This window comes from Gobius niger (genome assembly GCF_951799975.1).
Source record: "Gobius niger genome assembly, chromosome: 4".
Taxonomy (NCBI): domain Eukaryota; kingdom Metazoa; phylum Chordata; class Actinopteri; order Gobiiformes; family Gobiidae; genus Gobius; species Gobius niger.
In genome coordinates this window covers 17,923,254-18,066,653 of record NC_136855.1, presented here as the reverse complement: position 1 = coordinate 18,066,653, position 143,400 = coordinate 17,923,254, and the positions used below count along the sequence as shown (strand labels likewise).

The following is a 143,400-nucleotide window of genomic DNA, read 5'->3' as shown; positions in this document are numbered from 1 at the left end:
GGTTACCTTTGGAATGAATGTAAATGGGATCTTTAAACATCACAATCCAAATAATTATGCTGTTTGTTCAGCACCATGCACATTCAACCATGAACACATCAAAACAAGAAGGATGCCGTTCTGATCAAGTCCATTATATCTTTACATTTATATTCTGTATCTTGCATAAAAGATGCATTTTCCTTAGTCCAATAGTCGATGTGAAAGCAGTTTGGCTTTCTCACTGTCCAGTTCAGTGAAATAATACGTTTTGCTGAAAGAAAACCGAGATTAACCAGATATTGCAGCTTATTTGATTTCACTTCTTCTACTTTTTTCCCGAGCAGACATATCAAACGTGATAAATGAAACTTCACACCAAATAATTTACAAATAAATTCCTCAACAAAGCTAACCTTGGGGCAAAACCACAACAGATGTATTAGGGTGCCAGAGTCCCTACATCCGTGCCAACACAGGTCTGAAAACTTAAAAAAAAAAAAAGTTTATATGGAGTGAAATAAAATCTATGTACAATTTTAAAACTGTATCATTTTATATCATCATTTGAAACATAATTAGATTTTTTGAGAATGCCCATATTAAATTAAAAAAAATGAAATGATTCAGCCCATTACTTTGGCAGGAAGCTTGCAGGGAAGAAAAAAAAAGAGAAAGAAATATAAGCAATACAAAGAGGTGCCAAACATGATCAAAGATTAAAGAAGAATTAAAAAAATCGCTTCCATCCTTTCACGTCCAGACACTTCTGCTGATTTCTAATTCTTACTTTTATTGTTACGAAGGGGTTAAGTCCATTTTCATTGTGTTGTCTGCTCTGCATCGATGTACATTATGTACTCCTAATTTGCATACTGCAGTGCGAGCTCAATTAAAATGAACTTTTAATTTCTTACAAGTAAATTAGTTTTGCATGCGATGCGTGCAAATGCGGGGATAATGGGTGTTTTTTAATGAGCTCACAAGCTGAGTGCACCCGATCAACTCCTGGGTCTGAGGAGACTGACGCAAGGGACTCTGCACCCAGCCTCACCTTGTTTCCTGCAGCCAGCAACAAAATATTTCTCATTTTTTAGCACAGATGAACACTAGCCCTGGTCAACCCCATAGTTTACTTTTTCTTTCTTTAAAATGAGACCTGGACATTGAGGTGTTCCTGGGGGCTGGGTATTTAAAGTTGTAAAATCAAAGTCCTTGCAAGTTGACTTTGGTTCCCTTGGCTTTAATGCCAATTCTACAACATGTATAGCTCATTGAATCACAATTGCGTGACTTTCTATCCCATGGTGCATAATTTTTTTTAAGTAAATAATTTCTGTTGAGTAAAGCTTGACCCACATGTGCATTCTTTTACTCAAAGAAAGCATTTGTCTAATTTTCTATGTGTTGACTTTTCATTTCAAAACACACTAAACTTTAAAAAATGTGTCATTTATTTCAGGCAGTTGCACACCAATGAGGCAAAGCAATTACACAGTTCATGTCATATTGTTGCAACAACTTCTTTACATTGTTACAACTGACTCTAAGTTGCAACAACATGCGAGGACAAAAATAAAGTACCAATTCTTTAATACTTATTTAATCCCATCTCCATTTCTCATCAGTACAAGCACAATGAGGTTCAATGTTACTTCCTCCAAACTCCTAAAGCAAACTATATGGACTCAAAACTCATTCAGCACATTTCTTATAACTATTATCAATCAGAAGCTGAATGAATAAAGCACAAAACTTTGTAGAGTAACTCTGAAGAGCAGCCACACAAACGCGGTGCAGTCGTGACTTCCCCTTTCAGTGCTCTCTCATTCTCCATGTCTCCTCTCACCTTCACCTCTCCTGGAGCAGAGGTGGTCTTTGTGCTGTGAGTGCTGCTGATGTCAGGGCTGCCGAACAGGTGCGCCGACAGAAAGAACCCCGTTGTTGTGGCACAGCGGCTGGGTAAACAAACTCACCAGAGGTCCCTGCCATATTGTCACACATACACAAACAGACCACAGTATTTCACTATTTAGATCCAGCAAACACGTGTCAGTTCAAAAGAGTGGGGTTACAGATGGACTTAAGGCACACAGGGCCACTTGTTCACAGGTGTAACTTTTCAGGTGCTGACCAAGAGAAAGGAAGTGCTTCTATGTAATAGTTTCAAGTCGGTTATAACAGCAAAACCAAAATCCAACAGCATATTCTGTTGTTAAGTGAGTGATTGTGGTGGTCAAAGGAGCTCAACATAGCACTTTAAAATGCCTATTGAACTTTTATTCAAATTATTTTAGAACAAAATGCAATGCTTTGTGATACCAAACACCCTACAGTAATACTGTGTATTATTCTGTTGCTTTATACAGTACTGCAATATTCCGTCTGAAATATGAGCATTACACGCCTGTCAGTACCACATTTGCCCTAATGCAGATGCTCTCCATAAACTGCAACAAAAGAAGAACCTTCTGCATTTCAATAACCCAACTTCTAACTTCAAAACAACATTTAATTTATTTTTGTTTAGCAGTAGTTTCTGTATGCCATCACTTTCCTTGTGCCCGCAGCCCAACTCATCTTTCTATCCAGCCCTTGCTCTCTCTGCTCCTCACTTCTCCTCCTCCGCCAGCCGCACAGCTGTGCAGGGCAGATTAGTGTGTTAGTACCTGTGAGGCACAGGCACGGCAGCGGCATGCTAAAACCCAATCAGCTAATGTTGATAAAGGAGGCGGGGTGCGGACATCTGTTCACACAAAACACCAAACTCATTTGAATCACAAGATGAAATGACTCACATCTGCTGAATTGGAAAATATCTTTTTGCCCTCCTTGTTTTAATTTGGGTGGAGGTGGAACACTCCAGATGCCAGGGCGAGGTGCTGAGTGACAGGCCTGAGGGGAGACGCTTTTTTGAGTTTTCATTTGCAGATATAAGGAGTCGTTAGATCCACACAGGTACATGACCAGTTGGCTAAGAGGACCACATATATGTATGTGTCAGTGTGTGGACATAGAACTGTAGATGTATGTAAACAGAGCAATAAAAGTGTTGTTTTTTTTCTTTCTTTTTTTTTTAAAGTGCCAAACACAGCATGAGAAGAAGAAACACGGTTGAGGCTCATGGTTCTGCTGCTGTGGTGGCATGTACTGCAGGATAATGGAGGGAAAGAGAGCATTAACTGGCACAGCAGGGGGATACCTGATTCTAAACTCTTTATGCAGGATTTAACACGTCAGCTTCATAATTTGACATGCAGAACACTTTTGCCTGTATATGTTTCAGCATGAGGCTAATCTTAAATGACAAAAAGCCGGTGAGTGTTGTGTCTCCATTTACAGCTGCCTGTAATGTTTGTCAGTGCTTATTGTTGAGCGAATTCCTCACACAAAAACAATCAACAGTTGTCATAACAGTTGTGAGAAAGGCTTTAATATTCTCATCTCGACTGGATGGCTTTGTTTGATGTGTGCAATGAGTCGAACCTGCTCAAGACGCTCGGAGTCGGTGGGTGTTTTAGTGCGGCTGCAGCAGATGTTGACTTGCAATAGCTCTGCAGATGTGCGCCATATATTTAAAATACATTAGTCGAGCCACTGATGTATAGAACAGTAGCATTTCAAAATGATTGTTCAGTTCAAATATCATTTATCATTGACAACTTATCTAACGTTGATAGATTGAAGATGTGAGTGGTGTGATCTGTAAACAATAATGAATGTAAAGTAAATGAAAAACGAAAGTAAATAAAATTAGAGCAAAACACTATAAAACTGAAGCTGTAAGTGGACATACGCATAAACGTGGCTTAAAACCTGCTTTTGAACATCTCTGCATCCACATTTAATTTTGGTGTATAGCAAGGATACTTTATCACCAAGTACTATATTGTTTTGCTATATTGTCGTTGGCATCATGACCTCACATGCACATGGAAAAGTCATGTTCACAATGACACTTCTGCCTCTTGTGGTGGAAGCTGTCAGTCAAAAGCTTAGTACGGCCTTTCAACCTTCATCCACATTTCCAATACTTATTATCAATACTTATCTAAATAAATAATTTGATGAAACACTAATACCTAATTACTTTTCTATAATGAACCTGACTAAAACAAGACTGAATTTTGACTAAAACCTTATTGTGTGTTTGTCTGACTAAAACTTAAAGCATTTTCGTTCAAAAGACTAAGAGGGCTGTTTGCCTTATCATAGATGCTCAAAGTTGTTTCATCTTTTATAATATAGCACGATGATGACCCAGTGACTTGCTTTCAAACAATTTGTTGAGGCTGATAGTAAATGTAATGGAGTCTGTTTATGGCATAATTTGCCTTTACTTTCAAACTCCTAATTTGGATTAATATGCCAATCATTATTTTAGGTTACAGCACAACCAGAACTCATTGAAAGTGTACTTACACAGAAGCAAAGCAAATGAATGTTTTAGTTTAGTATTTGTTTGTCCACTTTACATCCTTCCTGCATCGTCTCTGTGTCTGTCCATGTTGCGATGGTCTATTTATCAGAGCGCTCCCCATGCACTCACACAAGCTCCAGGCATGCATATTTTCTTTTTACATGAATGGCGATTAGCACAGCTCTGCCAATCACTATAATTTACATTAAATTTGGAATTAATTTCACACTTTTTTCCCTCACTGTAATTATGTCAACAGCTGCTGTGAAACCAAGCTGCACACATGAATTTTAATAGCGGTTTCTTTCAAATCCCTCTGAACTTTGGAGAGAAAAACACAACATTATGGCAATATTTCAGTAATAAGCAAGGATTTAGTGTGGGGATGGTGAGGGAAAGAGAAATAGATCATTAAGAATTCTGTGCTTAAGTCTTTACCAAACCAAACTGTCCTTCCATCCATCTGCTGCTCCATCTGCCTGTCCAAATTTAACTCAAACTTAGAGTTATCTTCTTAGAGGCACCCAATAATAACTTACAGTTGTATTTCTAAGCCAGTGATCACAATACAATTTTTACTGTCTTTGCTCTTGTCTCTGTGCAAGTCTAATTAGTATAACTAAGTGCAAGTAAAGTGACCCATAGCGACACTTTCTGTATTAAGCATTTGTAAATTATTTGAAACATATACTTTAGGAATCATTTATAAATGGGCGCACGTGATTGTGTTTTGATAAACATTTGTGTGGCGTGGGGTTTGACCCGCGCACTTTTTGATACTGGCACTAGAGCGGGACCGTCGATATCCAGTGGGTGTTAGGGTCCAAGCTGTGAGACAATGAGACAAAGGCTTTAAATCTCCAAAAAAGGCGCTTTATTGGCCACAAACAAACATGGGCCCAACTTAATGCAACTTTACAAAAAATAGAATGTGCAAAGGAAACTAACTAACACAAACAAACTGACCTCCTCAAATGAAACATAAGGCAACTTATATACATACCAAAACATAAATAAGCATAAACCCAGGGGAGAAACAAACAAAACTAAGGGACAGACCAAACCCCCTTAACCCCAGTCCCCCTCTGCAATGGTCAGGTCCACATAAGGCCGCCTCCAGCTCTCTCCAGGCCCGCCCCTCGCCACCGCTCAGCTCTTCAAGGGACAGAGAATAGCATCAGTTCCAGTCTCGTTTAGATGAACTTAAAAGTTGTTACCTCTGTGTGGCTGGGCCATCACAGTGGGATGAATAGTTTGTAGTTTGTCCTGCGAGTGCTTAAAGCAGAACTAAGTAACTCATGCCCCTAGAGGCCATAAGCACCACTGTAGGTGTCGTAGCATGTTGCTTTTTTTTCTCATTAATTGTCCTTGAGAGTAAATACGCTGACAGAAAAGACAAAGGGAGAAAGGGATATTGTACATCCCATTACACAATGGAGATTTTTTTTTTCACTCAAACTTAGCTGTAAATACTGTTTAAGACACGCTAGCCCACAGTTAGCTTCTTCTTCTTGATTCCATCAGTGTGTATTTGTGGCGCCGACCCGGTGCAGGGAAAGTTGCATTTGTGGTTTTCTGGCCAGAGACACAATCATCCCATTAACACTTGTTTTACCCCTAGAGGGACTGCGAAAAGGATTTATTAAGGTAAACAAGTTACTTAGTATTACTATAGTATTACTATAGTATTACTTATAGTATGCATGAAGCTGCGCACGATGTTGATGTAAAGAGAGCAAAGAGGAAACAGCAATCGCTCGTTTTAATCAGTGTTGTTTGTAGAACATCCCGCCTCTGCCGACCCCTTTTTCTCTCAGCGACGCCCTCAGTCTACCGGCGAAAGCACTGTTGCACTGTTGTTTGTACGCAAGATACCAACTTCGTCTTGAGCAACGCTGTTGTTGCGCCAGGTGAAAGCTAAGGCCCAGATAGTTTTGTCAATTTTGGAATGAGCTTGTCTATACAACAGGTACATTTAAAAAAAAGCTATGTAAAAACTGGTAAGTTCAGAAATCAGTTAAGAAATCAATAGCATCCAGCTTATCCACTGCTGGGTTGCAGAGGCAGCAAGGCCAGGCCGCCATGCGCTGCCAATCCTAGGGACGTAACTATCCATGTTGGTCTCTTATTATAAGGGGCTTCTGAAACGCTCTTCATCTTCCAGGGCCATGAATCCCCAGACAGCACAGCTCCTAGGATCATTCGGGTGCTCAAACCTCTTCACAAAGTTAAGGTGGCGGTTCAAGAAGGGTGAATTATTGGAGTGAGTTATTATTGAGGGGGCCCTGTGAGATCTTGGGCTCAATAAGAGGGCACGATAGCTCTGGACTTTTGGTATGGCTGGTTCAGGTCCTTCTCCGAATGCTTTTACTTGATCCGCAATGTGCCGATAATAAGTGCAAATTGTTACCACGACTGCTGATTTGCACCCCAAAAATGATTTTCCTCTTACCCTTTAACAGTTTACATTCTTTGTTATCAACTTCCTTATCCCCACGTCTGTGCCTTAAACGATGTCACCTGCAAGGTCGAATAGCTCATGGCAAATGGCTCTGCACGATTTTAACCACAAACCAGGCTGTGGATGAAAGGACGCAAACGGTGAGACCATACAAGAGAAAAAGGGGGAAAGGGAGCGAGCATAGAGGCAGAATTAGAGGTGGGATCAAGAGGTCGGGACGACGGCTGTAAAGCTCTCATCTCCTCACAGCGGGGGCCCACAGCCAGCAGCTCAGCAATTACACAGCCGTTTAAGAAAGGCATAAAAGGGGGAAACAGACCAGGACCTCAGCTGTACAGACCCCCCCACCAAAAAAAAACCACACACCAGGACTAGTTAAGAACAGAGAGGGTCAAGTTTTACCCACTCACCTGAAAAAAGGATCATTGCGTGTACATGCATTTAATCAAAGACTGATGGGATGGATATTCCATGACAACTAGTCTTGTTGAGTTACCACAAAATCCAAAAGAGGATTATCAAAGTCTGATATTTGACATATTTTAAATATTTCATTCACATTTAATTAAAAATGCACCAAGCCTTAATACTCAGAGGCACACTGCTTCTTTCATCAGCTTTTCTCTTAAAAGCTTTTGCCTGTGTCTGTCTGTTGGCTGACAGACTAAACTAAATAAATACATGTTTGAAATATTGTACTCTGTGTGTAGCGTTGAAGGATTTCACTTCTTGATTTAAAAATATCCACTAAACTCAATTTGAAAATGTCATTGCCCAAATTGATCAGATGTTTCACATGCTACTATGGAGGACTTAAACTGCCAAATCAATAAATCTATATTGGCAAATGAATATCAAAATATCACTGAAACTTCTGAAATAATAGGTTATCTGTGGCTAACATGAATACATAAAGTCCCATCATTATTATTTTTTTCTGCCTAAATGCTGAAAATAAATAAACCTCTCTCATTATTTTCTGTCTGCATTTATTTATTTAAGCATTTATTTATTGATTTATGTTTTTCATCAATATATTCATGAGTAAATATGTATTATCAAATTTACTGTATATGGGTTTCAAACACACGTATCATAATGCTATAATGCAGATGTGGAAGGAGCTGCACTAGGTCTTGCTGCATGTATAGTTCACAAACGTATCAGCAGACCGTACATGAGTCAGGAACTTCTGGAGCCAGTCTCCATTTCCTTACAGTTGCAGGAAGAAAGAACATTCTTTATTTTACAGACTATGTGTTCAAAGCAAAACTAAAGAATAAAGAGCTCAGTTAGCTACAGTTATATCCTAATATATCATTAATGTCTCCAGTAGGTTAAATATACTGTATCTATGTATTTATCTGTAGTTGTTGTTGTTGTTCACATTCCCCTTGTGATAAACAGAAGAGATCTATACTGAGGCATTTTCCATGATGCCTCCAACTCAAAATGGATGCTTAAGGAGACAGCTTTTTGTTACAGACAATTAAACCCTGAGTCCCCTTCGTCGACTGTCAGATAAATGCAATCTCCCTCAGCAGCATCTATTGCCCCACCCACCACTCACATTCAGACTGACAGAGAAAAGTCTTTGTAACCACAGAAGTGAGGTTCAAATACCACTCCTGCTCACAAGGGACACTGATGACCTTTCTACAGTATCTCTGTTCTTCTTTCCTCCATTACTCCTTATAGCTTTACATTTGGGCTTGTGCTATCGCTTCAGAACGTCCTGCACCATCGGTCCAGGGCCCTTCACATCAACTCTTTATACCTTGAACCCCTCTGACAGCCAGGGCAGGCTTTCCTTCAGCCATCAGTCATCTGTCACAAGTGCTTCACACCCACCTTCATTGTGTTGACAAAAGAGAAAAGGCTTTTATAATGTGTTTATTCTAAACGTCAGGTGCCTTTAGCACGAGACAGCAAGGAAGGAAGGAGACAAATAAAGATTAAGGATATGCCCTAATCCACATGAAGCTAAACATGCACGTACACCAGAATGCTAGCATTGTATTGTTCAATATCAAAGCTTGAAGAATTTGGATAGTTCTTGTACCACCCTTGATAGCCTGAACCTCCAATGCCAAATAATGAAAATACTGTTTTTAAACAGTAGGTCAGCACTTCATGGTGATCATTATCAGTCAGAAGATATATCTTGTGAAGCGGAACACACTGTTGAAATATGACGAATAGCATATATGTTTAAGTGAAGAATAATTTCAGTCCTTTAGAGACACGTAGTGTTATATTCCTGTGAAACAACATAAAGCACCTACAGGCCTACGCCGTTTTCATCACATCTAAGTGCATCAGTGAGTCTGAGCTTCAGACCCAAGCTTCCATGTTCAGCTTCCTTGGAGCTGCTGAGGCCGTGTAGAGCGCACAGGTATTCCCCATGTGCATTCTTTCTCTGCCTCTTGGAGACGTGTCAACCCGCCCCCCTTCCCTGCTCTTCACTGTGTATAGCTCTGTAAAGCACCTATCATGATGAGCCAAGGAGCGGGAAAGCCATGCAGTGCTATGGAGAAAGTGAAAAACACATTGAGTAGATGACAGGCAGCAGGATGGAGCAGGGCTGAGCAGGGACGGGTGCACGGAGGTGGAAGTAGGAGGGAGGAAGGAGGAGGAGTTGATAGTTTGAGGGGTCGAGCACCACCTGGTATGCCTTTACAACCAGGAAAATGCCTGGAGAAATGATAATAAAATAGAGAGAAGTGGTGGAGCCTTCTGTTGCTGACAGGAGCTGTGTGTGCGTCCTGCGAGAGGCGCGTGGCGGTGTGATGAATAATTCATGGCGTTCATTAAGGACAGAAAGTGTGACTGACTGATTGTGTGTATGGGTGTGTGTTGCTCTGCGCCACGTCGCCTGCCTTGTGGCTGCCATCTGGCTTCACGCCATCAGAGTGCCACCCTCCAAAGCCCTCGCTTCTGCAAACATGGCAGCAGAGGGGCTGCTGGTGGGTAGGGGGTACGGGGGAGTGACTGGGTGCTGGGGTGGGGAGGAGGGTATGTCAGTGTGCGTACGGGGGCAGCGTCACACAGTGAGGACAGAGCCTCCAGGAGAAGTTCTCTGTTTCACTGATATCACATGACGTCCACAGTCTGGTGCGAGAGACGTGCAGCTGGACAGAGACAGTGTGACAGGCGTCTCGTCTGATGCAAAGTGATCCTCTGTCAGGACAGTTATGTTAGCCTCTCTATTCTCCTCCTCTGCCTTTAACATGCACTTGACTGCTTCATGAGCTCTAATCTCCTTAAAACAATGGCCTCACAAACAGTCCCCAATATTCCCAAGGAGGGAGTTTGGAGGCGGCCAGCGTTTTCATAACTGATTACTGAGGCCGTTGGCTGAGCAAGTTAGCAACTTTGCACGGCTGCAATGGCAAGAAACTGTATCACTTTCTTTTATGTGATTATAATCAATCAATCAAAGCACAAACATCACTTATTAATTTAAAAAAATTGGGAGGCTGGAGTGCTACTTGGATGTATAAAAGTTGTATAAGTTTAGTCTCTTGGGTGCTCTTCAGTGCAGGGATCCGTTTCAGCAAAAAATCAAACAAACCGAGGCACTCCAAAAGTAGAAATATTATAGTAGTATAGTATAAAGGCTTTTTAATATTTCTACTTTTGGAGTGCCTCAGTTTGTTTGAGTATTTACAGTATGTCAAGTTACCTGAATAATGACTTAGTTGCTGGATCGTACTCTGAACGTGGGTTGCCAGGTGTTGGTGTGTGTTTCCAGCATGCAGATGTGTGTGGATGTGGTGGTGTCCATCTGGAAGGGTCCTGGAGGTCGCAGTAATCTGGCGCAGCAATCTCACACTGTAATCATGTCAAGGCCCAGCAGGTGGTCCAGCAGACGGCAGGGAGACAAGTTTCTGCGCTCTTTAGTCAGACCACAACGGCCATGCCACAACTGTACAAGACGGAAACAGTTCACAAACTTTGGTGACTAATACCTGGAGTTACAGTGTTGTGTTCTGCATGATGCCTGTGTTGATATATTTAACACACTCGTACACCATGCTGTACCTTTGGTTGGAATGATCAGCGGGTTTTGCTTCTTTTTTCCGTAATTTCTTCTTGTGTAATGGTTAAGAAAAGCCTTAAGAAAAACATCATTGGATTCTCCAGCATTTAGCCACATGTTTGTTTTTACATACACTTTAGTCTATCAGGACTGTGAGCTTAGCGCAAAGAGAAAGCCCACAGTTCAATTGTCTGCCAAGTTAAATCATCACAAAAATGTATAGTAAAATATTAAAACTAAAACAGAATTCAGAATTGTTTATTAGACGTCGTGTGAGGGTTTGATGACAAAGCTTGTGCACAAAAGGAGAAGCAGTTCATTCGGATCACTCGAACCGGGTGCAGCTGCGTTGACAGCTTTGGTGCACTTGACACATTCTCATGGTCTGCATGTGGAAAGAGCCAAGTGTGGCACCAGGCCAGCTTTCTCACAGATTACACAATACTGAATGTGTGGTAAGTAAACACAGGGAAACAGCAACACAGCCATACAGAGATGATACTGCAGTCTCCAACTGTTTAACAGCGCAGCGTTTGTGACACGACATAAGGTGGGAGGCCAACAAAAATGAGACTGAGGAGGAGTTTGTCATAATGACTGTGTGTTTGTATTTTCCTAAAGTAAAGTAAAGTAAAGTAAAGTAAAGTAAAGTAAGTTCAAGTAAAAGGCACTTTAATGTAGCAAATAATCTTTATCTATTTCCGCATCGTCCAGCACCCATGCAGACAAATGAAAGTTTTCTATACAGAATAAGTTGTTGTATTAAAAAAAAGTTCAAGAGCAGCTAGCTGTTGTAAGAATGGGCAGAGCGTGGCGCTGTAAGCCAGGCCCGCTGGCCAGTTTCCAGGGGGATAGTGGGTGTCCCTGTGCCAGCTGGCAGCCTGTCTGTCCCATCTGTGGAGCCTAGGAGAGTGTGCAGTAATCTCCTGGAGACAGCGGCTCAGCTCAGGCCAGATTTAAAGGGATATGGCCAGCTGGCCAGGCACGGACAGGTCTGTGAGAGGGGAGAGAAGGGCAGGAGAAGGCCACGGCAGAGGAGGGAGGAGCAGGTCAGGTGTAATGTTCAGGATGATGGACGGCTGAGCAGCAGTGTCCAGGAGCACAGAGAATGATTACAGTCTGCTGCGTCCCTGAATAGAACCAGCCGAGCGCCGTGTTTCTAAGTGAGACCTACCTCTGGACCACTGGTTCACTTAAGGTCATGTCCACCACGAGGAGACAAAATGTAGCCGGTATAACAAAATGTAGCCATATGCGACTTCTGGGATATGTAGGAGGAAAATCCTGACAAGTCACCATTCAAAAAGTACTTCATCAATACTGAAGTAAATGAAGCAATATATTTTGAGCTTCTCAATGTCCTCAAAGCATACATTAGGGGACAAAAAGTCATCTATCGCAAACTGTGTTCTTATGTCTAAAGAAGCAGAGTCGTTTGTGATGAGATGTTTGTTTTCATAAATGTGAAGGAGTCTTTGGTTTGGGCACAGTCACTCAGCAGCCCTGGTTTACTCCTCTGTGTGATCGTTGCAGATGGTAATCAGAGCCCAGCTGGCACCTCACTGCAGCTAAAGGCCCACATTTCAAAATAATATCAATCTTAGCAAGCCATTTAATCCACTAATCTTAAATTTGTGTGCACCTATCCAATTCAATGATAAAAAGAGCACTGTAATCTTCAAGGTTTTAAAATATTATTGATCATATTCATAAAAATGTGTTTCATTCATCTTCTGCTATTGTACAGAGTATGATTGTGGGCCACTGGAGCCTACATCAGAAATGACTACGTGCCTGAAGAGATATAGTTGTAGTGCAGGCCTGATACAAATGCATTGCAGTCAGGACTCAGTCTTTTGAGGAATAGTCACCAATTCACAGTTCAAAACATACATTTGAATTTGAATTGTGTCAGGACGCTGCTGATAATTTGTAATTATTTGGCACAAGGACTGAATCCACAACCTCCTTGCTAAGATGCCCAATGCCCATGTATGGCAATTTTATGTGTTTGAAAAGATGCTGATCTGATTACCCAGGCAACGGGTAGCACTCGTACTTCACAGCTCAAAGGTCTTGGGTTCGAGCCCCAGGCCTTGCATGTTCTCCCTGTGTCTGCGTAGGTTTCCTTCAGGTACTCCATGAACCCTACCATTAAAAACATGTACATGGATGAGTGAGAGTGCGTTTGTGAGTGCAAGTGGGGGACAATGAATGACAGTTAGCCCCTGGCTACAATCCGGTGGGGCCTGTTTACATGCATGTGTCCTCGTGTATTCACAGTCAACCTAACCAGTGCCAGTGTGAAAACGACCGGACATGCACTGCCCTAAACAAATAAATAAGCAAAACAAAATTATTATTTCATTATTTCATTATTTAATTACAGTGGATCTCAACCTCCTGTGGCATGATGGTGCAACGGTTAGTGCTCGTGCTTGATAGTAGAGTAGTAGAGTCCCGGGTACAATCCCTTTCTGTTGCCTTTACCACAAAAAACATGTACCATATACGGTTGTACCGGGTGCCAGGATACACCGGCTGCTTACTCCTCAATTTGTTGTGTTTGAAATAGAGAATTTCTAATTCAAAAATAATATTCAATTAGAACCCAGTACCCCTTGCCAAGCGCTCAAGTACCCCCAATTGTTGGAACTGAAAAAAAAAGGTCCCAGCATATGCAAAGCAGCCTAACCCCCATGCTATTGTGCAGCACACTTTTTTTTTACCCTATCAAAACTACAGGTTAATCAAGTTAAGAAGGAAGCAATGGAGACTTGGAATACACCTTGTTTGTTTTATTTCACTTCCTGGTTTCTTTGACTAATTGTACCCCTGTTGGGTAGTTGTGCCTCCCATATGTTGCAACTACAATTTAATCTCTCTTTTTTTTTTTTTTTTTTTTACAAAAACACAGACAACAGATACACACCACAGTTTGCACCTGAAGCATATCTGCGCACCATATCATGTACATATGCATACACAGGTGCGCTCCTCTCATCTCTCTCACACAACGACCCATCCACAAAATGCAGCAAGACACAAAGAGGCGCACACCCCTGAGGCTAAAGCTGGAGAATACGAGAAGCCATGCAAATCCCCAGATGTGCAGGAAGAAGAGGAAAGAAAAAAGAGGGGGGAGAGCGGAGGAGAGGATACCGCGGAGAAGTGATGGAGGCTGAGGCGAGGAGGGGCCGCGGTGGCTGTGGCTTGGGTGTTTACGACTGTTTAAAAGCCAGTGGGTGCTGTGCAGATTATTAAACAGGAGCTAATAGCAGAAGGACTCTATATTTATTTTTTATCTTAAATGTTGCTTGTTTGTCGGGCTGGATGAATATTGACTGTGAAATTGGGATCAGGGGCGACACATGCCAGTGCTTGGCCTTATCTCGTGGATGCAGGCAGGCCCGCGGCTCTTATCGCCGTGCCACAGTGGCGTGCCGGCACTCCAGCGCTCTCAAAGCCGCCACATTCCCTTTGTATCTGCCTGGAGAAGCCTGTTTACCTTTCACTGGCTTGATATTCCTATTAGAGCCGCTGACTATTTACTCAGTGCCACTGCCGCCTCCTCTGCCTCCAATGGGCAATAGGCTGTCTCTCATCTCCGCCTTGCTATTTGGTAAAAGCCTTTCTGGAAGGTTTTGACTCTTTGGCTTTTCATACTGTATTTTAGTGCTGACCTTCACTGTGACATAAAGTTCCAGACGAAGCATTGTAGAGTGACTGTACACCAATGAATAGCTGAACTGCCTTTTTCTCTCCATGACTTCTATTTGACGTACCATATATATCTGCGACCCCATCAACAATTTCCCCGTCAAATTATTGGACTTTAATGATTAAAGGGATATTTCAGGATTTTTTAAAATAGGGCCTCATTTCATAGTTGTTTATTTCTGTAGTTTTTTAATTTATTTTTTATTTCATGCAGTCCTTTTATTTGAAGAGTTTAATGGTGCTAGGCTAGTGCTAGGCTAGTGCATGTCTATGGTAACAGTAGCCTGTATTAAAAACCTCTTCAAAATCATGGGGTCGTCCTCCAAACGTTGCATCTGATTTGTAGAAAGCTCCTTTGTGAATTCTATGTGCAGTAATGCCGGCCGCAGGTAAACAAACTACTGTAGATCCGGTAACCGAGCAGATCACTCCACCGCTGCGTAGCTTACAACCAGGAAGCTGATGCTGCTCAGATAAAAGTTATTTTAAATGCAAAATTGTTGCATTAAAAACATTATTCAGTCAACACAAACATTTATATCGGTAGTCTGGTGTTATAAGTGATTTGCCTCATGTGCTTGGGTCAGACTGTTTTTAATGCAGGCTACTAGTTACCATAGACATGCGCTAGCCTAGCACTAGCCTAGCACCACTAAACTCTTCAAATATAAGGACTGCATGAATAAAAAAATTAAAAAAATCTCTAGAAATCAACAACAGGAGAGGAGGCCCTATGTCAAAAATCCCGAAATATCCCTTTAATACATATGGAAATATTAAAATGCTATTCAATCATCTAGTCCTAATCTAGTTATGGCTGTATTTTCCTGAAAGCCCTGGGAATCCATTTTCAGTTAGTGTCCGACAGTCATCCAAACCTAAACCATATTCTCCTAAGTAATCTCAAAACTGATTCACACACACACATCGGTACAGCAACAGCCAGAAAGGACTAAAATGTCATAACACAATACATTTGATATTCTTTGCATAAAATATAGTGTTACATCAACAGATATGTAAAATCTGTTGAAATATCCAGAGCACATTTGATTTTAGACTCTAGAGAGACCAACCTAAATAGAATTTCTGCACAAGATACAATATGTTACCAGCCCCAAGCCAACAGATGTGATGCAAAACCCTAAAGGATTTCTTTGTTACCGTAACCAGGTGTGTACCAGTTTAACTCTACCTCATCTTGCAGCAAGAACAACTAAAACAGAAAGCAACTAGTTTTAGCAGCAGATCAGTCATTTTGACCTAGCACACAATTAACCTTGAGACACCTGCACCAGACTCAACCTCCCTCCTCTGCTCCCTGGCTTCCTCCCCTTCTCTCCTAGGGGAAGGTTACACAGATTCCTTCTGTGATGACGGCTGCCTCTCCTGAGAGTACAATCTTCATGGCAGTTTTTTTTGTTTTATCTTTTGGCTGCATGCAGACTTCGCTGAGGGGCTTGGGGCGCACTGTGCCACATGGTGAACCATGAGGTGATGAGGATAAGAGCAGACAAACATACAGCCAGCGCTTAGCAACCTGGATGAGAGTGTCTGTCCCGGCCCTGATAAGACCAAAGGCAGGAGAGGACAGCAAGAGGTGCAAAGTCCTGTGATGGAGGTGCAGAGGGCAGAGACAACGAATCACACTTTTTCTGGAAATTTAACCGATGATGAAGTCGACTCTTTTCATTTGCCCGTTATTTTTTAAATTACTGTGGGTATAAGGTGGAGTGTACAGTACATTGAGGAAACAGTTAACAGTGGGAAACACAGTTCATGCAAACAAATCATTGTGACTCTGTGAAGTAAAGAAGCACATAATGTACTGTGACCAGTTGTTTTTTTTCCTCTTAACAGCCACTTGACTATTTATCAGCAAATAAGTTTTTTTTTTTTTTTTTCTAAAAGTGAAGCTGTGACTTTCACCCTGCATATTTTCCATCTGCTTCTTCAGAAAATAAACAAAGTATTTGCAAATACAATGTGACCCAGGTCTGTTTACAGATCAGTGCTTTCTAATTGGCGCTGTCAGCCCATGCTCACTTTCAGCCTATCCATTTCAATACTGAGACAATAACAACATTATGGAGTTCAATAGCTCATATTCCTATGTGGCAATAATATCTCGATTCCTCCTCCTCTCGCTGCAAATCAATGGAGTGAGATGGCCTTTAGCTTCATTTTTCATTTTTAATATTGATTGCTGTTCTAGTTTGGAGTGCACTGTCAGTCCAATTACAGAGAATTTAATTGATTTTTTTCTCACAGGCTGGGCAGCATTGGATTGGTTTATGCAAAGCAGATCAAACAGAAGTACTCCCTGGACTCCCCTCTATGTGTAAAATACAGCTCTAATGAGCAGGAGGACACTGACAGTTTCTTTGGCCTTTGCCGCCCTCCACACTTTCCCTCAACTCAGCACAAAGCCGAGCGTCAGCCTAAACATTTACATACTGTTATATACATGCTGAACTATCCAAAACTTACTTCCGCATAACTCGTAAAGTATTCAGTAACAAAGGAAGTAGCTGAATGGTGCAGTGGTCAGTGCTCATGTTTCAGAGCTTAAAAGTCCCGGGTTCGATCCCCGGGTCAAACAGTGTCTTTCTCTGTAGATTCCCTCCAGGCACTCCGATTTCCCCTGCAACTAAAAACATGTACAATAGGCCAGGTTGAGTGAGAGTTTGTTTTAGAGGGACGAATGGGGGATAACACATGGAGATAGCCCGCTTCACAAGAGCACCGCAGAGAGAACAATAGTGGTTCAAGTCAGGAGCACATAACTTTAAATTGACTGACTTTGATGATAGTACGGTCAACAGTTTAATTGAGGAATCAAGATGATTTGAATGGAGTGAAGAGGGGGGATATGTTGGATTAAGGCATAATCTGCCTCTCTTACATTGACAGATCACAGAAACAGCGGAGGAATCGAAAAGTAATGGAACTGCAAGTGACCCAACGCCCTTCAGTGTCACTCTAGATCAGAAGAACGATTAGGTTAATGAGTGAAATTAACGTACGGTAAACAGAAACACATTGGTTCTATAGCAGATCTAAGCCTCCCCATAGGAGGACAGTTTAAAACCACTTTACGGTCCATGATTGAGCAGATGAGCGTGAATAAGCCTGTGAGAAGAGATGTGAACAACCCAATCCATTGATGACTCTGAAAACCACTCCTTTTGCTTCATTTTATAACATACTTTATTCAACAAATTCTGCTTATAGTCAGCTGTGTATTTTATCTCAACTGCGTTGAAACTTTGTGAAAAGAGCTGCTAATCCCTACTATTGTAACTGATGAATAAAGGAGGTGTCTCTTCATTTAAAAATTCCACAATGACCTTTACAGGAAGCTTCCACTCATGAAATATACATGACCCCGAGCACAATATGTCAGACAGCCAGACAAGACTAATTAGCCGCAGGTAAATTCAGTCCACACACACTCGCACACCTACACACTTGTGTACAAAGTGCTGGGCCCCTCTGCTCCTGCGAGTGACTGGGATTATTGACTTATGCACAAATTACTGCACTTGCAGATATAGGATACGTCCGTATTCATACGCTCTCTAAAGAAGGCTGTTCTTTAGAGAGAGTCATGTTTAGGTGATGAGACAGAAACGCCAAGAGAGCAGAGTATATCATTAGAGAGGCAACTGTCAGAATTAGTAAAAAGTCAATGGAATTTGAATTTGCTCATTATTGGCCTTATGAGAGTTTTTTCTCTTTGCTTTGTGTCAAGCCTTTGGTCAATGTGCATGATAAACCCCATCCATAAGGCCTAAAGATACTCATGTTTGGGCCATACTGGCTTTGCTGCATGGCCCAATCCTGTCAGATACCGGACGCTAAGCAGGTAGGGCCTGGTGGGTACGTGGATGGGAGACTGCGAGGGAACACCAGGAAGCCTGGGTGAATGTAATGTGAGACTGAGTGGTTGGACGGGCTGATGGCGCAGATTGGCAGCATTTGCATTGCACTTTACAAGTTTCTCAAAGCTCTACACTTTAGTCATTATCATTCACCCCAATACTCAGTGGTGGTAAGCTACTATTGTAGCCACAGCTGCCCTTGGGTAGACTGATGTAAGTGAGGCTGCCAATCTGCGCCAGCACTCACTCACTCACTCACTCACTCACTCACTCACTCACTCACTCACTACTCACTCACTCACTCACTACTCACTCACTCACTCACTCACTCACTCACTCACTCACTACTCACTCACTCACTCACTACTCACTCACTCACTCACTCACTCACTCACTCACTCACTACTCACTCACTCACTCACTCACTCACTCACTACTCACTCACTCACTCACTCACTCACTCACTACTCACTCACTCACTCACTCACATTACATTCATTCATTTTTAGCGGCATGGAGACACCAGAGTACACAGAGGAAATCTACGAATGGGGAGAACATGCAAACTCCACACAGAAAGGCCCCGTCCAGTTGGGAATGGCTCCTGGGAGCTTCAAGCTGTGAAGCACGAGTGCTAACCAATTCTACAACTTTGTTGCAGTGCAGGCTCAGGTCATTTGGAGTTTTGATTTTCTACTTTTCTAACAAAAGCTTAAAAAAAACACACCACATGATTTTTTCAGTCTCAAAAGATTCTGTGACTCTACGACTCAATTTAGTGCGAGTACAGAATGGCAGGGGGTTCACACATAAATGACTGAGTGTCATGAGAGCGACAATACTACACAAACTGATGTATTATAATACAGTGGTGCGTCTCTGTCCTCTTAACTTCTTAGAAAACATAGTGCTCTAAAGTTAAAAGGAAAAAAAGCAGTGCAGTGTGGACCATGTGCTCGTTAAATGATAAGTTTCAGTTTCGCTTTCCATAGGGAGTTAAAACACCAGCTCATTTGATCTGTGACTTGTGTTTGGGCTGTTCCTAGATGACATTCTGCTTGTACTTTTTTGGAAACAAAGTTTTGAGGTGGATTATGACCAAGATTGGATCTAACACATTTGTCTGCGTCACTATTGCGAAGTGCACTGGATGTATACTTTACCGCAGTCGGGCCATCATCATCAGGAGAAATCTTTGCAAAGGCATGCAGATTTCATGTGTTTTTGGAGAATGTCACTTTGCCTGCAGCCTTCAATTTAGCGGTACATGATGATGACACACATGCACTGTGTTTAAGTGGACACAAGCATGTCTGACATGCACCACAGGGCTTAAATATTAACAACTTTGGACTCAAGCTTGCACCGTCACTTTAGTACGGTTCATATCGTCAGATTTCTGCACCGCGGTGCACCGTGGCACGGTGAAAGAGACACCATTATTTGCAAGCAAGAAAACACGTGTCATGATTGGTCAACAATGTCATGTGATCACTGTTTGCACAACACAGTGCAATGGTGTAGGTACAAGTCGTCCTGAACATGTTTACTGTTCTCTCAAACGGAAATTTAACACAAAGAACGGGACGTATTTCCAGTGGATCTAATAAGAAAAGGAGATGAACAGACATCAGTCCCATGACAGTGGAGAGAAGCAGCTGCACACAGTAAGACAGTAAGTGCCACTAAACTGTGGTTGAAATGTAGATGTTGGGTTGCTTGGCGTGGTCTGTGTGGGGTTGTGGACATTATTTAGTTGTTTGCGCTGCTGTTATGATAGAGAAATTCAAAAAACAGAAAATAATAATAATAATAATAATAATAGCGTCTTATATAGCGCTTTTCCAGACGCTCAAAGTCGCTTTACAATTTGGTGCACTATTCATTCACTCCATACTCAGTGATCATAAGCGAGGCAACCAGTCTGTGCACATCAGCCACTACCACCAACCACTCACACACTCACACACTCACTACACTCGCTAGGCTTCCTGGTGTTCCCAAACGGTCTCCCATCCAAGTCCTAACCAGGCCCTTCCCTGCTTAGCTTCCGAGGTCTGACGGGATCGGGCCTAGCAAAGGCGGCATGGCCAGAAAACCAACTGTTTGCATTTGAACTTTAACATCTGCCTCTCTAAGTGACTTGCATTTAAACTTGAAATGTACTTCAGATTCCACTCCTGATGCTGCACTCTTTGTGAGTACATGTTTGGAACCACTATAGTTTATTATGACATGTCCACGTCATGATGCCAACACTTTTATAGGCTGTTTGTACAGTATTGACACAAGTTGCATTTTGACTGTGAAAGTGCACTATTAGAAAGTTGGACAGCAGAAAGTGTGTGTGATTTGTGTATTGGTTGCCATAGAGATGGAGAGGTGTTGTGTTGTAGCAGTCTGTCGCTTGTCTCTTCACCTAAATCTCCACTTTCACATTCCCAGAGGCTGCTGTTGTAGCGAACACCCCTCCTCTTGGCACCTTTGCACTTCTTGTAAGCCTCTATATGTGTGCATATGTGTCTGCTGGTGCCCCTCGCTGAGCTGTCATCACGCCCTGGCACCGGGTACACTGCACAGCTGCGGGGGGAGCACTCTGCAGGGATCCTTCGTTTCCATCTGTCTCCAATTCACAGTGGCACCTATTTAGAGCAGCTCTGTGCCTGTGCATGCCACGAGCCACAAGAGAGGGGAGTAGCAGGGTTTAAGGGGGTCAGAAGATAGGGAGAACATGTGTGCACCAGGGGCACATTCTGACAAAGGCATAATAAACTCACTATGTTTGGCTTCATTATCATGTTATCACTTCATCGCCAGCCGCAGATCCTCTTTCACTTTCCATTTATTTTAAGATGTTATCAGACTGTCATCAACTGTCAAATTACATTAGGCAAAAACGTTAATAAAGTCGGAAAGGGATACTGTACTGATTAAATATGATCTCAAATTAATTCCACCCAACACAGGCAGATGCTGAAATTATTACTTCGCATAAGGCCAGGGCCACACATCTCACATGCGTCCCGGCGCTTAATGCACGCCTCAAAAATAGGATTGATTCTGTTCGGTGTGCTGCACCTGCAGGAGTCACATGCAGTCAGTGTGTCCACCTCCAGTCACTTTGTTGGAAGTTAAGATGCATCAAAAACACAAGGTCAAAACGCATATATGCATGTGCGAGGTGTGTGAGTCATAGTATTTAAAATGTTTATGAACAGGGAGAAGGGTAGACCTGATTTTTCTCATTATGGAATGAAATTTGTTTTGTCTTCCTTAAGTATATTGTAAACTCAGACATTTGTGGGGAAAACACTGAAGATCTAATTATAAAGCATTTGAATCAATTTCATGAACTTGCAGGCTAGTTTTCTAGCATTCTTGTGAAAGTGACCCTGCACGTTGTGAAATGTGCCTATAAACATTCCTCTGTGAAGAATTAGGATGCTACAAATATGTTAGGAAGATTAGGTATGAGTTTGTACCCCCACCAACATTTCAATTTCATGGCTTCCTCTTTCATTGTTTGAAATGAAAAAATCAGGTATAGGGGCTTTAATTAAAGTACATATTATAATGTTTTAATCATTTGATGGAGTTATATCAGTCGTAAGTAGTAATAATATATTTGACACCAATGACTAGGCAATTTTATGAAGAAAAGTTAAAAGTGAAAATGTTAAATATGTGTATTCTACATAAGTAACGTAGAAAAAAAGAATTCCATATTGGTGCAGTATTGTTGCTCCATGACAATATAGAACGTTTGCTTCCTCTTTGTTGTTTGCTTCAAAAAGGAAAAAAAAGAGCAAACAAAAACCTAAAATTGTCCAAGCAGGAAAAGCCTTTTTTTGTTGTTTTTTGACTGTTTTATGGTGGAATTAATAATTTGTGTCATTTAAAAAAATATATATATTATACAAGAATGCAATAAGAGGTCCTCCAAATCCGAGGCCATGGTTCTCTACTGGAAAGAGGTGGCTTGCCCTCTCCAGGTCAGTGGAGAGTCCTTGATTCTAGTGGAGGAGTTCAAGTATCTCGGGGGTCTTGTTCACGAGTGAGGGATGGATGGAGCATGAGATGGACAAACGGATCGGTGCAGCGATGGCAGTGATGTGGTTGCTGTATTGTACTGTTGTGGTGAAGAGGGAGATGAGTCTGGGGGAGGAGTTCGGAAGGAGCTCGCAGTAGGGCCGCTGCTCTTTCAGGTTGAGAGGAGCCAGCTGAGGTTCCTCGTGCATCTGTTTCAGATGCCTCCTATTGCCTCCTGGGAACGAAACGCTGGAGGGACTATGTCGCTCACAAAATATCTGCATGTGATACACTGATGTTCAGGAACATTTATGTTATTTTAAAATGTTCAAACATTTGCTCTGTATTTTTTATTGTGTCACAAACAAATATTGTCACTACGTATATGTTTGAACAATAGCATCTGTGCCCTCAATCCGGTCAGTTTAATGTGAGCATAAAGACGATGTTCACAGTATGTTAAGTGTGTTTACTGTACTATGTACTTAATACTGTCTGTGTGCCCCTGTGAGAAGAAGCTTCATTCAGGCAGGTGCGCTTTGGCAGTACTTGAATGTGTGCCAAGTGTGCTGCTGTACATGGATAAGAAAGGCGTGTGTACGGAGTTGGACTGTGACAGATGGGGACGGTTTAACTTATAGAGTTTTGTTAAGATCTGGAGGTTTTTGGATACTGACAGTGCCAAACAGGTGTGGACTTTAAAGACACCACAGAGGGAGAAGGTGAAAATGCCTCTGCTGGGTTATTCATCTGCCGTTCAGCGATCAAAGACAACTACCATTAAAGTAGGATCATATGGGATTTTGATTGTCAGTGTATCAATGTAAAAAAAATAAAAAAATAAAATAAAATAAGCCACCTGCATCCTCCAAAAAAGTGTTCCTAAAGTAAATAGTTTAATACTATGGTTCTCAGTTATTCACACTTAATACATTCTGATAAAACATTTGACCTTCCAGTTCCACCAATGTCTAGTTAAGTGCATTCTGATCGGTGAAAACCCTGTTTACAGTATTATTGCCATGGGTATAATCTTGATATAATTTACTGATAAAGGCAGGCCTTCAAACTTTTCACAGAGAAATAAAATGAGTGGGTTGTAATTTCCACATTTCTGAGGACTTCAGAGAAACCATCTTTTGGGGAACTTGAAACATACTTTATTTGTCAGCGCCCAAACAATGCCATATTGTTAGACTTCTGTAGGAGCAGATGTCCTTGCCTTATCCTTCACAGTGACTCATGTTGGTAATATAACTCCAAATGAGACAACTGAGACACCAGACAAACATTTTACAAAGTGGTTTTACGATATTACTGAGTCCCTTCTTAAAATACAATCACTTATATATAACCCAAGTATACTCACTGTATTTGACTCAATTTGCTCAGTATTCACTATCGGGTTGAAAAGTTCACCTTGTTAGAGGTGTCCAGGTGTCTCTCAAAGCAGACAAGAATGAACCATATGGCCAGCCCTCACCAGACGCCAACTGTCCCTATCACTGACTCTCACAGCCCTGACTCTAATGGTAAAAGCTACCACTGGGTCTGACCTATAAGCAATGTAGTATTTCCACATATAACAGTATCAATCTTCCAACTTCTGGGATGTTCTATAGTTAAAATGCACCTATAGCCCAGACTCAGGACAATATTCAAAGAGTGAGTGCGACTACTAGTCCTTGTAACTTATCAACTCAATAAACAAGCAGGTAAGAGGTCAGCGATGCAATGGCTTGATACGGTATGTGTTTGGATGACTATTTGGAAACTAGAGATTGTATGGGTCGCAGCAAACAATTTATAGCATTTTCTGATTCTCATATGCCATTGCATATGCTGTCATATTTGTAAAGGAACTACTCAAAACAAGATGACAATTCTGAGTTTAAGTAATGTTAACCTTGCCCAGTGTTCATCTGTGGTTATGGAGATGGAAAATCTGAGTGACTGATTATTTTGCTGCTGCGGTGGATTGTCGCATCTAAAATCATGAATGAGGGAAGAAAGTTAATGGATTTGTTTAACATGTGATGTGCGTAACATGCAAAAGTGACAGTGGCTACATTCACATTTTTATTTATTTATTGTGTTGCATCTTTTTGGTTGGTAAAGTACATCCTAACAGGTTATATAAATAGTTAAATCAGATCAGATAGATCAATACTTGAACTGAGCAAAAGGTTTGTGTTTATGGAAAAGTTGTGTGCGCTCTCTGCTGCATGCTGATTGCAGTTTTAAGAGGTAATGAAGTCCTGATGTGTCCTCCTGCGGGCTGTATTTGGTGCGGGGTGCCTGTGTGTCGCTGATAGAGGGATCTCTCTGACATGGATGCTCTGGCTCGACGCATCTGGAGCCAGAGCCTGCAGCCGCTGGGGGGAGATAAGGGAGGGCTCGCCGCTCGCCTGTAACGTCCCCACTGGCTCGCACTGCCCCTCTCTGTCCCACTCTCCTCCTCTCCACCCATCCCATGGCCCTGACCTTATCTCAGGGGAAAAGGCACCAGTGGGTCGCCTCTCTGATAGCACCTGCCACAACCAGAGCTGGCCCCTGGTGATTATGGAGGAATCATTATCTTCCTCGTTCCCCAAAACTCATTTTATACCTGCCAACATTCAAGGGAGGGGCAGAGCCAGGCTGAAGGTAACATGCAAAGGTATGCATTATGTCCTAGATCTGTGTGATTGAGGCATAGTTAAATATCAACTATTAGCGCACTCATTGGCACTACCCTTGCAATAACTATGCAGCTCTAAGGTATGAAAGACTTCTGAAACATCTTATACTGACGAGTGCTTTTTTAGTGTATTTTTTTCTTGCACTATAACTTGCATCAAGTCTGCAACTCCACTGCTACTAACTCAGGCTACAACTTATGCATTCTGAACATATTGCAAAATACAAAATGTATTGGTGCCCTGGCCAGAGGCAGAAAAAATGACTCACAGAAATCATTCACCTTGGCAAATTCGGGAAGATATTAGACAAAACTTTACAAACTTTTGGGTCAATATCATTTGCGTCCAAAGGGCACATCTAGTCACCCCGATCTCCATCATACGCTTCCCTCTCCTGGGCATCACCATCACCCAGAACCTCAAATGGGAACAAACCATCAGTTCCCTCATCAATAAAGCCCAGCTGAACATGTGCTTTTGTTTTGGTTATGTCAACACAATTAATGCCCAGCAAGTGCCTACCCGCGGGCTGCGCCACAGCAGGACCAGCTTTAGGCTACATCTCTTTCTCTCCGGACACAAACATTGTTTAGCTCACAATGGGGTTAATAAAGTTTTTAGTTTGACTTGTGAGAGCCTATAATGCTTAAGAAAGAACCCAAGGCAGTGCGATGTAAATGAGGAAATGAATGTGAAGCTGCCATCAGAGCACCGCTCTCAGTGCTGCTTGTAATAAGCCACGCCTCAGTCCTCACTCTTTTAATGAGCAATGCCCCCTTTCAAGTCTTTTGTTTCCTGTTGCACGTTTGCACTGAAGAATATTCTTAGTTTGTGAACCTGTTCACTGACAATGGCAAAAAGATCTATTCTGATTCTGACTCTGATGAAAGCATAACATGGAACGATGAGGGCTATCCTTTTGTTTAACCTTCAGTATAACAGGGCGAGTGATAAATATAATGTAATCAAATGTTGCAGGGTGGGGGAAACACTTTCCTTTCAGAAAAAAGCACCTAAAGTTAAAGTTGTGTGGTGCTGACTTGAGTTCAGTAATCACTTCTCTGTCCGCCTCCACACAGTGAGTTTAGAAAAGCTAACAGAAGTTTGTCTCACTTCCTCTGCGCCCAGGACCATCTGTGAGGTGGTTTGAGCCAGGCCCTTGCACATCTGTGTGCTCACATCCCCTCTCACTTCTGCCTCTCTGTTTCTGTGCATGTGTGTATGACTGTGAGTGTAGTTCCTACTGCTCCTATAGTGCACTGGAGCAGTCCATTAAGGTTAGGGGTTAACGAGTGCTCAGGGGTCGGAGGTCAAGGAGGTGGTAGCAACAGTGTTGGTAGAGTTTCTCATGAGAGCACTTTCAGCTGTTGAGGCTCTGTGAAGGTTGTTTTTGCATCTTTGATGTCACTTATGTGTATGGGCCAGAGTGAATGATCAACTTCTAAAGATACCAACTGTTAGCACTATTTTTACATTTAAAATACATTCAAAATTATTGTTGTCATCAATTTCAGATGCTGACATATTTCCTGTGTCATTTAACAGTTTGTGGTGTTATACAGACTGATTACTTTTAAAGTATAAGATCACGTCTACCTGACCAAGTGATGTATTTGGGCTAATAAAAACTTTTACAATGGGCATGTGCAAGGTACACAGAGCGAATGACCCAGGGTGCAGTGAGCTTAAATAGAGCATGCAGAGGGCCGGCTGTGGGCCACAGACACAGCTGGTTCCTGGCAGAGGAAACCCAGATGGAGGACCAGGTCCTGCTGCTGTCTGCAGATATGACTGCTGCCGGCCTCCCAGGGGACACACACTGAAGATACAGACACACTTCTCTGTGTGAGTGAGCGGTGCACAGAGCAGTAGGAGGGTTCAGATTAGAGCACGGCCCCTCCGCCAGAGCACGAGACATGCTGACCCGCCATTAGCTTGCACCATACCAACACCACACACTGTAGGAGAGGACACACTCTGCATCCAGGAAGAGAGGGAAACACAGGTGCTTTTTACATATGTGACTATCAGTAAATCCATCCAGTGTTTGTGTGAATGTAGGTAAAGAGGAACTACATTTCAGAAGTGAAGTGAGTGGATAAAGTAAAGAGGGTATATGCACTTTGGAGCAATACCTGATGCAACGTGGCTTTCTTAAGGACGCAAATACAGGAGGTTTCATCATCTTCCTTTAGTTTTTCCACATGAATTAACAACTTAGAGGAGGGTTAAACATGTCATCTGAGGTGCACCTGCAGTACCTGAAGAAGGCTCCTCTCTCCACTGCTCCGTTTGCCCCACGAGTGCCCACAGTGATGCTCATCAGCCACAAACCGCCCCAGGACAGAGCCAGCGCACACAGGCAGCAGGACCTGTCTCAGAGCCCCGCAGGCTACTACAGATGCAGAGAAGGTAGGAGTGGGCTTTCCTGAAGGCATGTCTTCTGAAGTCTTTTAGCAGCAGTGTTTGCAGCAGTGGTGAGTGATGGAGGCTCCCGCAGCTGTCAGCTCTGCTCATTAAGTCTGAGTGATTGACAGATAATCAGTTTGTGTTGACTTAGCACCAGCAGCATGTTATAAGGGCAATTTAAGACTCCTTTGTCGAGCGGCTGCACCAACTGTCTTGTTACAGTAAAGACAACTTTGGCAAGGTTAGATATGGTATGACCAAGTACTGCTGTTTAAATGTTTGGTGAATATAACATCATTAAAACTACACTGAGTGGCATTCATAAGCATTCAACTCAAACTGTTTTACCAAAATGCACATAATTGATTATTAATATATTAAACAGGAACATTATAACTGGTATCACAAGCAGATCATTTTATTCTAACTGTGTGACTGTGGGTAGCACTAATAATAGTGAGCATTTTTGAAAAGACACTGTATGAGATCCTTCCAGGACTTCTAGGAAAGAAGCCAACTCAGAAAAATGTAATTGATTCTTAAAGCACTGAAAGTAGGGCCTCTAGGTAAAATCTACCACTTAAATCAGTGAAGGGTTGACAGGAGGAGAGGGAGATGCATTAAGGAGCAAACATTAAAGGCCTAATTTTATAGACTCTAAATATGTAGAAAGTGTATAAGCCAGAGAGGGGACTAATACCCGACGTAGTGAATTACCTGCAGCGCTTGCCGTCTCTTGGCGGTAATGAGCTTTGTGAACGTTGCAGTGATAAGGCCTCTATAATTAGGCTTAGTCATAAGCATCCCCTCTGTAATTCTGTGATAAAAACCCAGTCAAAGTCCACTGTTGAAGGTATTCATACAAATGCATAGAGAGGGGAATCAGAGTGTGTTGGAGGCAATTGTCAACACGACTCTTTGTCTCAAGTAGTTTACCTGATGTAGCTGTGTGTGTTGGGCTGGTGTGCAGCTCTATGGAGCTGTTGTGGACGTGTGTGTCTTTGGGAGCACGAGGCGTTTCAGCAGAGGCTTCCTGTGAGGGAGCAGATGTCGCAGAGCTCAGGCACAGCTGCGACGGCCGATAACCGCAGTGGCAAGAATATGTCGGCACGCTGGCTCTTCTGCCTGGCTCTTATCAGCCCCACGCAGCATCCACACACACACTATAGACACTTCACAATAAGCAACTGCCACCCAGCGCTCACACAGCCGCACAGAGAGCCCAGATAGTGGCACCAAGGCAATAAGAGAGAGGCACGAGCAAGGACTAAATCAAGAGACTTTGAGGGAAAAGGTGCAGAGAATCCCTAACAAAGGCCTGGCTCATGTCTGCTGTATCATAGACTTCATAATTTGGCCCCAATCCTAATCCCTCATTGAAAAGGCTATTCTTTACAGCTCTCTATACAAGTTATTGTAACTTGAATCAAATATACCTGCTTTACTTCCAGGCTCACTTTGTGGTAAGTTTACAGTAAGTAAGAAAGTAAGTGAGTTTTATTTATATAGAGCTTTTCACATGTAAAATCCCAACCTATTTTACTGACACAATATGTAAATTCAACATGGTTATCCAGTCAATGAAAAGCTTTACTAAATAGTTGTGTCATGACTCCATGGAGCTAGCCAAACGGGGGACGGGGAATAGTCGGAGTCATTGGGACCTTCAGATGGGTGTGCCCATGAACAGGGTACAACAATATACTGGGCTGGGGTGCTTGACCTTGACACCTTTGAAAAGGAAGGACTACAATATTAAACTCAATGCAAAATATGAATAGGAGCCAATGAAGAGTAAAAAGGGAGATGTGGACAGTTCTAGGTGTACTCTACGTGTCTGTTGAGAGTGGTCTTAACAAAATGAGTAACATCAACATTCTCCTTACTTTAAAGATATTTCTCACATGATATATATATATATATATATATATATATATATATATATATATATATATATATATATATATATATATATATAAAAACTCTTCCTCACCCTCCGCGGGCGGTCTCTCTTTATCCTCCTGCTCGGGTCCTCTACCAGAGGCCTGGGAGCTTGAGGGTTCTGCGCAGTATCTTTGCTGTTCCTAGAACTGCACTTTTCTGGACCGAGATGTCTGATGTATTTCCTGGGATCTGCTGGAGCCACTCCTCCAGTTTGGGGGTCACTGCCCCGAGTGCCCCAACGACCACGGGCACCACTGATGCCTTCACCCTCCAGGTTTTCTCCAGCTCTTCTCTGAGCCCCTGATATTTCTCTAGTTTCTCATGTTCCTTTTTCCTGATGTTGAAGTCGCTTGGTATTGCTATGTCGATCACAACGGCTTTCCTCTGCTCTTTGTCCACCACCACAATGTCCGGTTGGTTCGCCATTACCATTTATATATATATATATATATATATATATATATATATATATATATATATATATATATATATATATATATATATTATATATCATATATTTGTTGGATGGATTTTCATTTCTTTTCTTTTTTGGGTCAAGCCGTGTAGCACAGATAATGTGAGCATAGAACAAAATTTTATGAGGTTGCAAACTTAAAAAAAGAAAAAAAAGAAAAATATGGAGGGACTGATGTGGTGTAGCCACAGATTTTGAGAGTGGAAGAGAGACATGAACTAAATATGCTGGATAAACAGCACACCTATGTTTGTAATAAGGAGTGACATTTAATTAATATTATTAATTAAAGTCACTTAAGGTTTGCCACAAACATGACGTCACTGTAGAAATGCAATCCAAATAACTTACACTTGCCAGGGTAAAAGCTTCATCTATTGGGAAAGATGGGGTGGATGCTGTATTTGGTTACTCTCCATAACCATAACCTCTTCTTCCAGGTGAAGAGGCTAACTGTGTAAAAATGATATTCATATTTTTTTGTCAAAAAGATCTGAATATCTTTGTAAATGCTCTAACTCACTTATTTCTATCTTCGATCAGATCTAATCAGATTGCCTTCATACTTTCCCTTTTGAAGCACGTTCTAATTCAATTATAATGAATGGAATAAATTAGACTGATGTATAGCAGAAAAGATGCCAGAGGTCAGCAGAGCTACAGGAAGCAGCAACTAATGAAGCTCATGCTAAATATGGAAAAGCAATGGTACACATGTAGGAGGGCTGGAAATAAGGTGTGTGTTAGTCAGAGAGAGCGCAGTGGGCAGAGAGAGAGCAGTTCTCTGTTTCCTCAGCAGCAGCCCTGTGGTTTCTATGAGGAACAGATGTTCACTCCTTGATACAGTGGCTCATCCCCCTGTGCGCCCTATCTCCAGCACCAGCACACCAACTGTCTGCTCTCACACTTATATTGTCTTTGGGGAAATGCAAGCCCTGACACGTGATGTTAGGCTGTTTTCACCTGACTTTTACTGTCCGTTTCCCTGGCTCGTATCCTGCTCTTGAGTCAACACTTGATTTAATCAGGTGCTACTTCCTCCTTTGTCAGTTTGTTGGTCAGTGTTCACCCTGTGAGCTGTGTGTGCACTAGTGTTGGCAAAGTCTTGCTCATAAAAGACCTGCTTTATGTTCTCCCAGGTGTGAGAAGGACACGGACAAAAATGATATCCAAAAATGGTTTCAGTGGCAATCATTTTGATATATACAATAACCAGACATTGTATGGTGGAATGGCACCCAAAATAATACTAACTCCTGAACTTTTGAGCTATCTTGTTTTCCTCTACAGTTTTTGTTTTGGATTCTAAACATTTTGTCATATAAATACTTGAATCTTTGTGAATTGTGAAACTGGATAAATTCTGCACTTTGTTTTCTCATGAATTAAACAATTTAGAAGAGCTAGTTGAACTTATTTTGAAAATTGGAGTGGAGAGTTCTTTGCTCACATTTTTACAAGATTAACGAACGACTAAACGCATTGCCCAAGGTTACTGTCCCATTCGTTTTACTTCACACGATGAAGTGATGTCATGCTTCTGTGTAAAAGCTCTAGTAAAGTAGAACAGTAATTTTACAGACTGCCATGGCCGCAGTAAACCGTTATTATAGTGCACTTGTTGGAGTTGTCATGTGGCACAAAAACAGCCATGAAAGTCAAGGACATTTCTGTGGCTTAAATTCAGAAATCCCATAATGTCTGAGTGACTCCAACAAGCGACACTTTGCAGCTAAATTGCAAACAAAATGTCAGGGGTCTAGGGGTGCAATTTGTAAAAGCAGCATTTGAGAATGCGTGCTTGAGTGAGCGGGTCAATGATCCGTTACACTGTGCCATATTCTCGTGCATTCATTTTTTTTTTTCCCGTAGCAATGTGGAGTGGCTTGACGGCAGAGCATTCAAAGATATTAACATACTCTAGGTAGGAAAACATCTGCTAGAGACCACAATTGCACATGACCATACATTAAACTTCAACACCATTTCATTTAATTTGCTGTGTTGCATTGTTTATTATATCCTGCATTAGAATATAGAATTCACAATGGAATAAAAAGCTACATTTTAATTGTCCCAGTGCTGCAAGAAAAAACACACTATTGAATAGAAATCACAATGTTGGTAGTCGCCATCACAAAGACATATTTTGGTCAGTGGTTCTCAAACCTTTCACACCAAATACTACCAACCCTAGACAAAGCTTAGCTCTCTTTACCATCAGGCCTTTTTTTTTAAAGGTCAAAACTTGCAGCAGCCAGCTATACAAACTTCTCCAGGGAGTTAATTAAAGCAGCACGTAGTAACTTGTTTATCTTAAAGGGGGGGTATCATGCAAAATCGACTTTTTCAAGCTTTAACTCATGTTATTATGTCATTCCCTCATTAAAAACATGCCTGAAGTGTTGCCTTGGCACATTCACGTATTTTTGTGTAATCTGTAAAAACTCTGATGGCAGCCATTTTAGGGATAGGTTTGCCTGAGTCCTCCTAGGAACGCCCCCACCTCCTGGAGACGCCTCCGAGCTTTCGTCACCAGCCAAGTAACCAACCACTGCTCCTCAGCAGAACCCCCTCCCCACTGATGCCACAGACAGCGTGTGGAGGGGGCGTGTCTGAAAGGCTCAGAGGTTCTTAAAGAGACAGAGGCCTATTTCAAGACATTCGCTACAGCCATTTTGAGAGAGCAATTTTATACAAGGCAGTTATTCTAATTTACTGCATTTACAGACCAACAGAAGGTTTCGTCATCATTGTAGTGTGCTATAGACTGGTGCTATGTGATTGAAAAAAGCATAATACCCCCTCTTTAATAAATCATTTCCGTAGTCCCTCTGGGGGTAATGCAAGAGTTAATGGGACGATTGGGGGGTCTTTCATCTCCGCTTAGTGTCTCTGGCCATAAAAACCATAATTGCAACTTCACTATCTCCGGGTCGGAATCACCAATACACACTAATGGAACCACGAAGAAGAAGCTAACAGGCTAACCGGCAAAGCTAACTGTGGGCTAGTGCCAGTTAAACAGTATTTACAGCCAGGTTTGAGAGAACAAAAAAAAATATTTTCATCGTGTAATTGGATGTACAATATCCCTCTCTCCCTTTGTCTTTTCTGTCAGGACAATTAATGAGTAAAAAAACACAACATGCTACGACACCTGCAGTGGCGCTTATGGCCTCTAGGGGCATGAGTTACTTAGTACTGCTTAAACCCAAATTTGACTTGTTTTGACAGGTAAAGTCGTGGCGCAGCTGGTAGAGCGTCTCATGATCGGAAGGTCGGAGGTTCGAATCCCACCTCCTGAAAGTGCACACTGTCATTGTGCCCTTGGGCAAGACACTTCACCCACATTGCCCCCAGTGTCTGTGTACTGAGAGTATGAATGGGTGAGTGGATCCTTGCTGTTAAAGCGCTTTGAGTGCCTAATTCCGCTATATAAGTTGAGACCATTTACCATTTAAAGTTGATCGTTTTACTTTTACCCCGGGATGTTTGTGACTTTCAATACATTTCAATACATTTATTCTTATTTCAAGTTCAACTTCTTTGCCAATGGAGTAAGACATTTACATTTGTCTATTGCATAGTTTTTGTAGTGTACAGTTCAGTGTCCTGCCTCTGGTCCAAAAAAACCCGAACAGAAACATTGTATGGAGATGAATCATATAATTTAATAAGATCAGACCTGCACAGTTCTCTGAAATGCTGCTCCTGGCTAGCTCTACACAATGATTGCTAACAGCAACATTTGTCCTGCGTCTTCCTCAATCAAGTCAGTTTCCTTTTTCACAGAGCTGTGGCCAACATTAATGTCTTTAATGGCAGCCCATACAAGCCTTGCCGTTGTATAAGAGTGCAGAGGATAGCAGTGCAGAGAAGAGCTTGGTAATACAATGGTTTTCTTTTCAGTCAGCTCAGGGCCTTATCTCCTCTCAACACACCAGCCTGTGACTACAACTATAGGAAAGGATTTACAATGTGTGTGGAAATGCTGCAAAGTTCTCGTTTTTTTTTTTTTTTCCTACCTCTTTAACCCTACTGACACACAGTGAAATTTCCATACAGACACAATGGCCAGACCTGGGCCTTGTAACTTGCACGCGCATTCAGGAGATAGTGGCGACATAATGGAGCTCAGAATAAGGCGTGCGAGTGCGTGTGGGCTGACAACATTAGGGACAAAGCTGTTTTCGTCATTAATGGCATCAAAGGGGCTTCAAATTGGCGTATTATAGTGCGAAGAGTTCATCCCACCTCGCGCCTTTCATTGTGAAGTTTATCAAACCGGCCACATGGAGTGTTGCGGCTAACCCAGTGACCGCTCAACAAAAGGCCAAATTAAGAGGACTGAGACGGGGGACTACAGAGGGGGCTGACAGGTTGACTGACGCTGTTCCTGAGGAGAATAGCATCCTGTCAATCTCCGGGCTGTCACCTTGACGCGCATCCTTTTCTGCACACGCAACTACCCCCCCCCCCCCCCCCCCCCCCCCCCGCACCATCGCCAACCTCTGTCAGTCAAGGCCACACAAACACATACCTTATTTATTTTTCTTTTCAATATTTTTGCATTGTGCGGCAAGAATAAGAAAGTAATCAACAAGCAGGAAAAAGTAGTATTATGGCGGGGGGAAGATGCACTCCAAAAGTTGGTGTGATGGTAAACAACAACAACAAGCTATGCTGAGTTTGAAATGGTTTACTTACAGTTTATTTTATTTTATTTGAGCAATTCATTTTGTCTTTCAAAATTCATGTACAATTGTGGAAAAGGCAACATTTTCAGTGACATCTAAAAGACAGACATTTTTCAGTTTAGTTTGCATCTGTCATATTGTACATATCGGAGGTTTCTAAATGCAGCACTTGTGCCATGTTCAGGTGATCCAGGGTCATCCACAAATGTGTGGTGCATTTCAGGTCTTTCTTTTGTTTGTTAGTTTAATAAGTAAGTTTTTAAACCATGTTAGACCTGGTTTTGATCTTGAACCAAGCCTGTATTTTTATGAGGTGGTGTGTTGACCTGTATTTGCCATAGTATGACAGCAGTACATCATTTAAGCATCTCTTGCATCTCTAGAGAAAGTGGACTGTGAGCGTGCTCTAACAAATTATGAAACATGTAAATATGTACAAGTTCACACCCGTTTGGTCTCAGGGACTTCGACTGGACTCTGCTTGTGTGTTTGTGTGAGAGAGAGCGGTGTGCTGAGGGCAGATGAGAAGAGTGCTGTGTGAACAGGTGGACCATTCTCACCTGACTTCTCTGAAATACTTCAATCTCTCCTCTGTAACACATGGTGGTGATGCATAACAGATTGCTCAAAAATACTAGACCCAGCCAGCACAAAACAACTTGGTTTGACTCATTGTATTCTTTACAGAGACAGTCCATCTGGTTCTGCTTTGAGTGAATGTAGTTTTAAAGTGGGACTAGTGGGACGCAGAGTTGATTATCTGCACTTTTTTTTTTAAACGACATAACATAAATCTCAATGCACTATCCTCCTTTTTGAAAAAAAAAAATAAGACTGAAAATGCGTCAGAGGTTTGTACCTCACACTCTCACACTCTGGGCCTGAGCCACATGCAAGAAGGTTTTGTAATAGATCTACTGCTCCATTACACAACAAGAACAACATTTTGGCAAGCCACACTGATGTAAATCTTATATATGAAAATCAATGCTTTGAACCTCTCCATATTTTCATCCAGTATCTACTACTTAAATAAAATCATATCACAGGCTTTAATTAACTAATTACTTCAGTGCATCAAAAAAAACATTAAATTCATAAAGCCAGGCAACAATACAATGACACAATACACCCACATTCATCATCTTTTTAAAAATAATTAATGATTCATGAAGTGTCCCAGAGGACTGAGGCTATCTGTTTTGAAGTCAGCATTATATGTATAAATACATTAATCAAGGATATGTGTTTTTTTTAACATTCATAATAAAATAATGGTAAATCGTCTTAAAATAAAATAAAATATATATAAATATATTACCTTGAATGAGCAAAATGTTTAGAGTTTAAAATGTGCACATTTTAAATTGTGCTGTAATGTAAGGATGACCCTTCCATATAGTGTCTGTCTGAACTACTGTATTTCCCAATAGCCTGAAACGGGCTTCTCGTCATTGCCTTAACAATGTTGGTGTAGGAAACAGCGCCGCCCACTGGTACTATCTGATATTGTCCTGTAATGCACTCAATTCACCTATTGCCTCACAGACCTCGCACATATTCAGTTCAAATGTAATGCTGCTTTTATTATTCTATTGTATTATGATAATTTGATTAAGCTGATAACATTTCAGATTTAACCCTTAAAGGCTAAACTTGTATAACTTTTATCCATGACATCATTTTATTATTCCAACCTGGTTAGCTTATAGCCCTTTCAAAATTACAACAGGAATCGTTTTTGTTGTTATTAATAAAGGCATATCAATATGAAAATATGGCAACTGTTGGTGTAATACATTTCTGTTTTAATGTCTGCAGCTGGCATTCTGGAAGTGGTACCTAAAGAGAGAGAGAGAGAGGGGAGAGAGAGGGGAGAGAGAGAGAGGGGAGAGAGAGAGAGGGGAGAGAGAGAGAGAGTGGGGAGAGAGAGAGAGAGAGTGGGGAGAGAGAGAGAGAGGGGAGAGAGAGAGAGAGAGAGAGAGAGAGAGAGAGAGAGAGAGAGAGAAGGAGGGAGATGTAGAGCTAGAGAGAAGCAGGGAGGGGGAGAGAGAGTCTCCAGATGGTGTTTAAACGTAGACAGAAGGCTACAGCGAGGACAGAGAGCGAGGAGGAGGAGGAGAGAGCCGCGGTTAGTGCGCGCAGTGAGCCCGCCAGCTCCGCTCATCACTCAAGACTAAACAACTGTACCGAAAAGCTAAAAATACATCAGCTGATCGGACGGTTCGACTTGTTTGCGTCCGCCTGGTTTAGTCCGGGAGAAGTGAACTCATCTGCAGTCTACAGCGATCTGCGGAGGGTTGCGCGTTCGCGCACCGAAGAAGCGTGAGGTCTGGAAGACGCAAAACAACAGCAGAAGACACTTTGGATGTTTAAAGACCACTTTCTGACACGTGGGACTGTGGCGAGACTGTGAAAAAGCTTCTCGCGATTTGTAAAGTTGCAGAAGGATTAACAGACGCACCCTTCACCCAGGTGGAGCCACTTTGTTACAAGACTCGGACACGCGGATTTGTTGTCTTTTTTTTTAACAAAGACAAACAGACAATTGAGGGAGAAAGACAGTCATATTTTTTTTCCCCCGCATATGGTTAAAAGACAGTGGACTTTAAATTTGCGGAGCAAGTTGTGACTTTTAGCAGCAACAAAGAAAGAAGACAGATTGCAAAACCAAAGACACCAGTAAAGGATACAGAAGCTGTGGCTTTAAATGCAGCCCATTCTTCCTTCCTTTTTGTCAAACCAAGAAGAGAAATACCTCATAATTTATTAAACCTGGAAACACATTTAAACTCCCAAAGGAACATTTTCAAACTGTGGCTTCAACCTCTGTCTTCTCTCTGAATAAGTAGATCTGTAATCTATGAGCACTATATAAAAGGCTTTATCTATCCAAAAAATGCGCCTCGCCACGGTTTGAGTAACCGTTTTACAAACTCTCCGGTGTGGATTATCACCGCTACTATTACCTCAGCCTGACCTCGACCTTCACCAAGTGAGTACAAAGTCTGCTTGAGAAATGGTCTTAAATTAGCCTATTTGAATGACGAAACGCACTTACTAGTCCATTCACATTTAGTTCTTCAATGCAATATTGTTTTACGCATGAAAAAAAAATCTCCAAATATGACAAAGCAACACAATATGTCAATTTAAGGTACATATTTGGCTTTGTACTGCATCTTGCATAACGCCTCAACAAACTTTCACTTCAAGATATAGGCTATATTAAAACTCACCTTACACACGTTAAACTAACTAAACATGCAATCATAAACTGCCCAGGGAATAAGTATAGACATTTTTATACAAAATGTGGGTTCTCCTAAGTCATGTTTATGACACAAGAGAAATACTGTACTTAAATGAGTTGCAAAGTGCTGAACTCTTTTGATGGTACTGCTTAACATCAAAAGAGTTTATCAATGTTTGTCATTCGTCTTGAAATATGGTGTAGCCTACATTCAAGACCATGTGTGGCACTGACAGTAATCTGCGCTCAACCACACTATATCAACAATGCCCCTTAGCCAACATGATACATATACAGGGTGCTTTCTAGGTGAAATGTGGGAAATTGTGTGCACTCCAAAACATTATTGTATTTGACTCTGTTGTTGACATTGTGTGAATGTGTGTGAGAGAGAGCGTGCACAGGTGAGGTGATGATCAAAGTGGTGTTTAGACAAAGCGACGATGACACTAAATCTTGACTAAGTGTGAACTGGAGCTCCACCTGAGCTGAGCAGAGGAGATGGATGTGTGCGAGCATAAACATAGCATTTAGCAGAAAGTAAATTGCTGGCATTAAAGCTGCCCAAAAGTGTGAGGAAAAAAAGCAATATTTGGAAAATTGTCTTTTATATTGCAATAACAATGTTTGGATTTAGATCAAATTGTTATTGTCATTATTTTCTGCCAAATGTGTCAAAACAAGACAAGGGCTGGGTACCGTTACATTTTTTTCGATACTGATGCCTGAACGATACTTTTTTCAATGTCAACTTTATTTATATAGCATTTGCCCATAGTGCTGTAAGACAAACATAATAAAGTGCAATTTATGAGTAAAAACAGTTACAAGATATACAACATGAAACAAAAATATGAAAGACTATTGTTAAAAAAACAACCCAGTGACTTCCGTTATTGCTGTCCCTGGACCCAACAGGCATCAAAACTTGGTCTCTGAAGATGTAATATTATTTTCGGTACCTGTTATCAATACTTTTATTTTTTTTATACCATGCAGTATCCCTCGATACCATACTGGTATCGTTTCACGGTACCAAACCCTAAACAAGACTGACATTTAACAAAATTAACTAAATCATGACAAAGCTCACACATGTTATTGAGATACAATACATTATTACGTTTCTATATGCTTTGGTTTTGGGCTGTCTTTCCAAACGTATGTAAATCACAATCAGATGGACGGCCTCAGTCATTTTGTGATATATTGTGACATCCTGCGATATGGATATTGTGACACCTAATAATGTGATAACAAATATTTATATATTGTGCAGCCCTACAGGACATCTTTTTGTGTACAGCATGTGAACATTTGTAGAGTGTTCCTGAAATAAACTATGCCATACAGGTATAAAAAAAAAAGCATATCGATATTAGTATGACATCACTTTGTGCATGTTCTCGGATGTGGGGACACTCCCTGGGAAGGAACAAGCCAAAGGGTCCCGATCAGAGCACTCTCGTGCCTGTGCCCAGTGAAACACTCAGGCCATTTTCTCTACAGGACGTGGTCGAGTATAATTGGCCCTGGTAAATATCATCTGAATAATTGAACAGAGCATAATAGTCTCCAACAATGGATAAGAGGTTGCAGGGGTGAGACCGCAGTGCAGACACCCCACCGCACATTATACCAACCTCCATCACCAATAAGAGAGCCAGCATCTCTCCCAATACTAGGCACGGTGTGGCTCAGATAGGGCCCGCACAGGCAGATGTCCCCACTTCATCATTAAGTAGCTATCTTAAAAGGCAGCCCATTCATTATGACTCCAGCGAGTGGAGTGTTTATTCAATCCACATCCAGCACAGGTGCACGCATGCTACATACAATATGCACACACATGTATTTTGCCTTCAAATATTTGCCGTCTGAACCAGCAATAGGTATATGCACACAAAATTCCCTGCTCTACATTTGCTGGCTGCCCTTTATGAGCAGCCTATTCAAAAAGCATATTTTTTGTAGAAGGATATATCAATATTGACTGTCTTGAGTCTTCTAAACTATTTTTCTTCTAGTTAATTCAAACCAAACATGATTTACATTACATTGGTAGTCAATGGAGCTGGGGGCTGGCAAAATGTTCAAATAATATTTGGCATTATACTGGGAAGGTGAGATTGTTGATGCAGTCACAACCTCCATGTGTACCTTTCCTTAAGGTAAATTTGATATTGTATCACAGTTGCACAATATATCACCAAAATATTACAATAGCAGGTGACACGACATCCTTATAGTAAGTATCACTGAGGTCTTCGATCTAACTGAGGTTTGCCTATCTCTAACAGGCTGCATGGCAACTTAAAAAATGGGTAAAGTAAAATTTTAGCCTTGGTTTTCTTAATTTTGTTTCATTTTAACTTTGTTTTAGTGTTTTAATAAGTCTCGTTTTGGCACAATTTGATGAAAAATCAAACTGCTTAATATTGTTGTTATTGCGATATTCAAAGTATGTAGTGGCACTGTCTTTTACCGTTCATCTGGGTTTGCAACATCCTCTGAAAAACATCATTGCCATTTCCCATCACAGGTTCAATTTTACAGACTGTGGCATCTTTCCTATATATGTTCCTATGGAGAAGTGAATACGTGAGTTGCTTGTATAAGTGTGTGGGCCTGTTGAGTGCGCCCGGTGTGTCTGTGTGGTAATTATTGTGATCTAAATGCGGGCCGTGCAGGTGAAAGCGGCTGTCTCCTAATTAATGAGGGAAGCAGATGGCCTTGTGGTGGGCGGGAGCTGCAGCGGCACAGCGAGCGCGGTCAGGTGGTCAGCACAAGACACACACACAAAAACACCTGGGCGGTCAACACGGGCGGCCAGCGTGTGTCCAGCAGAGAGCTGTTTGCATACTGTTATGTCTTTGTTGCACAGGTTTATTGTGTGTGTTGTGTGAGTTGGTTTTCTTGAGTTGCAGGATGTCAACACGTTTTACGGTCGTGATTTAGCACTATATGAGGGAGGTGTGAATAGTGCTTTGATGTGGACAGAAGTGAATTAGGGTTAATATCTAAAAATGCAATGTGAAGAGCAGAGTTCAGTGTCATTGAGGATGCAGGGGAGAACCTTTGAAGTATGGTAGATTTGGAAGTTCGTGGAACAGAAGTGAAGGTAGAGATGCTGAGGTGGCTGACCACTCTGCTGCTGTGGGTGAGATGGAACATAAGGTGATTGTGGTGCATAGTGGCAGGATGACAGAGAGGATAGAGAGTGCATTTGATGTCTTGAGAGATGATTGATTGAGAGTCAAAGGTAGCAAGCAGAGACCGACAGTGACAGACCAGTGACAAGAGGTAGGAAGTGGATTTGGAAAGCTTCGACAAATTAGGTATTTCAACCTGAGAAAACTCAGAAGTCAGATGTCTTTATTACTCCTCGTAAATGTAAAGTTTATAACAGTGTTTTTGTGGCTCTAAGCTGGCCCAAGATATCAACATAGTAATTAGCAATTCTTGGATTAAGGCAATAAAAGTGAAGTTATGTGTTTTTAACTTTTGCTGACATGAAAACCAAACCTCAAAGTTCTAGGAAAACCATGAGTGGTGAGGATAGACCCCTTTTTTATGTAGGCCTGGTGTAGTTCCAGCTGTCTCTTGCAGCGTGGCTCTGGTCTTCTCTGACTTGGAGCCTGTTCCACATGTGTTTGACATTAGTGTGACAAGGCTGGCCAGCCTCTCTGGGGAGATGGGGAATGTCAGAGAGGAGAACAGCTTCCCAACATCTGATGGAATGAGGAACAGGCCCTGAGTTTTCAACTGGTCCGCTGACGCCACTGTGTGGGAGCCGAACACTGGGCGGAGGTACAACCCAAACCTCAGAAGTGTCTGAGAAATCAAACTCTCACTCCCTTTAATTACAACAGCATGCTCAAAAGGATTCTTAAGTCATGGGGTAACTTTTGAGCGGCCTGTTTGTACAAGGCAGCATGGAGCGTTGACAAGAAGCACAATGCAATTAAGCATTATCAAAGCCGTTTATGTGGGAGACATTTCTCTAACATCCTTATCCCACTTGGTGTTCTTCAAAGAGATCATGTTGCTTTTACTTATATATGTAAACATTTTGTCAGTGTATTTCAGATGGTAAATTTGCTGACACTACAAATGTTCAACACGTCACATTCCAGCCAAACACAGAAATACACTGTCCCTTCTCATGCTCTTTGCCCTGGCATTTACAACTTATGGTTTTAGAGCCAAATGAGGCTCTCTAGCATTGTTCTAGCGGCTCTGGGGTAGTTGAAAGATGAACAGGTTGGTTTAAGATGGAGTTTGCTATTGTTTATACCTGACTTTGATCCTGGTTTAGTACTTGTTCAGTCCTCATATTCAACAATACTGATTAAAACTAGTTGTTGCTTTTCAAATAACAACTATATCTTTGTTCAAATAGACCAGCCGGTAATTGCCCTGTAACCTAAGGTGGTGTACGCACCGATAAACATGAAAGGAATCAAAACATAATGCGTATATTTTTTGACATTTACCGTCCATGTTATTGACAGTTTCAGCCAAACACAAGAAAACACTTCCTCCTCCTCCCTTCCTCATCTTGTGCCAATGTCACCCTCTGTTCTACTTCCTACTTTTCACTTCCTCACCCATTGGCTGACCTTTGCCCCTCTTCTGACCCCTTCTTCTCTTCATTGTCCCGTCCCCCCTCTCTCCTTGCACCTACTGCCCCTGCGCTTCATGTGAAACATCCCAGTAGGAAGCGTCTACAGATCAGAGACAGACACAGGAAACAGCTGGGCTAATCTACAGTAGCACCGAGCCCTGTTTTAATCAACCGCCGCACAGACGCAGTATAAATGGGAAGTTCATATCGCAACTGCTACCTGATATAATGAATCCCTCCCTTTCCTTTAGCGCGGTGCCTTTATCACAGGCGGCGGGTAAACAAGCGCTAAGGAGAGCGCACACTGGAGTTATTAAGGCGCTGTTTCCGAAGTCTCCATGTGTCTCTCTGTACAGTAGGCAGAGGCTGGGAAAGGCGGCATATCACCCCCCCATTCCCCCCCACCCGCCTTTCCCTTTTGCTTCCACGACTCTGTACAGTATTTGTGAAATTAAAAAGCTGTTATCTCCTGGAAACAGATCCCGTGCCACACAGATGGTTCCGTCTCTTCAAATGGGAAGCTGCTGTTGTGTTACCAGTTAGTTGTACAGACCTTAATCTCGGCACCAGCCTTCCTTCCTCTTTTCCACACACACACACAAACACACACACACAAACACACACAAACACACACACACACACACACACACACACACACACACACGCACACTGCTAGGGCTCACGCAGAGATATGTCCCGCCGCCCGCTTGTCTAAAGTGTACATTTGACAAGTGAAAAAAGCCTGTGTTATCGTCCCGGGCTGAGATTTCCCGACATGTCCAGAGAGCAGTGGTCACTTTGAGGAGCGGGGTTATTACACTAAAAAGCACTGAGGGCTTTGGGAAGGTGGGGATTATGCACACTCAGGCTTTAATGCACACTTCAGAGAGACCTCTTTAAGTAATAAGCCCTGACATTTGCGGTTATCACAGAGGAAGATGGGCTCTACGGGTTTCCAAGTGCTGCACAGTCACCGGTAAAGGATACATGCATGACTAAAGACTTAAAAAGATTTCAAATTCAACAGAGATTTAGGAGTATTTCAACATTTAAAAACTATATTGTGCGTAGACTTTGGGAAAGTTTAGTTGCTTAAGTATTCAATATTTGCTGGTCCGAGATCCATAACATTCAAACATAACATTGAAAACAACAGTGCCAAAAGAGAGGAAGTGTCTTCTTTGAAATGGTAGTGGGGAAATTCTTTCAAATTGAATTCTAATCCAAGCAGAAAGTTTATTATGTGCAACTTTCATTTGACTTCGTTATTTCCTGGCAGTCAGGTCATGTTAATTTGCCACCAGCTCACGCGGTTATTGGCACTGTTGTCACTCCTCTTAGTTGACTGGCTGCTCTGTTTTTGTGGCGGCGTCCCGTAGTCGGCTTGTATCCCAGAGGAGTAAGTGGTATTTATTTCGGCAGCCTCCAGCATGAGCAGGCTGTAGGCTAAATGCAGAAACTGTCAGAGCTTCTCTTGAACCTGTCACATGAATGTTCCCCCTCCTCCTTGTGCGTTCCCACTGGTCCGCTGTGTGTGCGAAAGTCCTGCAGGATAACACACAACACCCGGCCCATGCCTGGCTAATGTCAGGAGCTATTGTTGCCCTGCCTGCGGGCCAAATGAAGAGCTATGAGAAGACTGGCAGACTGGGAGCAGTTTAGGCTACAAGCCCTTGTGTCGGTGCTGACAGCTCATAGTGACAGAAGAGACATTTAACAGCGAATCAAATGAAATACATGACATGGAGTGACTAATCTGCTATTTGTTTTCCCATCTCACTGACAGCTCCATGTTCCTTTTTTACAGTCCTCAAAGCAGTAGAGGAAGGCAAGCATATTCAGACATGTTTACATATGCTTTGAATTGGGGTTTCTGCTGAAAAGTGTTGTGATGCCTCAGTTGGTGTTGTGTGGTCACATATGTCTCCATGTGTGTTGCCAGGGTCAAATCTATGTCTTTTGTTCTCCATAAATCAGTAGGCAGAGTGGTGACGTCAGAGCAAACAGAGCTGTGCTGCAGCTGGCTGCAGAGGAGAAGCAGAAGAGAAGAATACAGTGAGGAGTGAGAGCAGGACAGCAGCTGTCAGGCCTCCATCGCGCACCTGTCGCACAGGAAGAGAGCCTGGACACTGTTTCCTGGATACACCTCCTCACACAGTGTCCTGATGAGACTGAGTGGCAGGACATCTGCTCCATCTGAGGGTGGGCCAGGCGCTCATCTTATATTATACATCTGCAGGGGGGAGAAGGGGGGCTGTGTGTTCCCATATCTCTGAGCTTTCTATGTGTGTGTCCAGTTTAAGATGTTTGTGTTATGGCCGAGCTCTTTGGCAGACAGGTCACTCTGTGCAGACTAATTCTCCCACAAATACAATACATGCCCCAGACTTACAGTGGGAGATTCCCACGCTTGTTCCTCTCTCCGTCTCATGGTCTTGAAGCGATACCCCAGCCCCTGTCTGTGACCAATATGAAGTAATCCAGATGTAGCACAGCTGTGTGGATAGCTCTCTTTATCCTATTCTAATATTGTTGCCTTTTAAAACCTTCTCCAATATCTCTCATCACCACAGTTTTTGGATGATGTACAATGCTGACAAGTAGAGAGGAGATGTATTATTATTGTTCATAAAGATTTCAGCACATTTCTTCCTCTTGCAGCCTCTGGAGTGTTCATGTTGTGGCTGATCCTCTCTGTTTGACAGGCTTGTCAGGCTGGGTCCTCAGGAGGCTCCCTTTGCCCTATTCCCAGGCTGCCCTTCATGCCGCCTGTATGCAATTAACAGAGTAATTAAAAGCCTGATGAGCTAATTGGTACTGGGTGAGGCTGCAGGTGTTCACATCAGCACATTTATGCCAGCGAGTGCACATAAATATGATATCTGAGGAGGATGAGCTTTGAAAGCATTTATTCAGAGTTTACAAGTGTTTTGTTATTGTGAGGAAATCAACTAAATATGCTTCAAATGAGGTTTGTGTTTCCATACTACACATGTGGTAAATACCAAATGATGAATGCACTGCCATATATCACGGTAACTCATTAATCAAATTTCGATTACATGTAACAACAATTGATATAGCGACTGAATCCAGATTTTGAAAAGAGGATTTTGACGACTGGGAGTTGCAGCATCAGTAAGAATTAGACGCAGATAAGAGGAAACAAAGTGAGTGGTAGCACAGTGTTTCTTTGTGTCTCGCTGTTCCCAGATGTACAAGTCACTTCCTTATGTAGCTGCCTCGCTCTTCTCCTTCTCGTCTCCTCCTCCCTCCCCCGTACCTCTCTCTCACAGTGGCAGCTGTGCTGGTGATGGCTGTGTGCCCATGGAGCAGGCTGGCTGTGGGGTCCCAGGTGGCCCGCATGACAGTTATTGATGTTCAGGTGTTCAACTCCTCTCACACAGAGACCCCAGAGCCACACACACAGGCCCATACCCATGCACTGTAATGCACTTCACATTAGACATGCGGCTTAACAGCATTTGTAACATGTGCGGCTGCAGGTGTGGCATACAAAACAGTGTCATAGAGACCTGAGAGTGTTGTTTTTAAATGAAAAGACAATGCTGTGGTGGTTGTGTGAAACAGATCGAGACTTTGTATGAGTTATATATATTAAGATGTTTATAAACATATAGCGCTAGTCCCATACCCACTGCAGGTCTAACACAGTCCAGATGTGTTTGCCGTCCCGGGAGTTGTTCTTGGCACCGCCTGCCTCAGCTGAATGTCACAAATACTTTCCTTTATTTAGGAATGGTTCTGGGTTAGTGGCTAGAACGAAAGACCCAGACGAGGATGGATGGGCTGTGAAGGGAAGGGAAGGGAAGGAGAGGTAGATGAAAGCCTGAAAATAAATGATTAGCAATGTAAGAGAATGTGGGGCAGGGGGTGGGCAGGACAGGGAGCTGGAGCTGGAGAGACAGAGTGAGGGAGGAGTAGAAAGAGGAAGAGGCAGAAAACAGCTCCAGTCTAGCATCTGGATTTTATTAGCAGCCGTTGGGAAAATCTGAAAAGGAAGTTTTTTCTGTGTGAGCACATTGGCGGCAGTGATACGCCGCACATAACCACTTCACTGCCGACGAGAAGAGCCAGGCCCTCCCAACGGAGAACAGATGGTCGCGAGAACTTCAATACAATTACATCAATAACAGCTTTCACAGATATAAGCGCGCTATGACAGGATCCCTGCCGCTCAGAGGAAGAGAAACACAGCTCTTCTACCCTTAGCACCTCTGGCCCTGGATAAACTCTCTTTAATCTAACTGTCCTCAAATGCATGTCCTCCGGTTCCGTGGGCTCTTTTCACTGAATCGTGCCATTTTTAAACCTTCTCGACATCAAAGTTTGTCACCCATAACAATGCGATCAAAGGTGACTTTTCTTGTTGCAGATTAAAAAAAAAAACAGCCCTCCCCTTTGTCAATCACTGCTGTTTGTTCAGTCAGATTTGCATTATATGTAAAATAAGTCTGCAAAGCCTGGGAAAAATGACCTTCAACTCGTGCATATGCATTCTTCAATACACATACACACTACATACGTTGCTGTCTTTTCTGCGAGCTTGCCCATGATGCTCTGCGTATTGTCTCCTACTTTGTCATTAGTGCAAGCTGTGAGCCTCTGAACTCCGAATCAGCTCAAGATGAAGTGAGTCTGGGACGTGTCTGCTGAGACATCCTGCGTGCTAACAGCCTTACATCTGATGTGCGATGTAGCGCTGAGTCCCACCGATAACAAGAATATAAAAACATACTGAAAGAGGAGCGCTCACTGCGGATTGCCCCTAGGTGTTCACAAGGCATGTTATTGGTCCGGTGCTGCTAACTGTCAGCAGATTGGGAGTTTTAATGGGATTTGGTCGGCTGGTGTGAAAGAGCAGAGGGGGCTGTATAGGTCGCTGTAGCTCTGTGTTTTAGGTCCACTGCACATGGGCTACAATTCCCATGTTTTGATATGAAGTCCTGGTGGGGGGGCTGGGGAGGCGGGGGGGGGGGGGGGGGGGGGGGGGGGGGGGGGGGCAGAGGCTGCGGCGCTGTTTGTGTGGACTCCTCAGCGGCCTGATAGGGAACAGATGTGGGAAGGCAGGCGGCCGGGCAGCCAGCCAGAGCATCTGGGAGAAATTAAAAACAACAGCATTCCTGGAGACTGGGGGAATTACAGTGAGAGAGAGGGAGGATGTGAGAGAGGGAGACAGAGGAGCGCTCTGTGGTCACTGTGGAGGCTCTCTGCGGACTACTGACGGGGAATAGGCAGCAGGGATTTAAGGGACTATTCAGCAGCGGTTAGGTGAAGCTAATAGGTTGCAGCTGCATTTTAGCGCATGCAACACAGTGAGAGATATGCCAGTGCAACATGATACTTAAATGCTTGTCAACCTATCCATCAAAAGTCGACTATTTGGTAACTGATGCACAGTTTTCCTTTATCATTAAGGTGGATCAACCTCAGTGGATCAATGCTTTCCAATTCAGCTTCAGCAATTAAAATCTTCCATACTTCTTGAAAAGCCTCTGAAAAAATTGAGATTGACTTAAAGTTTTATTTTTCATAATATCGATACAATAAGGCCCAAAATGATTTAAATAAGTCATTCTGAACCCACTCTGCTGTATGGATGCAGTTGTAGTGCGTGATCTATGGTCTGGCTCGTCTGACAGGGAATTGTTTTTCATCTCATTTCATCATGGCACAAAGGGAGTGCAGGAGAAAAAACATTTTTTACAGCTCAGACTGCAGACAGTTTCTTTGGTGAGCAATCTTTTAGTCCTGATTACGTCAAATGTGCAGACGTACAGCTGTTCGGAGAGCTGGGCAGATTGTAGCAGAGATGACGGATCTGTTGTGTGGCTTGGTGATTTGATCTTGCATCAATGGTGATTTGATCTTGCATCAATATCTCAACTGATTATGCCATTTTCTTTCATGTTTTATGCACTTTTACATGTGCATATGGTGGGTATTAACCCTTGTAGATTGTAGATTCTTGGCAAACATATTCACAATTAATGTTTTAAACAGAACCCCACATTTCAGATAATGGTGTTGGCAACGGCAGAAAAAATGAAATCAAATAAAATATTGGCCATGACAGGTTAGGCTCCCCATTGTTAATACAATGTACACGTGTGACTTTAACAACTATCACTATACTGCATGAAAGTGCCATAAGCAAATCACTTTTTGAACACTGTTCTTAATACAATTATCTCTGGCATTCCCTTTCAGACAAATTAATCATTTCAAAATATGTAAACACGTCACTTGCACTTAAATGTTTGGTTAGTGTTATATGTCTTAAGCTCAAGCCTTTAATTAAACAGTTCTTCCAGGGTGCCCCGGTCCAGCCCTATATGCCTTAACTTCTGATCTTGCCTCCCTCTTTTTCTTTTGGCATGAGTGTTTTGTCCTTCAGCGCAGACCGTGATGGCACAGATGGCCACAGATGGGATTGCAGACCTAGCAGACTTCCTAATGTATTAAAAGTGAAATCACCATGGCTTGTATGAGGTGCCCTGTGCCTGTAGCTGGTCAGATTAAACAGCTGTCCATAATCCCACGATAGGAGCAGACAGACTGGGAGGGCCTTTCTTTCCTACGTCTATAGCATCACTTAAAGCCACACTGCAATATGCCAAACTCAAAATACAAAGCACATGCCAGCGATACAAATGAGCTGAATGATAATGCAATTTTTTTCAATTGATTATCAAAGTAAAGCATTAAGAAGAGGAGGACCATATACATCCCTAATGGCTATACTGTAGTCAAAGCTCAGCAGCAATATCTCCATGGAGACGAGCTGGGGATGTCCAACCCCCAGAAAGTTACGAGTCAGCTCTCAGGAGAGAGGAGCCCACTCACTGTTTTAGGTGTTCTCACCAATATACAATTGTTTCTTTTTCAATCTATGGATGGCTTTAAATATACAGTCAACTGCAGATGCTATGGTTCCAGTGCAACTAATAGCAGACTGGTGCATTCACCAGCGGACATAGCATTATTTGGTGTGTTTTAAAGGCCAATATTACAGGCTGTGAAAGAGATTTCCTGGTGTTTATGGCCACTTCAGCCTATACCAACTCTGCAGAACACTCAGTGTTTAGGTTTCTATTTATACCACCCCAAGCATCTGTTTTTATCTACAACCTGGTGTTTTTGTGGTATGAGACAAACAGAGGCATGCCCGACATCTTCTTCAGGATCAACTGTGTCATTGGCCCTCAGTGGCTTCTGTGCGTATAGTGCCACTCTTTAAATACAGACTGCAGCAGGTGTTAAACTCTTCTCTATGAGCTTATGACAACAAGAGCAGCAGGTTATTAAGATTTGCAAGGTTATATTATAATATAGGGTTGCACATACAATATATCGCCAAATTACAGTTATCGTAATATTAGGTGACGCAATATCCATATTCCGAAAAGTCACGATCGCTGAGATCGTCTAATCTGACTGACATTTACACATTATTTGCAAAAACAGCCTCAAATAAATGTGTGTTGTTTTTGTTGGGTTTTCTGGTGAGAAGGTCTGTCAGCAGCGAAAACCTACCAGAAACTCTAAAAACAATTGATGAAAAATAAAGGTACAATATTTTTGTTTGGGTATTTTTAGGTATCTTGGTTTGACACCATTTGTTGAAAAAACAAATTGCTTTTTTTTTTGTCAGGTGCCTTTTCTGGTGAGACGTTTATGTACTTTGCTTGTGTTTCTGGCGTGGCTTTGATGTTTATTTGATGAACAACTGATAGAAGTTGTAAATGATTGTGAATGTTTGTTCAGTGTTCCCTATGCTTCCCCCCTGAATTAAACTGGTTCCTTTACATTGCTATGTCACATATGCACAGCGCACATATTCAAAAACGATCTTCGCACAAGCTGCAGAAGCCATCACACCTCAGATCTCAGGTTTACATTACAGACAGATCTGGTTCCAGCAGCTGCGCGGACACAGAGAGACAGTAAACATGCAGACACTCACCTCTCACACACTCCCCTGTATAATAACACAGCTGTTTATGTACTGTCAATATAGGGGACAGCACACAGAGGTGGGCTCTATTACTCCATGTAATACTGATGTATAATACTGAAGTGTCTCCTAAAAGGTATGGTCAGTAAAGCAAAAATGCAATATTCAAAAAGCTTTTGTAAAGGTATTGGTGAGGAATAACTTCATGGTTATATTGTTTAAGTATTGGTTTAAAATAATAGATGAGTCCAACTTTTCACAAAAAGAATTGAGCAACAGAAGAATGAACCGCAAAAGAGGACTAAAACATATTGATATTATTGATATTATTTACCTTAATAAATACTTTTGGTAGTCCCTCTGGGGGCAATACAAGTGTTAATGGGATGATTAGGGGTCTTTCATCTCCCCCTGGTGTCTCTGGCCAGAAAACCACAATTTCACCTTTCCCTGCACCGGGTCGGAGGCACCAATACACACTAATGGAATCACGAAGAAGAAGCTAACAGGCTAACGGGCAAAGCTAACTGCGGGCTAGCGCCCCTTAAACAGTATTTACAGCCAAGTTTGAGTGATAAAAATGATCTCCATTGCGTAATTGGATGTACAATATCCCTCTCTCCCTTTTTCTTTTATGTCAGCGTAGTATTTACTCTCACTGTTTTACACTCTTTATAAATCTGCAGAGACGCCTGAGTGACACCTGTTCAGCTGTTTGAGAACGACTGGGATATATATGATATCCTTTTACAAATGATATGCCTCAGAAGTTTGGTAGAAAATATTAAAATCACTTAATACAAAAGATGGGGCAGGCTTGTGGGGGGGAAAAATGTCAGGATTCCCTAAAACCGGATTAATAAAGTAGAAATAATAAATGGAACTTGTTACTGCCCATATGCATTATTAACTGCACCTGCCCTGTGTGCGCTTTCTTGCTGTAACACCGAGCACCTTCACCCCTCATTTGTGGGTCTTGCCTTGTTTGGTCCAGGCGGGGCGTCTGGCAGGGCACAGACTCTGGGCCTCTGGTAGCAGGACTGGGCTCTGGTCCACAGTGATGGACAGCAGCAGATCCAGCTGCACTTGTCACTGGCTGTCAAACTGCCTGTCTGACCTGAGGACAAGAGGGGACAGGCGGAGGTGCAGCGTGCGTGGGGCTGGGGAGGCTTTAGAGACTGGTGGAGGTTATACTGCGGAGGGGCACTGATTGGGATGTCAGAGCTGCATGGAGCTCAGTGTTGTGTGTGTGAAGGAGAGCGAGAGGGTGATAAGGAGGGGGGCAGGCAGCAGCTGAGCGAGTGAGCAGGTGTTACTGTATCTCTCCCAGACCATGAATCTCCAACAAGACACAATACAAGTTCGGGCTCATGTCCACTCCCTGTAACCATTTGTTTTGCTTCTTTTATGAAGACTTATGGACAGGATCAGAAACTGCCAGGTTTAAAAATCCGCGTTCACTCTAACCAGCTGCATCTTTTTGGAAAGCATGGTTTCATCTGATGTTTATTATTTTTGCAGGAAGCAGAGTGCAGAAGGTTGGAACAATGCCCGATTCACCTGCAGATGTGAAAACCCAGCCCAGGTCCACCCCGCCCACGATGCCTCCTCCTCCTCCGGCTGTCAGCCAAGCAACCAACCGCAACGCTTCATTCACCCCCACCACCAGTAAATCAAGTAAGAGCAACCCGTAATTTACACCTATACTTAGTATGAGTGATTATCAATGACATGAATTATTTCTAATTATACGTCTGTCGTCTTGCACACATTGACATTAAGCATTCAAAGTAAATGACATGTGGATGGCTTGGTCTTTGGACAGATCTTTGACCCTATGCAGGTATGAGAAAACATTATGAGCTAGTACATATTGATATGATAACCCATTGATTGTAGGACTAACAGAGTTTGTCACTCTGGTATAAAAGAAAATGCTAAAATTTCTTGGACAGGTTGATCTCACTTTGCTGCCTAGAACACAGACTCTGTTTGTATACAGTAGATGTTTAGCAAATGTCCATAAGTGCCAGGTGTGTTCTATAAAGGAGCATTATGGAGCTTCATATGTGAACAAAACCCTTTTCATTAGAGCGTATTTGAGTGGACAGCCAGTGGTTAGTCTGGTGCCTTTAATTACCATTGCAGAGGCCTCTATGTTTTTAGAGTTGTTGGTAGGTTTTCGATTCCACTCAGAAACCCTACAAAACAATTACACCTGGAGGCCATGGTGTTGAAACTAAATTGAAAAGGTCAGTTATACACAAACATAAAGGTGTTGTTTTCCTCGCATAAAATGTTTCAGAATGAACCTATGGTGTCTTTGGCCACTCTAAATGTCTTTTCTGACTGGACAAGTGTTACGCTGTGCATGTGGACGCGGCTGTGCCATTGTGTATGCTTTGGCGTATGTGTGTGTGTGTTGTTTACCAGCTGGTTGTGTTGCATGGTTGAACTAGATTTGTGTGTGTGTGTGTGTGTGATGTGCACAGCCTACTTTCTTCCCTATATAGCAATGACAGGCCGTGTTGTTTCACCTGTTGTGGCGGGCGGTCAGCAGCCGAAGCTCTCTCCTTGCACCTCCATATCTAAAACCAGAACACAAGTGCGGCCCGCCGGGATCACATGGGTTAGTCCATATGTGTGCAGGCGCTGCGGCCTCAGATTAGAATATGACAGAGAGAGACCGCAAGAGCACTAGACCATAACCGAACTGCAAAACTATAGTCCTCTTTTCAATGACAAAGTATAGCGTTACACTCCACAGAGGCGTATTGTGGTTGACTGCGTTTGGAAAAAGCTGGAGCAGTAACACAATTATAGTCTGGATGCCATGCTCTATGCAAGTGCTTGCATATGCTGCTGTAATGAAATCATGTCATTTCATTACAGGCACCAGCTTCTCTTACAAAGGCAACTCTATCCATTTCATTACAATGACTACCATTTTTTAAGATTATAGCGACTCAAATTTGAATTCATCCCAAAATGCCTATGTGATAGAGGACATCTTTGGCAGGCTATTCTTTAAACAACTACAACCTGAAAAACACTAGCACAAAGGTCGAAAAATGTCTCAGACTTAATTATTTGTTTATGCTGGCAATAAAAATAATATGCCGGTGATTATAAATGTGCAAGAAGGCTCGGACTATTCTGAACCTCAAAGCTGCAAATCTACTTTCAGCTGGTGGACATGTGCGGGGCCCGATTTAGCTGCACACCTGCTATTGGAATAAAAGTAACACAGGCCAAAGGGCTATTTTTGGCACCTCTTTAACAAGTTCCTCTTATAGTTGTGTCCTACTAGTGAGTGACGGAGCAAGGGTGAGCAGCAACATGAAATAAAGTGATACATTGGGAGATACCGGGTGCCTAAGGGGGCCTGGGGGGAGGGCAGATAGTACCACTTGTGAGACAGCTGAAGATGTGGCCTGCACTCATAGCGCTCAGTCATGTGGCTACTGAACAACACTTACAGTATAAAGTCACAGATTAGATAGGATATAGTACGTACTTAGTATAGCTTTTCACTTTATCAAATGTTTCTGATGTTATGTAAAAGTGTATTTCCACAACACTTTATTACACATTGATTTCTGGTCAGTATTGGGGAGAATTCAAAAGTGTCACCATAATCACTTACACACATGCACACTTCGTCATTGCTCTTCAGTGAATGATATACTGTGTCTTTGTCTTTTGCAGTGCTGAACGGGAGCAGTCACTCTCCCACCTCGCTGAACGGTGCTCCGTCGACCCCAAACGGCTTTAGTAACGGCCCAGCCATGTCCTCCACCGCGTCCCTGTCCAACCAGCAGCTGCCCCCCGCCTGTGGAGCCCGGCAGCTCTGCAAACTCAAACGCTTCCTAACCACGCTGCAACAGTTTGGCAATGACATTTCACCAGAGATAGGAGAAAGAGTACGTAGTCTCGTGCTGGGGCTAGTGGTAAGTGTCTGTTTTGACAACAGTTTAATGTTGATGTATCTATGATGTTTTTTTCTGATACCGGACTTCTTTCCTTGTGACAGAACTCTACACTCACAATTGAGGAGTTTCACTCTAAACTTCACGAGGCCACAAATTTCCCTCTGAGACCTTTCGTCATTCCCTTCCTGAAGGTAATTAATGACAAAACGTATACATTTGCCACAAACTATTCTAGAAAATAAGCACACCTTCGATTTATTTATTACTTTTAGTTTACTTAAAGCAGTACTAAGTAACTTGTTTACATTAATAAATCCTTTCCGTAGTCCCTCTTGGGGCAATACAAGCGTTGGGGGGTCTTTTATCTTCTCCGGTGTCTCTGGCCAGAAAACTTCAATTGCAACGTCACTGCCTCCAGGTCAGAGCCACCAATACGCACAAATAGAATCAGAAGAAGCTAACAGGCGAACAGGCGAACGGGCAAAGCTAACTATGGGCAAAGCAAACTGCGGGCTAGCACCACTTAAACAGTATTTACAGCCAAGTTTGAGTGAAAAAAAATATCTCCATTGTGTAATTGGATGTACAATATCCCTCTCTCCCTTTGTCTTTTCTGTCAGTGTTGCATTTACTCTCATGAACAATTAATGAGTAAAAAACCGCAGCAAGCTACGACACCTGCAGTGACGCTTATGGCCTCTAGGGAGCCACTAATGCTTCAACTGTAGATCCTGGCTTTATATGATACAAGTTGCTTACTGAGAAAGCAAAATTGGCCATAGCAAAGAAGCGCCTAAGATCTAAAATAGCTTTTTCATTTAGTCAAGTCCCTCGGAAAACTGTTGTGTATGAATGTGCTTGTCCAGTTTGAGTGGAGTCTACGTGTGTGTTTTGAGGGGGCGGACCTCCTGGCACGCACTGATCCTCCACATCTGGGACATCGCAGCTATTACTGTGCTTTGTCAAACAGACAGGTCTCAAGAGCTCTGTGACAGCAGGGTTACATACAACAACACGCAGCCCAGCCAGAAGCTCATCCCAGACACAGACAGACACATGGCAGACCAATGTGTCAAGGCACCTGTCCTATCTCATTTTGTCTCCCCATCTATCACCCTCCTTTTTTCCCCTAATCTGGCAGTATTTCGCCTGGCCTATTTGTAGCTCCTCTGGCCAATTCCTGTCGACTTAACTCTCCTTACATCTACACTTGTTCAATAAATCTATATACACTTCCACAGCGAGTTATTTCATTGGATGTCTCTCTTTGCTCCAATGCAGGCGAACCTACCCTTGCTTCAGAGGGAGTTGCTCCATTGTGCGAGGCTGGCCAAGCAGACGCCGGCTCAATATCTGGCCCAACACGAGCAACTTCTCCTGGACGCCAACGCCAGCTCGCCCCTGGACTCCTCGGAGATCATGTTGGAGATGAATGAGCATGGCAAGAGGAGGACCCCAGATAGGTATGCATTCAGACTCGCTCTTAACATATAAGCGCGGGCAGTGAAATACGTCTGACTGTTTATGAAGTGACACAGAGAGGCCATAAATCCTTGTTGTGGGAGGCGGAAGTCTGGACAGCCATACTGCCTGGTTGCCCTCTGCCAGCTGTCTGTGAAGGAAGGCAGTGTAGAAAGGAACAGACAGACAGAGAGGAGAAGTGATTAGGGAATCAGCGAAGTACAGTGGATGTCCTTAGTGCAACCCCAGACAAAGCAGTTACAATTACACAGTTTTCAATATAGTGGAGCATACAGCATTTGGTAGCATTTGCCGCTGATACCTTTCATATTGTAATTGTCCATAAATACAGTGACTTTTGACGTAGTGTATGTTGCAGTCACGTTGAGTTATATGGAATTGTTCCCCGTAGAAATGTATGATTGTCTATGGGGCATTTTTCTTTTTTTGATGCAACCTTTAATCTCTTAGCCCCCACGTGAACCGAGCATATTTTCTCCAGTTTGGCTTGAACCAAATCTAAAAAGGTCTTGAAAAAAAGTGTCATCCACATAGCAACGCAACAGAAATCTGACAAAAAGAAGCAACAAAAGAGAAAAGAAAACACGACAAAAAAGTTAGGATCAGTTTTGTTGGCCTTAGCTTTCAAATGAGGTATTACACTGTTGCTCTCCAGTCCACGCACTTTTAGATTTGGGTTAAGCCGAAAATGTTAAAGCGGGGAGTAAGAGGTTAAAACCTCTTTGGCACAAGAGAAGTAGAGAAATACAAGTTCACTTTGTAACCCTTTTACTCTCGCTAACCACTGTTAAACCTGAACATAAAAGGTTGTTCTTTGCCAGATATAGGTCCTGGTTTGAATTTGGGAAGCGGTGATTCGGGTTTGACTCCATGTAATCACTTTATGTAAAATAAATACTATACAAAGCATTCATAATCAAAAAGCAATATGGAATTCTGGCTTGTGAAAACATTTATTGGGCGGTAACAACTAAGAAGGACCAATCACAGTAGGCATAAAAACTTTATATCACGCCCTGCATCCATCATACAATCAGTGCATCCTCTCTCCTCACACGCCTGCCCCGCCCTCGGTTCGCCTCTCCTCTCCTCTACTCCTCTTCCTCTTCCCTCTCCTCTCTCTGGCTGCCTGACCTGCAGGCTCCCGGCAGCTGTCCATATGTCAGGGCTGTGTCCAGATGGCGATGTGCTGACCCTAACACTGTGCACATCCCGAGTGCGGTGCGAGATGGCTGGTGCTAGTGTGTGTGTGTGTGTGTGTGTGTGTGTGTGTGTGTGTGTATATGGCTCTGGGCTGAAGGTTGAACGCACAATCCCACTGTAATCCGCACACCTCCGCCTCCCGACCTCTGCTTCACAAGGCAGCTGTGGAGGGGCCTGGATTGAGTGCATGGGGGGGGGGGAGTTGTCCACCGGGCTATAGCCAGCTGTTCATGCGATTTACCAGGTACCAGAGGCGAGGTGAGGGCTGTGTAGGGTAATGTACTCAACATACACATGGATAAACACACACATAAGGGCACACTGTCTGTATGTTGTGTTTGTTTCATCCGCTGGAAGATTTGATTCCTGTCTATCGCCGTCCAGCTAAACAGATTAATATCAACACCCCCATTTAAACTGTCCAGATGGTGCAAAGACACAACACACACGCACACATATATACTAAGAGCACACAAATAGATGAGTGCCACTGAACATCTGCCAAGCACGCAGTATTCAGTCCATGCCCCTTAAGCTTAAGGGTGTAGCCAGAGATCTAAGAGTGGGTACAGGGATCTAGATTAAAATTTAGAGATGCCGTACAGTGGATGTTAGCTCTGTTTAATGGAGTGTACAGATGTGCAAAGGCTTTGGGCTGCCGTACTGTAACAACAAACGGGGGGAGGGTGTGTTTTTGTGTTTGCAAACATTAAGCATTAGACTCATTGCCTTTTCCTCAAAAACAATGGCAGAGCGCTCTCTAATGTTGAATTTGCGCTAGACAAAGGACACGAAACAGTTTACACTAAAAAGTCGGTGTGGTGAGCTAGAATTTACGTAAATCTTCAATTAAGTTTTTTGAGTCATCCTCTGTACTCTATAGCTGAAGTGTCGTACGTTTCACCTCTCATCGTAAGCGCACTAAAGTTCAGTTGAACCCGCGGTCCATATAAAGACCATGGGGAGGAGTTTTGCAAGGCCAAGTCTGGACTTAGCCTCTTCAACTACAGAGTACAGAAGACGGCTTAAGAACCTTCATTGAAAAAGACAACTCCTGTACGATTGAGAGCCTTCACAGACAATTTGCATGAATGAATTAGGATTGTGCATATTCAAATAAGTTAGATTATGTGCAAAAATAGCATCTCCCCAAGATGGTTTTCCACCTGTTCCACCATTTGCCCATGGGCTTAAGGGGACTATACAGAGTTTAAAAATGTTAAAATTAAGTCTTTCCCTCCCCTTATGTTCCAGCAGTGTCCTAATGGGTAGAATGAGCCCAGACCTGTTTACCACAACTGCCTCTAAAATCCTGCACTGTCACTCAAAAAGTTGTTAATTCGGGTCCGAAGTGCCGTCATGAATGAGCTTAATATAGCACCTTCAGTTACGCATACGACCTGGGGTGGTAGTAGTGAGTATAAAAATGACCAACTTGGATCTAGTCCCTTTAAGCCAAAATGCTGCATTATTGAAATAAAGATGGATTGATGGTGTGATAGTTTGTGCTTTTTCCCTAAGCCTACTCTCCTGATGACTCTTTTACATATTGTTGTGCAATGTTTTTTTCCTGCAAAAAAGCAAACGCAGAAGTAGAACTCTCAAATGTGCAATGGGCTTAAAGCAGACTTCACTTAAGTTTTGAAAGGAGCAGTAGCACAGGTGTTCCTGCAGGGCTACAATACCATGGCATGTGTTCATATTATCTAACTTTGTGTGGAATTTGGTATATGAATGTACTATAGAAATGCGATTCAGGCCCAGGTCCAGGTCTATCTCATTTTAAAATGTTTGCACCCTCAATTTCATTTGTATTACTTTGTAGTTAAATGGGTGGGATCTTTGTTTCATTGACACTCAAATTTGGGAGACTTAAAGCAACATCAGAATAACCAATGTATTCTTTGTCTCTCCACTTAGGACCAAAGACAGCTCAGACAGAGACCTTCACCCGGAGCACCTGGCGAAGAGGCCGTGCACCATCAGCCCGAGCCAGCGCTTTAGCCCCAGCACCGGACTCCCCGCTCACCCGCCCCCCAACGGCCTCTCCACACACCCACCCAACGGACTTCCCCACCCGCCCAACCCCCAAGTGGGACCCCAGCACTACCGGCTAGAGGACATGGCAATGGCACACCAATACAGAGACCCTTATAGGCACGGCGAACACCGAGATGGGCGGGACAGGCACCGACAGACAGGTACAACTGCTGACCGCAATCACACGTGGTCCCAAACAAACCGCGTGTAATCACAGGGGGGCCGAGTCGAAGGCTGGCGCATGTAAGTGGGGTGTATGTGGAGAACAAAGGCCAGTTGTCCGTCCAGTGTGATAATCCATATGGCAGTGTGCCTATAATAAGCTCACAGACGTACATGCCTGTGTGCTACAACTGCGACAACCATATATGCCTGGTGCTAGTGCTTTCCCAAAAAAGAGATGACTTCTTTGACGGCTAGTCCAGGCTGCGTATTTAAATAAGCCTGCGTTTGTGGATAAATCGCTATTTGAAAGTGCCTTAAACGTTTGGTGAAGTGCTCGATGTTTTGTCTTGCCGCACTGACCACTGAATTGTTCGTTCAATACAAAGTAGATTATCTATCAGGGTTACAACACATTACAAATGTCTCATGCTCAGATAGAGTGGGTTCAAAATAACAACAAAAAGCAAAGAAAAGGAAAATGTTCTATCTAAACTGACTACACAGGTGTAAATTTACGTGGCTTGTGCTGACTCCTCCTATGTCTTTTTGCCGCAGCTGTGCATGGAGCTCGCCAGGAGGAAGTGATTGACCACCGGCTCACAGACAGAGAGTGGGCAGAGGAGTGGAAGCACCTGGATAATGTGAGTTTTACTGTTCCCCACTGGACTCTAATTGAACGTGGTCAGTGGGCGAGGGTTGTTCCTCGTGGGCTAAAGACAGAAGCGGGTAGAGCATGTCTGATTTATTGTTGTGAGAAAGCATGAACAAATCTACTCTTTAAAAAAGATAATTAAGTAAATGTACTGAAGATGGCATGCAGATGACAGGGCCTGTTGTTGACTGACAGCAGAGTGAGCAGTTGACGAACAGCCGACCCCTTGAGGAAACAAAATGGATAAAACACACCAATCTATCTGGTATTTTGGCACCAGTCGCTCTATAACATCATATACGAGAGAGTCACTAATGCACATGTACACTTCGCGTGAACACAGGCAGGAACAGGGGCCCAGATGGAGAGCCGCGACCCAGCCGAGAGTAACTCCAGCTGGGGAGAGCAGCTGAGAAAAGAGCTGCAGTCATAGAGGGAACCGACCGGGCTTGGACCTCTGCCAAATTAGAAACACTTCACTGAAACAAATATAGCTAACTCAGGGCGACGGAGGCAGAGAGAGAGAGAGAGACAGGGAGTAGAGCGAAACAATACAGAGACGTAGCCGACTATAATAAGAATATGGATTGAATGTTAAAGACGGTGAACCCGTTTCCCAGCCGGCAGCGACAAGAGCCGTGTGAAAAGCTGTTGTGACGCTGTTTACGACAGACTGAAAAAGAGAGGAAATCTGTTGAGTTGGCAGGGAACAGAGCAGAGGGGTGGAAGGAATTGGATCAACTTTTTCATCAGCGAGCCAGCTGTTACATTACCATTGTTGTGGGGCTGTTCCTGTTGAAATCTGTGAGAGGCATGCAAGCCCCGAATTAGCACACAGACGCAGGGATGTGCATATTGTTGACAAATCTGTGTTGCCCAACATAAATTACTGTCAAACTTTAAGTGTTTTTGTCAATATTGCAGTGTGGCTTAATACGTCCAGGTAAAAGGTCACAAGTTGTGTCTACTGTCATATAGAAATGTATGCAGGATGGTTAACATGCTACAAATTGTCAGCCTATGTGCATAAATGCTTTTTTGTTTAATGCTACTTTTATAGCACTGATGCATCTTTAGGTATCTCTGGGTGTGTCCTCAACCAATTCGGAAGCTTGTTACAACCAAAGAAACACATTCTGCTTTGGATAAACAACAACTGATTTGATCTAGTCCTGCCCACAAATGCCACTGTTATACCTGCTGTTCTGCGCCTGGGCGTCTAAAGTTTCTCCCCTGCAATCGTCCCGCAGCTCTTGAACTGCATCATGGACATGGTGGAGAAGACGCGGCGCTCGCTGACGGTGCTGCGGCGGTGCCAGGAGGCGGACCGCGAGGAGATGAACCACTGGATCCGCCGCTACAGCGACGTTGAGGAGATGAAAAAAGGTGGGAGCAACGGACCGCACAGCCTCCCTGTCCCTCCTCCTCCTCCTCCTCCTCCTCCTCACCACCACAACTCCTCCAACACAGCTAGCAGCAGCGAGCCACTGCCCCTAGGAACCAACTCGGCCGCTGAAAGGCAGACAGGCAGACAGACAGGTAGACGAACACAAAGCAGAACATGCACAGCGAGGTAGGGGTGGACCAGAGTGCAAATTACGGTCTTACACCTTCAATCAATTTCGGGCACTGACTGATTGTTGTGTTATTTTGTGCAATTTCTCCGCCCACAATTGACAAGACTTATTGGAGATTGACACGGCAGGAAACAACAAACGATGAAAAACGGAACATGTTTGTGCAAGCTTTCTGTTGTCCAGTTGCTGTAGGCTGCAAAAGTTTTCAAAAAGTACTCGTATCTAAGGCTGTTCTTTTGAGTTGCTGACATTTTTACCAAGAAAAAAAAAAAATAAGTCAATGAAAAATAAAACACCAAAACTTAATTTGAAACCTAATAAGATGGATATTAAAGTATTTTATATGTATTATTTTGGAATTACATGTGTTTGTTGCCATATGTTTCAGAGATCCACCGAGACTTTTTACATAGGCCGCCTTCGGGATACCTGCCTGAAGAAATCTGGAGGAAAGCTGGTACGAATTTGTCTAATCCCTTTATTTTTTTATTTTTTTTTACTTATTACTTTATGAAACTGACATAGCACAATCTTTGGCCACTGCTGGTCATCATAGTCTTCACCCTGACTGACTGAGAGGGTTAGTGGAGGCTATAGGTCCATAAGGCCAGAGGATTGGAGGTCCTCTTTGTCATTAAGGCTAAACGCTCTCCATCTGTCACTGCTATGAAAGGCCACTGCAGTTAGAGCTGCAGTGAAAATGCAGTCACCTGGCCCAGGGCTGGCCGCAGCAGCACAGCACAGGTTTATGAGCAACTGTAGTTTCTATTGTCTGCTGGGGAAATGATCAGTTGTTTATTTTAGCCTGTAATAATGTTGAATGCTTTACATAAAAACTACAATAACCTTTTAGCAAAAAAAGTATACATGAAACTGCATTACTTTATATTTACTTTGATTGTATATAAAAAACTACATGTCTTAAATGCACCTTCGTATATGAATGTGAAATTGTGTGCCAATATGTTTAACCTCTTACCCCCCTCCTTGGCTGAGTGCATGTTCTCCAGTTCATCTTTACCCAAGTGTAAAAGCTTACAGCCTATAGGCCAGTCTAACGCCACATTTGAAAGCTACAAGACTGATCTAAATGGATCTTTCCCTTGCTTTGTTGCTGTGTTATCATCAGATTTTTGCCACTTTTTCATTGCTTTTTTGTCACTCTTTTGTTGCTTTTTGGGGTTTCTTTTCATTGTGTTTTTGACCCACTTTTTTGACTTTTTTTTATGGCATTTTGGTCACTTTTTCCATTGTATTTTTGCCACTTTTTGTTGCGTTTTCATTCTCGTTGTCTTTTTGTTTTTGTTGCTATTTACGACGCCTTTTGGAGAAAATGTGCTCGGTTCAGGTGGGGATTAAAAGGTTAAATCATATTTGAATATAATCGACACATTCACAATGTTATACTTCTTTGCGATCAAAGTGCGGTTGATAAAGTTGATGAATCCACCTTTGTCCTTGACTTATAACTGTACCTATTTAGATGCTATAAACAATTCAAACAGACATAGATTCATATAATAGAAACATGTTATCTCCTGTTTGCGGGCTGAGAGGCGCAGGTGAGCATATTTCCCGGCTCCTCTCGTATATATTGCATTTTAGATCGAGCCCATCCCAGGAGTCATCCGGCTCAGCCCTGCTTCCACCCCAGTCCCAGCACTATTATGTAGCAGTCATACTCTAATACCCTGTGGAGCGGAAGAAGCTGCTGCTGTCGGCAAAATACTGTGTGCTGCATTTTCACCTGCACAAAAAGCTCTTTTAATTGCAGTTGTTTTTCATACAGGTACTACCACTACCACTACCACCACAAGCATCCCGCTCTCCCCAGCACTAAAGCACCTCCAAAACAAGCAGGGTGAGTAACGGACCTCACCTTTTAGACAGTGTGCATGTGTGTGTTAGGGCTGCACGGTCTGCATTACTCTGAGTGTTGTGTTTGTTTGGCAATATTTGAAACCAAGGACTAAACCAGTGTGAACTACGGCGACAGGGTAAAGCACGATCAAACCTATAGCGCATTTTTCATGGTTGTAATTAGGAAAAAAACAAAAAATGTGGGTTTAATTTTGTACATAACCTGCTAATAGTTTAACCTTTTGCGCGTTTTTGTCATGTTTTCGTCTCTTTTTAGTTATGTTTTCATAGTTTTTTTGTTGCTGCTTTTTTGACATGTTTTTGACACATTTTTGTCGCGCTTTTGTCACTTTTTTGTGTTATTGTTGCTTTTCTGGGACGTTTTGTCTCTCTTATTTTGCTGCGTTGTTTTTTTTGTGTGGCTTTTGTCGTTACTCTTTACTCTACACGTTTTCGTCACTTGTCTGTCGCTTTTTTTTGTCACATTTTTGTTGCGTTTTCATCCTCTTTTTCGTCGCTATTTTGACACTTTTTTCAAGAAGCTTTCAGATGTGGGTACTGCCAAACCGGGGAAAGTGTAGACTGTATTTTTCCATGAAGTGTGAACAAGTCGGCAGAAGTCACGCTCTTAGAGACTTGCCAAATCCCAGTGGAATTAAAACGTTAATATTGCTGCTCCTGTGTTTTCCATTAAGTGCTAATTGCCCCAGCATCTGCTTGGCCGTCTTCTTGATAAGAATTAATTAAATTTGCAAACTAATCTTAGTGGTGTATGCATTAGGCCAGATAATTGGGAAGCACAGGATAATGCAGATAGTGTTTGGAATGAGGAGATGAGGTGAGTTTGCAAGGGAACAGCAGAGAAATGAAAGGGCTGATAAAGGTAAGATGGGATTAGTGCAAGGAATTAGTTTTACAGTTGAGCCAGTTCTATGATCCACAACAGATGTAATGTATTTGTTTTATAATATTCCAAACGTAACATAGGCTAGACATTGACCCACAAGTATTAAAAAAATACAGTTATGGACGTTAGATGTAAACGTTTGAGAACATATCCAAGGAGTAGGGCTGCACAATGAACCGTAATCAAATCAAAATTTTAAGGTTGCGTTGACAAAATTGCAACATACAGTGTGGCCTCAATACAATCTCTGAACAAAAATGCACATCTAATGAAATATAGCATAAGATACTTTTTCTAAATGTGTGCAGCCTCATTGCCATAATCACTGTTAAAGGGATATTTCAGGATTTTTGACATAGGGCCTCATGTCCTAGTTATCCAGGGTGTTGTTGATTTCTTGATATATATATATTTATTTTTATTTATGTAGGCCTTATATTTGAAGAGTTTAGTGGTGCTAGGCGGAGTGATCTGCTAGGTTACCGGATCTACAGTAGTTTGTTTACCTGCGGCCGGCATTACTACACATGGAATTCACAAAGGACCTACCCGATGGTTTTGAAGAGATTTTCAATGCAGGCTACGAGTTACCATAGACAGCACCACTGAACTCTACAAATATAGGGACTGCATGAATTAAATAATATATATATCTCCCGAAATCAACAAGACTGGATAACTAGGAAATGAGGCCTGAAATAACCCTTTAACCGAATACAAAAACAAAACACTAACACACAAACTATTTTTCTTTTTAATCTAAGTTCACTGTTGATTTAATACAGCTTTCAAGGAACCTTAATGCTAAAAATGTACTGGTTGGAAAAACACGCTTTTCATCATCAGGGTCTTAAATATAGGCAATAAAAGAAAGAAATGTCTTGTCCTGGTTAGCTGTAACTAATATCGTTCTCGCATTAATTTGTGCAACTGATTAACGGTGTATATTTAGCAACCTATTTCTCAGGAGTATACGCTTCCCTGTACGAAATCATGCACTGTACACTTGTTGTTCACTGTGAGGCCTATAATGAAAGACAGCAAAGTATAATCACTCATGCCTCATACTGGGAAGAGACTGCGGGATGTTTCTATTTTAAACTACCATCTGGAGTCTACACACCTGCCTGTTGTAACAAACACCTTATTTGTACCCTTACAAGAAAAACAAAGTGTCTCTAATACAGTGCATGTCAAATCAGTCTTGGTAATACATACTATAATCGTTTCAGTAAAGGAAATGCTTTGATTTCTAATGGTAATGGCAAGAGCACAGCCATATGAGCAGGAAATCCCAAAGAGTAAGGCAAAAAGCCAAACTACTGACTGTATTTGAAAGACATCTGCTTGTGACAGATGAAAGTATTATGTCCAAACATGTGGGAATTAATCATTGAAGTTATATTTCTTGGCAGCAAGGTTTCAATTTTGTGTGATGTGCATCTGTTCTGTGAGATGTAACATAATGGCAGTTCAGGAGGCTAATGAGAATGAGAGAGCAGTTCGGATTAACATACTGTATTTTCAACCTTTCCTTTCAGAGGAAGCGGTGAATGAGGTGAAGCGACAGGCCATGTCCGAGCTGCAGAAGGCTGTGTCCGACGCTGAGAGGAAAGCTCACGAGCTGATTTCTGCTGAGCGCTCCAAAATGGAGAGGGCACTGGCCGAGGCCAAGAGGCAGGCCTCTGAAGATGCACTAACAGTCATCAACCAGCAGGAGGACTCCAGTGAGGTGAGAACAACACAAGCATTATTTTTTACCCCAATTCATTCTTTCATTATTTCTGTCTGTCTTCTGTATCTCTAAATTTTAGTCCTTGTGAAATCCTGACAGTGTTTTATTACTAGGCACAGCTGGATCAGTGAGGGCAGCTCTGTATTGACATATTAGTAAAGCAATCCAGCCTTGATAAATACGGCAGACAGACGCAGATGGCTGGAGCACACTGCCAGACTGAAACTATTACAGAGCAGTTGACCACCACCTGCTGGCAGCCCAAGTCAGTGGTCTTGGACTGAGGCTTTTTAACAAATCCTCACAGAGTGACAAAAATCTCTTCTGGTCCTCAGAGATTCCAAAACAAATGTTTTGTTTTGAGAAGTCAGTCTAATTAGGCCTTATTAATATCTCCTTTTCCCCTGTTTCACCAGAGCTGTTGGAACTGTGGGAGGAAAGCCAGTGAGACGTGCAGTGGCTGTAACACAGCTCGCTACTGCGGCTCCTTCTGCCAACACAAAGACTGGGAGAAGCACCACCACGTGTGTGGCCAGGGACTGCAGGGTCTCCCGGGGAGCAGCAGTGTGCCATTGGGCACGCCCTCCTCCACCTCCTCCAGCGCGCCCCCCACCCACTCAGAGAGCACCACACCCGGACCCCTGTCTCTGGTAGCTCAGAGCAGTCTGACAGGCGGGGCGGGCAGTGGCAGTGCCAGTGTGTCTGCCAGCCCAAAGGAGAGCAGTTCCAGCAGTGCCTCTCGCTCCACCACCCCCGCCACGCCTGCACTCCTGGATGCCACCTCTCGCTGACCTCTTGCCTTTGAACTCTCCTGTTACTGACAAGACAGTGCCCACACTCCATTAAACCAAACTGAGGAATCTCCATCGCTAAGCACTCCCTCTGTTTGTCAATGGCCCTTGTTTCCCCATGAGGATCTTTACACTTTTCCAAAAGCATCGCACTATATTCAGAAACATATCCGTTATGTTTAGCCAAAATAGATTTAAAACTTGAATATGTGCTCAATAATTTTTAAAATGTTGAGCCCACATTAAGACACAAGACAGGGGCTGTTGAACAGCAGCAGAGATATGGAGATAATAAAGCACTTGGGTAGGATTTCCCTTTAATTTTGGAAATACTAAGTGAAAGACACCCAGCCTTGAGATGTGCACTACCAGTTGTATTTACTTTAATGGAGGCTGAACGGAGAACTAATACCCTCCGTCTTTTTAAAACAAGGGAAAGCTGTGATGTGATTCATTCCTCAGACACACAACTTAGTATTTATTTAGAAGTTCTGGCTTTAAGTAAATGAAAAGTCCAAATATTAAGAAAAATGATGACGAAATGAAACTAAATAAATTTAAACTGCTAACTACCTTGCTAGCGAGCCAAGAAATCTACACCGGACTCACCTCTCTGCACCATTGTGAACCCAAATGAATTCAAAGATGACAAATAAACCTGATCCAAACTTTTGTATTACACTGCCAAAGTGAGTAGGTAAGCGATAACGGAGAAGCACTCATAACCAAACGCTAAAGCAACACCACCTCCTCAGCAGAGAAAGCCACTCTTGAGGCGAGTTAGCTGCAGATAAACCCGCAGCAGTCGCTCGACGATGGCCTAGACTGTGAACAAGGACTATGCTGTGAACTACAAGAGAGACTTCATGGATTAGTCGGAAACCCTGCCACATTGTGATTTAGGTAAATGGTAACAGAGAGTAGAGAAAAACATGGAAAAATGGAAGACAGCCTCAAAGGATCCTTGGAGCTGCCAAAAAACCTCAAGTAGAGTTTGCATAAAACCTTGCAAGCTTGAATTGCTCGTAAGTTGTTTTTTTAAAAGCTCCAACACAACAAGGAATAGCTGTTACCTTTACCATCCTTTTCCAAAGCATGAGACTAAAAGAGCTTATCGAAGTGAATGGCGGTGCAGACTTGGCTCGCCACTTTCTACCTCCCCTCCACCCCAAAATCTTCCTTTGACGCTCTTCCCTGAAGACTTAAACAAAAACTATACGTCCAAAACTCCCAGGATCCTGCTTTGGACTTGGCCTCGCATTGCAGCGGGATACAAACAGGACTTTAACTTCCTTGTAGATATCGTTCCCTCTTTTCAAACTTTTCAATAATGTCTCTTGTCGCTGATGTCCATTATGTGCTGTGTATATTTGGAAAAATGGACTTTGTTTTGATTCTGCTAATTATTTTTGTTTCATTTCATTCTGGTCATTTCGAATATGAGCAGTGAAGTCACGAGTTAGGACGCTCTTTGAAGGGGGAAAAATTGCCCCGTGTTGTACTTATTGTTTTATTTGTTGTATCTATATTAATGATGAGATGAAACCCACGTGTAGAATATTTTGTACTGCTCGCATTGTAAGACAGTGAGAGGACAGAGGTGCAATATGAAGAGAATTCAGCTACTGAATGGAACCTCAGCAACTGCCCATAGGGTGTCATATGATATAGATACATATAAATATATTTAAAACATCAGTAACTTAATTAATGTGAATGTACATAGTATTTAATGAGGTCCAAAAAATGTGTTTGCCAAATAACAGAAACCTTTAAAGATTGATGTCCAGAATATGATTTTGTGATTTTTATTTTCACAGTACTTTTTTTTTTTTTTCTTTGAGTTCATTTTTCTCATTTCTCAAGTTCATTCAACTCAAAAAAACATGACCCTATGTGGAAGAGATCGTTTGCAACAGAGGTAACATGGCTCCAAGGAGGAAAACAGCGCAAGAGAAAGACGCAAACCAATCTTTCCTCACTTACAGAATATTCTAAATCCATTCTTACATCATAGGTCATTTTGCACCACACTCAGAACAGCTCCTATAAGAAAATCACTAATATTTTTGACTATAAATGAACAATTTCTAAGTGACTTACAAAGCATCCGCCCTCTAAATGCATGTCTGGTTGCACTGATATAGATGCAAGGAAAATTTACAGTTATTTTACAGTGAAGTGATACACCAGTGTTAAGCTAAAGCTAATTTGACAACCAATCCTATGTGTTTTGTTTTACTTCCACATAACGTATAAGCTATAACAACCTCACCAGATTTATTCTAAAAGTATTGTTTTTCTTTCCGCAAAAATATCGGACCAAAACCTTGAGAAAAGTGACGTCTTTTTTTGGCCTCTGGAATCACGGAAGTAGCCTAACCCCTACTTCGGACATTCACTGCATCCATAGATGTGTGCCATTTGCTTCTTGGCTTTGTTATCACTGCTTATTCTCCATGACCCCACTCACACCAGCTACCTCCAGTGACCATACAGCTAACCACCAGGAAACATTGGCCTGGGTTTCAATGAAGCACGGCTGGAACAGACATGGAACCACACAGAGAATATATAGTGAAAAGAGTGGCATTTTGCATGTGAAGTATACTTATCAAAAATATTATTAGCGTATGTCTACCATAACCGTATCGCTCTAGACTGGTCACATGCAGCACTGTGCAAAATGAGGCAATTTAAAGATGAAACTGATTAGACTGAGGTTTTGAGTATTTCATATGCACTTATCCTAACAATGGAAAGTACTTTTTTGTACATATGTAGATATTTCTTCGTTATTAGAATTGCCTATTTGCACAGTTCTGTACATCATGTCTACTGCATTAAATTTATCTTGAAAACAACATGCCGTTTATTGTCCAAAACCAATAGCGCGCAGACCAAAGTTATCCTGCAGTACTATGCTCGGATGCGCTGTGTATTACCAGTTCTGTAGTAGTGAAGTTAGATCTCTCCTCATCAACACTTAACCAAAGGGTCTGAAATACACACAGCAGATGAATGAATCGCAGCGTCTTTCACATGTGGAGATCTTACTCAAGCAATCAATGCTTTTGTTTCCTACTCAGTGAATAGTGCTTCACTAAAACAATAGGAGCATAGTCTTTACAAAGCCTGTTGCTGATTATGGTGACAATGCCTTTGCAGAGATAAACGAATGCATGGTGGATGTATGATTGTCTATTTGAATGGCAATATCTTTATTTTTTTTAAATGATCTTTTAATTTTGTATCACTGAAACAAACTACTTGAAACCTTCAGAGCTTTAACCAAACATTGTTGACACACTCACAGTAAAGCATGCAGCACAATACATTGTATTCACACCAAATAGGCTCAAGCTCCTTTTCAACTTTTAAATGCTGTGTTTTTCCATGTCTGTAGGCAAGCCATCACACATTAACAAACCAAACCCGATGCACCAATATCAACCATGACCAAAAGGCAACCAAATCAAAATCAGTGTGATTTTCTTTCTTTCTTTCTTTCTTTCTTTCTTTCTTTCTTTCTTTCTTTCTTTCTTTCTTTCTTTCTTTCTTTCTTTCTTTCTTTCTTTCTTTCTTTCTTTCTTTCTTTCTTTCTTTCTTTCTTTCTTTCTTTTTTTACTCTTTGAGCCCACAAAATAAACACGTTGGAAGTCACTTGCAAAGGGCACTATTACTTCATAATTAAGGCGATTTTGTGATGTTTCATTGTTGCTATGAGGATGTTTTAAATGGCAAACACATAAGGGCTCTGTCAAAGTCAAAACTGTTGCAATTTTGAATACAGTTGTTGACACATCAGTGACAAAACACTGACATAGTCCTATTGCCACTTATTCTGCTATCCCATCTCCTGCAATGATGACAAGTCCGACAGCTGAACAGGCCTTTTAAGACAGCTGCATGAAGAAGATAAAGTGGATATAGTTCCTACAAAAGCCATTGCTCTGGATGGTCCTGTTTCTTTACAATAGAAGGTATTGTTTAAATGTAAAGGGAAGCATACTGTATCGTGCAATACATTAATATGGAAAAACACATTCTGTGGGGAAAGTCACCGCTACAGGATCATTTTGTTATATTTTTCCTCCACAAAAAGGTCATGTTGCCGTTTTTAGATCAGAAATAAACCGTGCCAGATGACTTAAATTCTGATTTATGTTTATTTCTTGCATGCTTCCCTCCCTGTTGCTATTACTGCTCTTAACTGTTCGCTCTGTTGGATGTGTGAAGCTGTAAACATTCTAATTCAGGTTATTGTCTGTGTTGAACAATGTAACTGTGTAATTAAAACATGAACTCAACAGTTTGTGGCAACTTTTTCTTCTCAAAATATAAAAACGATTTACAATAGGAGCGTAAATCCCTATTTTTTCATTATTTCCAGTTGATTTATGGGTGCAACAACAAACAAATATATGACATAAGAACACTTTTTTGCTATTATTATTATTTATTTATTTTTAATCTTATACAATATCTTGACAGTGATGAGTTACCAAAAGGTTTCATTAATCATACTGATTTATGCTTTAGAGGTGATGTAATCCGACATGCAAAACCTTTTCTTTTGTCTCAAGGCATCATACAAAACAGCTCAAATTAATTATGTTTATGGTAACCCTTTTTCACAAGTTACTTATACTTCTAAATGATATTACTCAAATAGAAGTTAATTACACAAATAGTTAAAACAGCTCTTAGAATTCTTTATACATGCCCTTTTAGGAACTGATTACCTCCGCACAAGGGTTTGATCCAATAATTTCTGTGATCAAGTCATATAATTTATGAATAGGCGTGGCAACAGAGCGTCACGTGTCTTGTGCCATTCATCAGGAGTGCGCGTCACCCGTCTCATTCACAGGTGATTTCCATTAGCCTGATAGCTGCTGTCAGGTGTCTGCTGAGCGCCTCTTTTTGTGCGAGCTGCCCTTCTGTGGCAAACTACTGCAGTTAGCGTTGCAGATGTGATGGTGGAGCAGTGAGCATGGCGGAGAACCACATGGATCAGGACTACATGGGGGGCGACTCTTTCGGGGAGCATTATGCTGAGGACCCTGTAAGTCATTTCGTTTTTGGGTAGGAAGATGCTCTGCGTTAAAGTGACCATATAGTGGCTTGTGTGCGTTAATATGCGCATTTTACGCAGTGTAGCTCTATTGCTAATGCTAAAATGCATCAGATTGTTGAGTGTTTATGCGGATTAAGTGCAAGGCTGAAATGTTAGACGTGGTCTGCAGAACTGGGACATTAGTTTTTGCAGTGTAATGTCGCATATCCTGCGGGAAATGTGTGTCTGTGTGTCTTCTGCATTTTTCCATTATTCTAGTAGCATTATTTTAGTAGCTTTTTATTATTGTAATAGCCTCCTATGGTATGGTCAAAATCTGACAGCGTTATCGCAGAGATGTTACTGGAGATGATATCACCCAAAGGCCTACTTTTGAAGTTTACATTCTGGGAAAGACTTTTTAAAACATTATTTTACGTATGCAGCAAATTGAGCTGGCGTTTGTACTGTACCTTGTTTTAATGTTTTCCTCCATAGGAGCTTGCAGCCATCAAGGCCAGGGTTCATGAGCTGGAGATGGAGGAAGAGTCAGAACGCCTGAGAGAGGAGGAGTGTGATGCGGTGGACATGCAGCTCTTGACCAGCAGCCCTCGGTTCAGTGAGCCAAAAGGTATTTTGTCTCATAGCTTTTCTGTTTTGCTAAATACCTATCGTACATTGGGGAAGTCACAGCATATTTTTAGCCAGGTGTGCTGCTTTGCAGCCTCAAGGCAGGTGAGGCAACACATCTTCACCATCTGGCGAACACCTGGGACGCTTCAATGTGGCCACAGCAGCATTCACATGTGCCTCATCACTGCCCAATGAGACGAGAACCAGAAGGGTCTCCTTTCTGCCTCCAGCTATTTTCTGCCTCTCTGGCTCTCCTCCTCTTGTCTTCTCTCTACATCTTCTGTTCAGCAGAGGGCCAGGGATCTGGGATATGTGTTGGCAAAATGATGAAATAAAGTGACATCTTGGTGCAATTTTCGGTGTTGTAAAAATATTGTTTCTTCCTCAGGGCCTTTTTACAACATGACTCCTGAGGAGAGAATAGATGCAGACAACAGATCTGTCTACGTTGGAAATGTAATACTTGCAGTTTGTTGCCCTTACCATTATTGAAAAGGTAATCTTTAACCAACAATTCAAATGCCAGGTGGACTATGGTGCAACAGCAGATGAGCTGGAAATTCATTTCAATGGCTGTGGTCCTGTGAACAGAGTGACCATCCTATGTGACAGGTTTTCTGGCCATCCAAAAGGGTATGACCTAAAGCGCATGAATCATTTTATCTGTTGGTAAAACTTAATCGATTTACTTTTCTTTCAGCTTTGCTTACATAGAATTTTCTGATCGAGAGTCTGTGCACAGTGCCATTGGGTTGCATGAGACCGTGTTCAGAGGGAGAGTGCTCAAGGTAGGCAAATATCCATATTTCTGTTTATGAATCTTGCTATATTGTATTCATCCATAACACTGCACAAGATGGATTAATTTGCAGGTATTGCCTAAGAGGACCAACATGCCTGGCATCAGTACTACGGATCGGGGTGGTCACCGTGGAGGTCACATTAGAGGCAGAGCCCGAGGTTTCCGGCCGCCCAGATTCCCCAGCAGCTCTCGAGGCAGGTTCCGGTACCAGACGACTAGACCGCCGCACCAGAACCCACACCCGTACTATGGAGGTGGCCCTCCTATGGGTAAAAGGCAGTGGGGGAACATGGATTATCAAGACCGTTATCCATGTCTTCTTCTTATCACACCACCATCAGAGGAATTGGGCGCTGGGTCAGGACCACACCATTACCCCCATCAGCGTTAACACTAATGCGGACGTTTTCAGGGTTGAATGACTGACTTTGGGCCAGCAGATCTTTGGCTACAATGAAAACATCTCAAAGGAGTTTGCATAACATCTTATTGCATGGACAATCTTCTGCATTAAAGTCTTTACAGTGAAAGCATGAGATGTATTATAATGTATTTCTTTGCTTTGTATGTTGAATAAATTATCCAGTGTTTTTACAATTTTCTTTTTCAATGATTTATTTGCAAATTCATATTTAACAAGACATCACAATACTCAGACGTGTGTATATACGTATTATGTACAGTTGGGTGTTGAACGCAGAAGGCCTGTCAAGCCGTTTGGACCATCATCCCAGAAACAATGCCATCAAATGTCCTGGAAAATTTGAATGGAAAAACATTTCTTAAATTTCAGCTAAACCATTAAAAGGAAACCAAAGTCTTACTTGGACTGGATCTGGTCACCAGGGTTATGGAAAGGGTTGCACATGACGTCCGTGAAAGAATTGTGCAACTTCCTAAACATCTGAAAAGCATTTACATTCTTAAAGGTTGTTGCTACAAACAATGGTAGGGAGTTGCATTTGTGAAAAAGGGCCTATGCCTGATATTACAATGAGAAAGCCACTAAATTAAAATGTCTTCACTTTAAGATATCTGTAGCGTCCCAAATCTCAGGGATGAATTCATAGGCATATTTCAAAGCTTTTAGGGTCACTTTCACAGACATGCTACAAAACTGCTTCAGTGGTTCTCAACTGCAAGATCTTGTAGATAAAAAAATATATATTTTATTAACATAAAATATTTTACTGTAGCATGTGTGTCCTATTTTACCAGAGAGCCATTATTTGTTCTTAATTTGATTCATTTTATTTTAGCCATTTTAGTTTTGTCTTTGTTTTTCAAGAATTATATAGGCTAATGTCCCTATTTCTCATGGTGTGACCCGAGCAGGGGTCACGAACCCCTTTAACTGTTATAATGGGGGTCGCAACTCTAAAAGATTGAGAACCACTGCTTTATAATTAGTCTGCTACAATATACTAAAGGACAAAATACATTTTGTTTACTTGAAGAATTTTTTTTTCTAGCGCCTTTAATCAAACAACTCCCAATAGTTCTGTGGCAGACATGGCCCTAGGTTTAAGTTTAGAGTAAAATTGTATTAAATTGCAAACGCATTCCTGTCATTTGCTCCAAATGTATGCCTAATTCTAAAGTTATTTTATAGTACAAACACACTTACACTTCTAATTTCATTGTCTCGTAGCGATGTATTTGATGAATCTACAACAATTACAAATTTAACTTTGGAGTTTGTCACATAACCATATCTGAATAACAAGTTAAGGCAAACAGTTGTATTTACTTCAAGTCAGTCATAGGCAAGGTATAAATCTTAAGAGGTTCTTAGCAGCTTAATCCACCATTCAATATTAGTTTAGGTGTTTTATCAGCTGTTGGATGAGCAGGCAACCTGTCAATGAGCCATTAACAGTAAAAATTAATCAAAAGCTCTTTAGTTCACGAAAGGGGGGTGTATTTTAAGGGCACACGTTATACAATGAAATAAAGGATACACTTTGTAGTCCTCAGTTGGATAGAGCAGCCCTAGGTACAGCTCTCTCTGGTCACCAATGGATTTGCCCACAGCTGAGACCTTCTCCTCCACCACATCCAGAGACGTGTGCACCGTGTAGTGAAACTTCAGCTCGCTTTGAGTGGGAACACTTCGGATATACAGCGGGTAGTTCTGTGGGGGGAAAAATAACAATATATATAAATGAAAAGCACAATGTATGCTTTTGCAATCCATGCAAATAGCATCAACATGGCATCCATCCAATGCTAACTCTGCTAGCTCTGTTGTATCCTGCTTGCCTTGGCTACGCAACAGACAGCAGCTGACTTAAAGATCCGTAACGTAGCGGTTACGTAAGGCAAACATGTTTCATCAGTCAGATTTTACGAGACAAGAGCTATAGACAGATGAAGAACGAAATACCTCTTTTGCGATGACAGCTATGCACACCGCCATGTTTATTTCCTGGTTGAGCTCTGTGATCACGTGACACAGGTTAAGCTCAAAAAGGCATTCGACATGTGTTAAAATGGTTTTAATTTTACAGCACAAATTAAAGTGCTTTGTTATTCAAATATAACTAGCAAAATACCAAAATGAAAAACATTAAAACCGTTGGTTGTGTGTGTGCTTTGTGCGCATGCCTGGCATTGAGGGAAAAAAAACACACACACACTTCACTTCCTCAAATGCTCACATGACCTGACTCCAGCTATGAGAAGACTGTCTGTTTTTACTTCTTTGAGTCTTGTATTTTCAATAATATGTTTTCTTCTCGCAAATATAGCGTCAGGGGCTATGCCTCCAAACATCATCATTATGCTTATGGATGACGTGAGTATTAGTGAATCTCTGTGCCTTTATTACTATGTACTGACAGTGTTCTTTGGCTTGTGTTTGTCCTTTTCGCGTCTATATTATTAATAATACCATTTCAATGTGTAGATGGGTTGGGGAGATTTGGGAGTCCTTGGGCAACCCTCCAAAGAGACTCCTAACCTGGATGCCATGGCTGCTCAGGGGATGTTGCTCCCCAATTTCTACACTGCAAACCCACTGTGCTCTCCTTGTGAGTGTCCTTGTGTTATTTAAATGGCAAACCAGTTGTTCTTTCGTGCGATGCCAGATAATGTCACATCTTTGAATTGTCACAAAAGTTTTTGTGATTTCCTCTTGCCAAATAAACACGATTACTTCACAGCCTTAGCTTCTAACCTTTTAACAACTTGTAAAGAGGTGCTATTTACTGTGACGTTTCAGAGCCAATACATTCCGTATCGCAATACAATGAATATAGAGTTCCGATCAGCAATGTCAATACTTTATTCTGAATAAAACTAAATAGAAAGTGGACTTTTTGAAACTTACAAACCAAATATGACAATGATGAGTAAAATATTTGAAAAATTGCAAAGGTACATTAAAACTATGGCTGTAGTATAATACAAGCATTTTCTCTTTTGATTAACTTAATATTAATCAATAACTAAGCCGATCGAACAATAGTGACCAGCTCTTAAATATTTGATTTGCCTTGTGTCTCTGAGTTTGGGTCAGTCGCTCAATCCTGAAACACACTAGTATGCACATATGACAAAAGTATAACCTGTATTATTATGTAAGTACGTTAAGACATGTATTGAGAGACATGTTGCGATGTCCATCCATCCATCCATCCATCCATCCATCCATCCATCCATCCATCCATCCATCCATCCATCCATCCAGGGGCTTCTGAACCGCTCTTTGTCTGACCCGTCACCGTCACCTAGGACCTGTTTGCCATGGGAGACCCTACCAGGGGCACGAAGTCCCTGACAACAGCGCTCCCAGGATCATTCGGGCACTCAAACCCCTCCACCATGTTAAGGTGGCGGTTCATGGAGGGGGCGATGTACATCACAAAACAATATTGTGTATTAAGTAAATTAGCTTTAGTTTTGAATGATCCTCATTGGCATTTTTATTAAGATCAACTTATCTCTTCATAGCTAGAGCTGCTCTTCTTACTGGGAGGCTGCCAGTCAGAAACGGTTTCTTCACCACCAATGCACATGCCAGAAATGGTATGACACTATCAAAAAAGTATCCAAGACACACTTTCTATCACATGCAATATGGACATAATATTTGCATTTTTACAGCATACACCCCACAGGAGATAGTAGGAGGAATCTCTGAAGATGAGATTTTGTTACCACAGATGCTTAAGAAGAGGGGCTATGTCAGCAAGATTGTTGGCAAATGGTATGGGCATTTTTTTTTTTTTGACAATTTGCATTTAGTCACTTCACACAACAATTAGTGCTGTTCAATGAAAATGTATTCATTGTTCTAGTGAATACTGATAAGTAAAATTATTATTTTAAGTTGCGCACTTTAATTCATCTGTTGGAGAATTTTACGATACAATATCACAGTGGTTCTCAACCTTTTGAGCCACGTCCCCCCTATTATTATGACTGCTGTTGTTCGTGACCTCCACAGGGCAGGTTGTCTATTCACACTACATAGTAAAAGGGGAGAACCACTGTAACAGTTTAGAACATCTTCCACTTATGTTTCTTATGTGTCCTTATGTATCGCAGGCATCTTGGCCACAGACCCAAACACCTCCCTTTAAAACATGGTTTTGATGAATGGTTTGGTGCTCCAAACTGTCACTTTGGCCCTTACAAGAACACAGACCGACCAAACATCCCTGTTTACAACAACAGTGAAATGATTGGAAGGTAGGTCGTATTTAAACTCTCACACATTGGTTTAACCGGCCTGGCCAATGCTTAAATAAAGGTTTAAAATCTTTGAAAATTCTTTTCCTTTAATTTTTATGTACTGTCCAGCTGTGCTTGTGTATTTTATGTTTCCCAAACAACGTTAGGGTGCTAGTGTGATGGAAAAATATTGCTGTGACACTGTTTTGCAGGTACTATGAGGAGTTTGAGATTCACAGAGACACTGCAGAATCCAATCTTACACAGATCTACTTGCGGGTGAGTGTCAAGTGACTTGCTGCACATCTGTAAATAGCCTTTTTTTTTTTGGCTTTTTAATTTGATTTGAGTAAGGGTTTGTCATTAGAGGTCTCTGTCTGTTTGGATAAGTCACATATATTGTCTATATTTAACTCTTGTGTAAAAGTTTTAAAAACGTAATCCTGTGTTTCATGGTTCTAAGCATGTCAGTGTTGAATTGTGACAGCAGGAGGCGCTGGTGAGGGGCATAGGGATGATTTATTTAGGACATTCATGTTTAGTAGGTACTTTGGGGAGAGCTTGTTTGAAAGACAGAAATCAGCAGAAAACAGCAAGTCCTTTTCTGTTATGATTCTGAAATTCTACGCAAAAGTCTACAACATAAAATATCTAAAATAAGTGAGCAAAAATGTTTTCACCCCAATGTTTCTCCGCCCCCCTGAGGCCTAGGAAGTTGTGGGAGGGATTTTTGAATCACTTCCGGTGAAAGTCATTATAGATGAGATATAGACAGTTCTATGTTTTGAAATGTGTAAACAAGTAAATTCATGTTGTTAAGGTGTGGAATATTTCTTATACAGGAAGGTTTGGACTTCATACTGCGTCTGAATCAAGCTCAGAAGCCCTTCTTTCTGTACTGGGCGCCTGATGCCACTCACGGCCCAGTATACGCTTCCAAAAAGTTCAATCGAAAGAGCGAGCGTGGGAGGTACTGTCACTTTACTCATATTTTACTAGAATTATAAATACTCAATGTACACCCAATTGAATCTGTCCTCTCTGCCGCTGGAAAGCCTCTGCATGTGAACAAATCAATAGATGGTTGCAATTACAAAATAGAAAGTTATTTAGGCAGTGCAATATTTATAAATAATTAATAATCATAATAATCTGCCAACCCTGAACTTTATACCTCCAGAATCACATGTGTTCTGAAACACATGTGATTCTAGTATTCATATCAGTTCATATATATTTGTGTTCCCTCAAATGTTAACAACCCAGGACACATCTGAAATGACACCTTATCGCAATTATAATTCTTGCCAGAAGAATAGCAAATAGGTATTTCATCAAAATCATGCAACCCCCCCCACTCTGTTGTGTTGTTATAGTTTGATTTGCATTTGCTGCAGGTATGGTGATGCTGTGATGGAGTTGGACTACAGTGTTGGGCAAATGTTGGCTTTGCTGAAGTCTCTTGGAATTGATAATAATACTTTTGTTTTCTTCACCTCCGATAACGGTGCAGCTCTGATATCAGGGACTGAAGGTAAGTTTAACCAAAGCTTGTCTAATTATTACAACTCTTTCAAAATAAATAAAACAATGTTAATATGTTTGTGCTTTTCAGGTGGCAGCAACGGGCCTTTTCTCTGCGGGAAGGAGACGACTTTTGAAGGAGGAATGAGGGAACCAGCCATAGCTTATTGGCCTGGACATATCAAAGAAGGCACAGTAAGAGAGTGATTTTAAACTTCCAAGTACAAGAATGAACTAAGACACCAAGGGCAATGTTCGGATCATGTTTATCAAGAGCACACAAATGTTTAGATCTTTCCCCTCCTGTTTCCTATCAGCAGAGTTTGCAAAGGAAGAAGTCATTTCCCTTTCACTTTTCTGTCTTGTCCAAATTGCCTCTTTGAGACTATCTGACGCTTAACCAACAATGTGAATCTTGAACACTAAAGATTAACAGTTTGATTTTTGCAGCGTGTGTGGGCGCATTTTACTGTTTCCTTAAATACTGTATTTTTGGCAAAAGCTGATGCCCCAACTCTTTACCCCCCTTCCCAATTTAACCCCCACCCACACAGTGATCCTCTAAGCCTATGCATTCTGCAAATGACTTTTAATTGTATTAGGGGCAGCTGTGACACGGGGCTGTGACGCAGAGGGATTTGGTGGGAGCGCGCGGAGGCTGCAGTCTGCAGTAAGCCTTGCCCCTGGCTCATCTCACAGGGGTGTGCTGCGGCCTGATAGCACTGCAGAGGAGCCAGGGAGAGGGGGATTGGGAGCGTCTTAAGCGGCTAATCTGTTTGGTTGTTTGCTGAGGTTGGATTGAGCTGTAATGAGGACTTCAGTATCTGAATATGCCAGGCGCGCAGGATAAAGGAACGAGAGGAGGAGGGGGGCAAGGAAGGAAGCAACTAAGAAGTAATGGAGGTGGTTGGTGTAGGAAAACCGGAGAAGCTGGCACTGCCAAGCTGCCAGGAGTGATTTTACGTTTGCAATGCTCTGCCACATTTTAATTGACCGCTGTTTTTACATTTGCATGTGCAAGTGTGCAGAACAAGTCTGTGTGCTTTGTTTCATCCCACATACCAATGTAGATGCTTGATTAGTGGTGTGTGTAAACAGAAACCCCATATTGAAGTTAATGCAAACATATGTACAGTGACGTACAGCATTACATGTGTGTCACATGAGTGACTCCCTGCACATGTGGATCCACAGATTCTCCTTCAGGCTTTCAAAGGTTGTGATGACAAAGCTGCTTTGTTGGACCTATACTGTAGAATAGATTTATCATTTTTGCTGCTTGGGCAAAAGGACAAAGCCAGAGTGGGGCTCTTTTATTTCTCATACTTGTGAAATCTCTGTTGATCTGCAGTCTATAGTTTGTAAGCTTTTAGAACAAAGCATCGAAGGCAACAAAAAGCAATTGTTTAAGGGATTTGCAGCAGGCTTTAATATCAAAATGGACACACAAACATGCAGTGCATTCAGATAAAGTGATGAAGCTGTTCTGGAAATGCGAAGGCGTCTATTGTAAAGTTTATGTCACAAAATTTGAACAATTGAAAATTGTCAAAGGGATGTAGTGGAATGAAGCTGCCTGGTGCATAGAAGCAAAGCATTCCCTCAGTGCCTAAAGAGGCCAAGGCCCTGCGCACAGAGCTGGGGGTGTGGGCGGGTCCTGGCCCTGCACTATTGTAGTGTATCCCATTTTCTATTGTTGTGTTTTATCAGACTGTGGACACATGAACAGAGCAGCAATAATAGGGATTGAAGCACTGGTTTTGTGCTAACCAGCAGGAGTCACATCTGAAGAGGGATAACACTGAACGTGATGAAACAAAAGAAGCATAATAACAAAATAGCCCCCAAAAAAGGAATACATTATTATATTTAATAGTTTTAACAATGACATGTGAACATTCTCCTTAATAAAAATCTGTTGATACACAAAGTGTAAAGAATAGAAAAATCTAAGTGAATTTATTTGTTAGTTTTTAGTTATAAACTACATGCCAGTTACTCAATTCTTGTGTCCTTTTGTCCTGTCTTTAGTTCTGTGCAGGCGGGTCCTGCATTTTGTGCATATGTGTGTGAGAGGGACTTTTAAAAGTGAAAAATGGAGAGGAGCTAAATGTGTTTGTGTGAGAACGAGTGTCTGGATGTGCTGATAGATCAGGGAATGCATTGCAGAGTCTTTTCTGCAGCTAGTTCAGTGGCTACAGAAGAAAAGGGAATTCATTTCAGTGCTCAGAGTTAGTGTGTGCGAGTGGAGCAGAGTGTGTGCGGGTCGCCGATAGCAGCAGCGGCACATGGTGGTGCAGCTGCAGAGGCCTGATAGTGCTATCTGATTGTGAGCGTGCCGTCTCCCTCTAAGGCTCGCTCAGGAGAGAATGGAACGGAAGATCAAGGATGACAGCGAAAAAATGGCATTTTATCTGAAAATAGTTCAAAGTTTATAAATAAAATAAAGCTTTTCAGTGGGACTGGGAGAGGGAGATAAAACAGCCGCTCACTCCAGCTCTAGCGCCTGCCTGGGCCGTGTCCTCTCCGCACTTTTACCATGTCCTCTTCCTCTAAACTCATTTAAACACACATTTGGAGATTTTAAAATAAACTGTAGGCCTAGTACATTAGGTCCACACTTTGTATGCAAATGTTGTAAAAACACAGATTAGTTTTTTCTGTGAAGTGTTACTGGACGTACCACTAACATGTTTTGAATTGCAGGTGAACTTTCAGCTCTCCACTGTAATGGACCTGTTTACCACAAGTCTCGCTATAGCAGGCATTAAACCTCCCAATGATCGAATGCTGGACGGACTTGACCTGACCCCTGTCCTGCTGAACAACTCAGACTCACTGAAAAACAGGTGCCAACCATCACAAGACCTAAGTGTGACGTGTTACACTCATTAATCAGGATTGTACAGTGGATTTATTGATGTAAATTTTGAATGAACAGTTGTTTCTCATTTCTTTTTAGTAGCATGTTGCTTGCTAAACACAAAAAAGATCAATAATACAATTGATAGATGTGTAAACTATAATACATGTATATCATATGTATAATGGCAAATGTATTTATTTTCCAGGCCTGTTTATTTTTACCGTGGGAATGAGCTGATGGCTGTGAGGCTTGGTCAGTATAAGGCCCACTACTGGACCTGGAGTAATTCCTGGGAGCAGTTTAAAACCGTAAGTCGTCAGCCTGTACTAACTCTGGTTTATTCACTCACCCTTTTGTCTCTGCTAATCTCCTCTCACCACACAAACACTTTCTCTGCTGGTGTTATCTCTAAAATGCCTCATCAGTTGACTGCTGTGTACATCAGAGCATAATGAATATTAATGAAGAGCCCCCACATCAGCAAACTTACATCATTCATCAAGTAGTTGACGTGTTTGTTAACTCCAGTGGTTTTTTTCTGTCTGTCTGTTTATATGGCCCACTCCCTGCTGTAGTCATTCTTTTTGACATCATGGCGCTTAAAAGACAGAGACAGCAGTGTCTCTGCACTAATTACTTCAACAGAGCTGATTATATTTATCAGAGCAACAGTCGGATCTGACTCTAAGGCAGGACATGAGTGTGCGTCTTTGTCCATAAAAACATGTCCCACTCTCCTTTACTTTGATCCAGTTTGTTTTATGCCCCATCGGTCGCTTAAATTGCTCTCTCCTTCAGGGCCGCTGAATCAATAGTGGCCTCCTTTATCAACTCATGTGAACTGAAGTGGAACTTCACAAATAATGGTGTCTGATTGCCTGTGAGTTGCCTATTGATTGGTGTGTGTACATGAAAGAGAGGAAGAATAGGAAAAACATGCTCATGCATGTTGTGGTGTCCGGCTGAAATCCTTGGCTCTGTGTTGTCTGAGGCCAAGGAAATGTTTTTACAAATTATTTACTATACAGTGTATTTGACATTCTGTAACAAGTGGATTTATCCATTGTGAGATCAATAAAGTCTTATCTTATCTTATTCAGTCAGTTACATTGATATGCAATCAAACCACAAGTTAATCTGTTCAGCATTAAAAAGAACTACAGCTCTGTTCAAAGCCTTTTCACCCTAAAATGCCTGATAGTGAATATTTGTTGAATTTGTATTCCCTGAGACCAGAAAAAATAAACAGGGAAAAAACAAAATTGCCGGTTAATAGCTGCTGAAAGTGTTGCTCTGTCCGAGATGCGTTTATGCGGCTCATCCATGGGGAAAATGAGAAATTTCACAGGGTTTAAAATACTCAACAAGTCCTCCAGGGGCAATACTGTGATGTTAATATGCTCAAAAACGTATAAGGAGAAAAAGATCACAGACCTTCCTTGGATTATACACTCAGCTATCCGGCAGTATTGCTGTAATGGCAATTTGTTGTGACAAATGAAAACTGACCGTACACCATCCTATACAAGCAAGTTGTCTCGTTTTTGTTTTATAATTTACTGTATGTTAAAAATGTCTGTGCGCTTAACTTACACAACATGCAATTCAGACAGACAAACATTTTTTTGTTAAATACAGTATAAATAAACAATGTGGAGTAATGAATTTGTTGGATAAAATAATTCCAAAAGTTACAGAAGAAAACTTTGATTTCTTCCTCACGCTTCAGAGCAGCTGAAGAATATTACCTTTTCCAAAAAATCCATCTGGCCACCCCTGGGTGTCTCTGCACCTTATCTCGTAATAGCGAGCGCTCTGTTCCAGTCTGAAAGCAGCCTAGTTGTATCCATAGCATTAATGTCAAGGAAGATAGGGAGTTCTTCTATTCAGTCTCACTACAAGAGACAGTTGGAGAGATACACACAGCAAGCCTTTTTCTCGCCGCTCCTCTGGGATTGGACTTTTTTTTCCCCTGCATTTCTAAGCTGCTGGCTTCAGAAGACAGGACAAGTCCTGATCAGACGAGGTTGAGCGGGGCGGGGGGTATCTATCTACTCACACTCGCTCGCTTCTATATGTATTTCAAGGTGCTCTGTTTAGTGATCACAGAGGGGTGCAGCAACAGTAGCTTACAGATGAATGCGTTCTCAATATTACTTCATCAGAAAGTGTGTGTCGGTGTGTGCTGTGTGTTTTGAAGGCGGCATCCGCACATCTCCAGGGGGTTGTGGAGGAGTGAGTGTGACTCAATCAGCCTGTGATCACCGCCAGACTCTGGGGAATGGAGTCAGGGGCAAGGCTCACAGAAGTTGGAACTGAAGGGGGGATAGCAGCACATACAATAGTCCTGCTACAGTATATGAGCTGTATGTGAGCGGTAGTAACTAGTGACGCCGTAATGATGACGCTGTTCGTTTTGTTGTTGCTCTAGTTTAGGCATTGGCAATGAAGCAATTTCTATTTGTTGTTTGCATTGGAGTTTGGAGACAAGATTTTTGTGTTGAATGATATTGAATGAGTGAATTGAGTGAGTTGAATGAGTTGAAAGCTTTCAGTTTTGTTTGAGCTGAGATTTATTTTAACCTCTTACCACGCGCCTTTGTGTATTTTCTCCAGTTCCAGTTTTACCCAAATCTAAAAGCATCTGGACTATAGCTTACAGCCTATACGTATGCCAGAGTAACGCCTCATTTGAAAGCTAAGACCTACAAACTGATCTAAACGGAATCTTTTTCCTCGTGTTGTTGCCATATTGTTGTCACTTTTTTCACGTTCTTTTTCATCTCATTTTTGTTTAGTTTTGTTACACCGTCATCACTTTTTTGTGATATTTTGTTGCTCTTGCACTTTTTTTGTTTTTTGTGTGGCTTTTTTATTGTGTTTTTGCCACGTTTTGTTTTGCATTTTCATCCTTGTTTTTTTTCTTCTGGTTCTCTTCACTATTTTGACACTTTTTTCAAGAAGCTTTTAGATTTGGGAAAGCCAACCTGGAGATGATGTGTTCTGGTGGGGGTTAAGAGGTTAAAGGTCTGTGATGTCGATGTTCATGAGTAAAAAGAAGCAGTTCATAAATTTAAAAAAGCCATGTATTTCTTTTTAATCTTAAATTTTGAAATCAAAACATAAATCTAGATTGATCACCATGAGGAAATAAAAGTGTGATTATTTTTTGCTATATCGCGCACCCCCAGGTTATTTTGTTGCTTTGTACAGTAAATAATTGTATATGTGTTAATGCTGCACAATTAATCACAATTGAAGCAATTTTCTCTTTGAAGGGTTGCATTTGGACAGAAATCACAATTACATATTTTTCCAACTTTGCGGAGCCGTTATATAAAGTGCCCTTGCATATTCTGTGGTCCACTGTTGTCGTTTGTTTTCATTAAGATGATTTTAGATGTTTTTAATCTGACAGTGGAGATGTTCAAAATGCTACAAAATGTGCACAATTTTGATCTCTTTGCATATTGTTCTTCTTCTGTGTATTGCAGGGGATTGACTTCTGCCCTGGTCAAGAGGTGCCTGGTGTGACCACACACAATCAAACCAACCACAGTCTGCAGCCACTCATCTTCCACCTGGGACGAGATCCCGGAGAGAAGTACCCAATAAGGTCAGTCATTTCTATCCAACTTACTACACAGATTAACACAGACCAATGTGGATCCCAAAAAACACTTCGCCAATAATATTTCTCACATCTGTAAATATTATCGTAATGAGTGTCATTAAACAAGGCAGAGCCACAGCTTATACACATCTTTGAGTATGTTAAAGAATATATGAGCAAGCTCGAATCAGAAACACGGATAGATGAAAACCAATATGGGAATTTTGAAGGTTATGAAAATCGCTATGGTCACTCCAAAACGGTGATAGTCATCAGTTCACAAACTATCAACCTTTTTCTATAGTTTCTCAATGATCAAAAGCTGTTTGTTGCACATCAAAGGACAGTTTACTTCATGATAGTCAACACCGTTTTAGAAACAATTGGTCAACTGCTCATAGACTGACTGACCTAATAGAAGATAGAAAATAGACCACAACAGGAGCATCACTTGAGGAGTCCCTCAAGGTTCAGTATTTGGACTAATACCGAACAGTTTCTGGTATATATTAACCATCTGTGCCACACATCGTCAAAATTTACATTTATATTTTTTGCAGATGACACCACAATATTATCCTCACGCCAAAAATCTGCAGCTGCTTGTGACTGAGATCACAGTTGTAAATGATGATGATCACTACATTTAATGCATCACAAAAGTTATGTTATTTGGTTAACATAAGAAGGATGTGCAGTTTCAAATCAAAATTGACAACGTCGAAATAAAAAGAGTAAAAGAGTATCAATTCCTTGGAGTGATTCTTTGTCACAACATCAGCTGGATGCCACAAATAAACAGTATATGTTCTGAATTAGCAAAATAATATTGCTATTATGAGCAAGTTTAGATATTTATTAGACCAGCAAGCTGTCCTCATCTTGTACTGTTCGCTTATACTTCCTTACCTCAGTTACTGCACGGAGGTCTGGGATATTACCTACAGTAGCCACTTGGAGACTTTAGACTGCAAAAAAAAGCCATTAGGATAGTGCACAACATTGGGTTCAGGGGCCGACACACTGTTTACAATATTTAACCTTCTAAAACTAAACTAAAACTTCTAAATGTGCTTTTAATCGTATTTAAAGCTAGAGCTACCCAACTGCCTAGCAATATTCAACAATGGTTTATCAATACAGAAGAACATTCTGCAATTTGCGGGGAATGCTTAATTTCAAGGTGCACACTGCACCTTGTTTGTACTACCCTCAGGAACCAATGTATCACTTGAAGAGGTGTAAAACCTATGGGATGGCTTAAAGGATTCAATTTATGTCAATTTGCAAAACAATATAAGTATCTTATTATACCAAATAACCAATAATCGTCACTTATGCCGGTGTGTAGTACTCATAAAAGAGTATAGGATATATATATAGGATATATAAATATATATATTTTTTTCTCTGTAATATACAGTAGTTAAAAGTTGAGCCACATATCATCTTATGCTGATACAACTACTGTCACCAATGTCTCCATTTGAAATAAAAAATGAAAATGAGGAAATTGAGATAAACGAACAAAGCAAATTTGCTGTTTTGCTGCTTGTTACCATTGTCATTACTATTACTACACACACTAAACAAAAGAGAATTAGGGCAGACAAGACACATTAAAACATGGTACTAATAATTATTAATGATAATGATGAATTAACTAATTAACTAAAATATAGTAGTAAGTATAGGTGGTGACTGGTTATGTCAGATGATTGGTATTTGTTTACAGCAGGTGTAAGCTCACTACATTACCAACTTACCACTTACATACTGCGTTTTGATATTGTTATATTCTTTCTCTCCATTCTCGTATTTATACTTACTACTTATACCCTAACTCTAGTACATGTTCATGTTAATGCCAGTATGACTTTGTTCATATGTGTTAGTGTCAGTGTTAATGTTATCCTTTATGATCCTATATTTAATCATGGAAGCACATTTTTAATACAGATGTGGATGTTCTGCTTTGTACAATAGAACTCTTAGAAAATAGAAAGCTCTTCCCACGTCAAATGCTGCAAATTGTAAGGTTTATGTGACTGATTGTGTGGCTGATAATGTAGCAGGTACACGCTCGTGGTTGTGTGTGCCTGGGTATGAAAATGGTACACGTGTACTTTGCATATTTTTATTGAAACGGGTAAGCTCAGGAACAATATAAGGAGGAACAATATTTCAATGTAATGTAAATTGTGAGATGTTGTTATTATTTGTGTTCTTGATGGGAAATACATGTGTAACAGTGGAATGCATGAGTATTGATAGTATTGAATATGGGGTAAGCGCACATAAGCTTCTTGCTTCAGCCTACTCCCTTTGAACCTCCATTACTGTGTGGTTTCTGTAAGAAAACAGGAATGTAAACAGCTCAAATAAACAAAACTTAACTACTATTATGACAACTACACCTACTAATGATCGCTAGTACTACTTCCCTTTTCACAGAATGCAAGCTTAAGAGTTAAGTCCGTTATGCCATACGGGTTTGGTTTGGAAATCTGTCTGTGCAATCTCAAACCAACCTTTTAAATCTTATGAAAACTGCACAAAAGACAGTCAGAAAAAAACAATAGGTCTGCCTTAAAGGAATAGGCCACCGTTTTTACATACTGAGATATGTTCTTACCTCACTTTAGTCGAGTTAATATATCCCCGTCTGGTCTTTGTCCGTGCGCTCTGTCAAGCAAACGGAGCACATACGCAGCCTCTCCCACATGTCATATAAGATAAGATAAGATGATACTTTATTGATCTCACAGATGGAGAAATTGCATTCGATGAGAGAGCATCCGGCAGCAGCACCCATTCAGTGCGCACCACTCTTTTTCCACTCTTTTTTTTCTTTGGTGAAAGATCGTTGTGTCGCGGCCGCCATCTTCACTGTTTTGGTCACAGGAGAAGCAATTGTTGATGGGAAATCCGTAGACGATGACCACGGCGGTGGAGCTCTTGCGCTTGGCCACGATGTTCTTGGCCACACAGGTGTAGTTGGCCGTGTCGGACAGACGCGCCTGCTTGATGATCAGGTTGTGGTCCACGGTGATGTAGAAGTTCCTGTCCTCGGCCGGGTCGATGATCTCGTTGTCCTTCAGCCACTCCACCCGCATGACCTTGGAGGATAAAAAAACTGTAGCTGCCCTCTGTCTCCTCTGATCATCTGAAACGGTGCACCGCCTCCTGGGCTTGTCCCCGTCTCAGAGCGTGGTGTCCTGCACTGGTCAGCTCCACCTCGTCCTTCCTCTTCCTCCTGCACAGCTCCCTCCACAGTCTATCACCATCTCCTCGTTGGTCCCTTTTGTTGTTTCCTGTAGCTCCTCTTGTGACGCCTCCTCCGTGCTGCAGGTGTGGGGGCTCTTGGTGCCTCTTCACTGTTCAGTGTCTCAGAAGAAGATGTTTGTAGATCTCAAATGGGTTTATCTGATAAGCTAGCAGTTTGTTTACCTTCAAAAAGCTGCTTTCTTCAGGACCATTTTGGACTCTCAAAGTAAAAAAATCCACCAAACCTCCACAAAACACGGTAAAGACGTACAAAAGTATCCAGAAAAACAACGTGGTTCGCTGAAAATGGCAAACAATTCACTGAAAAAGGCAAACAATTCAGCTGCACCTGGAGAGAGGGAGGTCACTTCCTGTTTTCACGTCGCCAAGGCGAAATAAAATCTTCTAATCTAAAAAGACTTCCCCCGCTCACTTCCGTCAATAACCTTTAGGAGTTACTGCGCGGACGTTTTGCTCCTCGTATCATTACGCCTCACAATATAGTACCCCTTTTTATCTGCTTATAAAATCGACATGCTACATTTCTGTGTAAATATACTTCGCATGAAAACACTTCACGTAACTTTATTTAAATAGGGAACACGTGGAAGAGCTTGGTAGCTTCTATCGTGAGCTTTTTTGGAGCTATATGACATGTGGGAGAGGCTGCGTATGTGCTCCGTTTGCGTGACAGAGCGCACGGACAAAGACCAGACGGGGATATATTAACTCGACTAAAGTGAGGTAAGAACATATCTCAGTATGTGAAAACGGTGGCCTATTCCTTTAACCTCTCCCTGAGAAAATTGTAAATGATCCAGCCCATGTGCTAAACACAGAGTTTGAGATTTTTCCTTTTGGCCGTAGGTTCAGGTTGCTGAAGTGCAAATAAAACACATTTGAAAATGTATTTATTCTGTCCTTCATACGGTTTGTGAATAAGAATGTATAAGAGCATTTCACAATTTGATTATTGTTGTAATTTCTCATTGTTATCTTCTCTCTGTGTTTATTATGTTTTGTGTGGTTGTATCTGAAGCAGCACCATGTGCCCACCATGTGCCCATTGAGGGACAATACCATACCATGGCATACCTGAGAGTATCCCAGTAAGCATCCCTCGCGGTTGCCTCTGGCAGGTTGTGTCACTTACCTGTGCACCTGTGATAGTACTACAGGACTTAGAAAAAGACAAAAACTCAAAGGAGCTCTATGGATTGGATGTCTGTAGCGAGTAACCAAGTGGTAATTATCCCCATGGCAGGTAAATCGTGTAGGCATTTTCAGGCCGGTGCACTGCAGAAGTCCCCAGCCAGAGCCCCATTTGCCGCAAACTCATACACAGAGTGACGACACCACTACTGCTTATTATAATGATCACGACTTCATACTGCTTATTACTTGTCCTATTTCCCCATATTTAAATTAAAACACAATACCATAAGAACTAAGATATTTCTGTCTGTTTCTAACACACAGTTTGTCTTTATACACGTAAGATCAATTGTGATTTCGTGGTATAGAAAGGTGGCAGTGCATTGATTTGCTCAGGTGCTGTGCGGCTGATTACACGCTCCTCTTTGTGATTGCAAACAGCTCAGTGAAGATCACAATCTGCCTCTCGACCCTCTGCAGGTCACACATGCAGGATAAATGGTTCGGGTCTAAATTGAGACCGAATGCTGTTTAATGGAGTTTTGTGTGTGCCTCTGAGGAGAGTTAAGAAGCTCTGAGGACACAGGCAATGACAACTCAAAATAAATTATTAAACGGCACGATAAATGTGATCATATTATTATCATATTATAGACCCACTTTCAACCGACCACATGATTATTCATCAACATATTGTAAACCGATTTTGCGTTCGACCCTGTTATTGTATATAATTAATATCAGCATTTCCCCCTGTTTTTTCTGTGGTTTGAGGCACTATCATAAGTCCTGCTCTCAAAATCAAAACAATAAAACAGTTATTGTAACAAGGCCCAGTAACCACTAAAATTATCTCCGCAAACTACTTTTGGATACAGACCCATCATTATAATAATTAAAAATAGTTATAATTGTACATGTTTTATTGAGGATTATTTTAAGTGATTTTGTAATTAATTTTGTATCATTTTGAATATTGATCAATACGCAAGATCCCGGCCTCGTCTGGCGCATCTTTGAAGATTGGGCCCTCTAAGTGTGATTGGTTCTCAAACTTTTCGCATCAAGTACTAACCTTGCATTGCAAGCTGGACCTCGCGAGATCTGAATAAGAGGTTAACCGATATATCGGCCCAATATTTGGGGATTTTACAATATCGGCTATCGGCCGTTCTAACGCTGATAAAAGCCAATATCTCCGGGACTGAAAGTGATAGAAACTTCCTGTTTGCATTGGAAAGAGCGAATTCAGGGCTTTAAAACGAGTCCTCCCACAACTCCATGGGCGTCAGGGGAACAGAGAAACATTGCAATGAAAATTGGTTAGCTACAAGTTTGTTAAATACAAGTTTCACTAAACCTCAGTCAATATGGACATGCTGCATGCCATTTTGAAGCACAGAACTTGGAGAATCCAATCACCAAGTTAGTTTTAACCTCCACAATTGTGTTTTGATTGCTGCACAAAATGCAGCAGCTAGCAACAGTATGCTAATGCTAAAGGCTGCATTAATGCTTACACCAACTAATCAAAGCTGGGACAGAAACTATTGAATCACCTAAAGTAATAAAGTAAAATCGGCCACTACTGGAGTGGCCAAGTATTTATGGTTTTACAGGATTATAGACCAAAAATACTGGTCAAAAATATCGGCCGAACGTATCAGCATCGGCCAATAAAGGCTTGAGCTCACACCCACCGGGCTTTGATCCTCAGGACCAGTCACATGAGAATAGGCCTGGGCGATATAACGATATATCAATATATTTTTAAATGAGATATGACATTAGACCATATCGTGTATATCGGGATATTTCAAATTCAGACATTAATACATTAACATAAAGAAACAGGTAATCTCAAGCCGATTTTTAAAAAGTTTATCTTAAAGTGAGCACTTTATTTTGTTATCTCTTTATAGATAAACACTGCCCTCAGAAAAAGATTTATTTAAATGTACACTTTATGGAGCTTTGTTATACAATGTCTATGTTTACATTTTAGAGTGAGTTTTCAATAAAACTACTCGTATTTGGCTTTGACTTTGACTTAACATTTCATTTCACAGCTCTCACTTTGTGTAAAAAATATTGGGATATGTGTCGTATATCGATATTCAACCTAAATATATCGGGATATGACTTTTGGTCCATATCGGCCAGCCCTACGTGGGAGCATAACTGTGAGTGGGTGGGTTTTACACACTCGCAACAACAGGCTCTTTTACAAACAACAACACGGAGCGGCTCAGGTCTGACACCCAAACACAATTTCGTTGTACAGTTGTACAATGACAAATAAAGTACTTACTTACTTACTTAGATGACCGACTTCCAAACACACACTTGCATTCTCTAAAACTAAATAGTGAATTGTTTTGAGACTATGTGTGAATGGCTAAAACCAATCATGTTTGATCCAATCAGCAGCAAATATCCCCCAAAGTCCGTCCTCTTCTCTTCCCGAACAATTGAAACGGGAGCCTTTCCAGAATGATATTACCTTCTAATGAAATTTGTATATCCAATCCAATCCAACTTTATTTCTATAGCACATTTCATAAACAAGAGTTTCCAAAGTGCTGCACAAGAAAATAAAAACAATAAGAATAAAACATTAAAAATTTAAAAATTTAAAAATTTAAAAATTTAAAAATTTAAAAATTTAAAAATTTAAAAATTTAAAAATTTAAAAATTTAAAAATTTAAAAATTTAAAAATTTGATAAAACCACACAAATAAAACACAGACAATATATATATCAATCTAGCTTCTACCAGGTCATCTAAGAATTATTATTATTATTATTAAAGATTATCTCTATTTAAAATGACTAATTCTCTGAGCACTACCTGAAGACTCCTAAGTGACACCATTGGTGCACATATAACAGTTTGAAAACCACAGTTATATGCAGTTGCAGATTTGTGTTTAAAATGTGCAGCCTCTTAATACTTACATTTAACTCTGGCCTTAATCAACAGTTTGACCTTTCTTCTCTCACTTCTTCATTCAATTCACAATCTCACATCGGTTTCTTTTTGTGAGATTGGATGATAAAACTTTAATGTTGTTTTTCATTTGGCACACCTTTTAGTCGTGCTATTTACCTTGAAGAATAAAACAGGTGAAATCTAATCAGTATGCAGCGAAGCAGTGTGGCTCTAACAGTGAGCGCACACACGAACCTACAGCAACCCATAAAACGCCAGGCCGTATTTCAGAAGGGTCAGTGGAATCGGTTTACAAGGTCAAACTTCACATCTTTCTGCCTGATCCTCACAGCATTTGAATAATTTTACTCCAGTAAACATTTCCTTAAGGCGATTTCTTTCACTGCTTGTTGTTTTTAACATGGATGGTTTGAACGGATCTCATTTTGAAAAGAGACAAATCTTCTTTCTGGTTCTCTGTCCATAAAATGACTTTAAAAAACGGTTGGGATTGGGTCTAAAAGACACGTGGAGGGCCTCACTGAGGAGAAAACTAGATCAAGCATCTCAGCATTAACCAGAACAAAACTGTCCAGTGTTTCCTCTGGTAAAGACAAAACTCACTCTATCTTTTCCCTAAGTGGTCTGCAAATGCTTCAAAGAGAGAATCTGTGGAGTTAAAATGAGATTTGTTAAAATCAGGATTTTAAATATGAGTAATAATGATGATATAATAATGAGGACTATTTTGTGGTAGCTGACAGTTCTCACTGAAGTCTCCCACTGGATAAAACCAGTGATGTAAAGGAACACACAGTAGTGGTCAGAGACAGCCAAGTCAACAAAGATGACACTCCAGTGGACAGTGTGTGTGTGTGTGTGTGTGTGTGTGTGTGTAGGTGTGTAGGTGTGTGCGTGTGTAGGTGTGTAGTGTGTAGGTGTGTAGGTGTGTGTGTACGTTTTTTTGTCCGCGTGCTCCTCAGTCCCCCAGCTGGACCAACCGCCCAGATATCATTAATCTCTGTCTGCACCTAAAGAGCCACTTAAGATGATGTAGGGGCTGTCTGTGCACATACCTTCAGTACTGTGGCAGGGCTGTGATGTAGCAGGCTCCGCACACAGGAGCGCAGGCCTGAATCTAATGCTGCCTATTAAATCCGAAGGGGCTAGTGTGTGGAGAATGAGTGTAAGTGTGTGATAGTGATGGTTTTCCTCCGCTGATATTGACATTTGGAAAGTCTAGAAACACAGGTTAAGTGTGTCGCACCATCTAAAGACCTTGCAGTTACAGATGTAGTTATGTAGCGACTAGCGAGTGTACATACAAAAGCCCCAAAGCCTGGGTAAATGTGTTAACCTGACTATTGTTCTACAACCTACATTGACGAGCCTTGTGTCGGTGGTGGTCTCTGACTCGAGCTCTGGAGGTCCATGTCTCCTTGCTCTCTACCACAGTGGATCCCATCTGGTGCTGCGCCTCTCCCTGCTTTCTCCTTGTGCATCCCTGACCTGTGTAGCCATAAGGTTAACTCATCCTCCGCTCTGAGCCGCAGCAGCCTGGCTCTGTCTCCCCGGTCCCAAGAGCCCCCCCTCGGTCATCCCAGGCACAAACCAGGCCCCTCTCTCTGCAGGCAGCACGGGCTCAGACTGGCCTCATCTGCTGCCCGCCACCAAGCTCTTGTATCGCCAATCAATAGTCCTCAGCGAAGTGCTCAATTTCCACTGGGGAGGAGAAGGCGCGGAGGGGAGAGGAGGGGTGTGGGCGGGGCAGATGTATTTGATTGTCTCCTCTATTCCCCCACCTTCTGCTCTGTGCTTGTGTGTGTGTACGTGCGCAATCCTGTTATGAATCAGTAATCAGAGTGGTGACACACCTGAGCAATGCCCCCATCCCCCTTGGGTGCCATACATTATAAATCAAAAGACTCCATTTGCATACAGGGTGCTTATTATTCCAGATTTTGCCTCTACACCACTAAGCTAAGGGTTATAATCATGATAATGAGCTGTGCTGACTACGGGCTTTTCATTATGTGTTTGCGGAGGGGGCATAAACAAATGATATTATTAGTTTTTTTGATTTAGAGGGGCACACTGTGAAATTTCCAATGCATAGACAAAACAATAGAAACTTTTTGTCCAGTGCAAGTTTCTGGGTGCGTGACCGTGCTTGGCTTGCAGACACGTATGCAGGAATTGAATGCTTAATGCACTCTGATAAATCTCCCTTACATTTACTTGTAATAAGATGCTTTATCAGTTATCGTTAAATGAATCTCAGCTATCGGGAGCGGGAACAGATAGTAGGGAATGAAATATCCCCCTCGCTGATTGGGATCATGGGGTAGCAGAATTTGCGATTTTAGATAAGCTGAGGCAATTTCATCTGCATCCATGTTTTCCACTGAAAGGAGGAAGATTTCTCTTTATGTGCTGTGGGTCAAAACTCAAACATCGGCAGCATGCACATGACGAACGTGGCACACAGAATGAGACTAATTGCAGCCAAAGCCGCACCAGTCGAATAATTGTGGGGTAAAGTAAAGAGAGAGTATCAGGGAAAGGAGCAGGTGCTGGCTGATGGAGGAAGCGTGTTGCCCGGTGGGAGATTTGCGAGAGAGGCAAGGGGGGGTGAGCTGGACAGGGCCTGGGGTTATTACTCTAATTGACACTTCACCTCAGGCACATGCACATGGTCCCCGGGGGCCAATCAGAGGGCTGGCTCGGAGCGCGGGGAGGAAGCGGCGCTGGCACAGGTGCTGCTGCCGAGTGTATCAGGGGTGTAATTGCACTGCTCATATTTGTCTATAGTGTGTCACCACCAGCGCAGTGCCCAATCCCCCAACACACACACGCAGCCATTAACCTACAGGTCCTACTGTGAGCAGCGTTCCTTTGAAAGCCTTCGGGGCCCCATGTTTTACACTCTGAATATAATAATGCACAGAGGTGCTCAGGCTCGCCGTGTCCAACAGCAGTAATTGAGAGACAGGGGATGGGATAGGGGTTACACAGGTCACCCGCTGAGTGGGTTTTCCCAGAAGCGGCATGAGCAAATGACCCATATCTGTGCATTATTTCTGTTTTTGTTATTTGTTATTGTTCTCTCATTGAATGCATAAAGCTAACACAGAATGTAAGCATTAACAAGAATATGTTTGGATATGAATGTTTGTAAGTGATGCTGTTCGTTGGGTTCAGGTTTTTGCCCATCCTGTTTATTACTGTTTTCAGGGCTGCACAATATGACAAAAAATAATAATATTGCAATAATGATATTAATGTAATATTTCAGTTCAATATGTCCAACAAATTAGAAATAAATTTGGAAATTCATGACTAAAATAGATCTTGCACATTTTTACGTTACAACGGGTTTTGGTTTTACTTACACTGAACTGTTAGTAACAATTCTGTTCACCTGGATAACAAAGAACTTGTGCCAATCTGTGTTTTTGCAGCGTGCTGTCCAAAGAGTACCTGGACGTCCTGAAGGCAATCACGCCAATTGTGCAGAAGCATCAAAGAGAGCTGATACCTGGAGTTCCACAGCTCAACATGTGTGACCGGGCTGTGATGGTCAGTGCAATGAATGTACTTTGATTTACACAAAAACTCATCCACTCACCTTGTTTTAGTTTTTTATTTCTCACGACAAAGATCCTGGATAAGTGGTAATAATAGAAAAAGGTTCTACTATATGGTACCTACCTTTGTTTTTTGATACTTGCACTTAAACAATCAGTATGTCCACAATCGCTTAGTCATTACCTATACAAGTGATTCTCAACCTTTTAGAGCTGCAGCCCCCAATGGGGTTTGTGAATTTATTTTAAAATAAATAAGTTAGTTGAAAAAAATTACAAACTGTAGATAAAAAAAAATTAAATTATTATTTGTACTATACCGTCTGACCCACCAGACTTCAGAACTTGGTATTATGGAAAGAAAACAGTTAGTTGGTACATTATTTATTATTAAATCACTACGTACTCTGGGTATTTTAGTCATTAAGTCATTGTGCTGTGCACTGTTCTAATTTGTTGTACTTGTATTTTATTCAGTACTATAATAGTTCATGACACAATCAGGATTTAGGCTCAGATGTATGTTTTCTAAAGGTGAACAATCGATTCATGTTGTAGCATTGCCCCCATGTGGTTAACCATGTAATCACAACTGGAGGCTGTGGATATCCGTTTATGCAAAAAAACAAGAATTGCTCTCAATTGTGGGCAGATATGAAATGTTTCAGTGGGAGAAAAAAGGTTCACTCCATTATTTATTAGCGCTAAACTTGGAGAGAAGGGGGAACTTGGCCTAATAGCATAAACATGACATACAGAGCTGTTCAGTGGAACAGATTGTCCTCTGCCAGTAAAAGAGCAAACAAATTAAGATGATTTTAATGACCTTTCTACCAACATGTCCCCTTAAATCATGAGTATGTTCTTTAAAGCTATTGTTGGGACAAAATTACTGTTTTATTGCAATTTCTATTCTTCACTTGTAGTGTTTAAGGTTTCTGTATGTGTTCTTTGTATTTTATGTATGCTTCATTGTGTTGTGATGGATGCCAGGAATACTAGTGGCTACCCTAGTGGCAATCCTAATAACAAATAAACCTCACAAATCATACACAGTCACAAATAATACTCATATATTGATATTTATTCTTACAGAACTGGGCTCCCGAAGGCTGTGAGAAACTGGGAAAGTGCCTGAAGCCTCCAGAGTCCAATCCCTGGAAGTGTGTGTGGCCGCACTAAACCCAAACTGCAGGGACGAAGCACAACTTGCACAAAACTGTTTTATATAATGTTTGTGTAAATCATGGGAAAACTGCTTCTACACTCCTCGTTAAGGGAACAAAGCATATATTTTTTAGAAATAAAAAATATTGTAATACAAAATGGGTTGAAAGTTGAATTGTTTTTGTATTATCTGTATCACACTACTGCTTCCTTACATTGAAAGTGCCTGTTGCACTTTTCTTTACATTTTTATTTTAAAAGTTTTTGTTTTCTCTGTTGGAGGAGGTGGGTAGAGAAGCCACAATCTTTACTTGAGTAAGAGTAGCGTTCATGTGATATAATGATTAAAGCAGAAGTAAAAATGTCGCCATTCAGAGTTGCTCAAGTGAGAGTAAAAAAGTATTTGATATACAAAAGAACAATAAATCTTATCTTAACTGTTTGAGCATGAAAGAGGGAAGAAGTGACATAATCCCATTGACAAAACAAAATAATTGCTTTATTATTTCCATTGGTCAAATCAAACTTATTGACATTGGGAAGAATAACCAAATATCTTACTCAAGTATTGATTTAAAATCAAATAATTGACATAAAGTGGTCTAGCACAGTAGTTCCCAACCTTTTCTGTCTCGTGTACCCCTTGAGTCGTTGATTTATACTCCGAGTACCCTCTACCTCGATTATTCTGCCAACTATGTGGTTGGAAAACACTGAACTAGTGGATTAATTTCACACATGTAACTGTTCATCTGTTTTCAGTCATGTTTACTTTCTGTATGAGGAACAGCTTCTGATTCAAAGTGAATAAAGACATGGTTGGATATGGTTGGTGTGTGATTACCAGCGCCTCTCCATTCTACTACTGCATATGTATTGTGGCATTTTAAAGTAAAAGCATGTTTAGAAACTTCAAGTCATTTCCTCATGTCAAAGGAAATTGCTTGATACAGGAAACGGAGTGAGCAACATGTTGAGCCTGGCAGTGTCATGTCAGCGGGCCACAGCGAAACACCACTGATGGAAGTGGACGTTGCTTTTCTCAGATCCACCAGAGGGATCCTGAAACTGGCTCAGATGGTAAGCATTCACACGCTATATTAACACCAACTTCTCGATTCAAGAAATGGCACTTTTGTCCACAGTTGTGTTTAAATGTGTGTGACGTGAACGTGTCACGCTCCTGTCCAATATTGAGTACAATGCTGCCCTCTGCGGGACGCCAGTGACGCTGCCATATGATAACTTAATTTTAAAATGAATGTGATTTGATTGACTTTTTAAAGAATATTTGTCTTCTATAGGCAACCCTTTTTGCGGCGTTTGTGAGTTTCAGCGTGGCCTCGACACCAAAGTACATAACAGCCACGGCCATAGAGTGCTTCCTGGCCTTGGCTCTGACAATACTGTACACACTGAAGCTCAACAAGAGGATTGAGTTCTTGTTTTGGCCTCTGATTGTAAGTTTTGTGTAAGTAAGGTCAATGTTAATCTCATGTTCTTCAAATTTAAAGTTTGTTATTATTATTCCTCTTTTTCTAGGATGCTTTCAACTCACTGTTCGGATCCGCCTTCATCTTAGTCTTGAGCATAATTGCAATGGTCACATTCACTCTCGCAGGAACACTGGCTGGAGGGGTAACACATTTAAACTACATCACATCTTGTTTTAGCAGTTTCATTGCCACCCTTTTGCACTAAAACACTGCTCATTTCTTTCCCTTCACAGATTATTAGTTTCATATCATCTCTACTGCTGGGTGCAGACTGTTACTTGCTTTGGAAAAACATCACTCTCAACAATCCAAGAAGTAGTGATGCTCCTCAATAAACTTTGATTTCTAACCACATGCATTTAAAATACTTAGTTCAAAGGTTGTCCTGTCTGATGACGGGTGCACGAAACTTCACTCTTTCTGGGGTGAAGTAGAAAACATTTGTTTGGGAGCTTCGTTTTTGCTTCATTCTAGAAATCAAAGGTGACAATGACATGTTTACTGTGCAAATAAGGCCACGAATAGATTTAATTAAAGACCCTACACCCAATATCTTAAAAGTAGTGGAATGAGATATTTTCCCCTTCTTCAGTGAACTGTAAAAGTAGACATTTGTGAATTGTTTTAAAGCTTTTGTCCCCACTCAATAACTCGCAGGAAAGTTGTTCTTCGCATTATTGTGACAGTGATCCTGAAAAGTGACCCAAATTGTGAAATGTGCTTTTAAACTCATCCTTGACTTGATGCTAAAATGTGTTTGGAAAGGCCTGTCAATAATTTAATGAAATGGTACAAAACAAGAGGTATGTTAAAGGACTCTTGCGTTTTACGCATTAACCCTGTTCTATGGCTTTATTGGCAGTGGTGCATTACCTATTCTATTTAGAGTAGTTTTACCACTCAGAACTTTTACTTGAGCTACACTTGAGTATTTGTTTGATGTATGTATATCTTACTTGACTAAAACCAAAGCTACTCTTACCACTGTGTGTGAATCTGTAAGTGATAAAAGCTCTGTGTTGACTTGAAAAAAGTAAAGTTTGTGTTTCTTGTACACTATTTTGATTCTAATTCTATTTGTATTGTGTTCTCTATGGAAATTTACTTTATTCTATGTTTGTTGGATTACATAGTAGTAGTAGTAGTAGTAGTAGTAGTAGTAAATGTTCTCAGTTGCACTGCACGGCTAAGTTTTCAAGCTGCCAACTCTAACACAAGCTGTTTGCAGTAAATGTTTTCATGCAGAATAATAAAGCTCTGTCTTTGCCCTCTGAGCGTATGAGTCGCAGATTTGAGCCTAGTACTTCCCTCTTGTGCTTCGTGCAGCTGGGGGCATCGCATTTCACATCTGGAGAAAGCAGATGTTGCGCTTTTGGGAGCCTGCGTTTCCGCGCTGTCATTGTTTCCGTTTCCACCTCGGATGAGGCGAAGCAAACGCCCCCGCCCTCGTATCTTTTGCCCCTTAGCAGCATACGCGCACTCCGAGCTGTATTTGGAGTTTGGAGCGAAAGACAGTTGTTTGGCACCATGGGGGACATCGAGGCTCCCGGATCCAGCGACGCGCCCGCGCACCACGCGGTTCTTATGGCGGTTCTTCCGAGCAAGGAGTTCGCCACCTCCAGGAAAGGCATGCTGCTCATCGGAGAAGTTGTAAGTATCACTGAGACTTGTTCTGTTGTAAACAACTCTATGGCACCCGACTTTCTTTTTAACTTTTCATTTTAAGTTGCAAGGTGCAAATGAGGTCAGTTCACATAAGTGCACAACTTGTCAGTAACACATTTTAACATTTTACTTGCATAGGGGCCTACCTGTTGCAGATACATGGGACACAAACTTGACTTATAGTACATTCTTTCTGTAGCCAAATAGGCCTATGATTAAAGAACGCAGTTTTGCAAATGCTGTTTTTTGTTGTTCAGATTACCATGAGCCCACCCTGATGATTTATGTTGTAATGATTTTATAGCTGCTTTGTAAGTGCTCCAGCCCTGTTATTTTGTGTCATGTGACTTTCATCCCATTTCATCCCCATGTCTCTGTGTCATGCCCTGCAGCGTGTCTCACTGAGTTAACATAATATACCTTATTTTTACCACCTACAACCATATAAACAGCTCCTGCTGACACTTGAATGCAGAAGTGTGGCCTTTGTGCCCCTGTACTGCATCAGAGTGTGATAAATGCTACTTTTGGTATGTCTGTGTGTGTGATACAATTCCTTGTGCAAAGAGTGAGTTTCACTTTTTAAAACTACAGAACATGCCAATGATTTACATCAAGCCTTTGGAATGTAGAGCCAAAGAACAGTATCTTTGTCTGATACAATTTACTTTGTAGCTTGGACTTATCTTCAAGATGGCTCCAATCTAAATGTGATTTAGCAAATTGAATATTTGTGCTTTTTAGTTCAAACTTAATTCTGCTAGTTACAGGTGTATTATTCACCTTTTTATGTGAAACAAAAGTTGACCTTGTAGTGACCCAGCGGCTGTATGAGTGGCCTGCCTTTACTTTTTATCACAGTGGTCTCTTTAATGCTCCAGGATGGTTTCTGGTGAGCGGGTCTGTCATCAGTGAGAACCTTCCAAACAATTGATCCTGGAGCATCTGTGATGGACAGTAAAGATGCCATGCTGACCACTCATACAGTCGCAGGTCACTACAAGGTCAAATACGCACAAATATCAACTTTTTGTTTTTCTCCTAAAATGCATAATGCACCTTTAACTTTACTAGTGTTTAAAAGGTGATGAATACCATAAATTCTGGTTAAATACAAGCCTGAGTATCCGCTAGAACAGTGCTTCTCAAACTCTGATACATGTGTTACTTCAGATTGGGCTTGAATCTTCACTTCATTCTGTCCTCCTTTGGGTTAGTTGGGTTTGGGTTAACTGTTCAGTCCTTCCTTATCCACGGTTTAGCCCTATTTTAGACCTAGTATTAGCTCTGGTAAATAGACATGTCGGTTCTTGAAATGTAAATAAATTCTCAAGTGGTACTTGGTGTAAAACGTTTGAGAAACGCAAAGTAGTTTTGGTTCCTTCTAAATTATCAAGGAAGTATAGCTTTTAATAGACATGTTATTTAGCTGCAGTTAAATGTTCTAGGTTTAAGAGATTTCTTGCAAAGCTTTTACTCTGGTTTCAGAACCGTGTCCTTCGAGACAATTCAATCTGCATGCTTTGTTATATTTATGCCACAGTGAAAAGTTGAAAGTGAGAAAACAGCATGTCGCAGTCCTAAGCAGCATTAGTCAGACACATATCCTGCTGAGCCTGCATTATTGTACACAGTGTGTCAGACCACCACGTCGCTCTCGTCAGGATGCACAGTCGACTCCAACTACAAGCCTGATAAGGAATGTGCTATCTCAGGCAGTGTGCTTAATATGCTGCACGGAGCATGCTTTGTAGTGCCTGAAATATTTCCCTAAGTTGAACAAGCTGTTTTATATGGAGAAAGCAGTGTGGCAAATGTGTGCCAAGTGTGCCGCTCCCCTGGTGGTATGAAATTACAGCCATGGAATTGGAAAAAACACTTAAGCGACTTTGTAATGTGTTTCTCTCATTGTTTTGGATGTTTTTGTGACCGGGACATGACGACTAAGCAAACTTCAACTGGCTTTGAGAACAACTTTTTCCATTTTAGTGTGACTTCAGTTCTGTTTAATATTTACCGTCAAAAGATCCTGTGAGAATATGTACAAGCCTTGAGAGAACATGCTTTAGCTTTTTGGGTTCAAAAAGAGGGAGGTTTTTGCCTCAGGCCAGATCAGGATGAATGAGTCAAACAAAGACAAGATGGCTGCACTAAGTTAACAGTTCACCGTCTGGACAAGGCAGACTTTTCACTGGACTTGGACTGGATTTCCTGTAGTATTTGGCATTCATGCAGTTACGTCTACGTGCACTTTTACCAATTACAATACTTAATAAAAGATACTACAACTTCTAACTATTATATCCACTATTTGTGAACCTCTTTGGGATTTTTATCTGCAAATTCTGTGATATAAATAAAGCTACTAACAACTAGTGCGCCTTGTAACATTTGCCCATGTTAAAACTGAATGAAAATACAGTCTTACTGCTCCCACTACTACTGCTACTACCTAACATATTGACAATTCTAATATTATATAAAAGTACTTCAGCCACAACTGCGCGTACTACTGCACTACACTTATGTGTGAGACTATAGCATATTGTGTCAACATTATCTTTGATTAGCAGCTGTCTCTCCGCACAGGAAGTCCAGCTGCTCAGCTGACTGCCAGCTTCAGGGAGAAGTCTAACTCAAGCTTTAAAATAGGAACAAAAATGTATTCATGAAGAAGAATAAACATTTATTTCACAAAGTTTAACAAATATTTCCCCACCCACTCCCCCCTCAAAATGCACTGCCTGAGTGACTGATGGGTTTACCTGATCACAGAGACGTAGACTCTCAGCAGAAGTAGCTTTAAAAGGTACAAACAGCTATGAAGTCCACATGAGCTGTGTCAAATTCATAATCTACACTTTTATGAAAACTGGGTAAACGATTCTACATTATATTGCATCACAGAATTAAAAGGGATTTGCTCACTATGCCTCCTTTTTGTATTTTTAGGTCCTGTCCTTCATTGCATTTGTGTGTTTTGCTGCATCTCCGGCAGCGGGCTTTGTTACCGTTCCTTTAATTGAGTTCTTGGGAGCCACTTTCATACTGTTCGCCTACTCTACCAAGTTCAATGAGAGGTTTAAAGGTTTCCTGTGGCCTCTAATGGTGAGTTGATGTTTAGATATTTTCTTCCTATCATTAAGGTTAAAAATATATGAATTAAATGAATGACCTTTCTTTTCTTTTTTTTAGGATTTTCTAAGGTGTGTAACTGCATCGATCATATATTTCATTGTCTCCATAATGGCTATATCTAATTATCGAGATGGCACATCTAGAGCTGCAGGGGTATGGTGCACATTTCTTGAACAGGTTTTACATTTCAGATACTTTTAAGTTAATGTAATGTCATCTTTGCAGGTTTTTGGGTTTATTGCCACCATAATTTTCGCTTTAGATTTTTATATTGTTTTTATGGAGCTAGCAGAGTTCCTCAAGCAAGGAGGCAGGGCGTCACCGGAAGAAGCTACTCAACAAGGCAAGTTCTGTTTAACATTTGTGTGTTATGATTTTGATGTCAAAAACAACTTCAATCAAACTACCTATTCCCACACAAGGGTATATGATATTATATTATATTACCAACTTCTCATTTTACCATTTTATTTTTCAGATAAGGATTCAGACTCAGATGATGATTCTGACTGAGGAACATCCACCAAATGAAAAGGAAAAATTACAGTCAATCTATGGCACGTAGCAATTGTAGCCCCACTGTTACAATCAACTGAAATGATTCAATTTCAATGTGAAAAAATTATAAATGGTTTATTGTGTTTTTATAGCAACACATCACCATATGTTTTATGTTACAACCAGTTGTCTTTTTACCTGGTACAAGCTGTGATTTCCACAACACAGTCATGCCACATTTTGAATGAAATATTTGATATTGTGCAAGTGACAACTTGTGATGTGCCTTTGATCATTTTGATTGGGAGTGACGGACAGTGACAGGTTGGCTGGTTACAACCTATTAAAGTTTGTGTGCACTTTTTGTATCACCCCAACCACTGCCTCTCATTTAGGCCTCAAATGTTACGTCCAACTATAATAATCTGTCTCATGTTTTATTGAACTATGAATTAGTGCTTTGTTTTGACCATCACTGCTCCCCAAGCACTGAGGCCACAGTGACTGACTTTACACACTGCACTACAGTTGGATGTATTTTGTGAAGACTGGGACTTGTGTGATATCACCTGTTTTTATACTTTATGTATTGTAATAAAAGCTTTAATAAAACACTTTTAATGTTTAAATCCTTTTATTTAACACTATGTAAAGCCTATTGAAAACGTATAAATTACACAGAATCAGTTACATTGTATCAAATATGAACTGTTCTTCATAATTACAGTGATTTGATTTGAAGACTAATGTTCAGGTATTTGCAGTTTATTGTATATACATTCAGTTGTGATTGTCCATTCAGCAACTTTGGTCACGCCAAACCGGGACAGTAACAGTTCACCAAGACACGTGATTCTAGTCCACATGAACAAAACATGAACAAACCACCCCTTATTCATCAACTTCAATGGCCACATACCACGTGACACATAAACCACTTCGAGTTACAAGAATCTGCAAAACAAACCAGCAGGTGGAGCTGTGGAGTCATTTTTCACAATTCAAATCAAAGGTCTGACAAAACACAACAAATGTCAAATATATATATAAAATTACAAATAACGTTTTAACGGAAAATTGATTTTATATAGATTATGACGCTGAAATAAATACAGCACTTCAAAAGAACAAATTACTGTAATATTTTTGGTTGAATTGAAGATAAATAAAGGAATAATATCAACTATTTAAAGGTTTTTAAAATGTTCTCCTTTGTGTTTAAGGCACAGCTGTGATTTTAAAACGTTTTTTTTTTTAGATATATTAAATTTCTGTTAATCAAATAGAAGTCAAATCTACTTTTCTGATAAACTGAAAATCCTTGGGGATATCAGGCATGATTAAATAACATAGTAAAAAAATTTGGTCCCAACAATTTATTAGTATGGAACATGAGATTAATAATATTTAGTGTTGTCATGTGGATAGTGTTCAAGTTTATTAATAATAATAAGTTTAAAAACAGATGTGATTTCAATAGCTGCTCAAAGCCACGTGGTAAAAACCAAGGGAATAAAGATGCAAAATGTGCAGTAAAATCAAATCTTCAAAAGCCATAGGAAGAGAATTGTCCAAAGTGAACCTTATATTATTCTTTGACACAGGATCTTGGTCAAAACGTTCTTCAGTTTGGTTCAGGATGCAAGTGTGGAGCTTATCAAACACAAAACAACACAATTCATGTACTTCAATATCATTCACAGTGTGAGAGAAAACTCTTCAATCCACCAGAGGGCAGTCTTTTTTTTTGACTCAAAAACATCAGCCCATAAACGTCTCCGGATGTTTCAAAATATCATGGAGTTTGTGTCTCTGTAGTCAGCTGCCTGTGTGGTGACTTCCACTAAGTCTTATACTAGTTCAGGCCTCGACTCCATCTCTCCTCTGGACGCGGTGCGAGCTCTCATGTACTCGCTCGACTGTCCTGCCCCTGTGTTACTGTTGTTACCCCGGCGCCACCTGCGAACTGCCAGGAAGGTGTTGACAGAGTACACAGCCGTAACTAGGAAGCCAAAGATCTGCAACACAGAGGGAGAAGGTGTTCATAATAACAGTAACAGTGGATCTAAACTTATGCTGCATCACGATCTTTCACTGTACCCATCACCCCACACCCCAAGTAAAAATGGTACGGCCTATTTTTATACACTATTTACAGCATCTCAAAGCTTTATGGCCTTTGCTATGCCCGAGTATTGATCGTAAGGCTAACATAATAAAACAAATCAACTGGCCAGTTCAAAACCGCTGGTATACACTGCGTTCCAAATTATTATGCAAATGACATTTTTCTAAGATTTTCTAAATTGTCAACTCAAATGAGAGTCAGCATAATTTTCAAGTCTTTAACTGGTAGAGGATCATTTAAATGTGGTTGAAAAAATCTCCCAGTGATAACAGTATTTTTTTCCAAAAATGAATGTAGTAAAAACCTCAAAATCTACTGTTCCAAATTATTATGCAACTCATCGTTTCAATACATTTTAAAGCTTGGAATTAACTGAAAATGGTCATTTGTTGAATTTGTAGCATTAGGAGGTCATATTTACTGAAATCAAAAGCTATTTCAATTTAAAAAATATATATATCTGCTTGGATTTCTTTGCAGGATGTTAGAATAGCCTCCCAGAGCAGCTGTTTGGATGAAAACTGCCTCCCACCCTCATAGAAGTTTTTTTTGTTGAGGCTCCAAAGGTTCTCAATAGGGTTGAGGTCAGGGGAGGAGGGGGTCCACATCATGAGTTTCTCTCCTTTTATGCCCATAGCAGCCAGTGATGCAGAGGTATTCTTTGCAGCAGGACATGGTGCGTTGTCAAGAGGATTTTGTTCCGGAAAACATGGCTCTTCTTTGTGTACCATAGAAGACAGTGGTCAGTCAGAAACTCCACATATTTTTCAAAGGTCATTTTCACACCTTCAGGGAGCCTAAAAAAGGAGCCTTGTTGGGACATTGTGGCCATTCACTAACTAGTCACTACTCCATTGATTTGACTATCCAGGGTTACACGGCACTCATCAGTGAGCAAGACTGTTTGAAAATGAGTCTTCATGTATTTCTGAGCCCGTTGCAGCCGTTTCTGTTCATCAGCTTCAATTAACCGTTTAGGGGAGGCCCGGATAGAAGTTTTGCGCACAACTGCAGCCTCTGGAGGGTCCTACACCTTGATGTTTGGGAGACTCCAGAGGCACCAGCAGCTTCAAATACCTGTATGCTGCTTTGTAGCATCTGTTCTCTTAACCTGATGTGTTTGTCTGGCAGAAACCATCCTCATTGTGCCTTTATCTGCACAAACCTGAGTGTGCTCTGAATCATCCACAAATCTTTTATCAGTATGATGATTACGTTTAATCTTTCATGAAATATCAAAAGGTTTTCATACCTAGACCAAGGCATTCAACAATTTCACGCTTTTCATCAGCAGACAGACCCTTTTTCTTTCCCATATTGCTTGAAAATGATGATCTGCTTAATAAAGTGGAACACCCTTTTTCAATAGTTTTTCCCTTAACTGGGCTTAACCTGGAAACTAATCATCCCAGGTCTCTGAGATTAATGTCAGTGATTGATCGAGCCCCGAGACACGATACCATCCATGAGTTCCATTATTATTATTATTATTATTTTTTACCTTTTTGACACAAAATACAATTTGCATAATCATTTGGCCGAGCTCAGAGCCGAGCGCCCTTTGCGGCTGAACTACCTCACGTCAAGCGGCATGTATTCATACTGCCACGGAGCAGGGGCGAAGCGCCTAGAGTAGGCCTAGTATTGGACTCAAAACAACTTCTCGTGGGTTCATTCTAAAGCAACAGTATAATAATTATAAGATAGGAATACAACTGATATGCCTCCTTAACGTGCAAAATGTGTTTTAAGCACAATACTTTTTTTTTTTTTTAAGTAGGCATGGAAAATTATGTTATTAATATGCCTAAAGTTATATTTAAGTATATTTCCTTATGTATTCCAAGCACTACTAGCTTAATACTTTTTTTTTTCATTGTGCTTAAAACATATTTTGCACGTTAAGGAGACATATCACGTATTCCTATCTTATAAATCTTATAGTGTTGCTTTAGAATGAACCACGAGAAGTTGTTTTGGGTCCAATCCTACTCTAGGCGCTTCGCCCCCGCTCCGTGGCAGTATGAATACATGCCGCTTGCCGCGAGGTAGTTCGGCCGCAAAGGGCGCTCGGCTCTGAGCTCGGCGTGCGGTGTGAAAGAGGCCTTATATGCTTAAGTGGTCCCATCTCCTACTCTTTCTTGCTTCCTACCTGCTGATGTCATGGCGATGCTTCTCTGTGTTTTCAAAGTCCAGACACCTACGAGCCATTGACAAAGCCTTTTTTAATCATGCTTCATAAATTAATGTAAAAAGGCCACACTGCCTTGTGAATGCAGTTTTGGTCTCTTTTGTACAGAGATCTGTGTCGGAATACCAGGTAGCTTGGGTGAGTCTGATTAGCCTGGCATAAAGCCACTGCCTTTATTTAGTCTGGAATTGTAGTAATAGGACGCGAATTCCAAATCGAGACTCAAGGCGGGGCTAACGAGAGCGAACAAATCAATTATGTCCTCCGCCACGATTGTTTGTAGTCCACACGAGCAGTCGAGTAAATGTTCTGGTGAAAGCCCTCAGAGCAGCTCATTTAAAACAGAAGAAAGGGCATCTTCACTTATTTGATTACGGCCTGGATGAGCACTGGTGTTTGATGGGAAATCCTAGCACAGAAGATGACGCACCATTAACTCCCACCCTCCGTGCTATGATTGGCTCGTCTTGGTTTTGTCAGTCAGCGAAATTCAAATCGCACACCTCCAGACTGTACCCCCATATATCTCTTAACATGGAGGATCAGTCTGGCTCGTGCCAGGCTACAGTCTGATGGCGGTCAAAGGGTCTGTTGGCGCACATGTGTGTGCATCTGCGCTTCTGTTAGTACCCAATATTAATGATGTACTTTTATCAGTGGACAGCTTTAACCAGCAATAGACTACCATAACTGTAGAGAAGTGGTTACTAACCTTATGAACACCACTGAGTATGTGGTGAATGTACAATTGTCTAATGTAAAGCGCTTTGTGAGTTCTTCTTCTTCACAAAGTAATCATAAACATTGTTGGGTTTGATACTCACCACAGCTGCGATCTCTGCGCCTGTGTTGTGGTTGATGCAGGCCAGCACCAGAGAGCAAAGAAAGAAGAAGACGGTGCAGGCTGCAGTGTTGACAAGGTCCTAAAACACATAAAACATAGTCAGATAAAAGCATAGATCAATAAATGCACTTAGATTCATTAAATACAATTAAATATAAAACAAGTTCAAGCTGCTCTGTCAAGATTTGAATACATAGACATTTACTAGTATTTAAAATGTGACCTTTTGATAATGAACACAGTTACACCACAAGAGGGCAGTGTATCAGGCAGTTTAATTTAAAAGTTCAACGCTTTCGCTGTCTGTCCGCTCTGCCTGCCTTTTTACATAAAACAGGTTGAGAGAGAGATTTCCCTTTGAAGCCCTGCACCCCAGTTTCAAACAGGGCAGCTTTAAAAGGAGGGAAGGGTCCATAATAAAGTGCACAGCATGACTGGGGTTAGGGCCTCGTGACCACAAGCTTGATGGTAATAAATGGAGACATGACCTCTCATATGACACAGTCTCTCAATGGGAATTGCCATGCATTTACAAGCCTTCAAGGTTTCAGGCAGTCTCCTGCAGATCTGTGATCAATAAAGCTCTATTTAGAATTGTATATCAAGTTTTACAGCAACTCTTGGAAAGCCTAAGTGCTTATCGGTGTGTGGAGCACAAAAAAAAAGCAACACTACCTTGGTCAATATGAAAACATGAAGTGGATGAACAATCACCAGACCAAAATACACAGCTTCATTGCTCTCTAAAGCAATTGCTCAAACCTTTCACACCAAGTCCCAGCTCATAAAATATCTGACCTTCCAAATACCACCAGGCCTAGTTTCAAGATGAAATCAGTACAAAAAGAGCTTTCAAAAGGGTTTGAAACTGGGTGAGCTGAATTAAAAGTCTAAAGTGAATGTAAACCATTTGGCTTCGGATTACTTTTGAAAACAGGAATCCCAGCTTAGGTTTTCTGATTTGTAAAAGGGGATCTGGATTGTGTATGAAAGAGATCGCAGAGAAGTGTAATGAGTAGCCATGAGTGATACTAAACACTTGTTACTAACCGCCAATGTCCGCAGTAATCCTAATCCTGACAAGTAATCCCAACTCCACCCCCCCCAGTCATTCGGATGAGTAGTCCACAAACACTGAGCACAATGCAACGCCCCGGTCTGTCCTGACTAACTAGTGTAACAGGAACTACAGCGCACTCACAATTCAGTGTCCTGTTCTTTGGAGCAGAAATAATCCATGGTCTCACTCTACTCTTTACATCAACATTCCACGTTTTAACCAGAGCAGCAGGCCGGAAAACCCCAATAACACACAGAGAACCAGAAAAATCAGCAGCTTTCTGACTCCACTGCTATTCATAACATTTTCTCGCTACCTGCAAAAACCATTACGGCACACTTTTAAAAAAGATCCTGAAACCAAGCCGAAATGTTTCAAAATAGACTGCTGAGGGGGAGTGGGGATGGGTGATATGTTGAGGAATAGTTGTGTGGATTCTTAAATGATTGATGTACACAAGACAATTAAACTTACATAAAAATACATAAAAATATAATAATGGCTCAGCCTGTTAGCGAGTGGTTAAAGCTCCTGTTGCTATACACTGACGCAACTTCAAGTCCATCCTGGCTCAACTTTCTGAGTGTCTCAACCTCTTTCAAACTGAGCTTTCCTGTGTAATAAAGCCTACGGGCCATACATTCATTAAAAAAGGGTACTATGAAGACATAAATAATTGCTTAAATTTGCATTGTACTTGAAAAACACGTTCTCAGAGTCCTCGTCAGGGACTGATCATGGCTGCCACAACCCATCGCTCACTCACACATCCCAAACACACAGGCAAAGTGGGTGAAGGATCTTGCCCAAGGACACTACTAGAGTATACAGCAGTCGCAGCTGGTAATTAATCCACTGATAACCCGCTGAGCCACCGTCATCTTACTTTGACGAACGGCAAATAAAGAAAAGTGATCAATCCTCCATTTCTGTCAACTTGGGTGGCCGACATAAACAATCCAAACCAAGGATAGTTTGATTGGACCGCACTTCTGACAGATTTATGGTGAATGCAAAGAAGAGTGAGCAGAATTACATTTACAGACTAAAGCATACCACTTTTTCAGTAATTAGCAATAACTTGTATAAAAAAAGACAAATTATAGACAGATAGCAGACTAGATATATAGTTAATTGCCTTTAATTCTGCAGATTTGTAAATATTATTAAACTTAAGATAGTTCTGTATCTTTTCTCCAGTTGTTTGCTTGAAGTAGTGGATCACTGTGTGGTTTCCATTGCATTTCCTCCAAGCTAACCACTTTCTTGTTAGGTAACTTGCATACATATATATTGTACCACGGATACAGCAACCTGATAGCTATGGTTGTATTTGGACAAATGCCTTGACGTCCACTGCTTTCTAAGTACAGTAAGCTATGTGGTTTCTGGAAATTCAGTTAGAAAGGTATTTTCCACTGTTTCTGCACAAAGTTAAGTAGACTGTGTTCAATAGCACACACACCATCGTGCACATGTAGGCAAATCCAGGCCAGTTTGTGCCAGAGATCACCCACCAGCTCGTTTGCTTAAAGCTGACAATGCAGATCCTACGAGCAACGCAGTGGAAGCCACCCAGCTGGTCTCAAAACTCAGCTGCTCAGTTCATTATGGGATACAATGAAGCTAGACCAGGGTCAGAGCATCAGTCTCGCAAAGCGTGAAAACACAACAGTCCAGAAATGGAGAACACCGCTACCATTTACTGTTTGTCACAACAGTAAATGGTATGGCCCATGCTGCTGTATCATGAGTACCTAGTAACATCTCTCTAAGTCAGTGGTTCTCCAAGTTTTCACATCAAGTAACACCTCATAAATATCTAACCTTGCAAGTACCATCAGGCCTAGATCAAGTCAAATCAGAATATAAATAGATAGAATAGAATAGACTAACTTGTGTCTAAAGCAGTGGTTCTCAACCTGGGGGTCGGGACCCCCAAGGGGGTCGCAAGACAAATTTGGGGGGTCCCCAGATCATTTAGATAAAATATACATATTTTCATTAGCATATAATCTAATGTTTTATTGGAGCATGTGTTTGCTATTTTACCAGAGTGCCATTATTTGTCCGTAGTTTGATTAATTTTATTTCAGTCATTTGTTTTTTTTCTTTGGTTTTTCAGAATTATGTAGGCTAATGTTCCTATTTCTCACATTGTGACCCAGGCGGGGGTCACAAATCCCTTTACCTGTTATAATGGGGGTCGCGACTCCAAAAGGTTGAGAACCACTGGTCTAAAGTATGAACGGTTTTATGTATTAAAACAGTACTAAGTAACTCATGCCCCTAGAGGCCATAAGCGCCACTGCAGGTGTCTTAGCATGTTGCGAATTTTTACTCATTAATTGTCCATGAGAGTAAATACTACGCTGACAGAGAAGACAAAGCGAGAGAGGGATATTGTACATCCAATTACACAATGGAGATACATTTTTTCACTCAAACTTTGCTGTAAACACTGCTAGAGTGGCGCTAACCTGCATTGCCCATTAGCCTGTTAGCTTCTTCTTCGTGATTCCATTAGTGTGTAGGCAGGAGGCATGAAAGTTGCAATTATGGTTTTCTGGCCAGAGACACCGGGGGAGATGAAAGACCCCCCCCCAATCATCCCATTAACACTTGCATTACACCCAGAGGGACTACGGGAAGGATTTATTAAGGTAACAAATTACTTAGTACTGCTTTAAAGCACTAGGGCTGCACAATATTGAACACAACAGCTAACTTGTCCCAGGACCCGGGGGACCTTAGTGGGGTTATTATGATCTAGGTTTGTGTGTGGCATTGAATATTATTGTTAATCTTTCATCATTACAGCAGCAATACATCACACTTTAAAATGCGGTATTGTGGAAGGCCAATTGATTCTGTATTTGTGTAAACAGGCCATTTCTGAATTGAATACTTACTGTGAGGCTCCAGTTGATATGGGGCACCTTGGTGTGCAAACTAAGGCAGAAGATGAGCAGAAGGACCCCAGTAACCACACACGCAGTACAGCTGACGAACTCGAAGAAGTAGATGCCTCCGCAGGGGGAGCACCTCATAATAGTCTCTATACAGATGAAGCTGATCAGTGACAGGACCTGAGGAACAAACACAAGAGGATTGGTGAATGGAAGTATATTTTTCAAAACAGAACTGCAAAATGTTTCACAAATGTGTAAATGTGATTTTTTTTTGATTTTTTTGACCAGAGCGTCCATTTTTGTATTTTAAAATCAAGAAGCAGTTTACAGCCCTAAACTGGATCTGTGAGCCTCATTTAGATTTGTTTTTTGGCCTTGAGCATAAAAGGCAGTGTGGGTCAAGTCCGACCAGAAGTTTATTATGGCTGCTTTGTACAAGATGACAAAGTGATGTTTCTATGAACAGCCTTGCGGACATATCTCATTAGCTGCATTCTAAACTAATCTCAGTCAGATGATATCTCTGTATACTCCATCAACAAACAATATGGAAAGAAACCTACCGCTCTGTAATTCAAATGCCACAACCAAAGAAACAACTGTACAGTTCCTAATATTAGGTAAAAATAAAGGTACTTTGTTATAGGAATATGATGTAGCAATATTTTCCTTCTCCTATTCATTACAGCGCTATATCTACTGTAAAAACAATGTCCAATGGCAGTTAAATCATTAATCATTTCAGCAGTTATGCTATTTAAAGGTTAAACATGTTTAAACTGGGGCATGCAGGGAAGTTATTTTCTTTCTTTTACAAGCCTTTGTAAATCGAAAATGAAGATCAATTGTTAAGAGACTTAAAGGCTTCACTCACTGAATCATTGTTATCAAACAGTACAGAAGGCCTTGTACTGGCGGCAAAGTAAAAACATTGAAAAAGATCACTGCTAAATAGGGCTGCATGATTGATATCAATGACAAATGTTGTTTGTTTTAAAATCAAGATTCAGTTCACTGTGACCATTTTAAAGATGTCCAGGAGCAGCACTTACACACATTTGAGTGAAGACTTAAGTATGTAAATGCTAAATTACAAGAATCACAAGCATTGGAGAACATGTTTGAAAAAGTCTAAGCTAAGTGTAACCAGGTTTTATTAATAATTGCATGTGATTTCATATTTGCTACCATTCAAATTGAGATTTTGATACAATCGCAATAATTTGTGTGGTCCTATTGCGAAATGAAATACAATTATTGTTTCTTTTCCACTTGTATATTGTGTTTTCACTCATTTCTCGTACTTTTGACGCATTTCTGCCTGAAAGTTGTGTGCTACTTCCATATGCTATTATCGCATACTCCTGTGGAACACAATGATTGTAAATGTAGCAGCACTAGTTCATGTATTTTTCATATCATTCATATGAAAAAAATAAACAGGATTAAATCCTGCAATTTCAGGTGGGCCGACATTATTGGTGTATCCAGTTTAACAGCTCATACACGTAGGCGAACACAAGTTATAAGGTTACACCCTGTTGTAAGGAGGGTCTCTGGGCTGGGTGATGTCATGTCTGTTGTAGAAATCTTTCTCCAAAAGCCCTGGAGCAGCAAATAAACTGGCCAGTAATCGTTTTACCCCCCCCCCCCCCCCCCCCCAGTTTTGAGATCTTTGCTTGCTATCAAATCAGACATTTTCATTTAAGTATTGTGAAAGCAGCACTATTAGGTCCTACTTTTCCATACGCAAGTGAATGAAACAAGCATATTACTCCCAGTGCATTCTCATCCATGGGCATATGCGCTTTATTGCCTTCCTCTACGGCATCTTGAACTTGGATCTCCTTCCTGCACCATCTGTCTATACTAAAGTGTTGGGCGAGAAAAGCCTTGCTTCAAAGATTAAGACACAATATGTTACACATTGGCTGAAATGGGACCACATGTAAAAGAGATAGAAACTGCCCAGAGCCATGCGTCCCCGGGTCAAACTAGTATTAATCAGGATTTAGTGTGATGTTAAGTATGCACACCTGTTTCTGCATGTGTTTCATCCAATAAGATGTGACTGAACGATGTGATGAGAACCACGCATTGCTTGGGACGAAGGCAGGAAGCATCCATTGACATTAGTGACATCTATTCACTTCAATGTGCATACTAAAGGTGCATGCAACTGTAGAGTCATGTTATGGTAACTCTACAAGGCAGATGGACAGTGACATTTGGTTTGCCTTTGACGAGATCCTGAATGAGACAAAGGATCGGCAGTGACCAAAGCAGACACGCCTTGCTCAAGTTTCATCCTCCTAAGGGGCATTTCTCTGACCAGTCCCGGGGCGGTCTACACCAGTCATTAAAGCAATACAAGGAGGTGACATGTTCTGAAAAAAAACCCCACAAAAACTGTGAAACGATACTCTAAATTGGTGTGACTACCATTAGGTATGAATGAACCACTAATCGAATTCATCACAACAAGTTGAACACTGAAATAATTATCAGTTAATTAAGTAAAGAGTAATTGCAATGCATAGTACACAGACGCCAATAAATGCCAAATCCTGAGAGAGAAGAGGTTAAATTACTCAATTAAACGACAGTGTTAGTTTAGTGTTTTTAATAAGAAACCTATTTTGTCTGTAGGAATACTCCATCAATGCGCACTGTCATTGTTTCCTTGGGCACAACACTTCACCCCACTTGTCTCCAGTGTCTGCGTACATCGGTGTATGAATGAGAGTGTGTAAGGGTGACTGGTTCCTAACTGTAAAGCGCTTTGGGCCAGATAAAGGTAGAAAAGTTGAATCCATTTACCATTTACCATGAATGTGCTTGAGCAGAGTCACCTTACTGTGACATCAGAAAATAACTATCAACCAGTTGAACATCTGCGGGAAGCTAAAAGCTTAGTTTCACCATAGAAAATGTAGCCGCCATCTTAAACTATATGGTCTTAATAATGTGATGACATGTGAACACAAACTATTAATATGACTCTAGTGGAATTTGGGAAACAAAGAATACTCGGCTGTGGTGACTGTGCAAATGACAAGGCTGGGTCACACAAAGTTGAACCGATTATAATGCAAACAAAAAAGGGCAGGGAGGCTTCGCTGTATAATGATTATTTCCTCTGGCAAGGTCATAAGGAAATACAGGAAAGACTCATGAGAATATTGGATGTAATAGTTTGCATGCAAGTAGAGTATTGAATATCACATACAACATGCTGTAACTAAAGGTGGACCAGTTCTGTTCAACAGACCTCTGTAGCACATAATAGGAATACATGTCAGCCTTCGCACATAATATTTCTGATTGGAGGTTGACTGTACAGTTGAGTTTGAACACAGGTGGTTTTTTGTGCAAACTTCCCACTCACTGTGTATATAAAGGTAAACATTGGAACTGCAATTCTGTTACAAAAGGATTTTTCCATGTAGGCTTCAGTATTTTTTCACTACTGTGTGTGGGTTCCTTTGATGCATGCATTATCTGGTTGTAGATACACTGTGCTGTATCCCTAAGATGTTGTTACAATTGTTGTGCAAAATAACAAAAAATCAAGCTGCATGCAAGTGGTCATCTAACTGGGCGGTTACTGTTTAATCAGATACAGTCAATCATCTATAGCAACGTTTTATAGATCACAGATTATTGTAGCCATGTATTACTATGTGTGGAAGACAGTTAATATGTTTAAGAAAATCTCTCTTTCTAGTGCGAGTAAGCTTAGTGACAGTGGATGAAATGTTCTTGGGAAAAAATGTTTTGACCAGATGTTTCTAAAGGTGTGATGGTACAATGAGAAACTGTTAAAAACTATTGGAATAATAGTGTACTATTAGTACGTATCACACAGATCTGGATCAGCAAAATATACTGTTTGTGGCCGTGGAAAATGTCAGCCTATGAAATATTAACTTATATGAGATCCCTGCCACTGGCCAAACAATTACAGGCTGCGCAATGCTTACAACACATGTTGAATCTTTCACAATAGGAGGCTGCAACCATGACTTGCTTTGTAGGTGTAACTTGAAACTGGCAGCATTCGTGCATGCTTTGTTTTGCATTCATTCATTGAATCATTGTAGTAGAAACTCAAGTGAACACAATAGTAGGCTATGCAAAGACTGTTAGATCGTGCGTATTTTGCACTGCGTTATGAAACTCACCACTTCAACCACCTTCAAGATCCCGAAGTAGGACTTGAGGTAGTCCATATCGAACCTAAGTCCCCACAAAATGTTGCGTGAGTGCACGGGCTCCGTGGTGGGCTGGTACGGGCTGCTGGCTCCAGAAATCATGGAAGTATTGGAGGCCTCGCCGTCAAACGCGTCTCCCTCCTCTGTGGTCCTCATGATGGCTTTGGGGAGTGCCTGGTCCGACTTTCAGGACGCAAGAAAAAGCACAACCGCGCAGATAATGTGTAGTCCTGTCTGTGCAGCCTAAGTGACAAAGAGCACACGCTGTCCCATGGATGGAGACTGCAAATGAAGCTGTCCACTTTTCAAAGCCGCCCACCGCGAAATAGGTGCGCGTTTTACATAGCCGTTGGCCGCCTGCTATCCGTGCGTCCTCCTCCGGTAACGCTGGGTCTCACGATAACAGTCCCACCAGTGAAGTCACTTGTTAGCGCGCCACGACCATAACACAGTCGTAAGAAAATGTCTACCCAACAAGACACAGACTCTACGAGAAAAAGCACGTCGTCGCTACCTTAGGCAAACTTAATAGTGCTGGTCTCCTGCCCCTTATCACAGTGAGCGTGCGCCGTCTTTCGCTCGGTTTATGGCTACGGATAGGCGTGAGTTTGTCTCCGCCCCTCCTGAAAGGGCACATTCTTGTATAAAGATGTGAGCCAGTTTTCATTATTCCGAAACAGGCTGCAAAGATCAGAAACGCGCAGTATTGCGGGTTGTGGGACTGTATTTCTTCCTAAGGAGATCCAGTAAAATCTTTCTGACAAGCACTCTGCTCATTGGCTGCGTGTCTGGAAAAGATAGTCTACATTTGCCTATCACACAGTCAGCAAATCCATAATCAAAGAGCGTTTCTGTGCTGAAGACTAACTTGTACATCAATATCTAATATCTCTGATACATGGGCTATTCATTTGGCTGTTTTCATCCCAGTAGGCCTACCTGTATTTTTCGGTGACTTACTGCCCTCCATTGTTTTTCTGGAGTAATGACAGGTTGCCAAAGCTGGTGGTATGTAGAAAATGCTGAGAATGTCTGCATGACCATTTCAGTGTGTGATTACGTTTAAATAATGGGGTAAATTCAAACAGTGGGCTCTGGGACTTTCCAAATGGCATCCTTAGCCCTTATTTTACTGTAAAGTCAGTGCTCAAGTTGGAAAAATATTACTTCATGCATAAGTTTAGTTCACTGAGTCAGTGTCAGGACTCAGACTTCCTCTCACCTGACAACCCCATGTCCGAGCCATCTCAGCTGACTATTCATATACTCTCGAAATAAAATGGAGGAGCAGAGGCTCAACTTTGAGCTCTGCTAGGATGACTGAGCTCTTACTCGGCATTGTTAAGCTGTGCTGTATCTGAAATCAGTTCTTTTGGCCAAAATTCTTAACTTCATAAGTACTGTACTAAAAACATGCAATCTGAACAATTTAGATAGTTGAAGATGCCACACTGGTCCATCCTTTAATCTCACACTTGATGCTTCCCCCACTCTATTCAAGACTCAATTCTGGGATTATGAGGCGACATTGGCGCAGTTGTTCGAGCAGGTCGTCTCATGATTGGAATGTCAGGGGTTTAAATCCCAGCTCCTGATGAGGCACACTGTTGTTGCGTCCTTGGGCAAGACACTTCACTCCTCTTGCCTTCAGTGTCTTAACACTGGAGTGTGACTGGGTGAGTGGCACTTTGGGCATAATGAAGGTATACATATATTTAAATATTGTTTAAAACCACAAGGAACAAAACTGTTTCAAGAATGGGAATGTTCAAATGCCTTCTGAAAAAAAAACACCACAGATTTAAGCACACCATAGCATTAAATACATGTGTGCCTGAACTTTTTGCATTTTAAAAGAGGACACGGAGAATATTTTTGAAGTTAGGATTCTTGTTTTATTGAAGCCAAGGGATCCGATTAACATTGTTTCTTTGTCAGCAAATCAGCATAAGCTAGACGCCACATGGCTGCTGCTTACAAGCGACTTGAGTATTTTACAATCAAACTTCAGGACAGAAAGAGACAGCCGTGTGCTTAAAAGGGACTGATCCTGGGTAAAACAGGTTGAGCAGACGCTTGTTGCCCTCTAAGTGATGTGTAGACGCTGGCGGTCAGTAGTGGTCAAAGGCAATAGAGTTAGGATGTGGAGAGGCAGCTGCGTTGCAACAATATTGAGTGCAAACGTTAAGTGTTCATTTAGTCCATACTGTACAAAAAGCAAGTGCAAGGGATGAGTACTTGCAAAGAAAAAGTGAGTGGCAAAGCAACAAAGGATAGAAAGGATCAACAAATTGAGCTCAGTTTTGGATAAATCAAAAATAATACAATTAATTGTTGTTTAACAGTTCACAATGATCCATTTCAATTTTATGGTAAAGCAACCATCGAAGTAGCACTTTTCAAAAATTAAAGTTGCAAATTTTACATAAAAGTACAGTTATGATAAAAAGAAAACAATCACTGCATGACAAAATGAAGTGCCCAGGCAAAGTGCTGATTTTAATTTATGGTGCTACTTCAACAGGTTTAATTTGTGCTTAAGCAGCATAAGTTATTCTGGTGTAAAATCTACAACTTTAAAAACAAACATAAAAAGTGGGAGAAATAAGCGCTTTTCGTAAACATGAGCAGTATTGTGGTGAACCATCACTTCTGCAGAGTAAATTTATCATCATCGAAAGTGTTTTTAAACAAATGGTAAGGATTTTTTTTCTTTCATTGGACATCAGTCTGAGGACAGGAATGCCAGGGCTCCATACAAGCATAAGAAAATGACTGGTTAATCATATGGATGTAAAACTTCTTTGGTTACATGCAGTTTTGACTACTGTAACAAACACTATTTGCCACTTCTCTTTCTATTTGCAGTGTAATCAGAAAGAGGCACTTAACATCCATAGGATTGAGCAAGTCTTGCATAAGGACACAATATAAAGTGGATTTATGACATGGTGTTGTAAACCGATTACAGTCGATATGGTAAAAGGATTTACAAAACAATAACTAGAAAACAAGTGAAACCCATCTAAGGATACACAAATCGATATAAATCATGAGAAGGCAAGGTGCTCAATACGACAAACTGAGCAGCACAATGAAGGCAGAGGTCGTTTTGAAAAAGGGCACATTGAAATACCAAAGAAAAGCTCAACAAGTCTACAGTGATGATGCTCCAGCTACATCATTAGGGAATGTTAACCATCATGCAGGATCCAGTATAATTGGTTTGGAGAAAACAAATAATGACAATACTTCCAAACACTGTACTATAACTTTTATATTACTCAGTTTTATCCACAAGAAACCAATAGATTTCATTTGGCTGAAAAGAAAGAAGCTTTAACCACAATTGTGTTCAACTGAAGGACCAATGTTGTGGCTTCTTATACGAGCAGCTTTTACAGTGCTTGAAGGCATCCAATCTATTTCTCTACCGTTTAACTATCTAGGCCACAGATATCTTTAAAAAATAAAAGACCACAGGCTTGTTGCACATCGACAAAAATGTAAAAAGAAATAAATTATTTGGATGACAAGAAATGGACAAAAACCTTTAACCGATAACACTACAGTGCATTTCCTCATAATAAGTCAAAGCACTTCCACTATGACAAAACCAGCTAACCCTGTCAGGCACTTGGGAGTAATAGTAGGAAAGATGCCCAGACCCCTTCCCAAATATACACACCTGGAGCTAAAGAAGCAATTTTGTCGCAAACTCTGGCCTATCGAACATCTACTAGACTCATTTAGCCCAAGTTTGAATTTAAAAAGCTTTGCATCCTTTACATTTCAAAGTGATTCTGAATATCTTTTTTTTTTTTTAACATATGTACAGGATCCTTTGAGATGGCGGGGGATTGATATGGTGCACTGTCTGAACTAGTCATTAGTGTCATGACATCAGTGGCATTTTAAAGTGTCAAACAGATGAATGTTTAAACCAATAAATGGTGAAGAAAAATAAAATAAAACAAACTTTGTATAAATACATAAGTATATCCAACATTTTTTACATACTACATATGTTTGCAAATATTTTAATTACTTTTCTCTGTGAATAGTAAGATTTAGGTTTAAATACCTTTCCAATCACAACTAAATTCCTTCCATAAGATAAGCTGAAGCAGAAGCCACAGGACCAGTATATGTTTCCACTCTTTACCTCGCGAGTACAGAGCGGTTTCACCCCAGCGACCGGAGGCCTGCAGAACAGCGCTTCAGGCTTATTGCCAAGGAGTGTGCACACATTTCCATTAATTGACATCCCTCACATAACGACATTTACAGTTGACGAGAGGACAGGAATAAAGCCGAGTCGGAACTTCCTCATCAACACCTGTGTCTCCAATTTCTCTCTTCTCACATTCGATCGCCCTTTCAACTCGCGTCGTCAAAAACCACCGTGTGTGCTGTCTGTTATTAGGATTGAGAATTTGGTCTTCTTTAAGCTCACATACATGTTTTTTTCCAGAGTTTTTTTTTTTTTTCCCCCGCTGAGGATGATGCAGCTGGTTTGTTGCCTTCACGCTTCGTTCTCTGTCGGTGGTAAGTTGTTAGCTGAAACCATGGAGTCCTGCTTTCGTGTCATCCTGTCCAATTCTGCCTGGACGTCATTCAAACCCGGCTTCTGCCCTTGGAAAAGAGGGAAACAAAAACACCCAAAGTAATCTCCTGTAGCCTCTGTGTGTAACATCAGATTTGTATGGCCAGCAAGCAGATGGAGGGGGGACATGGTGAGGAGATCTCATGCTGGAAAAGGTCGCTTTACTGCCACAGACAATACACATGCTTGATAGTAAACAGGAGATATTTACTCCTAGGAGGAGACGTTGCAATTTTAAATATGCAGATGATCTCTCCTAAGCAAATGTATCAAGTCTGAGTATTTTTTGCAACGCCTTGATAATTAATAGCAAAATGAAGATAGCACATGCACGATAGACAAAGTTATGTGAATTAGTTGGACACTGGGCAATGACAATTAAAAGCTTAATGATGCAAAATAATAATAATAATAATAATAATAATAATAATAATAATAATAATAATAATAACGTCTCTAAGGTAGTATGGGGGGTGATTGAGCATACAGGCCTGAATCTTCATATACAAAGAAATTTCTCCCTTTGACTGGAAAAAAAAGCTCAAGACAAATATCTAAATCCTCAGGGCATGCTGCCATAATGATAGCAGTCCCTATAATGGCATCTGTCGTGAAATCAACAACAATCCATTATAGCTTTCAAGGATCAAGAGACAGTGATACCTGTTTTCTTGTTCGCTTGTACTCCTGCTCCAACGGGGCTCCCTGGACTCCCTGGGGCGCCAGTCTTTTTACTCAGCAGACTGTTGAAGAAGTTAGCCAGCACTCCCTCATTGGCAGCACCTGCTACAGGAAATACAATAGTTTTAGGACCATAGCTCTAAAACATAAAATGAGTTACATTTTGACATCATTCGAAGTTTGAAGGCCAGACAGCATCGATAAAACTGAGCACAACTACACTCTACTAGCATATGCTATAATTATACTGTAGTTCTCTTATACAGCCACGTTTCTGATCAACACTGCCTCACTCAGGCCCTGTTGTGTAACATACTCAAAAAAAAACCACACATGTCTCACTAGGGAGAAATGTACCTTATGTCTGATTAAAATGCCTTTTATCCCCCAAAAACTGTGCAGCACTTTAGGAAGTGCCGACTGTATTTTAAATGTGCTATATAAATAAACTTTGACCTTAATTATTGAAATGTACCTTTCATGTTAGGATCAGGCTTCTTGACAGCAGCCATGGATCCGCTGGTGACGCCCGCTTGGCCTCTGCCCGCAGGTCTGGGTGAACCTGAGGCTGTTCGGGCTGGAGACTCCTGTAACAGTTAAAACAGTTGCAGTCAAAAGGCTCACAAAGACCACAGCACACTGTTCAAGTCACTCACTGTTGCTCCTCTTGTGGGTGTGGCCGGCTGCTTTGATAGTAGAGACTATTCAAAAAGACAGAACAAACATTGATAAGTGATTGGCCATATAAAGATAACATGTCTCTGCTCTTTGAGTAACACCTACAGTCTTTGCAATGTTTTATTTAATGACGGAACTTATTTTAAGGAGACGTTTTTCATAAAACATAGTAAAAGTGCTACACACCTGCTGCTTCATGAGGAAAACCTGCTCATCCTCTGCAGAAATCTCTTTGTCGTGCACCAGCTGAAAAGACCAGCTGGATTAAAAACTATGGCCTCCACTAACACTGTTTGATCAGATGTTATTCTTGTACCTTTCGTACGGGTGGTTTTGCAATAAAATCTTCAAATGGATCTTCTGGTCTCACTGTTGAAAGGTTTTCGTGCAAAATTCCAATTTTCTTTTCATTGTCCCATCCAGACGGACTAAAAAACAAAATAGAGTGGATCACTTTATACATCACGAATGGTAAAAGCTTTTACCAGTGGAAACATGCAGTTACTTACATGAACACTGCATCCTTCTCCACCACTAAGGCAGGGCTAATGAACTGGAAGTCATACAATTTATGAACAATATATTTGTAAAGCAAATCCAGATTCTTTTCTTCTTTGACCGAGGTGTAGATTAGGCCAGCCCCATCTTATTATTTGAGTTATGGATAAAGTTTGATTGAAGAGTAATGCATTTTCATACACATACCGAGTAATGTATTTGGTATAAAGTTACAACATACAAGTCGGACAGAAAGGATACACTGTAGGCAAAATTGTCGGATGTGAGACTGGATGAAATCAAAGTGCTCGTCTCTGTAGTCATGCTCCTTTTCTAATACACTGACAGCATCACACTGAAAAAGAAAAGTTAAACAGATACTTGTTCATTATGTGTTTAACTCAATTGTTTCAGTTATCTTTAAGTTCTAGCCAGACGTCAATAATACATTGCTTTTACATCTCCTGAAAGGAGCCATTATATCAATGTTACTGACAAAGATCATGAAGTAAGATGTTCTGGACACAGACCATGTGAAATTGTTTTAGCACACGGTGCTGCCTTCAGGGCTAACAGACAAGAATAATGGTGGCTTGTCACAGGACAGTGCTTCATACACAACAACAAACACCATGTAAACATGACAAGACAGCCACTTAAAGAATTGTCTTCACCTATGGTCTACTTTCTTATTTTAAAAGAATGTAAATAAAAATACAAAGCATTATGATTAAGAGAGAGCAGAGATCATTTTTTGGTGTTTACTCACCGTGTACGGGCTCTGAGTCTGCACTATGAAGGGTGTCATATTGTTTTAATACAAAAAGGTATGCTACAGGAGAGATTGTGTTTGTCTTTGGTTTGAGGGCTCCACCTACTTGTTCATGGGAAAGAACTCACCTTTGTGCAAACTATTAGCACTGGAATGCCCAGGTTGTGGCTGAGTACATTTTCTCCAAGCGGCAACACTACGGCTTCATCCTCTGCTCCCGTAGGAGCTCTTCTCTGTGGGGAAGACGGAGTGGCCTCCTCGGGCTCTGCATACTCTTGAAACGATTTTACCACTAGAGAAAAATAGACAAAAATATTTCACTTCATCACGATCTACCAATTGGCTGCGATTTTTATTGTATTTTTATTGTATATATTATCTTATTTATTTTAATATTCTTTATGCTTGCCACCTATAGCCTTATAGTTTAATGAGGCATAGCTTATTATTATCTAAAGTCTCTGTTATGTTTTATGTTGTACGTTTGCACCGAGAAAAATGGCAATAAAAACTATTTCCTATTCTGATTCTGATGTAGATAAGAGATTTTTACTTGCAAGAAAGATTCATTTTAGGTAAAAGTTTACGACCTTTTGTATGTCATACAGCAGTCTATTTCTGTGGTTAACTACCATTAACTAATCCTACTGCTGACTCAATATACTATGTCTTTACTATACAAGCTTCATTTGCTAATCAATGCTCTGTATGGACCAACAACCTCCTGTTGTTCTCCCAGCTGTCCTGACATTCTCAGGGTCTGGGGTAAAGCAGAGGGATTCAGATGCAGGAAGCTTTGGCCTACTTCCTCAGCAGCTTCGGGAATGCAGACAGGGACAGCCCACAAAGCCAGATTGACTTGCCATTAAGAGCAAACTCCTTCACATTCACACATGGGATTTAACATGTGAGGCAAGTAGTTATTACACATAAACTTAATCCCTTGGCAAGTATGTGTAAGTCCACCACAGCCAAATGTGGCATGTTCTTAAACTTAGAGGATCTTAACAGAATTCATTTTCTAACGTCATTGTATAAGGCCAAGAACCAACTCAAAAGCTTCTAAAAAAAAGAAAAGAAAAGAAAAGAGCATATTTTCTTCTGCACGTTTAAATATGGATGTTGTTTAAATTTTCTATTGAAGATAGCTGTACATTTAGCAACAGTATAACTACGCAACTGAAGGTGCAGCATATTACTTTACTTCAGAAAAAGTGAAAGAGAGACTTTGCCCTTTTATCTATTTTACAAAGGTGAGGTCAAATGACATCCGTATAAAGCCAATAAACTGCTACTGTTTTCTAAAATTGTTTAAGCCAACAGTACGACTTAAAAAAATAAAACAGTCTAGTTGAACTATAAGAAGTAACAGTAAACGCTTTAGACTAAGCTCCATTCTAAAAATACCCGGTAGCCACAGTATTTTCTGTATTCCCAACAATAAGTGAATCCTGTAATTTGACTAAAGGCAGCCAGCAGCCCGCTTGAGTTTCCACCCAGCAGGAGTTTGTGTGTCCAGCCTACTACTGGATCTCTAAAAGCTCAGCTTACTTCCTCTGCCTGACGCTCGTTTATGGCTGAACCATGATGCAAGACGCCTGCAAGACTCACTGGACCCAAGCCGCCCCCACAGTCTGTCTCTCCCTGTTGGACACTCAAACCTACAAATATGTCACAGCGCAAAGTCTCACCCCTGTTCAAGTGACATCACCACTGACAGGCTGAGAAATGCCCTTGAGGCTGAGCTGCACAGAGGAGCAGAGAACGTCACAGTGGTCACCCAAAAACAAAAAAACATGCTGACCTGATTTAAGTAGAATTTAAATGAAAGTCGCCTGTCAAAATAAATTCTCAGAGTACCAGGTCAACATGGACCAACAGGGGAAATTTTCCAAAATGTTCCCTACATTTAAGATGGCAATGTATTTCAGAGGACCATACAAAAACACGCGGTATTAAATGCTCGGGGGAAGAAAAAAAAAAAGAAGTGAATTTTAGAACAAGACGTAAAACACTTCACTGTGGGAAACATGATACCAGTGGCACAAATGTGAACGCTTGTCTCAATAAAGAAACAAACAATGCTGTGACAGAAAACAGACTTAACTCAGACTTAACGTAAACACTTACCATTTACTCATAAAGCATCATCTGAAACAAGGAACTTGAACAAAAACCATCAACTTCCTAATAGCTTCACATCTGCCGCCTAACTCAGTGTTTTATCACTTGACACCCACAAACTGCAGGTACAGACATGCACTGCTGAGTAAGTATTATATTAATGCTTATCCACACTATGTGAGGGCAATGAAAGCACAGACCAATGCTAGACCAATTCAAATGCCCAAAGACTTGACATTTCAAAAGTTGTCCAAATACAAGAAAACTGTCCACATGACACAAAAGACAAAGATCAACAACTGAATACATTCATTGATCTGCAGAAGTGTCCTGCAGGCAGAGCACACAGCTGAGGATCATGTGGGCCTCGCTGGTGATGACCTAGAAACTGCCACAATAAAGTCTGATACAGAGCTCATCTTCTGTAATACACTTTTTCCCCCAGTCACCCGTTTGCATAGCACTCTATACAGTATTATGTAAGGGTTTCATTATTTCCACCCTCAAACACCCCAGGCACATTTTTCAGGCACCATTAGTTCTCTTTAGTGCAAGCACATGTATATTTTTTTTATCTATTCATAAGCTCATATTGTGCAAATTACAACAGCCACCACATTTTAAGATACATTCAGGCAGATTGTATTAAACCATCCTTACTTCTCTGTTCCATTTCTCTGATGTCCTCAGGTGGAATCTTGAGCTTGTCTATGTGATCACGAAGCACGCTAGCCCACTTCTTCAGTGAATCCATTATGGTCCAAGGGCGCGACATATCCACAACAAACACGGCTAAACAGTCAGGTAAGGTCTTGGCCGAAATTGCAAATTTAAGAAGGCCTTTGTGGTAAAGGTCTCCATCCAGAATCCAAACATTGCACCGTGTAAGATCTGAAATATAAAACATTGCAAAATCTGTGTCATTTATTAGTTTATGTTGAGGTTGAAGAGTGATGTCATATTGCACTCACCATCTCTGTCTTCATCGTGAACGCTTAAGTAAAGATACTCCAGCCCCCTCCCTTTTTTGTTGTGCTCTGCTCCTTGAAGTTTGGCCATGAGTGTCGTTTTACCTGAGCCATCCTCACCTGGAAACATTGTGCATAACGGTCACGACTGAAGAACAATGCTATATTTCTGACAGGGGAAAGCAACTGGTATCGAGTAGTGATTGTCAAATAAACAAAATCTGTTTGGTAACATCCAGAAACACTTTTGGAAGTGTAATGAAACAATATGACAGTTATAGATGCAGAAAAAAAAAACATGCAATAAATATAGCAGAATGAACTTCATAGAATTACACAGGCAACATTTTAGTTGTAGTTGTCTGTGAATCGGCACCGAAATTAGTCTTTTAAAAGGTCAAAAAGCTTCAGCAATCAAACTTACCAAATATCAGAATATTTTTCCCTGCCGGTAGCTTTGAACTTGATCTCGTTGACACTTCACTCAGGATAGAAGTCCTGTAGAAGGAACAAAATCCTGTTTGAATTGACACCTTAGAGATCAATGTAGCATTTGTGTTTTTGTATTGTGTCCGAAGTGATCGAAAACAGGAAATGGTCAAGCAGTTTTGTTGCAAACCGCAATGTGCTACATATAAAACTTCAGTGCAACAATTTCAGCTGTACAGTAACGACAATGAGCAACGTTACATTAGTCAAGATCAATATTTTGCGAAGGAATTTTGCTGTGTTTACTCATGGACAGAAGTTGCAAGCTTTCTGTGTGCTGGAAAAGCTAACCGTACAGAACCAAGCAGAGCTGTCAAAGCACACGCCTAAGCAACTCATTACAGGAAAGTAAATGATATTACAAATGTATCAACTTCCTACAAGTCAGTAACAACTGTAACGTAACATGTCTTCTTGGATAGCGGTGTGGAGCCAACAAAACAAAATAACAAACATGAACTAGGTGCAGTCATTGATAGCCAACATTGTTGCTAACACGGTGGTTAGCCGGGTTTGTGTTTGGGAGCAACTGGCAGTGACAAAGCAAAACCTTCTTACTTATGGCGTTATTACAAGAGAATGAAGCAATTGGATAGGTAAAGGTATAGGGACACTTGCCAGAGGTTTTGACCCTCTTCGTCTTCGGTGTTGTTGTCGCCTGCCCCAGCAGCAGCCGGGAGTTGTTTCTCCAGAACGGGAGCCATCTTCTCTCTGCGACCACAAAGGCGAGGCCCTGCCCGGGTCCCGCTAGCGCCGCCTTCACGCTGAAGCCGCTGGTGCGTTTGATTCACTCACCGAGAGCTCTCTGACCACCGCCTACTGTGATACTGTAATGGGACAACGGCTGCAAAACCCTTCTGCTTTAACATAGCGTCACAGTAGTTATACGGAAACACTGAGCTGCAGTTTGTCCAAACTTCCAACACATCCCATCATGACTAGTCCCACACTTGACTGGACTTGGCAAAACCCCAAATAATGACGTAATTTAGTTGATCCGGGACAATATATCATTTTGTAATGTATCTTTGCTGTTTCGTATCATACAGTCCCGATCAAACGTTTAAGACCAGTTTAAAGATGGCAAAAAAAAAATCATAATCATAATAATCATACTCATTATAATCATATTTTGTATGGTTGGATCTTAACAAAGTTAACTTCAATATGCAACAAGAAGAAATGGGAGTGAGACAAACTTTTTTTTTTAATAGCCTAAACCAATTTATTGAAAACAAACTGAAATAGGCTGTTTTGGATCTGATCAAAAGTTTAGGACCTCACCTCAAATAGATGACCTCACGAAGAGCATCCACTGTCTGAAACTGTTCTCATGTTTGTCAACTTCCCTTGCCATCCATCCCATAGAGGTTCTCAATTGAATTTAGATCAGGGAAACATGCTGGAAGAAGTCCATCAGGGGAACATGCTGGAAGAAGTCCTTTGTGAACTGTCCGGATGAAAACCCAGTCGTTACCACACAAATGAAGGCCCTCAGTCAGGAGGAGGTACAGTTTGACCACCCTGTACCACTTGAAGCTCCATTGGTCCACTGAAGGAAAAAGCACCCCAGATAATTGTGTATGTGTAGGACAAAACAAGTGGGATCTACTAGTGATGCCAGTAACGTTGGAAACCATGTGGACCATCAAGCATAATGTGTCCGACTCCCTCTGCAGGTGGATCACTGACTTCCTGACGAATCAGAGGCAGCATGGTGCGGCTGGGGAAGACTGTCTCGAACACTCTGACTACCAACACCGTAGTTCCTCAGGGCTGTGTACTTTCCTCCAGGCTCTTCTCCCTCTACACAAACTGCTGCACCTCCAGTCACCAGTCCGTTAAAGTGACCAAGTTTGCGAACGACACCACCCTCATTGGGCTCATCTCAGACGGTGATGAGTCTGCCTACGGGAGAGAGGTGAATCGGCTGGCGTCCTGGTGCAGCCACAACAACCTGGAGCTGAACGCCCAGAACACAGAGATGATCGTGGACTTCGGGAAAGTCACAGCCCCACCGTCCCCCCTTGCCCTGACACTCTCCCACTCCCATCTTCATCATGGACTCCTTGTGTTTCCTGAGCACCACCATCATTAGCCCATGGCTACCATCCGGTGTGGCGTGTTTAGATGCATGAGACCTATGTATGTTCATGAACACGCACTGTCCCAACCAAATAAACAAATGAATAAATAAATAACCCAGGACCTTATCAAGAAGGCCCAGCAGAGAATATTCTTCCTGCGGCAGCTGTTTAAACTCAAGCTGCCAACCAAGATGTTGTTGGTGCAGTTCTACACGGTCATCATCGAGTCCATCCTCACTTCACATTGTGCATGCTGCTGAGGAGACCATCTCTTGAGGACCTGTACATCTCCAGGACCCAGAGACGTGTAGGTTGGATCACAGCTGACACTTTTCACCCTGGACACAAACTATTCAAACCTCTCCTCTCAGACAGGAGGCTATACTTCCAGCCACAAGAACAGTTGTGTCCCCTCTGCCATCAGACTCATAAACACTAAAAAAGCACCAGTCACTCTGTATATGACTCATGAACACATTATAACCTGTTCCAGCTATTTGCACTGCTCTATTGCATATTTTTGGGATAATAGACCAGATTGAAATACGAAGAAGAAGTGAGTTGTCCTAAAGTGGGACAGTGTGTGAAATGTGTGAAAGACCAAATACCATATAAATATGTTTTTATTTGTCAAACCATGTGAATGGTTTGAAATTATATTTATCTCATCCTTGATTGTGGAGGGGGAAGAGAAAGCAGAGAGTTCAGCTTTTTTTTTCCGGCACGAAGCAGTGCTGGTTCTGTGTCACACAGTGATGGAGCTGGTCAGGATGCTCTCTATAGTCCTGCTGTAGAAGTTGCACATAACGGAGGCTGGGACTCTGTAGATACGCTGATTACTTTTCTTGACCATTGAAAGCTTCTCTGTGACGTGCACACCAAGGAATTTAGTGCTGGTAACCCTCTCCACTGCAGCACCGTTGATTGTTAGGAGCATGCTGGACCTGTGTTCTTCGAAAATCCACAGCAATCGCTTTTACCTCCTTTTTTTCTGATTTGGTACAGATCTTAACTATTGGTGTCGGAAATATATTTTCTTGAATTTTATGTGAAAGACACACACTAAGTGACACACAATCATGGAATGAAATGAAATGGATAGATGATTTTGAACTTTTTTTTTATAAATAAAAAACTGAAAAGTCGGGTGTGCACAAGTATCTATACACCCTGAGTTAATGATTTGTGGAACTGCCTTTTTTCAATTAAAGCTGCAAGTCTGTTGGGTATGTCGCTACCAGTCCTGCACATCTTGGAACTTGATTTTTTTTTACCCGTTCTTCTTTGCAGAGCAGCTCAAGCTCAGTTAGATTAGATGGAGAGCACTTGTGAACCACAGTTTTCAGGTCCTTCCACAGATTCTCGATTGGATTTAGGTCTGGACTTTGACTTGGCCTTTCTAATATATGGATATGTTTTGTTCTCAACCATTCCATTGTTGCCCTGGCGGCTTTATATTTAGGGTTATTGTCTTGCTGGAAGGTGAACCTGCACCCCAGTTTCAAGTCTTTTCAAGTGTTTTCGTCTAAGATTGCCCTGTATTTGGCTCATTCCATCTTCCCATCAACTAGAACAATCTTCCCTGTCCCTGCTGAAGAAAAGCAGCCTCAGAGCATGATGCTACCGCCACAATGTTTGACAGGGGGAATGGTATTTTCAAGGTGATGCAGTGTTACTCTTTCCCCAAACATAGCATTTTGCATTGAGGCCAAAAAGTTACATTTAGGTCTCATCTGACCAAAGCATCTTATTTCACATGTTTGCTGTATCCCCTATGTGGCTTCTGGCAAACAGCAAACAGGACTTCTCATGGTTATCTTTTTATAAACGGCTTCTAGCCACTCTTCATAAAGGCCAGATTTGTGCAGTGTATGACTAATAATTGTTCTATGTACAGGTTCCCCCACCGGACCTGTTACTCTCTGCAGTTCATCCAGAGTCATCAAAGGCTTCTTGGATACAGCTCTGGTCAGTGCTCTCCTTGTTCGGACAGTAAGCCATACTATTTCTAAGGTGTATTTAATTGTACTCTGAGAGATGTTCAAAGCTTTGGAAATCTTTTTATAACCTAACCTAGCGTTTTACTTCTTAAAGGAGTAGGCCACTGTTTTTACATACTGGGATATGTTCTTACCTTAGCTTAGACGAGTTGATGCATACCTGTCTTTGTGCATGCGCTCAGTCACGCAAATGTTGTTAGCACAGCCTCTCCATGCAAGGCCTACTCCAGGTGTTGTTAGTGCCCATTTTTATCCACTTAGAAAATAGACATGTTTAATTTTGTGTAACTAGACTGGGATTGTTTAACGTTTCACGTAACTGTATTTAAATAGGGAACACGTGGAACAGCTTGGTGGCTTCTAACGTCACGAGTGCACGCACAAAGACTAGACAAGTATGAATCAACTCTCTAAACCAGTGGTTCTCAACCTTTTGGAGCCACGACCCCCATAACAGGTAAAGGGGTTCATGACCCCCGCCCGGGTCACACCGTGAGAAATAGGCCTACATAAGTCTTAAAAAACAAAGAAATAAACCAAATGGCTGAAATAAAATTCTTCAAACTACAAACCAATAATGGCACTCTGGTAAAATAGCAAACACATGCTACAATTAAACATTAGCTTATGAAAATGAAAATATGTATATTTTATCTAAATGATCTTGCGACCCCCCAAATTTGTCTCGCGATCCCCTTGGGGGTCCCGACCCCCAGGTTGAGAACCACTGCTCTAAACTAAGGTAAAAACATATCTAAGTATGTAAAAACTGTGGCCTATTCCTTTAATAACTTTATCTGTCTGGTGTGTTCCTTGGACTTCATGATGGTGTCTGCTCCCCAAAATTGTCTTTACAGACCTCTGTGACCATCACAGATCAGATGTATTTGAAGTGAGATTAGATTACACACAGGAATCTATTTAGTCATTAGGACAACATGTGATCATTCATAAATCATCATGCAACTTCTGAAGGCAATTGGTTGCACTAAAAGGAAAGAGGTCGATACTTGTGCACACCCCACTTTTCAGATATTCTTCAGTCTTCATAAAAAAAAAAAATTCAACCCACTATATTTATATATTATATATATATATATATATATATGCATGTTTATACATTTATATAGGCTACAGGATGTTGTAGCTTGTCACTTAATCCAGTAGATGGAGCAATGACCTCATGATGTGGTGAAATTTTGTCCAGCTCCCGTAGTGTATTGTGTGATTGCTGTAACCTGCAACGAGTAGTGCATTCTGAGAATTGTTCATAGGGTATAAGGAGATTAGTCAGGTGACGTCCTAAATGAAACGATAAGATGCAGACTTCACCACAAAACATATCTTTACCATTTCAAATAGAAGTGGTCAAAAAGCGTTTTTATAGAGAAAAGTATGGCAAAGACCTTTTAGCGCACATTTAGCATTGAGCTTGCAAGCTTCTCATTTGATAAACCAGGCTATATCGCGAACTTAATTTGTCGTTGGTGAAACTCTGATGTCTCACGCAAACCTGTTTAGCAAAGCAAATTGTAACATTTCAGACCAGAAAAGTGTGTTATAATCGCATTTAGGAGAATCAAGCAGAGAGGGGAGTGGGTGTGTGCATTGGAGGAGGGGTTTCACGTATGGAGGGTATAGATTGCGGAGGGAGCAGTTATGGGGCAGGCTGGATTGTGATAGCGACAGATGTCTGGAGAATTGCGAGGAGTTCTCCTCTGTTGAATTTCACTGTGCATTTGGGAAAGCAGGGGCGGCATTTGCAGCTGTCACTCCAAAGGTTTACCTCCATTATCAAACCCAGCAGCCAGGACAAGGAGCCCAGCTTAAAGATCCCCATAAGGTTTGTTCAAATGCTTTTTGCCTTTGTTATAATATGTATAGATGAATACACAAGTCAAGGTAACTAAGCCTAATGTTTAAATTAGCCAATGATCGGCCTACTAGAAGAAAAGACAAAAGTGGCCTAATGTCTTCTGTTTAGCGGAATAAGTTCATTTGTAGCCTATATCTAGCAGCGGTGTGTTTCTCATAATTGCAAATGAATTAGCCCAATTTAAATCAAATAAATTTATACTAAATAAAACTTATACAAAATAGTAATACCAAGTGCTTTGCGATCCACCAGAAGTAGGCCTATATCTTTATATCACAATTCAGTTTTTGCGAGTGTTCGACATTTTCTAATCATGAACAAAAAAGGACAGGGCAACTAGAGGTAGCAGTGGGAGGGCAGGATGGGGGATGGAGTAGAGAAGGAGCTTTTTATCTTGAGGGTTGTAGGCAGTGCGTAGCCTCTAGAAAGGCCCTTATTGCTTTCTTCACGGAGCTTTCTACTCTGGCTCTTGGATATTGCGTTTTCTGCAAGCTTAGTCTCCGACTTCAATAAAAAGTAGCCTGGTTCTGCTGTATGATGTGTTCCTTTGTTATCGCTTATGCATTCAAGCAAGTGTAGAACTCTCGCAACCTGTTCACTCAGAAGATAATGTATTCACTTTGCTGCACCGGGCAGCAGCACATTATCATGTAGGCCTCTTATTCTGTAGGCCTATTTCCAAAGTGATTAATATTTGTTTTAAAGTATAAAAAAGCTTTGCGCGAAACAAATGCGTACAATAGATTGGAATATTAAGACATACAAATCAGTTCAGCTATTCACTACTTGCTTATGGACACCTTGCCTAATATAAAGTAGCTACGACGCGTTACGACTTAATTGCCCCATTGCAGCACTATGGACAGTTCCCGGATTTACTTTTACCTGTGCCAACCTGTGCCTGTGCTACTGCAGACCAAATTGCTATTGTCATTTTAGCATTTTGATAGTGGGCATTTTGTTTCCAATCACAATGTGATGGCTTGTGGAATTAAGTAACTGTGCCTTTGCATTGTAAAGGAACAAATGATTTTAGCATGAACATTTTCTATCTTACCTTTCCATTTAACAAGACAGGGTTGTACATTCAGTTCTCTTTTTGTTCCTGATGGGAAGTATTGTAATGTGGCAATCTCCGACTCTTCCCCTATATTATATCCTCTGTGAGAAAAGCACAACAAACTAATTTTGGGTCACAGAATGTTCTTGTTGATTAACAAGGTTTGGGTTTAAACAATTATTAGGTTTGAAAGCATGCTGTGCACACTAACGATTTTAAATCTTCTTTGTTTACAGGTAGCCATGGGAAACAAACTGACCAAGAAGAAGAAGAATACGTATGATGTGACCGATCCCAAAGAAACCAAGAATGACATAGCATCCATAGCAGCAGCTCAGGTAGCAGCTAAAGTTGAAGAGACCCTGCCACCTCTTGTGGAAGAAGTGACTGCTAAAGCTGTTACTGCCGTTGAAGAGGTTGTTGGATCTGCAGTGGCCGCAGTGAGTGAAGCTGTAGGAATCACAGAGAAACCCAAACCCCCTGAACCAGAGCCGGCTGCACCAGAGCAAACATCTGCAGAAGAGGAGCCTGTTCCAGCCTCGGAACCAGAGCCTGCTGCTCCTGTCGTAATACCAGAGCCTGTGGCAGAACCAGAGCCTGCTGCTCCTGTCGTAATACCAGAGCCTGTGGCAGAACCAGAGCCTGCTGCTGCTCCTGTCCTAATACCAGAGCCTGTGGCAGAACCAGAGCCTGCTGCTGCTCCTGTCGTAATACCAGAGCCTGTGACAGAACCAGAGCCTGCTGCTGCTCCTGTCCTAATACCAGAGCCTGTGGCAGAACCAGAGCCTGCTGCTGCTCCTGTCCTAATACCAGAGCCCGTGATAGAATCCGAGCCTGTGACAGAGCCAGAGAATGAGCTTGCTGCTCCTATTCTAGTACCAGAGCCTGTGACAGAAGCAAAGCCTGAACCTGTGGCAGAACCAGAGCCTGAACCTGTGGCAGAACCAGAGCCAGAACCAGAGCCGGAACCAGTGGCAGAACCAGAGCCAGAACCAGAGCCAGAACCAGTGGCAGAACCAGAGCCTGAGCCTGAGAATGCTGCTGCTCCTATCCTAGTACCAGAACCTTTAGTTGAACCAGAGCCAGAACCGATGGCAGAACCAGAGACTGCTGCAGCTCCACCCCCTGAACCAGAGCTGGTGGTGGCTTCAGCCCCTGAACCTGAACTAGAAGAGCCACCAGCAGCAGCCCCAGAACCTCTTGCTCCTGTAGACACACCTGAATTGGAGGAGCCAGTATTGGAACCCGAGGAACCTGTATCAGCTGTGGAGGAGCCTGTTGAACCCGTAGTGGCATCAGAGGCTCCTGTTGAGCCAGAGGAAGCTCAGGCACAAGAGGAAGAAAGTGAGCCAGTTGAAGCTGCGGATGACAGTAGTGGACTAGAGGCTGAAGTGGTCCAACAAGTTGTCATCTTAGAGGAAGAGTCTAAAGATAAATCCTCCGGGACTGTGGCGGCAGCGGAACCAGAAGCGGCCGAACCAGTCCCAGAGATTGTGATTTCGGAAACCGTCTCTGGAGGTGAGACAGCTGAGGCCGAGGAGGCAGAAGCAGAAGTGCCTAGTTCAGAGCCTGAGACAGAGATTGAAAATGGAGAATTAAAAAGCCCTGTTGTAGCGGCTATCGCAGAAGTAAATGGAGAATGTGCAGAGTCTACTGATGCTATTGAACAGACAGAGGAATGTGTTAATGGCAACGCAAGCCCAGAGGAAACACCTGTCACTAAGACTGACTTTGAACTTAAAAAGGACCTGAATGCAGAGGTTGCAGAGGTTCCTGATTCAGTGCCTGTGATTGTGGAGGGTCTGAGCAGCACTGAGATCACACAGGCAGTCTGATATCATGCAATCATTTAGTTCAATGTGAAATTTGATCCTTAAGTGGTGCAAGAAAGCCATCAAGGTCACTAATACAGCTAGGTTCATTGTTACGTATACCCCAGGCAAATGGATGTTACTTTTAGATAATAATATTAATAATAATAATAAGATTGATAATAATAATAATCCAATGTGACCATTTGAGGACACACAGAAGAGGACGGGTGAATCTGAGGTCAGGACAGAAAGCTATCTAATTTGCAGTATGAAAGTGTTGGACAGTCGTACTAATGAATTTATGGTCTTGGAGTGCACGTTGGAAGGATAATCCGGCTTTTTGAGAACAGCATTCATTAAAAGTATGTTATTCTGATTTATAAGTTCATACTGTATATTCTTTCTATATATGATATGCAAAGACATCAATTAATGTGTTGGGCTTTTATAAAAAACGTGCCTGTGAGGATTGTTAAGTTTAAACTGATTGTTCGAATAGCGAATAAAAAGAGATTATTATATCTACAAAGTGATCTTAATCTGGTTTCCTTAGCCTTTTTCATGTTAAAATACTTTTTTTCCCCTTTCTAACACAAAGTCTAACTCTGTGGATACATATTGACATTCAAAACATATAGGGTGTGTTAATTAACAACTACAGTTTGCGATTCAACATTGCTCCTGTTGGGCTTGGGTATACTTGAAAGAGCAATGTCCTCTCAGTTACCAGGTACAGTGCAAATATTTTGGTTAGTTAAACATGTCTGGCTCTTGTAAGAAGTCTGCATGACGTGACTGAGTTGCTGTAATCCACTCTAAAGTCAACTTACTCGCTTGCTTCTGGTGTTTTGTTGGCTAACACTAAACTATCCCAATGAGGGGAACATGCTGATTTGCAGGCGGAAGAGTTAGAAAAAAAGAGGGGAAGTTTAAAATGTAAGCTTGCTGTTTTAGAAAGGGAAGCACATTCTGTCAAGATTACGTAAAATTACATAATACATGCTAAACTGGGGTCACAAGCAATGTTTTGACTTAATACTAACTTGTAGAATGCTGCCACGCCTGCTCCTCACACCAGTGCCCAACATTGAAAGGTCATTGTCATACAGGTGCACATATTTGTCTCCAAACTCATTCGAGAGGTGCAGAGGTAAAGGTTAGTTGTGTAGGTGGAGGAGGTGGTGGTAGATGGAGGTCATCCAACCGTGAAATAACTATGGACTACAGGTCAAAGCATAGGACGAGATGTGAGTGATAAAGGAACCCTCCTGGAGAAGCAGTTTTAAAAGAAGCCGTCCACATACCAGCACTCTCTGGTTTCTTAAAAAAAAAAAAAAAAAAACATCCACCTCTGAACATTTATGAAAGGAATGCTGTAGAGAGTCTTGAGGCCCAGAGGATGAACTTGCTGGCATGTTTTTCTTTCTTCTTGAGGTACAGTCATGTCTTTATTTGCATGCATGTGGGCAGTTGCTACAAACTGCTAAAAGCGACCCAGAGTGTTGCAACACGCACCTTGGTCTATACATTTAGATTACAAAGCAGTCCTAGTGTATAGGGAACTTTACAACAGAATTTGTTAGTTGTAGTAATTCAGAACTTAAAACATGGATCTAGATGTACCTCCTCTGATACATGGGGCAATTAATTATTCTTATTATTTTTTCAAAGAAATTTGTTAGTTTTGCCCATGTTCTGCTCTCACTTAATTTCTCCTGCAGTGTGTGCTTGTATGTCTTGTGCATCTTGATTTAAACAGTTCTTTAAAGTGGCATAGTTTGGAAAGGCCAGCTGCACTGCCTGGTTACGCTAACACTATGTTCTCTATATGCAGCCTCCTGCACAAAGCCTAGACTGTTCAAGCTCCTTTTTTCACTGTGTGAAAACTACCCTACAGCCTTTGCTTTCCTCAAATGAAGCTTGTGGGAAGAAAAAGAAATGGTGAACTTAAATTCAAAGGCTATGAATTTCACTTGACCTGCCTGAGTCTTTGTGTTGATATTGTAATTGGAATGTCCTTGCACATTTATTGTTTAATAATAACCTATACAATTGATATCTAAAACATGAAAAAATAAGATATCATTTATTTGACGTGTGTGGTCTTTAAGCTGGTTAATTCAATTCAATATGATGTCATTTAAATTATGATGGCAATATGACATGAATATTTAACTCAAAGAAAGACAGACGCACTCACACTGGACTTACACTTAGATGCTGATTTAATGTTACTAATGTTGTCAGTGATGATGTGTGAGATGACTGCAGCCGGCAGCTCCTTCATTCATCATATTCTCTAACAAATAGTTAAGACTATGACTTTTTTTTCTGGCCAAATCTCGTTCATGTCCTGATGTCTCATCCACCATTCAAGACCCATCTGGACATGTCCATTAATGCTGTCATTGTGTCAGAATGGCCAGAAGCCTATTAGACAGAAACCAGTGGTAATAAGGATCAATATTGATCCATTGGTTTAGCCTAATGGATACTCGGGGAGGCAGTGCTTTGTCTGGTGAAGGAACCATCACCCCTGAGTCCACCCGCACACATATACGCACACACACACAGCTTTCTATTTTCCTTACTCTGCTGATGCAGCTGCCGCTAAAAGCACTTTACAGATGCCTATTCTCTGTCTGCACTGTGGTGTCAGTGCAGAAGATAGAAGAGTGTGTGAGGAACAAACAGGTTTTTGTTTAGTTTTTACACATTATCAGAGAAATATTTTGCGCCCAGTCAACTTTCAGACATTGTATGCCTTCAGCAATGACCCTTTTGTAACACTTAAATGGAGACAAGCCTCTGTAGCTCCACACTAAATCTACTGTCAAAGGAAAACTACAGTTTTTGAGGCAGATTCTGATCCAAGCTCTACTGCTGTGCAGTGGACATTTCACTTTGCATTTTGACTAGTAAACGCCTGTTGTGCAGCATCGATAATTAAGTTAAATATAAAACACATTTTGATGTAGATCTGGATGTCATTGATCTGTTGAGAGAGAACTCATAGTGGTTTGTCCAATAACCGAGAGGTTGCTAGTTCAAATTCTACAATAGCTTACCACCATTGTAAAATCAATTATTATTATTTAATTAATTATAAGTATGACCATGGATCTGTACTCTGTGAAACAGTAGTTCAACACAGCAGTTTTTGTAGTTTAAGAATGTAGTAGAGTTCGATCTGAGGGCTTTAAAAATTTTGCTCATGAGTAAATAATTTCACTTAAGACGACATGCATCAACAGTATTTGTTCATCTTATCTGGAAAGTGCCATTGAGAGTGTGGGATACATGTGACCGTGGTATGTGTTTTAGATAGCAGCTCAGTCACCTTGATCAGGCCTCAGGGTTCTGTATGTTGCAAAAACATTGTTCTGGAGTTATATACACTTCCCTACTGTATATGATTTGAACTTAGACAATACAACGTAGTCACGCTACTGACATTACAGAAAATGATTTGAAATTTTCACAGTCATACTTTACTTTGTCAAAAAATACAGCATGCATTGCATTAGCAGAATCAAGCGTGTCAATGTCTGGGCACAGATGACCTTCATTGCGCCTGCATTGACAATGCTAAATCAAAGCTACTGCTTGCTTGAGACAGCCTCTGTACATGGGTGCTCAGGCCCTAGTGAATAATTTATTCTTGAAATGAAACGACCTCTGGCACTCTGCAGACCGCCGAGCAAGGACTAAAGCGACAGAGAAGGGGGCTGTAAGAACAAAGTTATTTATTAGGCCTATATGTTTATAATCCACAGAATGTTAGATGGACGAAGCGCAGAGTGGAGGAAGAAAAGGGGAACTGATATCCTATCTCTCAACAGGAGCCAGCTGCAGTACATGTCTGAAAGCCTACCTGTTAATGCTGCCTCTTCATACAAGCATGTTACATATTATATTCTCTGTTATAATAGCAGCATGTAGCCTCCATACAGAAGAGGAGTACTGTTTCTGAAGCTAAAGGGGGCTAGTTCTCACAGGGTTTAACAACACATTGTTTGATGTATGAGTTAGTAGAGTAAAAGTCATGAGGCAGGAAGTTCACTGGGTGTATAGATGTAAGGATATTTGACGGTGGTTATGGTTCGGGTTCAGGGAATGCCTTTTTTTTCCATGAGGGCTCTTTTAGTGCGCAGCTACCTGTGTGTGGGTATTGTAGGAAAGAATGCGGTATTTCAGGCTGTCATACCAGTCACTCAGTTGCCTTGTCAACCGCCCTATAATAATGTGACCCCACATTGCAGCATTACATTTCCTTCTAATGGTTAGCTTCCTCGGCTGTTTACTGTTTGTCATCTGCGCCTTTTGACCTGACAAACCCTTTACTGTCAAATACCTTTGATGATTAAAAGAAGAAAAAGAAAAACTTGTATCAATGGAGCACATTCCTTGTTCGCTTTGTGTTACATTCACACTGCTAACAAGTAATATTAATCCCTTATAATCCATTCGCGGCAGTGGTATTTGTCATAGTGCCAGAAACATCAAATTATGTAAAAAGCAGAGCCTGCTCTGTGAGAGGACGAAGCCAATCAATAGATGTGATTTTATGGTTATGTTGTAGAAAGCATTGCTTCAGCTGACTGACCTTATTGTTGGACAATAAATGAAAATATGCAATAGGGGAAGTTACGATTTCACGCAAAAAAGCGCCCAATGTAGGGTATAGACAGTTCCACATCTAGGACAAAATATACACTGCTCTTTCTGACTAGTATTTCAGTATTACAGTACAGTTATTTAGTGTTCTTTGTGCCTTTTACAGATTCATATATAACACATTGAGAGAGCAGTGGTTATTATTGTGCGGTGTTGTGTCTAACTTCAGCTCTCTGTGTGCAAGTTTTGAAAACAAAGTTCACATTTTGACAAAGTTACCCAGGAGTGCAGTGCTTTGTGAAATAAGTCCTAGTAAAGAAAGCAGTGCTCCTTGTTTAAGGACATGTGTGCTATATTTCACAGTATCTTATCAATTGAGAAAAACTGTAAACAGATGGACCACACGGGTCTATGGAAGCAAAGGTACACCCCGGACCACCATGGTTTCAAAGACGTGTCAGTCAAGACTGTCCAACATCATCCACAGACTCAGGGCAGTAAATTAAACAACATTCACATTTGATTTGAATTAATACATGTCAATAGTTCAAGTGTATGTAAAACTTTGATAGTGCATCACACCTCTGGCGATGTTTTTTCAAAAAATAAAGTCTACTTCCCATATACAGTGCCTCTCGAAAGTATTCATACACCTTGAACTTTTGCACATTTTGTCATGTTTACAACCCTAAACATAAAGATTTTATTTTTATTTTTATTTTTTTACTGAACGTTCACACACAAGTAACCGACAA

At 41.3% G+C, this 143,400-nt stretch overlaps 8 protein-coding genes and 1 long non-coding RNA gene across 16 annotated transcripts; 6 read left to right on the top strand and 3 right to left on the bottom strand.

Moving 5' to 3' along the window:
• Window positions 1-27,455: 27,455 nt before the first annotated feature.
• Window positions 27,456-71,246, top strand: cbfa2t3 (CBFA2/RUNX1 partner transcriptional co-repressor 3). Of its 5 annotated transcripts, none has more exons than XM_079555319.1 (12): window positions 27,457-27,628; window positions 52,124-52,279; window positions 54,311-54,552; window positions 54,636-54,725; window positions 55,816-55,997; window positions 59,140-59,420; window positions 59,980-60,065; window positions 61,327-61,462; window positions 62,042-62,110; window positions 63,443-63,514; window positions 65,962-66,152; window positions 66,572-71,246. In XM_079555319.1, exons 1-12 carry the CDS (start codon window positions 27,532-27,534, stop codon window positions 66,944-66,946), a joined length of 1,977 nt encoding a protein of 658 aa, XP_079411445.1. In that variant the 5' UTR covers window positions 27,457-27,531; the 3' UTR covers window positions 66,947-71,246. The 5 variants fall into 5 exon arrangements, with proteins under 5 accessions (XP_079411447.1, XP_079411445.1, XP_079411444.1 ...); XM_079555317.1 differs by having other exon boundaries at window positions 27,458-27,628; window positions 61,327-61,615; XM_079555320.1 differs by lacking the exon at window positions 27,457-27,628 and adding an exon at window positions 36,807-37,739 and having other exon boundaries at window positions 61,327-61,615.
• Window positions 71,247-71,776: 530 nt separating this feature from the next.
• On the top strand, window positions 71,777-74,022 carry pabpn1l (PABPN1 like, cytoplasmic). The gene is made up of 6 exons (XM_079555765.1): window positions 71,777-72,014; window positions 72,504-72,636; window positions 73,027-73,094; window positions 73,165-73,271; window positions 73,339-73,426; window positions 73,511-74,022. The coding sequence occupies exons 1-6, from the start codon at window positions 71,943-71,945 to the stop codon at window positions 73,829-73,831; spliced, it is 789 nt and encodes a 262-aa protein (XP_079411891.1). The 5' UTR covers window positions 71,777-71,942; the 3' UTR covers window positions 73,832-74,022.
• A 103-nt stretch (window positions 74,023-74,125) lies between these two features.
• On the bottom strand, window positions 74,126-75,961 carry trappc2l (trafficking protein particle complex subunit 2L). Its single transcript, XM_079555416.1, has 5 exons — window positions 75,827-75,961; window positions 75,402-75,574; window positions 75,068-75,155; window positions 74,265-74,344; window positions 74,126-74,194 (listed from the first exon to the last, which is right to left on the bottom strand). Exons 1-5 carry the CDS (start codon window positions 75,857-75,859, stop codon window positions 74,149-74,151), a joined length of 420 nt encoding a protein of 139 aa, XP_079411542.1. The 5' UTR covers window positions 75,860-75,961; the 3' UTR covers window positions 74,126-74,148.
• Window positions 75,962-76,110: 149 nt separating this feature from the next.
• galns (galactosamine (N-acetyl)-6-sulfatase) lies at window positions 76,111-98,648 on the top strand. The gene is made up of 14 exons (XM_079555332.1): window positions 76,111-76,237; window positions 76,349-76,472; window positions 77,395-77,469; window positions 77,548-77,650; window positions 77,992-78,135; window positions 78,330-78,396; window positions 78,960-79,087; window positions 79,515-79,651; window positions 79,733-79,836; window positions 82,348-82,490; window positions 82,713-82,815; window positions 86,002-86,123; window positions 96,937-97,054; window positions 98,158-98,648. Exons 1-14 carry the CDS (start codon window positions 76,118-76,120, stop codon window positions 98,242-98,244), a joined length of 1,575 nt encoding a protein of 524 aa, XP_079411458.1. The 5' UTR covers window positions 76,111-76,117; the 3' UTR covers window positions 98,245-98,648.
• A 500-nt stretch (window positions 98,649-99,148) lies between these two features.
• Window positions 99,149-100,065, top strand: LOC306961632. Its single transcript, XR_013792784.1, has 4 exons — window positions 99,149-99,309; window positions 99,534-99,689; window positions 99,772-99,867; window positions 99,959-100,065. It is a non-coding gene; the product is annotated as an uncharacterized lncRNA (long non-coding RNA).
• Window positions 100,066-101,084: 1,019 nt separating this feature from the next.
• cmtm3 (CKLF-like MARVEL transmembrane domain containing 3) lies at window positions 101,085-105,041 on the top strand (the record flags this gene model as incomplete). The annotated part of the gene is made up of 5 exons (XM_079555535.1): window positions 101,085-101,375; window positions 104,343-104,498; window positions 104,586-104,681; window positions 104,754-104,871; window positions 105,007-105,041. Exons 1-5 carry the CDS (start codon window positions 101,253-101,255, stop codon window positions 105,039-105,041), a joined length of 528 nt encoding a protein of 175 aa, XP_079411661.1. The 5' UTR covers window positions 101,085-101,252.
• Window positions 105,042-105,646: 605 nt separating this feature from the next.
• cmtm4 (CKLF-like MARVEL transmembrane domain containing 4) lies at window positions 105,647-118,965 on the bottom strand. The gene is made up of 4 exons (XM_079555406.1): window positions 118,346-118,965; window positions 114,162-114,338; window positions 110,170-110,268; window positions 105,647-107,044 (listed from the first exon to the last, which is right to left on the bottom strand). Exons 1-4 carry the CDS (start codon window positions 118,529-118,531, stop codon window positions 106,877-106,879), a joined length of 630 nt encoding a protein of 209 aa, XP_079411532.1. The 5' UTR covers window positions 118,532-118,965; the 3' UTR covers window positions 105,647-106,876.
• A 2,322-nt stretch (window positions 118,966-121,287) lies between these two features.
• dync1li2 (dynein, cytoplasmic 1, light intermediate chain 2) lies at window positions 121,288-130,036 on the bottom strand. Of its 4 annotated transcripts, none has more exons than XM_079554484.1 (13): window positions 129,810-130,036; window positions 129,127-129,200; window positions 128,706-128,822; window positions 128,395-128,625; window positions 125,739-125,902; window positions 125,100-125,193; window positions 124,850-124,985; window positions 124,657-124,768; window positions 124,527-124,586; window positions 124,319-124,363; window positions 124,138-124,249; window positions 123,645-123,764; window positions 121,288-123,010 (listed from the first exon to the last, which is right to left on the bottom strand). In XM_079554484.1, the coding sequence occupies exons 1-13, from the start codon at window positions 129,893-129,895 to the stop codon at window positions 122,901-122,903; spliced, it is 1,461 nt and encodes a 486-aa protein (XP_079410610.1). In that variant the 5' UTR covers window positions 129,896-130,036; the 3' UTR covers window positions 121,288-122,900. The 4 variants fall into 4 exon arrangements, with proteins under 4 accessions (XP_079410610.1, XP_079410612.1, XP_079410609.1 ...); XM_079554486.1 differs by having other exon boundaries at window positions 121,288-123,005; window positions 129,810-130,031; XM_079554483.1 differs by having other exon boundaries at window positions 123,645-123,767; window positions 129,810-130,027.
• A 4,887-nt stretch (window positions 130,037-134,923) lies between these two features.
• On the top strand, window positions 134,924-138,548 carry LOC306962239 (uncharacterized protein). The gene is made up of 2 exons (XM_079555331.1): window positions 134,924-135,121; window positions 136,451-138,548. Exon 2 carries the CDS (start codon window positions 136,457-136,459, stop codon window positions 138,047-138,049), a length of 1,593 nt encoding a protein of 530 aa, XP_079411457.1. The 5' UTR covers window positions 134,924-135,121; window positions 136,451-136,456; the 3' UTR covers window positions 138,050-138,548.
• Window positions 138,549-143,400: the final 4,852 nt, after the last annotated feature.

What these genes read in the sequence shown, in the direction of transcription:
- dync1li2 (XM_079554483.1), bottom strand. Translation starts at nt 129,895, where the DNA reads ATGGCTCCCGTTCTGGAGAAACAACTCCCGGCTGCTGCTGGGGCAGGC. An exon ending in GAGAAGGATGCAGTGTTCAT is followed by an intron (nt 124,769 to 124,849) that starts GTAAGTAACTGC and finishes TTTGTTTTTTAG; the next exon opens with TCCGTCTGGATGGGACAATG. An exon ending in GCCTGATCCTAACATGAAAG is followed by an intron (nt 123,768 to 124,137) that starts GTACATTTCAAT and finishes TATTTCCTGTAG; the next exon opens with CAGGTGCTGCCAATGAGGGA.
- cmtm4 (XM_079555406.1), bottom strand. Translation starts at nt 118,531, where the DNA reads ATGAGGACCACAGAGGAGGGAGACGCGTTTGACGGCGAGGCCTCCAAT. An exon ending in TCTTGAAGGTGGTTGAAGTG is followed by an intron (nt 114,339 to 118,345) that starts GTGAGTTTCATA and finishes TTTGTTCCTCAG; the next exon opens with GTCCTGTCACTGATCAGCTT. An exon ending in ATATCAACTGGAGCCTCACA is followed by an intron (nt 110,269 to 114,161) that starts GTAAGTATTCAA and finishes TATGTGTTTTAG; the next exon opens with GACCTTGTCAACACTGCAGC.
- LOC306962239 (XM_079555331.1), top strand. Translation starts at nt 136,457, where the DNA reads ATGGGAAACAAACTGACCAAGAAGAAGAAGAATACGTATGATGTGACC.
- galns (XM_079555332.1), top strand. Translation starts at nt 76,118, where the DNA reads ATGAGAAGACTGTCTGTTTTTACTTCTTTGAGTCTTGTATTTTCAATA. An exon ending in CGAAAGAGCGAGCGTGGGAG is followed by an intron (nt 79,088 to 79,514) that starts GTACTGTCACTT and finishes CATTTGCTGCAG; the next exon opens with GTATGGTGATGCTGTGATGG. An exon ending in TCTGATATCAGGGACTGAAG is followed by an intron (nt 79,652 to 79,732) that starts GTAAGTTTAACC and finishes TGTGCTTTTCAG; the next exon opens with GTGGCAGCAACGGGCCTTTT.
- pabpn1l (XM_079555765.1), top strand. Translation starts at nt 71,943, where the DNA reads ATGGCGGAGAACCACATGGATCAGGACTACATGGGGGGCGACTCTTTC. An exon ending in TCGGTTCAGTGAGCCAAAAG is followed by an intron (nt 72,637 to 73,026) that starts GTATTTTGTCTC and finishes TTTCTTCCTCAG; the next exon opens with GGCCTTTTTACAACATGACT. An exon ending in TTTTCTGGCCATCCAAAAGG is followed by an intron (nt 73,272 to 73,338) that starts GTATGACCTAAA and finishes CTTTTCTTTCAG; the next exon opens with CTTTGCTTACATAGAATTTT.
- cbfa2t3 (XM_079555317.1), top strand. Translation starts at nt 27,532, where the DNA reads ATGCTCATCAGCCACAAACCGCCCCAGGACAGAGCCAGCGCACACAGG. An exon ending in GTCTCGTGCTGGGGCTAGTG is followed by an intron (nt 54,553 to 54,635) that starts GTAAGTGTCTGT and finishes TCCTTGTGACAG; the next exon opens with AACTCTACACTCACAATTGA. An exon ending in TCGTCATTCCCTTCCTGAAG is followed by an intron (nt 54,726 to 55,815) that starts GTAATTAATGAC and finishes GCTCCAATGCAG; the next exon opens with GCGAACCTACCCTTGCTTCA.
- trappc2l (XM_079555416.1), bottom strand. Translation starts at nt 75,859, where the DNA reads ATGGCGGTGTGCATAGCTGTCATCGCAAAAGAG. An exon ending in CCAACTGAGGACTACAAAGT is followed by an intron (nt 75,156 to 75,401) that starts GTATCCTTTATT and finishes CTTGTTATTCAG; the next exon opens with ATATGGTTATGTGACAAACT. An exon ending in GAGACAATGAAATTAGAAGT is followed by an intron (nt 74,345 to 75,067) that starts GTAAGTGTGTTT and finishes AATGCTTTTCAG; the next exon opens with ATGTTTAGGAAGTTGCACAA.